Genomic DNA, 144,179 nt, shown 5'->3' on the forward strand with positions numbered 1-144,179 from the left:
CCCCAAAGATAGGGAATTACTAGGCAAAATGGCCTCCTCCCTCTTACCTGCAGAGGAGAGATCAGTTCTCAGCTGGCCAGGGCAGTGTCATTGATACAGCTGGTGTCATCGTTACCTTCCACTGACAGATCACTTGACACCTACTGGCCCAGGCAGAGCTGGGCCTGGGCCTTGCCCAGCTGAGCTAGAGCTTGGACCCTCCCTGTTTTTCCAGAAATCGAGGTGAGGCCAAGACACAGGTGCTGCTGGGATACTGCTCCGTGACCCAACAGAAGGACTCCTGGTGGCTGCAGGGTCCCAGCTGCTGCTTTGGCTCTTGCTGCCTGGTCCCCTGCTGTCCTGGGTAGAGGAGATGCATTCGTGGCTGGCTGGGAGCTGAGGCAGAGTGATGCTTCTGCACAGAGAAGGGGTGCTGGGAGTGGCACCAGAGTGAGGAGCCAGGGCTGAAACGTGGCCTGGGGCATCCTGCCTGACTGCCCTGGTCAGCTCTTCTTCTGGTGTATGCATCGCAGGTGGCATCATGCTGCAGCAGATCCTGCACGACATGTACATTGACCCTGAGCTCCTCGCCGAGCTCAGCGATGTGCAGAAGCACATCCTCTTCTACAAGATGCGAGAGGAGCAGCTGAGGCGCTGGCATGAGCGGGAGGCCTGGGAGACCCTGGCCCAGGGGGATGGCCTCAGGCCCCCGAAGGTCAAGCGAGGTATGTGACTGGGAGTTCACCCATCCCTGGAGGATGGAAAAGTCAGGAAGGCTAACCTGGGCTCTTCTGCAAGATATGCACAGGTGTGATGAGGTTTGACGGCTTAGAACCCTTGTGCTGTGGGTGTCTGATCCCTTTAGCCTCCTGGACTTTTATCTTTAGACCAGGACTATAGGTTTAGATCACAGCAGAGGCTCAGCAAAGACCCTGATGGGCTGGAGGAATGTGGACTTGCTTTATCTTGTCACAAGTCCCAGGTTCTAGGAAGACACCATGGGGAGCTCAGACTGAGCTCAGGCACAGTTGGCAATTGCATGATGGAAGGAGGGCATGTACTTGACCTCATGACTGGTCAGCCCAGGGTGCAAGGGAGACATGCAATTACTCTTTCCTTTGCAAGCATGGCTCAGTAGTTCTCAGCTCGGTCCCACCCTGTACCTGTTTCCTAATAGAAGGGGATGGTTCAGGTTGTGCCTGTAACTCTGCTGCGCATCTGGAGAAAGTGTGTCAGGGAATGTCCTTGCACGATGAGTCATCAACCCCAAATGGAAATAGTAACTGCAGACAAGAAAGGAGGGTGCTACCTTTCAGGTAGTTTATATGCAAAGTCACGTGCCAGTCAAGCCCGTGGATGGGTCCACCTGTAAATGAAGGAAATTGTTCAGGACCCCTGACTAGAATCTGCTGGGAATGGTGTTTTATGTGGGCACTGCACTCATTTTACACTTTGCAAAACTCATTGTCTTTCTCTTTCCCTTCCGTGACCCTCCACTTGGCCTCCATACTATTTAGACAACAAAGTGCAGTTTTGATCTTTTTTAAAGTGTTCAATTCAAGCTGTTTTAGGGCTGGGCATACAGGCTCCTTGGGGATCTGGTTCCTGCCCTTCACTCCAGCCTCACTCACTACTGGCCCGTCCCAATGTGGGCCACAGTCCCACTTGCACCAGGATGCAATTTAAGACATGTTCACTCTTGCTCTGGTCTTTGCACATGTGCTTCTAACTGTTGGGAATGAGCTTCTGCCTTCATCCACTTGAAATACTGTTAGAGCCTGTCTTGTCCTTGGAGTCTTTGGGGATGCCCCCTAGCATAGGGAGTACTTGTCCCTCTGTAGCTGTCTGGCATGCAGGACTCACCCCAGCCCTTGCATTTGACACACTGCCATTATCATTCATCATCTGCTTGCCTGGCTCTCAGTAGACTCAAAGCCACTGAAGTCTTAGGCCCTACTCCATTCTGCCCGTCTCCCTGGGGCCTACCACCAAGCTGGTGTGCAGTGTTAAATCTCTGTTTTGGAACAAGACACATCAGGACCCTGAGCGGGCAGGTTGTGGCAGAGTGTGACTTAACATAAGGTGGCTGGTGCTGAGGTTGAACCCTTCCAGGTCAGGCTGCATTGGCGGCTGCATCACTAGCTGGCAAAAATGACCAGTCACCTTTCCAGCCCCACAGGACCTGCGCCCTGAGGTCTCACATGTGTCTGGTGGCTCCTTTGGGAAGAAGACAGATGCCCAAAAATTTAACTGCAAAAATATTTATGTGGAGATTTGTCACACATTGACGTCTACATTTTCATGTATAAATTATACATTAAACTCATATGGGTTTCTGAAGATTCTTTTCTAGGTAATTAATTTTGAGATATATAAAGAATGGAAAGAGGGGGAACATGTTAAGGAATATGCATATCCTGGGTCAGGATCCTATTCAGATCCCAGCTCTGTACTTCAGTCTTGTCTTTAGGAACTGTCTGGGCAGGCTATGAGGAGCTGTGTCCCTGGACAACAAAGAACTTTTTGTTGGAAAGTCTAGCAGTCTAGGATGCCTGCTTCATATCCTGGGATCCTGATGGTGCAAAGACCCTGCACCATGCCTGTGAGTTCTCCATTTACTAGGTGCCTGTCCTGCCCTTAATGCCCCCATGTCTCTATGGGGTGCACGGCAAGTCCCTGTGACTCCATTTCAGGTGGAGAAACTGAGGCCCACAGAAAGGATGCAGTGTACCCAAGGTTACCCAGCTGCTAAGAAATGGAGTCAAAATGCACATCCTGTGACTTTGTCCTGGGGTCTGGTGACTGATGCATGCTTTTTCTTTGATTTTTGAACTGGGGACTTGAATTAGAGGAAAGATCTGTGCATGCATACATTTGTACATCCACTCATTTGTTTGCTTCTCCAACATTGAAGTGCTGGCTTTGGTGAACTGGATGGAGCTTTATTTCTCGAGAACTTAGGTGGACAGATCACAGGGAACACAGCCAACTAGAGAGGCAGGAGCCAGGCCTGGGGCCAGGCAGCTATGTGGTGGCTCAGGGCAGGAGCAGGAGAGGACAGTCTCCACCCACTGGAGCTTTTCTCTTCCTTCCTGGTCCCTCACCCCCTACTTTGTCCAGGCTTCTGAGCTGTGTGCTGGCCTCTTGGAATCCCAAGCTTGATTTCAATGGGTCTTAGCCAGCCGGAATGACACTGCACCTTCTCCTCCTGGCCGCTGTCCCCAGTCCTGCCTGTCCCCTCTGTTCTTCCCTCTCACCCTTTCTTTCCTGGGAACTTTTCCCAACTCCCGGCAGGCCTGACCTCGCTGTCCTTAGGGCTCAGGTAACACTCTGACGGCACTTATGGGCAGCCTACCACAGGGCAGGACAAGGTGTGCTGTGAGCCTAAGAACTTGACCACTCTCACACTATGCCTGTGAGACTGGGAGTAAGCAGGGTGACATGAATCCTCTGGTTCACAACACGTTGGGGGCTTTTTTGGTCTTGGGACATATATTTGGAAGCCACACACATAAGCTGGGGTAAAAGCTTAGAGCTATACCATGAAAGCAAGGCAGGAGAAGAGGTAGGGTCACTGCTGGGTGTACCTCACTGCTCTGATCATATGGTGCTTCTTTTCTATTTTCACTTTACATTTTGGCATGAAACTTCAGATGTTTTACCCAGTCACGGAAGACACAGACCCTCAGCTTGGAAGTTGGGTCATGTATCATGTTGATTGTTTTATCACATTTCTGAGGAAGTTTGTTGTCTGGTGGGAAGTTTCGTTGTTATACCGAGACTGGGAGATGTGTCGTAACCTTAAGTTCCTGCAAGACTTAAGCCAAGCCCCTTCCCTACCGATGCCGCCTCCAGCTTCGCTCCCATGGCGCTGCAAGAACTCCCACCTGCTTTAGGAATCAGCAACTTCACAGTCTTGTGGGTCACTTGTGCGCTTGCTCAGTCATCCAGTTATTCTAGTTTCTCAGGGCTAAAGCTATCGTGACCTTGGAGATAAAGACTCAGGGCACATGTTCACACTGCTCTGGTGACATGGGAAGCTCTCCCACCTGGACCTGTCAGCTCTGCCATGACTGACAGTTTCTGCCAGTGTTAAATTGGTTCCTCAGTGCCCGCTGGATGTCTGGATGTCCTCTGGAAGCCGGACGGCTTTGCTTGACCTCCTTCCTGCTTTCTCCTTAAATGTGGCTGAAACCAGCTACGCTGTGAACCGGGCTTCTCACCACACAGCCAGCCCTGAGGCAGAATCCTCACATCCCTCCCAGGTGACTCTTTGGCCTGCATCTATTCCAGCCTGTGGAGTGCTGGGGCACCAGCTTCCACTATCTCCATACCCCACAGCAGGGCTCAAGATGACCTCCCACCTCCTGGTCCACCTCTCTGACTGCTTGGCCTGAGCAGCTCCCAGATGCAGCCCCAGCCAGGGCCAGAGGCAGTCACCCTCCTAGGCCTCCTTCATGTCTCAGCAGTTCCACGCCTGCCACTCCAGTGGGAGTTTCATGAATGCAGAACTTCTCACTGGCCCTCTGCTTCCTAGGGACCATTCAGTAGCCATGGCAACTTCACCTGTTGAGTCTAGGAAGGTAGGACAGGGGGTGGGGAGGGCAAGCAGAACAAGGCCTCAGAGCAGCTGCATTCTTTGGAAGGAAGGACTCACCCAAATGGAGACTTGACTGCCCTTTAAGCATCTCTGCTTATCTAAGCCCCTCAGTGACTTGAAAGATACACCCATAGGTAGTTCATAAAAATCTTAACAGCGATTTATTAAAAGACATGCTACTATTTTATGTACTGTGAAGAAAGATGTAAATTGATCCATGACACACCATTGGTTATAGACATATTTTGATTTCAGAAATGTTAAATGAAATGTGTGTCTTTGAATCAACCAAATAAAGAATTATCTGCATTTTAGTTAGCAAACAAAATTTCAGGAAGGTTTAACAGCCTGCTCTAGGAATCAAGTGGGAGATGGAGTTAGAATCTGAGTGCAGACCTGACCTGCCAGGGTTCAAGTTTCTGATTTCTCCCGCTGCATCACACAAAACACACACACGCTGCACACACACTGTCCTTATCATGGCTTCTCCCCTGATGAAAAAGACTTATTGAAGTTGATCAAAGACAGCACACAAAAAGCAAAAGCATAAAGAATTATAAAATAAATAAAGAAAATATAAGAATATTGGGGACAGTGGAGACTTTCGTAAAATACAAGAATAAAAAAGAGAATTAAGAAAAGTCTGACTAAACACAAAATCTTAATAAAACATGCCAAACCAAACTTTCAAAAAGGGCAAAACAGGAGATAATGGGAAAAACATTTGCACCATGCATAACAGGCAAGGTGTTAGTATCCAGCAACATTTTCTCTAAAGCAATTGGGAAATGACAACAACAACAGAAAAAAGGAGAAAAGATATGAACAAGTAACTCATGGTGGGGGAGGGGATTCAAATCACAGTGAAGATGTGAAAAGGTGTTCAACCTCATTAGTAAATCACCTAAATGCAAATTAAAACAATGGGATTAGCAAGTGTTGAAGACATTTGGGAGTCAATACTGTAATGAAGGTCCAGGGACAGAGATACTGTTGCAGGGCTGGGGCTTTCTGGGAGACTGAGGCAGCACCAAGACCCCCTTCAAACCCCAAATCTTGCAATCAAGTCAGAAAAATTTCCAACATGTTACTCAGAATAACGGGTCTGAGTTTATTGGAAGGGAAAGGAAAAGAGAAAAGAGGACACTCTCAAGGGAGGGAGTGGCCCTCTCAGAGAGGAGAGGGACAGCACGCCTCTCTTGCCCTTGAGTTTTATTAGGGGTCCCAGGGAATTTTCCAAAAAGTCACACCCAGTTCTACCTCTTAACTTGTGACTGACAGCAGGATGACATCAGATTTTCAAGTCCCCACTGTCATGACCACTCTAGGTCACTTGGGCCCATGCTGACAGGTTCTAATTGGAGCTTGTTCTTACAGATTTTATAATCTGTAGGGGGAATTATCCATATCTCCCTGAGTTCCAGGATCTGGTCTCTGAAAGTGTCACAGAAGTCCCTGTTTCAGGGTACCTTGTTTCTTATTGGAAATTATTTTGGGTCAGCATTTCTCCTGCAGATAGCAGGTAGTTTTCTGAGGAATGTAACATATCCCATTCACTTAAACCAGGCAGGGTTTCAGGTAAATGACTTCTTGGAAAAGAAAGCATGTGGGTTCAGCACAGTGAGCCCATTTTATAGATTTATTTCCTTAACCTTATGTTCCTACCTCTTGCATCTTTCTATCCCCTGTTAAAGCTATTTTTCATACAGGATTGCCAGGGAAGATAAGAAGAGGTGGGAAGTTTGTCCCTTTCCAGTTCTTCTGTGGGTTCCCAAAGGCTGGGGCACATAGTGTGCTAGTCAGCTTTCTACTACCATGACGAATACCTGTGATAATCAGCCAGTTTATTCTGGCTCACACTTGTAGTTTTCAGTCCATTTCGATTGGCTCCATTATTTTGGGACATATGGGTAGGCAGAGCATCAGGTGGGGAGGGTGTTGTGGAACAGAGCTGCTACCCTCACTGTGGCTGGGGAGCAACAGAAGAGGAAGAGGAGGGGTTAGAGTCCCAATGTCCCCTTCAAGGGCACTCCTTCAATGATTGGAAGACCTTGCACTTGGCTCCCTTGCTTAAAGTTTCTATCACCTCCCACAGGTGCCAAGTTGGAGTCTTCGCCTTTGACACACAGGCCTTTGGGGAACATTTAAGGTCCAAACCATAGCACATAGGGATGGAGTAAGGAGTGTCTTAGTGAGCTGGGGTTGCTCTAGATATTGACCACAGTCTGGATAGCTTAAATAACAATTATTTATTCTTCATAGTTCTGGACCCTGGAAGACCAAGCTCAGAGTGCCAGCATAGTCAGATTCTGGTGAGAGCCCTCTTCTGATTGCAGATGGTTGGAATCTCCCTGTATCCTCTCATGGCAGAAAGACAGTGAGTTAGCTCTCTGGTCTCTTTTAAGGCACTAATCCCACTTGTTAAGGGTTCCACCCTTATGAACTAATCACCCAGATGGCCACACCTCCTAATACTTAGATTTAGTTTCTACATATGAATTCTGGGAGTTCACTGCTAGGGAATCTTAGGGAAGGAACAAAGGTCCATGCCCTGGATCACACAGCTGGTCAGTGATCCGTGGACTGGCAGGGTACTTGAGTTTCTGTGCAGTTATCCTTTGCTTTCTTATTCTCCATCTTTTCCCAGCTGCTGCCCAAAGCCCAAAAGCTGTTTGAATAGGACTGAATTTTGTTCAATTCTGCTCAGAGGCAGGCACCTCTCCTGAATGGGTGCAGGGGCCCAACTGGAGGATGCTGAACTGAGCTTCTGGAGTTTAGTTTCTCTCTTCTTGTCTCAGGGATGCTCATGCCTTCCACCTCCCTGCTTCCCTTTCCAGCCTGGAGGTCAGCAGGGGCAGTTCTGAGAAAGGCCACCAGCTAGTTATCTCTCAGTAACCTGACCTCAGGTTTCAACTCCAGCTTGGAGTCACTGGACTGAAGCTGAAGTAACAGCTTGAAGGCGGCTGCCTTTCCTCTGTCCTCTCTCAGAATGGTTAAGCATTTCTGCTCTCTGGGTTTTTGTCCCCTAAGAATTATTAAAGGTTTCTATGGTTTTTCTCTTTTGGAAATAATTTTTTTTTTGCATTAGATTTTTAGGTCTAAATTCTCTCTCTCTCTCTCTCTCCCTCTTTTTTTCCCAGTACTAGGGATTGAACCCAGTGCCTCACCTATCACTGACCTATGCTCACAGCCCCAGGTCTAAATTCTTTGGGTTCCTTTTTACACTGATTCCCTCCATATCCTTTCAAAGTTATATAACCTAAGGCCTCAGGGATCATTTATTTTCCAACCTGTCATTTCACTGATGTTTTATTTTCTGGCCACCTCAGTTGGGTTCTCATATTCAGACTCTGTGAGATGCTAAAGATTCAGGATGTCTAGTCCCTGCCTGAAGAATGTAACCAGTTCCCTCCTTTGCGAGCAGTTTGTGCATCAGACCTTGTCTCAGATGAGGAAATTGGTCTGGTAAGGAGCAGGGTGAAGACCCAAGTCCTGAGCCCCTCTCTGGCACATCGATTCTGCTGGCAGCTGGGTTGGAGGTAGAGTGTTGTAGATTTCTCAACAGTAATTGCATGGGGTACCAAGATACCCCCTTTCAACAGGAGATGTGGCCTCAGGGTGGGGGATTCATTTTATCAATGTTGGTGAGAGTGGTGGGATGATGGTTTTAGTGTGGCCCAGTCCCATGTCTGTGTCCCACTGTAAGGACAGTGTGGAATGCAACATAAAATAGCCAGCATATTTACAGTGCACCTATGTCCAAACCATGTGGGACTTTTGCATTTGTCAGAGGAGTTTGTGCGATGGTCACACTGCCTGGGTTAAATTTTGCTTCTGCCCACTCCCTAACTGTGGCTGTTTTCCACTTAGTCAAGATATTCTAGCCTCTCTGTAAACTGAGGTGATGATAGGAACTATATCCCAGATTTGTGGGGAAGGTGAAATGAGATGTTCCCAGTGAAGCCTGGCATGTTGTAAATAGTTGATAAACATTAGCATAAGCACATTTCTCGTGTGCCTAGCTGAGTTCTTTTCTGATTCTCCAGAAGATTCAAATTCGCAAATAGAGCAAAAGGCACTTAGGTTAAGAAAACACACCAGCTGTGGGATCAGTCACCTCTCTTTCAGAATTCTCTGAGAGGTTCCTTATAATTAGATATGATCCTACCCTTAGGAGCAGGTGCTGTGGGCATGGAGGGTGAGTTATGGGCCTTATCTTGTGGTCCATAGTGTCTCCTGGTTTCTTACTGCTCTGAAATTCTGTCACTTCACCAGCAGCTAGCATTAACACATGCATCAGTCTGGGTTCTCTAGAGAAACTGAAACAAATGGATGTGTGTTCGTATAATTTATTTTTAGGAACTGGCTCATGTTTGTAGGACTGGCAAATCCAAAATTTGTAGAGTGGACTAAGAGACTGGAAATTCAAGCTGGATTTCTATTTTACAGTTCTGAGGTAGAATTTCTTCTTGCAGAAGCCTTAATCTTTTTTTTGTTGTTGTTTTTTTTTTTGTGGTGCTGGGGATTGAACCTAGGCCCTTGTGCATATGTGGCAAGCACTCTACCAACTGAGCTATATCCCCAGCCCTTGCAGAAACCTTAGTGTTTTCACTGTTAAGATTTTGGAGTGGATGACACCCACCTCCTATTATGGAGACTCATCTTCTTTACTTAAAGTCAACTTACTATAAATGTTAAACTCATCCTCAAGATACCTTCACAGCAACACTAAGACTAGTGTGTCAAACATCTGGGCACCATAGCCTAGCCATACTGACACGTACAGTTCACCATCATAGCATGTAGGAAGCACCTACTGTGTGCAGGGTGCATCTATTGTAAGAGATACCAGTGGTCTGCTCATTAGACTCCCATGGTCAGGCGAGGTTGCCAGTATTTCAGCAAGGATGTGCCAGGTTAAGGAGGGTTCTTCCAAGCCATCTCTGAGAATGTGAAAACAACAAGCCCAGTGTGGAGTTAAAAGCTGTCTGCAGCCAGTCATTTTCTCCCCTGCCATTCATTTGTGTTTCTGCATATTTGCTCCTAAAGACCAGCTCCTGATGCTGTTCATCTGCACACACAACCCCCTCCCAATGCTATTCCAGGTCTTAATCACATGGCCTTCCATCTCCAAGATCCAGTATCATTAATGACACACATTCCTTTGCATCTCAGTATAGATTCCATTTCATGAGAGTCTGATTGTCCCAGCTCTGGTTCACATCTGTAAGCAAAGAGGCTCGTGGAGGTGGTAGGGCTACTGTCTTTCAGAGTTATGAAGCTGTGAAATGTAGAACTAAAAGATAAGTTGGATATAGTGGGTAAACTTAAAATTACTGCTGAGAGTGAACCATCTTGTCCTGCTTGGCCTAGAACCTTTTTTAAAAATAAAGTCTTACAACTTGGGAACCAGCTTTGCTCCAGGCAAACTGGAACTGTTGGTCACCCCATCCATTAAACACACCTGAATAGAAAATTCAGAAGACAAAGTGGGTTTCCAGAGGAGGAAACTGGTGCCATATAAATGCAGAGAAGGAATCAAAGAGAAGGGAAATATTCCTGGGTCATTCCTGGACTCACTGCCCCTGCAGCTGGGTTTTAAAGGAAACCCTGGTAAGCCAGCATGGTATAACTTGGGCTTCCCAGCATTTGAGTGGAAAGTGACTTTCTATCTGGAGAGAAATCTGAATATATATACATACATTACCTTTCTCTTTCCTCAATAGCTTGAATACGGGCAGGTGTGTGATGCAAAGTAAGAGTCAAATTCATTTTTTTTGCATGCGAATATATTATTTTCCCAGTATTATTTGTTGAGAAAAAAATCCATTCTTAATTGCATTGCCTTGGTGCTGTTCATATCTTGATCATATATGTATGTGTAGGTATATTTCATTGATGATTATTTCCTCACTTATACAAATATCACATTGGCAATAGCTTTCTGGCAAATCCTGAAACTGTGACTTTGTAGTAAATCTTGACAGTAAATTGTGCAAATCATTCAACTTGGTTCTTTTTCAACATTGTTTTGTCTATTCTAGGTTCACATAAGATTTGGAATCAGCTTGCCAAATTTGTATAAATAGCTTTTCCACTCCATCACAATTCATGAAAAGGTATATTGCTCCACTTATAAAAGTTTTAGTTTCTCTCGGCAATGTTTTATAGATTAGGGAGCAAATTTTGTTAATACCTCATAGTAGTTCTTATTTTTGATCCTTCTGTAAATGGCAGTTTTTAAAATTTAATTTTAATTGTCTATTTTTAAAATACAGAACACAATGGATTTTTTTTATTTTTAGTGCTTTATAGTTATACATAATGGTGATTCATTTTGACATACACATAAATGCATATGACAAAACTTGCTTCATTGCCATCCCTAGTATTTCTGCTTTCCCTCTCCCTCTCCTGATCCCCTTCCTCTATTCTACTGATCTTTCTTTTATTTATTTGTTTGTTTGTTTACATGGGTGCATTATAGTTATCATGAAAGTTGAATTCATTGTGATATATTCATATGTGTACGTAGCATAATTTGGTTGATTGCATTCTGCAAGGCCATGGATTTTTGTGTACTAATGTAATATGCTGTGACCATGCTAAAATCACTCACTAGTATGAATAGCTTTTTTTTGGTAGTTTTTTTTTGAGATTTTATATAATTTGTCATAAAATAAAGACAGATTTATTTCTTCTTTTCCAATACATAAACCTTTTATGATTTTTTCTTGCCTTATTGCACTGGTTAGGATCTTCAGTTCAGTATCAGATGTGGTGAGAGCAGACAACCTTACTTTGTTCCCAGTTGTAGGGGGAAATAGTTAAATTTTGATCTTTGAGCATAATGTTAGCTGTAGGATTTTCATAGATGTATTTTATCAGGATGACGAACTCCTCTATTTCTAGTTTGCTGAGAATCCTTATTAGGAATGGATATTGGGTTTGTCAGATGTTCTTTGCAACTACTGAAATGATTATAATTCTTTTCTTTTTCTTTTCTCTTTTTCCCCTTGCAAATATGATTAATTACTTTGGTTGATTCTTGAATTTTGAACTAATCTTGAATTCCTGTGATAAGCTATATGGGCTTGATAAATTATTCTTTCTATATAATTCTAAATTCAATCTGCTAAGGTTTTTTTTTTTTTTTTTTTTTTTTACAAAAATCTATGCTTATAAGACATACTGGCCTGTTGTTATCTTTAGTTTAACATCAGGGTAATGCTGACCTCATAAAAATATACTCTTTTTTCTTTCACTTTGTGGAAGAGTGTGTGTAGAATTGGTATTATTTATTTTTTACATGTTTAATAGAGTTCACCAATAATGTCTTCTGTGTCTAGGCTTTCATTGTGGGTAGATTTGAAACTACAAATTGAAGTTATTTTGCAGACATAAAGCTAACTCAGAGGGTGCATTTCTTCTTTGATAAACTTTGGTACATCTTGTATCTTTTGAAGAATTTGTTTATTTCGTCTAAGTTATCAAATTATTGTCATGAAGTTGTTCATAAAATTCTCTTGTATATAGGATCTACAGTGATGACCCTTCTTTCATGCCTGATGTTGGTAAGTTGTATTTTCTTTCTTGCTGTGGGAAATAGTCTGATGGGAAATTTATTAATTTGCTAAATGGTTTCATTATTTTTTTATTATTTTCCTCTTACTTTTTAAAAATTTAAATTTTTCTTATTTTCTATATTTTTAGAAAGTATAGAAACTTAGACCATGGCTTTGAGTTCCTTCATTTTTTCCTTCTCCTCCTCTTCCTCCTTCTTCTGATTGAACGCAGAGGTGATTTACCACTGAGCTGCATCCCCAACCCTTTTTATTTTTTATTTTGAGATCGATCTCAGTAAGATTCTTAGGATCTCACTAATTTGCTGAGCCTTGCCTTTAACTTGAATCCTTCTGTCTCAGTCCCCCAAGTTGCTGTGATTACAGGCATGTATCACTGCACCTGGCTCTTCATTCTGAATAAAAGCATTTGATGCTAGAAATTTCTCTCTAGGCACTGTGTCAACCAAATTCCATGAATTACTATGTGTTACATTTTCATTTTTCTTCAATTAAAATATTTTCTAATTCACTTCATGATTCCTTCTTTAATTCACGGGCTAATAACAATAGACCACTTTGGGGGCTATATGAATGATGCTTCTGTGAACATTTATGTACAAGGGTTTGTGTACACATGTTTTCTTTTCTTGTGGGTGAAATTGCCGGGTCATCTACAAGCATTCTTTGTATATTCTAGATGATTTATTTTTTAATCAAAATTCTCTAAAAATATTAAGCATGCTAGTTCAAGTCCCTCTTCCTTTTAAAAGGCACTAATGCCATTATGCAGACCCATCTAATCCAAATTACCCCTCAAAGACCCCACCTTGAAATACTGTTAATTTATAAATTTTGAAATTAAATTTTCAGCACATGAACTTTTGGGTAGACACCTTCAAACCATAAGCATATGGTGTTCATAAGCAATACATTCTTTTAATCCCACCTAACAAAAAATCTGAAAAAGGACAGTCCTGGGTTGTGTTAGTGGCTCTGTGATACCTTTACTTTCTCTGTTTCTTCTTTCAAGATCCTCAGGTAGTGGCTTAGCATTTTGGGTGTCCTGTGGCTATTGTGCTTCTTGGCATCACATCTGTGTTTTGGTGTTCAGAAGTAGAGAGGAAGACTGAGTGGTATCTCTATTAGGACAACAAAAAATTCTCCGCCCCTCCCTGGTAATCTATGTTCATTGGTCAGAAACTTGTCATATGTTTACTCTTAATTGGAAAGGAGACTGAAAAAATTATGAAACTTTTAAGAAGGATTTCTGCCTTAATTAAACTCAGAGTACTAATAGCCAAAAAGCTGTGGACAGAGGCTGGAGGGTTAACCAGAAGGTAACAGCATTTACCATAGTACCTGAAAGCACCCAGAAACCACTCCAGACGCGGGAACTCATGCAAGAGATTTTATCAAGCAGACAGGCAGAGTGTCAGCCCCCAAGGTGAGAGAGAGAGAGATAAAAAGAGAGAGAGAGAAGGAGTGAGGAGGAGAGAAGGAGTGAGGAGGAGATAAAGAGCGAGAGTGAGAGTGAGTGAGAGAGAAATGGCAGGGGAGCAATTCTTAAGTAGTGGAGTTTCATGGGCTAATAACAATAGACCAATGACTGGTGAGGAGGTTCTCGGGATAACAATCTGGACCAATGATTGCCAAGAATGTTCACAGGCTGATGAGTGGACCAATAGCTGACTAGGATGTTTGCAGACTGACAATCTGGGTTGTAAAATGGTGTGCTGGGGGGCAGAATACTGGCGGCAGCAAAATAGCAGATCTGATGCTGATATTCCTCCCTTTTTGTTTTTATAGATACAGGTGGTAGCTGGGGGGTGGGGGTGGACAATGGTCTCTCTTCTGTAGCTTCTTCCTGCTGGTTAAGGGCAAAGAGTATCATTCTGCCAGTAGAGGGAAGGCTGTCCAGAATCGAATTCTGTGGTGGATGAGGAGGTCCGCAATGGCAAGAGGCAGAAACACCCTATGGTGGATATGGCCCCGGGGGGCAGGGGCACGGTCAGTGCGACTGGAATCCCTGTGAGGGGAGAGCCAGCAGGCAATGACTGTGGATCCCATCTGGGGTTTCATCAAAGAAAGACTTTCCTACCCAGAAACATTTTTTTCTTCCTTCTACTAAATATATTTTTGTACCTAGAACCTTTTATTTTCTCTTTCCTGTTGACCCCTTTTGTTCACATTCTGAAATTCTTATGAAATTTCTGAATTTAGATAGGATCAAAATGGTGAGCTTGAAAAATATAACATTTAAGAAAAAAAAAAAATACAAGAGTCCTAGAAGGAAAAATGATAATGGCCATTAATTATAGCATGAAAGAGCAAGAAAGAGAAAGGCAGAGAGAGGGGTTCAGAGAGAGAAAGAGTTCTGTGTTGCAGCCCAGGAAAAGTTTAAAATGGACACTTTTTTTCCCCTTCAGTCTCAGGTTGGTCCCTCGCTGAGCCTGCTGCAGTCTACATTTCAGCGTAGGCTTGGGCAAGGCTAGGCAGGGGAAATTGCCTAGGGCTTTTTAAAGGAGATGGAGGAGCAGGGGCCAGAGGGGCCTCTGCTGCAGAGGACCAGTATTGGGGTGGTTTGTTAGCCGAGTAGAAGTTGGAGGAGGAGGAGGGATTAAGAGGGGGAGAAGAAGCTAAAAGGAGGTGTTCAGGTTTGCATGAAGAGCAAAGATCAGGTTTAGTGTGCAAGAAAGAGAAAGCTTAAAGATAAGAAATCCCTTTCCATCTGCCTGCTCACTCACAGAAGGTGTATGCCATTATGTGGCCATTTTGGATCGATTATCTAAAGGATAAGTTTTGGTGGTTTTAGGCCGGGGGTCAGGTAAAGGGGTTTAAGATTGTCTTGTAGACACCCCAGGGGTGAATCTGCCGGAATGGAGGACCCAGATCCTACAGTGGAGACTGATACAGCTGAGTCAGTGTCCAAGGGATCCCGAGGTCACAAACTAGTTGACTGGAGCTGAGAAGGCAGCACAGTGATGGGCACACACCATCAGTGTGTTCTGGGCAAAAGCCAAGAGAGTTGAGGAGCTGACATCAGGATTTGAGAGAGAGAGAGAGAGAGAGAGAGAGAGAGAGAGAGAGAGAGCGCAAAGAGGAGCCTCAACCCTGAGAGAGAATCTCTACCATAAAGACTGGGGACCCACCTGTCAGATAAGGTCAACTAAGGGGGCCAGCCGTAACTGTAAAAGTCGTGGCTGGGGGAACCCCCACTTCTCAACTGTCTCGAGGGTGCCGGACGTTTGACAGTTGCATCCCAGGTCAGCAGAGGAGTGTTGAAGCTGACCTAGGGGAACACTCACCAATCTGAAGCTGGTGGTGGATGTGGAGGAGAGTGTCCAGGTGAATGGAAGGTGAGACCACTTCTCGGGGTCTGGGGATTCCATCCACTTAAGTGGCGGTAGAAGAGTCCATCCGAGTCACAACACCAATGAAAGCACCCAGAAACCACTCCAGACACGGGAACTCGCACAAAAGATTTCATTAAGCGGACAGGCAGGCTGTCTGCCTGCAGGGTGAGAGAGAGAGAAAATGAGAGAGAGTGAGGAGGAGAGAAAGAGAGAGCGAGAGTTAAGGTAAGAGTAAGTAAGAGAGAGAAATGGCAGGGGGGGTATTCTTAAGTAGTGGAATTTTGTGGGCTAACAGTCTGGATCAATGACTGCCAAGAATGTTTGCAGGCTGATGAGTGGACCAGTGACTGGCTAGGATGTTCTCAGACTGACCATCTGTGTTGTAAAATGGTGTGTGTTGCGGCGGGGGGGGGGGGGGGGGGGGGGGGGGGGGGGCAGAATACTGGCAGCAGCAAAATAGCAGATCTGATGCCAGTAGTATCTGTTCCACTTTTTTCCCATAGGATTGTTTTCTTAATTTATAAGCATTCTTTGTGTACTCTTATTATTTCTTTTACAATCAGAATTCTATAAACCATTAAGCTCCTGTGTCCTGGTGGTGATTCTCAAAGTGTGGTTAATGGGTTTCTAGGGGTCTTTGAGACCCTTCCTTGATGGGGGGGTTTCTATAAGGTCAAATGATTTTCCCAACATTAAGATGTGACTTCTTTTTTTTTTTTTTTTTTTTTTTTAACAATTTTTACACTTGTATTAAGGATATAAAATCAATAGTGGATGCTACAGTTTGAATCTGTAATGTCTCCCACAGGTCCATGTGCTAAAGGCTATTCCCCAGCTTGCTACTATTGAGAGGTGCTGGAACCATTAAGAGGTCTTCCCATCGTTGGGGGTGTACCCTAAGGGGGGTCTGTGGGACCCCAGTCTTTTTCTTTCCTGGTAACATAGATGAATGGTTTGCTCTGACATATGCTACCACCACGACAGGCTGCCCCCTCCCCACACCAGAGACCTGAAAGCAGTAGGTCTGCCCAATCATGGACTAAAGCTTCCACAACTATGAGCCAAAACAAACCTTTTCTCTTTATAATTTGATTAGCTCAGGTATTTGTTATAGTGATGAAGAGCTGACTAACATAGTGGTAAATCTGCTGGCACCATTATGGTAGCAGTATTGTATTTTTCACCATGACACAATCACAAAAAACGATGATATGTTCACAAAAAATGAATGGCGTTTTCATCTCTTGATGAATAGCAAACCTTGTTCATTTTATTGTGTGACAAAACGGGATGTATGCATATAGCATTTCTGCTGCATACAGAAATCTGATGGGTGTCCTGAGAAAAAGCACAGTGTGCTTGTTTCATTACGTGATGAAGTGGCCTCTTTCATGCTATGCCATTTGTACTTAAAAAAAGGCCAGCAATTTATATGTATATATATTTCTTTTTTTCAGATATGGGTATTTGAAAATAAATAAAGTAGATCTGTTACTTCAAGGAAAGTAACTGATAAAATTTATGCCACTGATAAATTCTAGCTTTCAAGCAAAGCTAAAAATTTTGAAAAACTTACATCTGCCATAGTGAGTTTATTTGTTGCCTGATACATAATGACTTTTCTCAAGAGATTCATACAGGTATTTACAAATGTGACTTTTCTGATATGTAAAATAAAGTGAGTCCATGTATGAAAGTTCTGCTTGACTCATTGAACCAGTTTTCCAAAGCACAAAAGAGTAATGCTGCAAAATCAGCATGAGAAAAAGATCCATTCAAAGTGAATAACAAGCCAAATGGGGTTTCGTTTTTATTTTGCTTTTTAAATGCTCAAACTTTTTATTTTTAACTAACTTTAGACTTAGAAGAGTTGCAGAGTAGTTTGGAAAATTTCCATTTGCCTCTCACCCAGCTTCCCTTGTTAACATCTTACGTCACCATGGTGCGTGGATAAAACTAAGAAATTAACATAACTAATGAATTCTAATATGACAAAACATAATAAAACTAATCAATATGGTTTCAGATTTCATGTCACAACTAACATTTAAGAAACTACCACTTGTTTGAGTTTTGGTAGAGTAGCAAAAATTATCTTGAAAAAGGTGTTAATTGTTCTCTGCTTTTTTCCAACTATACGTGTGGGGGGAATGCATTTTAAAAAATATATTTAAACCAAAATTACATATCATAGCAGGGTGAATGTAGGAAAAAATAAGAGAAATCCATCTGCTTTCAATTAGGCTGGACATGAGACAAATTTGCAAGAATGTAAAATAAGACCACTCTTCAACTATGTATATATGAATATATATATGTAACACACACACACACACACACACACACACACACACACACACACTCACTCATGATTCCAACATCTCCCCAATCTCCTTGTCTCTAGTCCCTGGTAACCACTTTAACATGCCACATATAAGGAGTTTCATGTGGAATCTGTCTTTCTGTGTCATCCAGGTTCATCCACATTGTTGCAAATGATAATATTTCCTTCTTTTTCAAGACTGAATAGTATTCTACCATGTACATCTACCAGATTTTCTTTCTTCCTTCATCTCTTAAAGGACACTTTAGTTGATTCCATTTCTTGGCTGTCGTACAGAATGCTTTGATGAAAATGGGAGTGTAGGTGTTTCGTTGACATACTGATTTCATTTCCTTTTGATGCCTAGCCAGCAGGGAGATTGCTGGATCATACAGTAGCTCTATTTTCAATTTCTTGAGCAAACATTCTACTGTTTCCATAATGACTGTGCTAATTTACATTTCTACAACTCTTTACAGATGTTCCCTTTTCTCCACATCCTCTCCAACACTTATTGTTTGGGTTTTTGATAATATCTATTCTAACAATTTTGAAGAAGTGATATTTGATTGTGTTTTTAATCTGTATTTCTCTGATGATTAATGATGTCAAGCATTTTTGCATAAACCTGTTGGTCATTTCTATGTCTCAGTTTGAGAAATGTCTATCAGGTCCTCTATCCTTTTTCTTTTAAATTTGGTTTATTTGCTTTTCTGATATTGAGTTGTTTGAGTTACTTACATATTTTGTATATTAATCTTTATCAGATGTATGGCTTTAAAAATGTTTTCTCCTATTTTCTAGGTTGTCTCTTCAATCTATTACTAATTTCCTTTGCTGTGGAGGCACTTTTTAGTTTGATGTAATCCCATTTGTCTATTTTTGCCTTTGTAACCTGTATTTTTGGTTACAAAAATTCAAAATCTCATTGCCTAGACCAATATTGTGGAGATTTCCTATTATATTTTTTAATTATAATTTTTTTGTTTTAGAATATGTAGTTCTTTTTATAAAAATGTTACATGTGTATATATAATATGTGATGGTGATATATATGTACAATTTTACCATTGTTTTGCCTTTATTTTAAATAGTGGAATTTTTTACCATTATTTTAAATAAACAAATATTTAACATTTTCTGATGTTAACTTTGAATGTGGTATTGATAGATATAACTTTCATAAAAAAAAGCTATCTTTGAGCTATTCAGTATTTTAAAATAAGAGGTTCAGAGAGCAAATTATTTGATAATTGCTACCAAAAGATGCATTATATATAATGAGTTTGTTCTACAACACATCTTATTGAATACAACCCACATATTATCCCAGGGAATAATTGAGAAAAATCATCATTCAAATTATGTTTTATAGGAGTTCTCTCATAGAACCCTGGCTAAGGAAGATTATTCTAGATTGTAAGAATTAGCATATAAAAAGTGTTGGACCACAATTAGTAGACAAGTCCTTGCTATAGTTTGAATCTGGAATGTCCCCCAAAGGTTCACGTACTGAGGACTTAGACCCTAATGCAGTGATGTTCAGAGGTAGGCTTTGGGCAAGTGCTTGAATCATGAGGGCTCTGACCTCATCTGTAGGTTAATGCATTGCTGGATCCATAGGTGAATGGACTACTGGGAGATGATAGAGACTGTATGAGGTGAGACCTAGTTGAAGGGTATGGGTCCTTGGGTACATGTCCTTTGGTGCATATTTTGTCCTTAACCACTTCTTCTCTCCTCTCCTCTCCTCTCCTCTCCTCTCCTCTCCTCTCCTCTCCTCTCCTCTCCTCTCCTCTCCTCTCCTCTCCTCTCCTTCTCTATCCTCTCCTCTCCTCTCCTCTGTTCCTTTTCCCTGTCCCGTCTCCTCCCCGCTCCTCCTCTTCTTCTTCTTCCTCTTCCTCTTCTTCTTCCCTCTCCCTGTCCCTGTCCCCCTCCCCTTCTCCCTCCCCCCTCTTCTTCTTTCTCTTTCTCTTCCCTTTCCCCTCCTCCTCCTCCTCGTCCTCCTCATCCTTCTCCTTCTTCTTTTCTCTCTCCTTCCTGGCTGCCGTAAGGTGAGCAGCTTTGTTCCATCAATACCTTTCCATGATGTTGTACTGCTTCACCATAGCCCAAAATCAATGGAGACAGTTGACCATGGACTGAAATCTCTGAAATCATGAACTAAAATAAGTCCTTTCTCCTTTTTTCCCCACTATAGCCCTAGCTGCTATTATTATTAGATGCTAGATGTTTTTATTGCTTTTATTAATAATTGCAATTATTTGATGGTTATGTGTGTTCAGATATCTTCTCTCAGGTGGTGGCTTGATTTCTAATTGTCTTTATGATTTTGTGTGTGTGTGTGTGGAAATTTTAAACGTTAATCTGTACACAAATTTCTCAACAGTGTCTCCTATAGCTCATTTTCTTTTATGTTTCACTGTAAAAGGAATTCTGCTCTTCCCTGAAGACAAGATGATACACATTTTCTTCTTAAAAATTTCTGTTATTTTTCACAAATTTATGCAACCATTCTTGTCGAGGTCACCAGTAACTTCCATGTGACTGAGTCCACTGGTACAGCCCCAGTTCTCCCCCACCCATCTGCCGACCAGATGCAGTCGACCTCCCCTTGCTTCCTTCTTTCTCCACTGGGCTTCTGGATACTGCCTTCTTTTGATTGTTCTCCTGCCTTCCAAACCTCTTCTTTTATTCCGTTGGGATGTCCTCTAACTTCTGAAATGTTGGCTCATCCTGGGACTCCACCCTTGGGCCTCTTATATTCACTTTTTAAACTGATATCATTCATTTTCTTGACTTTAAACATCACTTATGCACTGATGAAAAATTTTCTTACTTCCAGCTTCTCCTTAGAACTCTCTTTTACTCAACTTCCTGTTGGATGTCTAAAAAGCATGTCAAACTCGGTGTGGCCAAAACAGAAGTATTGATTTCTCCAGCCTGATTCTTCCATGTCACTCAATTCAGGACTGTGACCATGCATTTTATTGCTTAAGCCAAAACATTGGAATTTTCTTATTTTCTGTCTTTTTCAGATCACATCCACAATTTGAGCAAATGTTGTGTTTCCTTCAGAATCTAATCTACATCTTAACCACTCTATACCTTCTCCAGCAGTGCTATTTTAGTCCAAGAAGTGACTGTCTTTCACCTGGATTATTATGAATGCTATCTGGCCACTAGGTTTTCTTGCCACCTGCTGCCAGGACAGTGGCCAACAAGATTGGACTTACTGCTCCACCCTCCTTCCCTCTATCCACTCTACCTGCCACTCCCATTACCAGCACCTGGCTTCATCACACCCCTGGAGAATATTTATGCCCCTTACCCTGTAGAGTCATGTTCTTCTTTGGGACCCAGATGGTGTCCAGTAGGCTGGAGGCTCCCACTCGCCCCTTTGACGATTCTGTTGTGTAGAGATGCCATAGAGGTGTTTCTTGTATCCCTGTATGTTTCTTGTTGTTTTGTGTGCATTATTATGAGTTTGGAGAAGAGAGGAATATCTTCATAGGAACATCAAAAAGAAAAGTCTTTAAACCTATAAGTTTTCTTCTGAGCTTACTAAGATGTATGCATATTTCTTGCTGCATTTCTGCCCCCCCTAAATAATATGTGTTTTCAACATTGATTTCCTTTAAGATTCAAGGGTTATCTGGGAGATATTTTCTAGATTATAGAGCAGTAGTATTTTTTAATGACTATTTTCCCCCACTGTCTTCGAATTTGGGAGATTATTATTAGGGAATATGGACTTTAAAATTCTTCTCATAACTATAAGATCAAAAGAAAAATATATCCTGAATGTTTAAGAAATAAAGTTCTGTTGGGCATGTGACACATGTTGGTAATCCCAGAAACTCTGGAGGCTGAGGCAAGAGGATTGCAAGTTTGAAGCCATCCTCACAACTTAAGAAACTTAGTGAGATGCTGTGTTGAAATAAAAAATAAAAAGGGCTGGGGATATAGCGCAGTAGTAAAGCACCAATGGGTTCAGTCCCTGGTACCAAAAAAAAAATGTTCTGCAATTATTAAATAAAATTTTATCATTCAAATCCTTGATATTATTACTTAAAAAAATCTGTTTGACCCACTGACTTATGGTACAGTTATAGTAAGTGCCCACCGTGAGTTTTTATATACATTTTCAAATTCTTCTTGTATTCTTGGTGTTTTTCTTTAATGCAGTTGACTGTTATGTTGCTTGTTGTATAAAGTTTTATGACTGTTATATCTTCTGGGCGGGTTGCATCTTTTATTATCACACAGTATTCTTCTATATCTTGTTTATATGTTTGTCCTTGAATTTTGCTTCATCTGACATTGACTCTTCTTCTTCCTTTCTGTTTGCCTTTGTATAGTCTGTTGTTTTCTCTGTTTTTAACCTTTTTTTTAAAAAATGGGATTTCTTTAAGTAACATAGCTGGGTTTATTTTTTAATCACATTCAATGGTCTCAGATTTGTAATATAATTAATTCTGCCTATATTTATTGTGTTAATGCACATATTTAGGGTTCATTGCCTTTGTATAATTTTCTATTTGTTTTCAAATATTTCTATTTGTTATCAGCTGCAGTTGTGTTTCACTGGAACTAACAGAACCTACAACTAATAGTTCTTAATTAAACAAATCTTCCATGTCTATGTTGCCTTATTTTGTTGGATAACTGCAGAATTTTATTTTTTGAGGTTTTTGTTTTTCTCAAATGACAGGAACTCTGAAGATGTCCTGCAATGGGTGATTTATTTAACTGTTCAAGATTGCCAGGGGCCCTCCTATTCTATCTTTCTGCTCCCCCATGCTCAGCCTGTGATTTTATCCTCATGCTTGTAAATCTTCCATCAACCTCGGGCATCATTTCCTCATTCTCTCAGGAAGATGCCAAGAGTGAAAGGCTTCTCCTAAGAAGTTTCATCCTGTAGAGGGGAAAGCCCTTCATTGGTACTTCTGCCAGTATCTTCTTCGTTAGAAATGGGGATCTCGTCACCCTTAGATCCATCACTTGACAATGAGAATAACATTACTTGATGGGTTTCGATCCATTGTTGTATGTCCTTTGAGGCTGGGGTGGAAATTCACTTTCCTGCAGGTAAGGATCTCTTGCTGCTCTCTGAGCAACTTGGGGTTCTGTGGTGAGGGTGGATGGTAGACTGAGAGTGGGTGTGTGTCAGCAATTGACAGCATCTGCTGTGATAATTACACATTTTTTGTTCTTTTTCTCTTCCCTTTTCTTACTGTGGCAGAATGTGCAAGTCTCTGGTCATTTATCTTTCTTCATTATTTATTTGAAAGTTTTCTAATTCTAGTAGTGGTGGTCTCTCTGAATTACACCTGTTTCTCTATTACTATATTGCCTTTAATGTACTAAAAATATAACAGTGCCCTTCTATATTAGGGGAATTAATGGGCCTTATGCAATTGATAAACCCTGACATTTCAGTAGATTAACACAATGAAGGCTTATTTCTTGACTGCATTGGTTTGGTGTGGGTTAGGCAGCTCCTCTGTGTGATTTTGTTTCAGACATTGACTCATGGACCAGGCTGCTTTTTTCTCAAAATTCCATCATCTTGGAGTCATTTATTTCCAGCTGGGTGGACAAGGGAGAAAATATAGAAAAGACATAGCAGCTGCTCATAACCTAAGCCTGGAAGTGGGACCAATCACTTCTCCTGACACTCCACAGGCTAGAAGTCAGTTGTAGGGTCCCACAGAACTGAAGGGAAGCTGAGGAGTGTGTCATTGGTGGGCTAGGAATGAGGAATGCAGGGGGGACATAGCATTGTCACTGTCATCAATTAGCATTCTGAGCATTATACATTTCATTTTCTCCTCCCTATGAAATACACACTCGCCACCTTCTTAAAAGGGATCCAGTCACTGCATCTACCTGGAAGCCCACAGCGTCCAAAGTCCCACATTTATCTCTATAAAGACCAAATGTGCTAAATAGATATATCATCTGATCACCCCTCACCATTAAGACCGAACATACAACACTGGACAAGGGCCAGTATATCACTAAGCATACTGCCATTTTGGAAAGGGGAGAGCATGAGACCTATAGTCACTAGTCTACAGCATCCTGGAGTCCTGCAGTCCAGTCTCTGAGAGGTTCCCCTGCCTTAGCCATGAAGGAATTCCTTGAATGGACCCGACTCTGCTTTGAGGAAGCTTCTCCTTGATTTTTGCCCTCAACCTCTTCTGGAGTGAGTGTTGAGGACCACACCCTGAATCAGCATGACCTTGAAACCGTCCCCTGCTCATGGAAGACAGCACCCAAGGGTTGTTTGAATCTTGAACAATCAAAGACTTCCTAGTGTACACTCAAAAACTTAGAAGTCTTCTGATCTGTTGGCTTCCATGCCCCAGGAACAACACCTAAAATTCTTAACTAGAAATTTTCTCCGATTGACTTTACCTCTTTGCCTTTTAACCCCTCTGCCTCCCCCTGTCCTCTGCAGAGCATCTACACTGACGTTCTTGCAAGAGCTGGTACTCGATGCTCTTGGGCTAGTCCAGCTTCTCTGAGGAGCAGGAGCAGGGAGAGATTTACCATGCAAGGGTTTTATTAAGGGAAATGCCTGTCAGATAAACAGGGCAAGGCGCTGGAGAAGGCTGGGAGAAACATCTACTGCAGTGCAATCCTGACCTGGACTGAAGCAGAGAGGGAGGAAGGTTGGTTGGAGGTATCCTAGAAAGTCTGGCAAGGAGTTGGGTGTGTCTCTCAGGAGTGATCCTGGCATGTGCAGTCAGAGACTGAAGCAGACACTGGAAACATGGCCTTGGACAAACACAAGAGCCTAGGGGTTGGAGTGCTTGGTCATTTATGCCCCAATTAGTAGGAGGTTGGTGACACACAATCTCATCACTATGGAGCTTTGTGTCCTAAATCATTTATTAACCTTAGAAGGTTGACTCAGCTCTATCAATCATGAAAAAACTTTGGAAGTCCCATCTCTTATAGTTTTGTCCCTAAAAGAATGAGAAGAAGATGATTTTCTCATCCTATAAAGTCCCAGATTTCTAAATTGTCTCTATTCCCTTTCATTTCTAATTTCTAAATTGTCTCTATTCCCTTTCATTTCTACGTGCAAAGCACTCGGTTCTTCTTTAGACTCCTTTCTTTCTCTTAACACTTTGCCAAACACAGCCACTCGTAACCAAAACACATTATCAACTTTTTATTTTCCAACCTCTTCCCTTATAATGACAAGTTCAGGAAGCCTGGGGTCTGCCTTTTAAGTTTTAGTGTCTAACATTTTTACCAAATATTTTGCTCTTGTACAACATGGATCTCCAGCCATTTGGCCTGATAGATGCCACTCGCCACTCAACTGAAAGTCCACAATGCATAGTTTATATGAGTTTCAGCAGCAGCCCGTTTTTGAGATAGACCTCCATATTAGTCACAGTTGTCAGTGTCATCTGTTGCAGTAGGAAAACTGAGAAATCTCGGTGGCTGAATCTAGTGCAGGTTTATTTCTTCCTCAGGTTGCAGTCTGATATAGGTCGCAGAGACTTGGCATCAGGCTGCTTCATCTGGCAATCTACCATCTTCAATTCTTTTTTTCTAGCTAGTGGACAGGAGGAAGAGACTGCAGAGAAGGTTCACCACCATCTAACTGCCTCAGCCCAGGACAGTCACAGTCACTTCTTACAGAGAGTGCCACACTCTCATTGATGTTCTCTTTGATGGGAATCTTAGAAGAGTTCAGTCTTCAGTCACAGACACTTTGAGTACCTGCTCCAGCACGCTGCCTTAGCTGTTGTGATGCTCCCCAGGGGGAGAGGGAGGGAAGGAAGAGAAGGTCTTGGACCTGCCTCCAGCCAGTATCTCCCTGGAATGGTATTTTGAATGACAGTGCTCTGCTGAGGGGTGTAATGGTTGTGTGCCATTTCCTTACCAATGGAAATCAGATGTGTTTCTCCTTCCTTCTTTGTTCCTCCTCTTGTTATGAGGCAGCAAGCGACAAGCACATCCAGTGGCTCCTGGGAGCTGATGGCGAGGTCTGGGTGTGGGTCATGGGTGAAGGCCCTGGTGACAAGCCTTATGAAGAGATCTCTGAGGAGCTTATTGCTGAGAGAGCACGGCTGCAAGCACAGAGGGAAGCTGAGGAGCTATGGTGAGGGGTGCTGGGGCAGGAGGCTTGTTAGTGGGGCCTGAGCATGGTGCTTGGGGGTAGGTAAAAGCCAAGGACCACAGTTTGTGGGTGGAGGGAGAAGGTACCATCTGACTGGCTGTTGTGAGCTCTGCTAAGATAAGGGGACCAAAGCATCAGAGTCTTGCATCAGGCAAACCTTGAGGGTTCAAACCTTGGCTCTGCTAATTATTACTTAGCTGATCGGGTCCTTGGTTTTCACATCAGTGACATAAGCCTAGCAATGCCCTTCCAATCTGCATGCAGTTGGATTCACCTTGATTGTATATATAATGTGCTTTGACTCTTTCCTGTACATGGTTGTCATGGCGACAGTACAGCATTTAGATTGGCTTTTGTTGTCTGCTTGTTCCTCTTCATGTCATCTACATTTCTCACACAGGATGAACAGTTGAGCCCTGGGTGAGATTTGGAGAGTGAGATTCCTTTCCTAAATAATTAAAAAAAATTTTTTTTTTGCCAAACTTGGAAATCCATGAGAAATTGACTCCAACATCTCCCCACCACCAATTTTGAATGACTATTTTAATTGTAAGCTGTAGACACATGTAAACAACACTGAAAACTATAAAGAATAAAGAACAACATACCACCTAAGATAACTATAGTGAGCATTTAGGTGATACATGGTCCATAAACTCTTCACCTTGACAAATTGACTAATATAAATCCACAAAGCTATTTAAGATTACTGTATAGTATTTGAGAAATACAACATATTGGTCCTATTGATAGACATTTGAGTCATTTATTATGTCATAAAAATTCTCCAGCAAACATCATCTACATACATCTATGCACCCTTGAGTGAGAAATGGGATTTTTGAGTCTTGTTTCCCTGGATTTCAGAATGATTTTGCTGATTTACCCTCCCACACTTGAGAGTAGGAGTGCTATTTCTCACCATCTTTGCCAGTGTTGACCTTTGTTGACCTTCAATATTTGCCATTCTCTAGACCAAGGAAAGATTGTTCATTGAATTTATTCATATTTCCACTGGAAGTGGTCCTTCAGTTTTTCACCCACTGGTGCTCTCTTGGAAGGAAACAGAAGGAGGCAGAGATCACCAAGAAGTTCCGGGATGCTCTAGCCAATGAGAAGGCCCGGATCCTGGCAGAGAAGTGGAAAGTGGAGATGGAGGATCGCAAGGCTGCCAAAGTCCTGGAGGAACGCATCCACGAAGAATTCAAGGTGGGCCACTGCATGGGACACCTGTGCTGGGACTATTGCTGTAGCCCCAAGGCCAGTGGAACTGATCTCTGGTTTGTACCTGACCTTGGCCATTGGTTGGTACTGGGTGCTTTATGAGAATAGATGAAGGAACTTGACACACCTTTTGGTACCATCCATCTCTTGCATAGATGAGGGAACTGAGGGTCAGAGAGAGGAAGAGAATTGCCAAGGCCACATGTAATACTGGTTGGGTCAGAACTCAGGTCTTCTGCATCCCAAACCAGGGATCCTGAAATGAGACTTGGAGAGCCTGGGTTTCTGGTCAGACTAGCCTGGGATCCTATTCCAACTTTACTACTTACTGCTTTGTGACCCTGGGAAGCTTACTGAACTTCTCTGAGAATTGAAAGCAATGAGACACACACACACACACACACATGAAATGATATATATGTTATATACATCATTATATATCATTATATGTATATGTACATACATACTCACAAATATATTTAAGTAGAAATATATATAATCCTAGGCCATCAAACATCCTAGAACAGTTCCTTAGGCCATTTAGGCCATTTCTCTCTTTCCCCTAGGGGAGGGCATTATTCATAACCTTGCACATCTATTCATTCTGGGAGCCATTGTAATTGGTAAAGGAGGTTTACTGTCCTCTGATAGGAAGTTTGAGTTTTTAAGTTGCCTGAAAGTACATTTTTTCCTGATTCCTATTTTGAGTTTTTTTTTTTTTTTCTATAGAAGCAATATATTTTACTGGATAGAAAACAAAATACAGATAAGCACATAACAGAAAATAATAATCATGCTAAATCTCAACAAAATGTGTTATTTTGTAACTTGTATTGTCAAAGATAAGCACAGTCAGACTTAGTACCAAGCAGTGAAAACAGATTGTTTTCAGTAACTGCTGACAGTAGGGGAAAGAGTTGAGCCCCTTCTGATTCTTTGCAGAGGGGATGTGGATGTTTGGATGAAGGAAGGCCAGGGAGAGCAGGTTCTCCACTGAGTCAGGGAAGAGAGGAATTATAAAGGTCCGGCCAGCATGCGGTTAGCCTCTGTGTCTCCTTGCTGGCAGCTGGAGTCAGGATTCCACCCTGCCACAGATACAGGGAGACAGAGGTCTTCTCCTTCCTGATGATTACATTTCAAAGGCATGGCTCTCAGGTCCTTGAGAGAGACACTTCTGAGTTGTAAGAGACACATATTCACCACTGTAAGCTCCTTTTAGTAAACACTCTAAGAAAGGGCAGTCAGGGACTGTCACTAGGTGCTGGTAAGATCAAATAGCATGCTTGCCCTGGCTGTATTGAGCTTTCTCAGGCAGCCTCTTAAGTGGTGTCTGGAGTCACCCTAGGGACATGGTCTTATGGGCTAGAAGCCAGGCTACAGTTTGGTGCAGCCTCCTAGTGTAGGAGTTTGAAAGGAGTTGTTATGTATCTGCTGAGAGTTTTATAAGTGTTTGTATATTCCTGGCATTTACCCATTCAAAACTCTTTCCCCTCCATAATGATTAGATAGTGAAGACCTGGGTTTTTAAATTGTTTTATGTTGCCAATATTTTTCTCAGTAGTTATTATATTTTTCTTAGTCTTGGTTATTTTCAGATGTACAGAAGCTCGGAATTTTTATTAACCAAATCTATCCATCTTTTTCTTTATCATTTATTTCATGCTCAGTAAGATCTGCACCACCACAAGCTTATAAAAATACAAATCTATGCTGTTTCATATATCTTTCATGATTTTATTTCTCTGCATTTAATTTTCCTTCACCTTGGAGAGTGCAATGATATAGGGCTTCATTTTTTCAAAATGATTAGCCAGTTATTCCAATATCATTTATTATGTAATTTGTTCTCTCCTTTTCTATTGGACTTGCTGCCTTGATTAGATTTTTACTTTTTACTTACTTCTGGATCTCTTCATTTTCTTCTATGAATTATTATTCTTGAGCCAGACTTACTTAATTATTATAGCTTTAAAATAAAATTTAATATCTATTAAGGTAAGAGCCCTACCATTACTCTTCATTTTCAAAATGTCCGTGGCTAATCTCACCCATTTTCTTCTGCCAGGGAAATTTTTAAATTATTTTATGGCTATCCCCCTCCCACCACAATAGAACTCACAGTGATTTTCACTGGGATTGCATCCATGTGATAGTTGTCTTTGTGGAAAATGGCTATTTTTACAATATTGAATCACTGAATCTTCTTCAGAAATGTGATGTTTTCCCTGTTATCCAAAGCTTCTTTTTGTCTTTGTTAAATTTTTATCAAACATCTGTCTAATTCCAAACATTCTCAGAAACTTATATACACCTATGTACTTCTATTTTTCGGATCTTGGTAAAATTTATTATTTTCTTTGAGTGTTCCACATTTCTTTTTAAGTTAAACCTTAGGCTTCTATATTTTTCGTTGCTATTGTGAATGAGATTGCTCCCATTATTTCTAAACCTATTGCAATTGCTAGTTATGTCCTGTTGTTGATCTGCTGATTTACCTTTCCCAGGAGTTACCATTTTTTCAGAGGAGAATCTCCTGAGTTATTAAATGAAGCAATATTTATTCCCAAGACATTTTATTTAAAAAATTGCAAACATACAGAAAAGTTGAAAGAAAAGTAGATTGAATTTTAATATGTTCTCCACTTAAATTTACCAATATTAATAGTTTGCTAAATTTCCACTCTGTTTCTCTTTCCTACACACACACACACACACACACACACACACACACACACACACATCATGGTTGTTTTGTTAGCAATTAACAATGTAAAAAAAAGTTGCAACGATCATGACACCCTAACCTAGGTGCTGGCCAACTGGTATCCATAAAAGGCCAGTGTTTTAGTCAGCTATTTTACTACTATAACCAAAAGACCTGGCAAGAACAACATAGAGGAGGAAAAGTTTATTTGGTTTGAGAGGTCTCAGGACACAGATGGTCAACTGGATTCTTTGGGTCCCAAGATAAGGATGAATATCATGGTAAAAGGGTGTGGCAGAGGAAAGTGGCACCAGAGGCACATGGTACCAGGAAGCAGAGTCTAAGCTCAGCTCACAAAATGTATGCAAAGGCACTCCCCAATGACCCGCCTCCTCCAGCCACCCCCTACCTGCCTACAGTGACCACCCAGTTAATCCCCGTAGGAGATGAATGCACTGATTAGGTCAAGGCGCTCATAACCCAACCATTCCACCTCTGAACCTTCTGGCATTGTCTCACACATGAGCTTTTGGGGAACACCTCACACCTAAACCGGAATAGGCCAGGTGGTAAATATTTTAGACTTCGGGAGCTATGCTGCCTATGTCACACTATTCACTGCCACTGTAGCATGATGGGAGCAACTACAGACAGTATTGCAAACAAATACATGTGGTTCTATTCTGATAAGACTTAATTTTACAAAATAGAGGCCAAATTTGGCATGGGAACCTTAGCTTTCAGACTCCTGATAAAACCCTAGAGCCACAATAATCATTATCACGCCTGTTGATATTAGCAATAATTACCATAATAGTACATCCAATCCCATCCACAGTGGAGAAAGATTTATGTTGTTGGATTTTGCATACGGTTATTTAAGTCTTCTGGGGAAGAACACCAGTTATTTTTATATATCTTTAGCAATGATAGTCACCTGCTCCATTTTGGCCACCTTTCCCAGATAGGGCTGAATCCCAGATGCAGGAGGGCAGTTCAGCGCAGCTGGGTCCTGGGTTCAGTTCACAAGGACACAGAGGGATAAAGTCATTCATGGAGATCTTCTGTTTGATGGTCTCTTTGAACCTCTGTGATAGGAGGGGTGATAAATTGTGTAGTGCTCTATGCCAGGGCTCATGGATGGGTCAGTAAGGCTATCTGGCCTTTAGGTCACCGAGGCACTCAGATGCAGGCTTTGATGTTTTGTACAAAGAAGGCTATGGTACATTTTTTTTCATTTAAAAAATTAATTTCCTAAATGTGTATGTTTCATCTTTAATAGAAATATTCATCCTGACTTGGCATGCCCTCATTTTGAGAAGCCTCAGAAATATAGGTCGTATCTGAGAACCCTGAAGGGGCTGCTAAGGATAGTGTCAGGAATGGCAGATCGAGGAGTCTGGAATTGGTGGCTCCAGGTAAATGAGCTGGGGTATTTTTTGCTAGATTTTTAATGTACTCTTTTTTTGTCATATTGAGTTCTTCATCCCAGGAAATAGTTAAGCACAGGCTGAAACATTATTGAAAAAATATTTCTGTGGTGGATTATAGATGCTGGTGGCAAACTCTATGCCACTTCTCCCTTTGACTAGTGGTGGTATTTATTCCCCACCTCCTTCCCTTCAAGTCCCTCTGGCCTTGAGACTAGATTTTTATTTTTTATTATGAAATAGGGTTTTGCCCAGTTGCTGAGGCTGCCCTTGAACTTGTGATCTTCCTGCCTCTGTCTCCTGAGTTGCTTGGATTACAGGCACGTGGCACCACACCTGCTTAAGACTAGTTTTGTTGTGGAAGATACAGTAGAAAATGGTTCTCTGCAGCTTTTAAAATTTTTCAAATTAAAAAATAATTACAAATAGTTTTTGTATTTTTAGAACATTTAAAAGCATAGAAAATAACAAAAATATTTGGATGTCCAACTCACAAATTCAACAAACATTACTATTTTCCATGTTTACTTTATATTGAAAACAAAAACAACATTGCTGGAACTATTGATGTCCCTCATTCACTGTCTCCCTAGCAAGGGGTGGCCACTCTTCTGAAGTTGTATTTTCTTTCCATTTTCACTTTATGACATATAAGAAGGCAGAGAAACATAGTAACAATTTCTTACAAATTATCTAATTCTCTCTATATTCTCTAATTCTTTATATAAATTATCTAACCTAATACTCAGTTGTTTTCAAAATTTATTCATATTAGCATTTCATTTAATGGTTGTATATAATAAGTTCGAATGGGCATATCATTTTTTTTCCCAATTCTTTTCTGATGAATTGAGGTCATTTTCAATTTTGGTTAGAATATATTTTAATGTACTAGTGAACATCGTTGGACAGGCTTTTTTGTACTTAAATGGGATTGGTAGACATGTTCTGTCTGTGAAATATTTTGTCTTTTTTTTTTTTGCTGTGCTGGGGATCAAACCCAGGGCCTATGCTAGATGATAGGCAAAGTGCCCTTTCACTGAGCCACACCCCAACCCACATGCTACTTTGAGGACAGTCCCTAAGAGATCTGCAGCTTTTACTTTTGTCTCTGTTGCAATGCTCCCTTTTGTGAGTTTCCCCATAGGAAATCCTGTACCCCAGAGTACAATGCTATAAGGAAACCCAAGCAGCCATGCAGAGAGGGAAAACCTCTCCCAAGGCCACTGAGGCACCAGACACATCCCTGAATCCTTCTTGGTTCTGCTAGCCCATCATGGGCAATGAGCCCAGCCTGAGGACTCATCTCAGCTGGGACTCACATGGTGTAGAAGAGTCACCCAGCAAGCCCTGCCTGAATTATTAACCTATACAATTGTAAGTGAATAAAATGGTTGTAGTTTCAAGCAATTACATTTTCTAATAGTTTGTTACTCAGCAATAGATAACCAAAACCAGCTTTACCGAAGAGATTATGGACTGGGTGAGAGATGGTCTTGGATTATTTTTATTGTGCGGTTCAACACCAAGATGCTAATATTTGTGCATGTAAGAATGTACAAACAACCTTTATTAGTACTTTTCTTACTGAGAACCTAAGTGAAGGTTGTTAGGGGAGGGAGATGTAAACTCCTTGTTCTATAAAAGTTTATGGGGTGAGAGAAACTTTGTGAGCGACCCTCAGCCCCAGCCACACCTAGGGGACTATAAAGAGGTACTTGCAGGAGTCTTGGAGTGAACAAAGGTGGGCAGTGGAAAGGAGACATGTGGACTGAGGAATGGTCTGCTAGGGGAGATAAAAAAAAACCCTGAGGGGTGAAGCCTTATAGACTGAGAAAGGTAGTTTGTAGAGTCCTTGAAAGCTGTGTTAAGGGGTAGACTGTTCTCTGCAGGTAAAGTATCCTGTTAACCCCAAGAGTTATGGGTGGATCAAGTTTTAAGAGCATAACTGGTAGCAATGGTGTGATCCCAGTGCTATGTTTTTTGGGAAGGGATGCTGGTTGGGAGATTTTTGCAGTGGTCAAGATGTGAGGTGATGCAGGTCTGGACAGTCATGACTGTGGATGGACACAGAGGAACAGTGGTGAAATCAGTGAGATCTGCACTAATTAACTATTGGGCTAGGGCTGGGGGAAAGCAAGGAGGACAGACATCTGCATCCCAGGCAGCATTTGTCTTTGATTTTCCATTGTGGTGAGGGAGACCTGGGCCTCTGAGGGCCCCTTGGGTGTGCTGTGAATGATGGCTTCTCAGAGAAGGGGGACTGTACAAGTTGGACAGCTCAGAGGGCTGGAGCAGCCGGAGCAAGACTGAACCATTCCTGGGTAGAACGGGAGTATATGCATAGCTGCCTCTTGGCTCTGTTGGCTGTTAGCTGCTAAACCTACTAAGATGGACTCTTCCTCAGAGATCTCAATTTGCCAAAGGATCCTGATGGTTGCAACAACAATGAGAATTTTTGAGCAATTTTAGCTATGAGAGTTGAGTCATTTTATCATGACCTCAGAAAGAAAGATGCAATTCTGTTTATTTGTAGTTGCAAAATGTTTTGTTGCTCCCAGCCTTGCAAAGAGCTTGCCTCTTTCACAGGAAGCAGCCAGTCATTTGCCTTTAAGAGGGAAGATTGCTGTAGACCTCTGGCTCCCTGGGTGAAAGAGAACTGCATGGACAGTGCTACTCCCATTTTACATTTTGCTTCATGTTAATCATAGATGGGGAAAGTAGGAACACTGTGTTGTAATTTGAAGTGACTTGCCACTTATCCATGGTACAGTAGCCTCAGAATGAAACCAACCTGCCCATACCTTGATTTTGAACATGCACCTCTCAGAATTGTGAGAAAACACATTTCTGTTGTTGGAATCACGTGTCTGTGCTTAGGAAGCCCTAGCCAATTCAGACATTCTTAAGCAGCAGGAACAGTGGGTGGAGCCCTGGCTCTGGCAGGCACCAACTGTCCCTGTCTACCCTGAGACCCTATCCTACCTGGAAGACTCCTGTGGGCAGGGGATAGATCTGAAGTGCTCATGGAGGTTGCCATGGCTGGTGCCTGTGGACTGGGCGATGCCATAACTGTCCTCAGATACCAGGGAGCCCTGTGGGAGGGATGCAGAACTGTGTAAACTGAGAGGGGCTGAGCCAGTGTGAGGGGGGATTTCCAAGTTGCTGAGAGGCTGGTGAAGGTGAAGTCAGGCTTTGAGGTATATCTCAGCTGATTTCACATGGGTGTCTTAAGAGACATGGGTTCCAATTCTGTATCAGTCAATAACTCTGCTCTAGTATTTCCCATATCAAAATCAACCCACCCCAAGTCTATCGTAGCCCCATATTACCCCCCAGCTGTGGCTTCCATTTTGGGCTTTTTTGCATAGGAAATGGACATCCTGAATGGGTTGTTGGGATGGCTGCCCCTCTGCTCCACTAGGGCTGCTCTCCTGTCCCCTCTGGTGGCCATGCCCAGCAGTCTCCTGTGACTTCCTTGTCTCTGTAAAGCTTGAGCAGCCTTCAGCTCTATTTGCCATTTCCTGTCTCTTGAAATGCTCTCTTTTCTTGGTTACCCAAAGGCAGACTGCCCCTTCTGGGGTTTGCTTTTACTCTCAGTCTTCCTTTACAGTTCCGTTTTCTGGCTTTGATTGTTTCTCTTAACCTTTAATTGATGGAGTGACTCAAGACACTCTGATTGTCTTCTCTTAATTTGCTCTCTTTCTGCCGGTGTCACCATTAGGTCCCATGGCTGATCTTCCCCCTGGTCCCCGGGCTCTCAGCATTCCTCTGTTCCCAGGAGACCTCGGGGTGCCTGAGGGTACCTCAAACTCATCCAACATAGAATTTAAACTTTTTCAGTTCCAGTACAGTGGGTGACTGTTCTACACAGGCCAGCATGGTTTGCAACACTGGGTGTTTGCACTTGTGGTTCCTCTGCCTGGAAATTTCTTCTCCCTGATGCCCACTTGACTGTCCTGTGCTTATTATTGAGGTCTCGGACCACATGTCAACCCTGAGAAGTGTTATGGTCACACAGTTTAAAGAAGCCTTCTAGACTGTATCATTTACACAGTTTTGCTTCTCTGTACACTGTTTATTATTTTGTGAAATTTCTTGACTTTTCATTTATCTGTTTAGTGTTTTCCTCTGGAAGGCAAGCTCTGAGCCAGTGGGACTGTCTGTCTTGCTCATTGCTGTATCTGCAGCGCCTCGAGTGGGTTTTTGAGCCTCTTAGATGCTTGATAAGTATTTGATGAATGAGTAAATGAAGCCACTTAACTTCTTTTGTCCTTGATCTCTAACTCTTAGAGAATGGGTAATTAGTAAGTTGGAACTGTGTCTATTTTTAAGAAATAAAAATTGATCATTGAATTGGAGGAAAGTTCTCCATCTAAATCATTTCAGAAGCAATAGAGTTTTGTTTTTAAGATGAGGGATTAAACGTTTTGTTAGTTCCCTTTAAATTCTTATTTGATCCACTAAAATACTACCAAAGGCCTGAGAAAAATTATAAACCATGTGGATTGGGAAAGTGAGAGAAGAGAGAAGAACAGATGAGAAAATGTTCAGAGAGGTCAGAAACTGGAAGACAGGGGAAAGGTGGTGAGGGCCACTGTGGGGTGCAGGAAGAGGTGAAGGCAGAGAGCAGATCAGTCCATAATCCTCAAAGGCACCAGCTACTGCAAATGGCGGAGCTGAGAATGTGGGAAAGGCTACAAGTTTCTGTATGGAGTGGCTGAACCCACATGTCCCAGTTTTCACCTGTTTCTTCCAAGATATTCCTCCAGGACTAGGATTAGAAGGAGATGGGAAGTTGAAAGGGAGAGGTTTGGGGCTTGAACTGTGAAGCACATGGGCAGAGCAGGAGAGGGCCAGGTTGGAAAGATGGAGATCAAATAAAGATCTGAACTCAGAAGAGTGGAACCAATAGCCAGGGTTGCCTCTAGGGTATGCAGGGCAAATAATTTTTTGCAAAGTCTTTCTTCATGTTAATAAGTAGGGCTATATAAAATCTGTCTATTAGCTCTATTTTGGCAACTGAATCTTATGTGACCTTGTGTTAAAAGTTCTATGCTTATTGGCACACTTCATCTGCTTGTTAGGTCACCCTTCCAAACTGGGACTCAGGCCGACTTCACGAGTATGAATTCTGGAGTTCCCTGAGGCATCTGGTCAACTTGTTGCAATGGGGGAAAGGGTCAGAGAGCTCTCTGAAGGGAAGAAACAGGAACTAGGGCTTAGACAGGATCTCATCTGAGCAGCTTCCCTGAAAAACACTGCTCATCTTCCCAGTTCTAGGGGTGCTGTTTCTGGATATACCTTGCAGGGAGGGCTTGGCAAAGACATTTACAAAGAAGACACTTCAAAGCATAGTCTTCCATGAAGCATGGGGCCCAGGCCAGGGCCCTCCTGGCTTGGATCAAAGGGTGATCCTGTCTGTAGACTGCTCCCCACTGACTCCTGGAATGTTGGTAGTCAGACACCCAGACAAGATAGAGGAGAAGGCACTGAATAATCCCACAGAAACAAGCTCTGAATTCTTACATCTGCAGATGCCTCAGTGAATAGCTAGTTCCTCATCCAGTTGCTCTAGAGTGGCCCCACCTCTCAGTGAAGCCTGGCTACACACTGAGCTTCCCATTTAGGTTTTACCTCTCTCTTGAATATGAATGGATGACCAGGGAGCATCAGGCATCTGAGGAAAGCCTCCCAGGGGAATGGCAGGCACCATGTCAAACAAATAAACTAAGAAACAAAACTAAACACAGAGGAAACGACCTAGATCAGAGAGGGGGTGAAAAAGGCCCTAGAGAGATGAGCTACTGTATCCTGAAACAAATACAGATGCAAAGAGGAGAAAGGGGCAAGAAAAGGATAGGACGGAAGGCTTGGAATAAACTCAGTAGAAGGTTTGGAAGATAGTGATATCAGCCAGGGAGAAGAGCAAACAGGACAAGACGTGGAAAACAAGAAATGATAAAGCACTTAGAAGATGAACTCAAGGAAACCAGCACAGACAAATAGGAATCCTATGAAGCAAAAGAGGAATGAGAGGAGAAGGAATTATGAAGAAATCCTAAGCAAAGATGAATTGCACTGGACAGACAAGAGACTCCAGACCGAAAGCACTCCAAGTTCCCCACACAGTGAATGGGAGGAGACCCACAGGAACGTCAGTGATAAAGAGACCCTGAAGGCTTCCAGAAGGAAAGATTGATGCTCTATGTGGAAAAATGACAATCAAAGTGGCAGCATCAAATGCTAGAAGACAGGGAAGTAAAGTCTTTAATATTCTGCAAGAACAGGATTTTTAATCCAGTTCTGTGCTCTGCTAAGTTAGCGGTTACTTGTGAGGTTCACATAGCGATATTTTCAGACAAGGACGGACTCAGGAAATGTTTCTGTGCATCCTTACCTGAGAAGCAGTATGAGACATGTTGCCAAAAAGTGAGGGAATGGCCTAGAAAGAAACAGGGGCTCCCTCTCAGGGAAGACTGAGAGGCAGGTCCTGAGAAGACAGATGGAGAGGGGACCTAAGCACCATCCGGTTCAGACTGGACAAGAAGGAAAAATGGCACTCCAGGCCTTTGGAAAAAGGCAGTTGCCATATTATTTATTATAAGAAAGAACTCTTTGCTAAATGTAGAGAAATATTTACTGTATCTGATAGAATTTCAGTATTTAACTTCAAGAGAAAACAATGAACAACTTAGGAAAAACGAAAGGAAAAAGCCATCGTATTTCCATATCTTACTGAATTTAAGATGCCATTGATTATGAAAACATCATTATTTCAAGAAGAAAAAACTGTTGCCTATTAAGAAGACAAGTTGTAAGACATGCAAACTTTAGAGATGCTAAAATGTTAAAAAAGTACTTTTTAGAATTGGTGAAAATAGCACCCTATTTGGCTTTGCAATGAACTATGTTAACATTATTATTGATTTGACAACAAATTTTGATGAGAATTTAGTTTTCTATTTTGGTTTTTGTGGTGCTGGTGATTAAACCCAGGGCCTCATGCATGCTAAGCAAGTGTCTACCACTGAGCTACACTCCAGCCCTTTTTCTTTTATTTGAGATAGGTTCTCACTAAGTTGCTGAGACTGGCTTTGAACTTGTGATTCTCCTGCCTCAGTCTCCTGAGTAGCTGAGATTATAGGCATGTGCCACCATGCCCAGCAGAACAAATACAATTGCAGCTTTTTTTTTTTTTTTTTTTTGCAGTGTTGGGGACTGAACCTAGGGCCTCACACGTGCCTAGGAAAGTGCTTTAATATTGAGCTACAGCCCCCAGTTGACTATTTTGCATTAAAAGCCTTTCTGAGCTCATGATCCACATTTAACATATACAAGCTACTTCCATGTAAACAAAATGTACAAATGGATGCATACACATGCACACACACACAGGCACACACACACACACACCTTTCTGGAACTTGAAGATGGGATAGGAGTGAGAGATTCAGGGCCCCTAAACCTACTCGCTCTTGGAAATACCTTATCCAGGTTTAAGGTCAAAGCATATTAATATCCTATTTAATGGGCCTCCAGGAAGACTAGGTGGCCCTCCTTGTACCTACCTTCCTTCTTGTCCCAAATGAGATTACATCCAAGGATGGCCCAAGTCCTCTGATCGTTACAGAAAAGCTTTTAGCCCAGAGTCCTCTGATCTTTGCAGAAAGCTTCAGAATTTACCAATTATTCCACACATTTCAATTCATTTGATTCTTACCAAGTGTAACCTTTGCCATTTCAACTGTGTAGGGGCTAAGACTGAGTGGCCACTACTGGCCCATCCCATCCTGAGGTAACTCAGCTCTGACCTACTGCAGATTCATAGACACTTCTTCATTCTAATGTCATTCTGTCTTCATAATGTTTTAGAAGAAAGAGGAAGAGGAGAGGAAGCGAGGACAAGAGCAGATTCGCCTCCAGGAGGAACAGAGGGAGAAGGAGCTTTACTGGTCACTGAAACAGGCCCAGCTGCGTTGCCAAGCCAGTGAGAAGGAAGAGCTCGAGTGGGAAGAACAATGTGAGTTAGGGTTGGTTCCCAGGGCCAGGAGACCCTTGCCTTCCCCATCCATGCTCCTCTGCTGTTCATTTGCTCAGCCATCATTTCAGTTCATCAACACTGCATAAATCTTTCCCACGGCTGACCATGTGCATGATCTTGCTAGGGATCTAGAGGGTAAGAGGGTCATGCTTCAGGAGCTTATGTGTCCATTCTGGAACTTTGTTTCTTTTGCTTTTTTTTGGTACTGGGGATTGAACTCAGGGGCACTTGACCACGGAGCCACATCCCCAGCCCTATTTTGTATTTTATTAAGAGATAAGATCTCACTGAGTTGCTTAGCATCTTACTTTGCTGAGGCTGGCTTTGAAATTGTGATCCTCCTGCCTCAGCCTCCCAAGCCTCTGGGATTATAGTCGTGTGCCATAGTGCCTGGCTCATTCTGGAGATTTCTTAATTAAAAAAATTAAATACTATATTTACTGAGTTGCCAGTAATTTCCTGGCTCGACACCTGGTGTTATGGCTTAGATGTGGTACTCCCCAAAAGCTCACATGTGAGACAATGCAAGAAGGTTTAGAGGAGAAATGGTTAGGTTATAGCCTTAACATAATCAGTGAATTAATCCCTATTAGGATTAACTAAATGGTAACTGGAGGAACTGGTTCATTGCAGGGCATGGCTATGGGATATATATTTTGTATCTGGAGAGTAGAGTCTCTCTTTCTCTGCTTTCTGATCATCATGTGAACTGGTTCCCTCTGCCACACTCTCCTGCCATGTTGACCTGCCTCACCTTAAGCCCCAAGGAATGGAGCCAGCCACTTATGTACTGAGATCTTTGAAACCATGAATCCCTAAATAAACCTTTCCTCCTCTATAGCTGTTCTGTTTAGGTCTTTTAAGTTGTAGCAGTGAAAAAGCTGACTAAAACACCTGGGGATCCAGAGATGAGGAATCACGGTCCTTATAATGGAGGGACTCACCAACCAGAGCAAAGACAGAGGGCTTTAAGGGAGGATGTACTATATACCCTTGGAGCACTCAGTGGCTGCCCTGGTGGTGTTCCAGAGGACCACGCATGACATGAGGCTTAATGGTTGCCAAGGAATTACTGAGGCAAAGAGAGCACTTTAGATGGAGGCCCAGCATGTGCAAAGGCATAGGAACAAAGGGATGTGGCAGGAGTGTGGGGTGACTGAAGCTTGGAGAGTCTCAGGAGTGAGGAGAAGTCAAGTGAGAAAGAGAAGGTGGAGCCAGGTTTGAAGGGTGATTTTTTTTTGTTGTTTTTTTAATGAGACAGGGTCTTGTCATGTTGCCCAGGTTGGCTTGAACTCAAGAACCTCCTGTCTAAACCTCCCCAGTTGCTGGGATTTCAGGCATGTGCTCTCATGCCCAGTTGGGTCATCTTTTGAAATAGAAAAGTTTTCAATATTGATGAGGTCCAATTTATCTATTTTTTTCTTTTGTTCTTGTGAATTGTGTCACATCTAAGAAACCAATTGCCTAATCCAGGATCAAAATGACTTATGCCTATCTGTCTTCTAAGATTTATGACTTTAGCTCTTACATTTAGGTCTTTGATCCATTTTGAGTTCATTTTTGTGTGAAATAGGTTCCTACTTGACCTAGTTGTCCAAGCACCATTTATTGAAAAGATTATTCTTTCAAGGATCTTGGCACACTTGTGAAAATCAATTGGCCCAAAATATAAGTGCCTATTCCTGGCTCTCAATTCAATTCCACTGATCTATATGCCTGTTCTTAGGTCGGTACCACACAATCATTATTCCTGTAACTTTGTAGTAAGTTTTGAAATTGCGAAGTATGAGACCTCATTGGTTTATTATTTTCAGAATTATTTTGGGTCCCTGGATTGACTTGTCAATTTTTGCAATAATGCCATCTGGAGTTCAATAATGATTGCATTAAATTTGTGCTCAAATTGGGAGTGTTGCCATTTTAATGATATTTGGTCTTTCACCTCATTCTATTCATTATATAGAATGCCTTTCTATGTATTAAAGTCTTATTTAACCTCTTTCAAGAATATTTTGTAGTTGTTAGTGTACTTTTGTCCTTGTTTTGATAAATTGATCCCTTGTTGTTTATTCTTTGTTGCTGTTGTAAATGGAATTAAGTTTTTAGTTTCACTTTTGGATTGTTTACTGATAGTGTATAGAAATGCAATTGACTTGTTTGTTCATCTTGTATCCTGAAATCTTATTAAACTCTTTTATGAGCCCGAATATATATATATATATATATATATATATATATATATATATATTTTTTTTTTTTTTTTTTTTTTTTTTTTTTTTGTGGTTTCCTTATGATTTTCTACATACAAGATAGTTTCAGTACAAGCAGAGATAGTTTACTTCTTTCTTTCCAGTCTGGATGCCTTTTATTTCATCTTCTTGCTTAGTAGCTCTGGCTCAAGCTTCCAATGCCATGTTGAATAAAGGTGGCAAAAGCAGGTATCTTCATCTCTAATTTTGGGAGAAAGCTTTCAGTCCTCTTTCACCATTGAGAATGATGTTAGCTGTGTTTTTAATACATAACCTTTACTAAATTGTTGAAGGTCCACATTTTCCTAAATTGTTGAGTGTTTTTATCAGGGAAAAATACTGGGTTTTGTCAAATGCCTTTTCTGCATCTGTTGAGATGATTATGTTTTTGTTCTTTATTCTATTAATATGGTGTATTCCATGACCAAATTTCAGATGTTGAATCAATTTTTTATTTCTGGGATAAATTTCACTTGTCCATAGTGTACAAATTCTACTATGTTTCCAGATTCAGTTTGTTACAATTTTGTTGAGGATTTTTGCATCTGTATTTATGAAGGATTTTGGTCAGTACTTTTCTTTTCTTGTGATGTTTTTGTCCTGCTGTGGTATCAGGGTAATACTGGCCTCAAAGAATGAGTTGGGAAGTGATCATGCCTGCCTCTCTCTCTCTCTCTCTCTCTCTCTCTCTCTCTCTCTCTGTCTGTCTCTCTCTTTCTTTTTCTTTTATTTTCTTTCTTTCTCTCCTTCCTCCCTTCCTTCCTTCCTTCCTTCCTTCTTTCCTTCTTTCATTCTCTCTCCTACCCTCCCTCCCTCCCATCCTTCCTTCCTTCCTTCCTTTCTTCCTTTTTTTCTTCTTTCTTTCTCTTTTTCTGTACCAGTGATTTAACCCAGGGGTGCTTAACCACTGAACAACATCACAAGCTCTTTTTATAAGGTCTTCCCAAATTGCTTAAGTCCTTGCTAAGTTGCTGAGGCTGGCTTTGAACTTGTGATCCTCCTACCTCAGCCTCCCAAGCTGCTGGGATTACAGGTGTGTGTCACCATGCTGGGCTCACACCTATCTTTCTATGAAGGGTTTGCAAAGAATTGGAATTAATTCTTTAAACATTTGGTAGGCTTCATCAGTGAAGACATTTATTAGTCCTGGGATTTCTTTGTGGGACTTTGGTTTTGTTTTGTTTTTTGATTTAGTTTGATTTAGTTTTGATTTTAGTTTGATTTAGTTTCTTTGCTTGTTCTGAGCCTTTTTCCTTGAATAAATGCTCCCAGGATTGCTGAAAGCCCTTTGTTAATTTCTAAAGTTTGGAGAGTTGGTTCTGATAATTTGCCAGTGTTCTTACTGCTCATGGAGGAGAGGATTTTCACAAGTCCTTAATTCACCTTTTCTACTAAGATTCTCTAAACTGATATATATTAATTTAGTGCCAATCCTAAAACACTCAGTTTCTGGGGCATATTAAGAGACATAATGGGACTTCTGGAGAGGTAGTTGAGTTGAAAGTATTTATTTCTGCATTGCATTTTTTCATTTTAAGTGACCTAGCACATAATCAAATGCTAGAAAAGGAATAAGCCAGATTCGATAAAATGAAAAGTTGATTAACGTTTTTAAAGTTTAACTTTGATTTTATATTTAATTTTTTTCACCGTGAAGTAGTAGTAGTTTTTCAGACACACATGTTCTTTCTGTTTCTGAGCAATGATGTCCTTAATCAGATGTTCCCAGGACTCTCAGGCCCCATCCTTTGAGCCCAAGCCCAAAGCAGACTCCTGGCAGAAGTCTCAATGCAAGTATGGAGTGAACCTCATCTCTTAAATCTCCTTCTCCTGGTGACTTACTGTTGTTTTCCCAAGAGGACTGGAAAACTGCGCTATCAGTGTTCTCCAAGGTCCCCTTAAAGCTTATGTTTATGCTTTAGCTGGCTCAGTAAAACAGGTGGGGCTGTGGTGTGGGGCCGCGATTCCCTGCCCCTGGCAACTTGCCCACTTCCTGTGGCTTCAGGGACCCCTCTGTGAAACCCTTCGCGTTCCTTGTACTGTATTTACGGAGTCCTTGTCCAGAATAGTATCCTTTCATCTGCTGACCACTTCTGTGACTATCCCACTTTCTCCCTTCAGAGCCAGTATTAAAAATGCGAATACTGTGTCCAAAGGTCTTTTTATTTATTTTTTAAAAATCAGGGCAGTTCTGAGGGGCTGATGCTCAGGAGAGGAGAATATTCTGTGCACTCATTGATAACTGCTGGGCAGTGTACTTAAACTGTTTAATGCTCATTCACAAATGGATTGCAGGTTTTGTTTATTTGTTTGTTTGTTTGTTTTTGTACAGGGCATCAAACCCAGACAGGGGTGCTTTACCACTGAGCTATATTTCCTGTCCTTCTTTTTTATTCATTTATTTATTTTGAAACAGGGTCTTGCTAAGTTGCCGAGCATCTAAGTGACTGAGGCTAGTCTTGCAATCCTCCTGCCTCAGCCTCTCAAATTGCTGAGATCATAGGTGTGAACCACTGTATTCATCTTGGGCTGGAGTTTTTAAAGAATTACTAAGTATTACTAAAAAATTACTAAGTATTACTAAATTCAACTGAATGCCTTTTTGTATTAACTTTTCATTGCTGTGACAAAATACCTGAGAAAAACAACTTAAATGAGGAAAGGTTTATTTTAATTCACAGTTTTAGAGTTTTCGGTCCATGGTATCCTGGCTCCATTGCTTCCAGACCTCGATGAGGCAGCTCTTTATGGTGGGTAGCATATGGTGGAGCAAAGTGGCTCACCTCATAGTGGACAGAAGGAAGAAAGAGAGGAAGGGGTGGGTGATAAGATAAAACCCTCATCAACCCCACTCTCTTTAATTGGGTCCTAAGTTTCTATAATCACCTAATAGCTTCACCAGCTAGGGAGGAGGAGACACATGAGCTTTTAAGAAACATTTGACATCCAAACTATAACAGTCCCACACCTTGAGAGCTCACAGAGTTCTCAAAGCTTTAGGGCATTAATTGCTCATATGCCTAGAACAGCCTCAGAGCAGAGGGGGTATTGGTATTTTTGTTGGAGCTGTTCACTGATAGAAACTGAAATGGAAGCTCAGACTGAGGCATTTCACAGGATTGTGCTCAAACACAGGCTTTCTTTTCCTGTACTCCTGGATGTGTATTCTGGTCTGTGGATTCAATGTCTCCCAAAAGCAGGACATAGGAAGGACGCCTCTGGCCATCTTCCTCACAGGGCATCTGAGGATCTGTGCACAGGAAAGAAGCCAGAAACACTCATTGATTCCTTGCTTCAGAGTTTCTGAAACACTGCCCAGTGACCCCAGGACCTTTGAGTGGTGGCTGAGTTTGCGGGAGCATAATGCAGAAATCACTCTCTATAACAAATTTTCTTGAATCAACATGAAGGCTTCTGGGGCTCTTATCTCTCCTGAAACTCAGAGCTGGTAGTAGCTGTGAGAGCAAGGTCAATATTGATCTTAGTGATAGCACATTCCTCAGCAATGCTTCCTCCTGTATCTTGGGGGAGATGCTCATCCTTGGTACCCAGAGCAGACTAAGGAGCAACAATGTACATTGATTCAGCTCCAGTTATATGCCAATTAGGCATATTTCCTCTTCCGAATAAGCTCACAGTCTGGACAAAGTGACTCACCTGATAAGTTATTATAATTTGGAGAGTAGGTATTCCAGTAAAAGTCTTTATAAAATACATAGAGAGAAGGTGAATCCTTTTGGAGAAGGAGAATGTTTGAAAAGACTTTATGGAGGAAATGACATTTGATTTGGGAAAAATGAGTAGAAGAAGGTGGGGAAAGGTAGAGAGAATAGCATTGAACAAAGCAAGATGATTGCATAAATCTGTTTTTCATTACTATAACAAAATAGTTGAGGCTAGGTACTTCATAAATAAAAAGAGGTTAGTTAGCTCACAGTTTCAGAGGCTGAAAGTCCAAAGAGCATGGCATAAGTTCTGGAGAGGACTCCTCTGCTGCATTACATTATGGCAGATAGCATCATGGAGGTAGCGAATATGAGAGGGAGAGATCACATGATGAACCAGGAAACCAGAAAATAATTCAGGGGCCATGTCTGCTCTTTTGTAATAACCCACTTTTGTGAGAACTAACTCATGGTCTCATGAGATCTACCTTAATGCCTTCAGAGGGCAGTACCCCAGTGATACAGATATCTTCCACTGGGATCCATCTCTTAAAGGTCTCACCCATTCTCAATATTGCCATACTGGGACCAAGCCTTCAACACACAAACTTTTGGGGGACACACAGAAACCATATTCAACCCAAAGGAATCAATATATGCATAAACCTTGACACATGTTATGACATGACCACAGTCTGGGGGTCACAATGGGTAGTGATATTTATGAGTCTAGAAGAATAAGAAGGGCAACACCTGGGTAGGAATTCATTCATTTAAATTCAGCATGGAAAGAGTCAAGTGGAGAAAGGAGGCAGGGCGATTGTTTGTACTGAAAAAAAAAAAAAAAAAGTGAATAATTACCGAAGTCACTTGAGGCTACTGTACTGTTGGGGAAGGAGAACTGGGCTGGGAGTCCTGTCCTAGCTCTGCCACTTACTAGTGTGACCTTGAGCAAGTTCTTGCTCAATTACTCAATACCTTCCTTTGTAAAATGCAATTAATCATGCTGAGCTGGGTCTTGTTGAGAGGGCGAAATGAGAGAGAGGAAGCCAAAGCTCTTTCCTAGTTGTAAGGTCTGTGCACTTGTGAAGGCTTCTCTTTTGTAGCTACATGATGGGGTGGAAAGTTAAGAGCTGGGCTGATATTTCATTAGAGATGGAGAGTGGGAATCATCTTGCCCCAGAGCTGGCTGATTGCTAATTAATGTACCATGTGGCAACTGAAAACGAAAAAACAGAAGAGATGTGATAATTCAGGTCCCCTGATTTTAGTTCCTCATTTTATCCTTTCTTAAAGAATGATGAGCTATACTCTGGAGCCTGTCATTCAAATCCAACAAAGCTATTCTGCACTCAATTAACTTAATATGAAAGATATAGTGGGCCATTAATCTATCGAGGAACAGCAGTTTTTGATAAAACAGCCAAATCAAATTCTCCAGTTAGGGAAAAAAAGGGGAATTATTCCTTTTAGTATCACTTGAGTACAAAGTTATTTAGTTCAAATAGTAGAGCTCCGGCTTCTGAGAATCTGAATAGATTGGGCACAGGACTTCATTTGATAATATTTCCACTATGAACTTGTAAGTTGAGTTAGGTGACATCTAGTTGCCCAGAGATTTAGAGATGAGCCAGCATTACTTGGCAAATGAAGGTTTTAAAAATTGGGCACTTAATATTATTGTGGTTAGAAATGCAAATGGGGTTTTGGACTCATATGGAGACTTGTACCCCTTTTTTCCTGAACTCTGTGAGTTTGGTTATGGCCCTAAACCAACAATCTGCATCCAGTTGTCTCAGCCCTTGTCAAGTTGTTGACAGAGCTGAATGCAAAATGTGTGCTCAGGCCCAGTTCAAGGTTCAGTGGTGTTGATTCTAGCCCCTTTCCTCTACCATAATCAGAGCACACCTCTTGTAAAGTAGGGGACTGAACCCAGGACTTAATGCAATGCCAGACAAGTGCTCTACTATTGAGTTATATCCCCAGCCCTTTTTACTTATTTTGAGACAGGGTCTCACTAAATTGCCTACATTGGCTTCAAACTTACCATCCTCCCTCCTCAGCCTCTGAGTAACTGGGATTTTAGGTGTGTACTACTGCATCCAGCTGAATGTCAGTGATTCTAAAATACTATAAGCTTGGGGCAGGTTGAACCTGGAGGAGCTTGTGAGCCTGTTGCCTGGCCTGGAAGTGGAGTGAAGCAGAGTGGAATTTGAGGCTGAAAAGAAAGCTAAAGGATAATAGAAAAGAAGGGGGCTTTCTGTCCACAGATGGGGAGTTGTGCAGTTTGTCCCTGGAGGTAACAATGGATGCTCCTTTACTCAGGACAAGATTATGTCTGGATAAATCCATCATAAATTGAAAATATGGCAAACTGAGAGTACATTTCATCCCCCTAACCTACAGAACATCCTGGCTCAGCAACACAGCACGCGGTAGTGAGTCAGTTGTTTGCCCTTGTGATTACCTGACTGATAAAGAACTGTGGCTTGCTACCATGAGAAAGATGGGACTGCTTGTCACTAGCCTGGAAAAAGATCCAAATTCAAAACTTGAAGTGTGGTTTCTACTGAATACATGTTGCTTTCACACCCCCATTAATAATTGTTGAAAATTATGTCAAACCATAGTAAGTCGGATACCATCTGCAGTTTGAAGTGTGCTCTAGCATCTAGATGCCTGAGCTTTCATGTGTCCAATTTGCGCCCTGTGTAGGGTTCTGTCTGTTCTCTGGTTTCTCAGGAATCCCTGAGGGACCAGTCAAATCCAACTTTCTTTGGTTTTAAGGAGTGCATGCAGTTGCTCCTGGAGGCCACAGGGGGTCACTGTTGGCAGACGTCTTGCATTTCTTGCCAATGAGGACTCTTGGCAGCTGACCTTGGAAGTCTCTGGGTTGTACTAAGTTTGCTGTGGGCAAACCTTATTTGCTTTTCCAGAGGTTCACCTCTCAGTGTTTATCGTCTTTAGTGCCAAACCCGCTAATTCCTGCCGGTGACCTGGACTCCATCAGACTGAGTCTCCAGAGGCCTGTGTGTATAACCCCACCACCTGTTCCTGCTTCCCAGAGCTCAGGAAGCCTCCCCTGTATACAAGTTTTTATTTTTTCCCCATTCCCTGACAGGAGCCTCTGACTCTACCCAGCTTCCCACCCTAAACCACTGCCCCACCTCCACCAAGGATGAACTCTTTCTAGAGGAAGCGTTCAGTACCCTTGTCTCAGCCCACACAACAGTAAACCCTAGATGATATTTCATGAACCTCTCTCTTGTGTAGGTGCTGTGTAGGTCTCTTCCATATCTTATGTACGTCTCAATGGGGCCCATGGGGATCCCATTTTATAGACAAGGAAATAAAGTATAGATATGGTAATTTGGGTTGCCCATGACCACATAAAGCAGCGTTCAAACACATGTACACATGTACACAATTTAAATCCTTATTGCAGCCTTTGCTATATTATTGGACTACTCATTAATTTTCAGTGACAGGCTACTCTTCACTACAAATTGACGTTGCTCTGAAGCATCTGGTTCCTCTGTAGGATGTAACTGGATCAGGTGAACTCGGAAGGGAGGCCCTGGCTCCATTCTCCCTGTGCAGGGGAGAGGAGTGGGCATGGCCCTGGGAACCAGAGGCAAATTCACAAAAGAGGGGTCTCATGAGGGGACAGTGACTCAGGATTTTCTACAACCAAGTGCCTCCTGGGCATCTCCTCCGGGACTTCCTCATATCCAAAGCTCTCTCCTACCCCACCTGCTTCATCCCTGGTGGTCATAGGTAGAAACTTAGCCATTTCGGCTCTGCCAGTTGTTCACTACCAGTCTAAAAACTTCCTGGGTTTGGGAGGCCCTACTTGTTAATTTTCCTGAGTTTTCATCTCAGTCACCCTGGCCATTTTCCCGTTGCCGTTTTCCTGAGACCATCTGAGGTCCTATTGCTGTCTGGAAGTATTTCTGTTTTCTAAGTCTTAAGTTTTGCTTCTGTGCAGTTTATTACCAACACTGTAGCCCAGTCAGTCTTTTAAAGTGCAACTAGCATCCTGCTTTCCTGTTTGAAACCTTCCAGTGGCTTCCAGACACCTTTTGGTAAAGCATTAGAACTTATAAGCCAGAAGCTATTGATCTCCCAAATGGCTTCTTCTGTTTCTCAGCCTCATCCCTTGTCCCCTCCCTTTCAGCCCTTTCCTCTGTCCACACTGACTCCTTCCAAGGGGATGCCCAGCTCCCTCTTACCTCTGAGTCTCTGCATTTGATCTTCCTCCACTTAGACTGTCTTCCCTCTAGCCTCTGTTGGTTGAATCCTACTTCAGAGGATGTCCCTGACTGGATCGGGTGTCCCTCCTCTGGGGCCCCCAGCACCCCTGCACACCCCACCACAACTCCAGTCACTGTCCACCGATGTGTTTCTCTTATGAGAGAGTAAGCTCTCTCAGGGCAAGACATTGCTATGTCCACACCCGCTACCACAGGCCCAGCAGCCAGCCCATTCTGTGACCTTGTGACACTAGAAACTCATTCGTCGAGATGCTGCACTGCCATCTGTCAGAAAATTGTTAGGACGGCTGTACACATCATTGATGGTGACCGTGCTGTGACTGTGCCCCTGGGAGTCGTGCGGTGCACAGCTTGCAGTGTAAGCAGTGGCCCTGCATAGCATGGAGTGGGCACTAGGTAGACATAAGACACACGTGCTGAATAAATGCAAATGCCATGTCTGTTGTTTAAAGAGGTAAAAACCCTTCTGCTTGCAACACTTAGCCTGGCTGTACTTTTGGAGCTGCATAACTGCTCACAGGGTTTCTGTCAAGAGGCAAAACAACCCCTGTGTCAGAACTGAGCAGGAGACCTGAGCATAGAGAAGGGCATGATTCTAGAATAGCTTTTTGGCAGCCCTTGGATGATAATGCCACTGTCTCCATTTTTCAGGGAGGGAAAACTAAGACCCAGAGAGATGAGAAGTTGTCCCAGGCCAAATAGGGATCCAGGAGCAAAACCCCTGTCTGTTAATAACCAAGTGTCTCTCTGTAAACTCCCAGAAGTCCTTGTAGGGTATGAGCTTCTAGTGTTTAGTTTGCAAGTTAGTTTTGTAGTGCAGTGCAAAGCCTGTACCAGAGCATCTTGACCTTGTCTGAACTTCCTTCCGACAACATAAGGCAGGTTTCATGGTGTTCTTACCATCTGAAATTTTCAGAGGAGTTGGTGGGTCCCCCAAACCCAGATTTTCTTCCTGGAATGGTCTCCTCCTCCTTCTTTCTCTGGAAAACTCCTCTTGATCTTTCCAGACTATTTTAGTTCATTTTCTGTTGCTATAATAGAATAACTGAGACTGGGTAATTAGTAAAGAGGTTTATTTTTTCTCATCGTTCTGTAAGTCCAAAAGCAAGGGAGAGAGGGAGGGAACAAGGGAGTAGACCTGTTTTGTAACAACTTGCTGTCTGGGAATAATCCATCCTGTAGAAACTAGCCCATTCTCACCAGAAAAAATCTTAGTACCTCTTAAGGCCCCACCTCCCAAACTACTACCTGGCAACCAAATTTCAACATGAGTTTTGATGGGAACAAACCATATCTACCCCAGGTCATTTCTCTCTCCTATTATGACTCTGGCTCCTTAGCAGGTTGTGAGGGCCACAGACCCTAAATGGTGACAGTACTTTATTGGTCCTCTTTTAAAGGATGCTCACTACCTGCTTTATTAAGTTGGAAATATTTACTTGTCTTGTTTTGCCCCCTGGTTCCATGGTAGGACCATTTTCTGGGCTTAAGGAAAGATACATCCACACATCTGCCTCTCTGGACAGCTATAACCATGGGTGTGAGGTCTTTAGGCTCTGTGATGCCTCCATTCTGCCCTAGCAGCTCCAGCAGGAGTCCAGGAGCCAGGAGGCACCTGGGATGCTGGACTGTACTGCAGTGTATTTGCTGGGAAAGGTGAACAACGAGTGCTTCAAAGAACTTGTGGATTTTGGTGGCAGATAGGGGCATGGGAAGATGCAATCAAACTACAAAATAACTCGTTTTAATGGCAGACCTTGACTCCAATAGACTTTGTTCATTTTCCTTCATTTCCTCAGTTCTAGACTTTACTCTTTTGGGTTTTAGAAGCAGTAATACACTTGTCTTTTCAAGGTCATTTGGCTATGACAGGGCTTACCTTGAGGATCTTGAAAAGCTGGAAGCAGAGAGAAGGGTGTTTTGGAGCCTTGTAACCTATAGAGTGAAAGTTCTCAAAAGATCTAGCCCTTCCTCCATGCTTTTAGGGCTGAGCCTGCCCTACTATATACAGAGTCTCCAAACTTCCCTGCAGCACAATATAGTTCTGGTGGCCAGCGCCCAGAGAATACTTGTGGATTTGCACAGTGTACAGCCTGGACTGTAGGTTAAGACTGACACACCATTTCCCCCTTTTCAGTGCGCAAGTCCAAGGCAGCTGACGAGGAGAGGAGCCGCAGAGCCCAGTGTGCCCGGGATGAGTACCGGCGCCACTCACTCCGTGCCATCCAGAAAGGTACGGTTGCGGGCCTTAGCTCCATGTTCCAGGAGCTCGGCCAGAACCATGAGCAGGAATCAAGACTCTACCACCATCTTCCTGGTCCTGGTCCCCCCACACCCCTCGCTGTGCCTGTCAAGTGAGTTTGGGCTCCATGTTGGCATTTGTGGGGTTGTGTGGGGAGAGCCTCTGCTCCTGACCTGCTAATCATTTCCCCTCTGTGGGCCATAGTGTCCCAGTCTGTGTTTTGGGGTGGAAGAGATGCAGTGGGGTGGGGCTTGGACATTTCTAACAACTTTGCAGTTCTATGAGTTCTTTGATAATCTGAAGAAAGCTGCGTACCTTCTTCTCCTCAAAATGTTCATACTTCAAAGTGCACACAATTTTTAACTCCTAAAAGGTCCTTGGGCCCTAGATTAGCAATTTGTAATGAAAGGCCTCAGATGGGTCTAATATGGTCCAACAACCCAGAATCCAGGGTTTCAGCCTTTTCTACCTACTAATGGTGCTGCTTTATCCTGTTTGAATAGCAAATTTACAGATTAGGTGTGACTGAGTGCAGAACGGTCCTCGTACACATCTGTGTCTCCAGGAGGTTTGTTCAGCAAGGAAACTTTGGTAATTGCCAATGATTGCCAGGACTGAAGGTCAAGAGATTGCTGGGGACCTCTGCACCTTCCACCTGTCCCCACTGAAGGCCAGCCCGGGGTTTGGCACCTCTCAGACCCCATTTCCCTATGACCCCATTTGTATTCTGGGGAATCAAAAAGCCCCAGGGAAGACCCAGAAGTAGGCAGTGAGCACAAGCTGCTCCCTTTACCACAGGGAATATTTGGAAGTCAGTTCACCACGAGATAGTGGGGGTGGTATAAGCTGTGCTTTAATTGGAGTTCGAGATTATTCATAACCTCCTCTTTTCTTCCCCTGCAGTCCAGGGAGAGCTGACCAGGTCTCCAGTTCTTCCCTCCTTCTCTCCCCACTCCTTTCCTTTCTTGTCATGCATGATTCTCAGACCAGAAAGTTTAATAAGGTAGACTGTACCAAGAAGAATCTGGCTGCCTCCTCTGCATTCCATCTGCCATGGTCTCTCTTCCCCACAGGTCATTACAGCTTCCTATGTGCCCTCCCTGTTTCTCTCTAGAGTCGCCAACATGAAAAGTCTTAGTCCCACCCCCACCAGCTCCTAATAGCTACCTAAAATTATACTGCATGGATGTGCTATAACTTATTTATTAAAAATTCTATCAGTGGACATTAGTGTTGCTTCAACTCTTTGGTTATAACCAATAGTGCCCTGAATGAATGACCCTGTAGAAATGAACTTTATATGTATGCAACCAGTATCTGCAAGAGAAATTCTCAAAAGTGGGATCACCAGGTCAAGGGCTAAGTGCATTAACAATTCAGCTTGCCCTCCCCAGGACCGGTTCCAATTCACACTCTTATTTTTTACCCTGGCTGACGGCGCTTTGTCAAACTTTTGTTTTGTGTGAGAAATAATATCTCAGAGCAAGTTTAAACATGCATTTCTACTTATGAGTGAGACTAAGTCTTTTCCATTTAAGGACCATTGGTATTTCCATTGGTTCATTCCATTTTTTTCATGATGTGATTGTTCTTTTCCTTATCAATTTCTAGGAACTCCTTAAATGTTAGGGAAAAGGATTCTTTGTATATAGTAAGTATTTTTTTCTCTGCTTGTCATTTATCTTTTAACTTTTTGAAATTTTCCATCATGCAGAAGTTTTTGATTTTTCTGAGGTGTAATATTGTTGTATTTTCTGAAAAGTTAGAAAAGCCCAAAAGCCCGCCCTGCTTCCACTTTTGTGCTTTTTTTTTTTTTTTTTTTTTTTTAAAGAAACCCATAAATTGCCCATGTGATAGAACCATATGGATCACAGTGCAGCCTGGCTCCAGGCTGGCCATGTGGTCAATAGGGAAGGCGTGGTCCTGCAGTGAGCCTTGAGGGGGTCAAGATGCCATGCAGGTGGAGCAACACGACCAGGCACACAGAGGGGTGTACATCTGACCCCTACCACCAGCACCACCGCCCTCAGCTTGCTGGGTAGGTGGTGCTGGCTCTTTGTCTGTCTGTGCTCAGGGGTAGACACACATTGCTGATAGGAGGAGATTTGTAGGTGCAGGATTGAGGCTTCTGGCTAGGTGACCCCACTGAAGCACCTGTCCAGCACTTATATTCTGGGGTATCAAATGCCCTACTTAGAAATTCTCTGTTTAGAGCTGAGCAAGGTGGTGCATGCCTGTTATCCCAGCAATTCTGCAGAGAGGCTGAGGCAGGAGAATCACATGCTTGAGGACAGCCTGGGCAGCTTAACAAGACCCTGTGGCAGCCTTTAAAATGAAAAAAAAAAAAAAAAAAAAAAGCTGGGAATGTAGCTTAGTGGTAGAGCACTTGCTTAGCATGTGCAAGGTACTGGGTTCAATCCCCAGTACTACAAAAAACATAAATGAAAATCCAAACTCTGCTTAGAAACAATTCAGCTTCACTGCTTAGAAACAGAAGGACAAGGGGGAGTGAATTTTCTTTGCTGTTATTTTTAACCTCCTATTACCTTCTAAGGAGACAGAGTCCTAGAAACTAAGGACTCTTTCCTCTGACACAATTATTTTTGGTGGAATGCAAATGTAGAGGAAGAGTCTGGACTGCCCTGTGTTGCTTAGTTGAGAGGAAAGGCATCTGAGGGTATTGAGAAGGAGGGGACCATCCCAAGGGTGGACAGAGTAGAAAGCATGGCTGGCTATGGGGTGGCGGGGTGGGGAGCAGAGCCCAGAAGAACACAATGGCTGTAAGCTGTGCAATGTAACTTCATCCTTTGTCTTTCTTCCAGCATCTTTTCTGAAATCTACAGTATTCAGTACCGTGTGCATGTGTGTGTGTGTGTGTGTGTGTGTGTGTGTGTGTGTGTGTGTTTGCATATGCACATGCTTGTAAGTAGGTCCATTCCAGGGTTTATAAGGAGGTACTGAGCTCAGTGTCAAAATGTTGGTACAAAAAAAATATAGAGTTTGTTTTTAAATTAAAAAAAATGGTAACTGCAGTGACTTTTAAATGCCACTACAAGTAGGTAGATAGCAACGACCAAATAAGAATTTACTAGGTTCCTACCATCCATTAGAAGCAGTGAAGAGGCTGAGGATGTTCAAGGTGGGCCAAGGCTTTGTTCTTCAGGCCTTATGTTTTCATAGCATAAATTAACATAGGGTGGACTAACTATATATGAATTCAACACACAGTTGTTGGGTGCCTGGCCTGTTATGTGCCTTGTGCTCTCAAACTCTTAATATGTCTAATTTTAGTATAACTCACATATAACTGGAGTCTTTTGTGGCCCAACACCTGTGCATTGAAGAACCACAGTTCAGAAACACAAGCAATGAGAATCTTGGTTCCCTTGATAGAAAACATTAAAAGTGTCCAGTTCATCAGATTCTTCACCTGCTGCTACCCATCTCATGCTCCATGTGCAGTCCCTCACTGATCCCTTGGCCGTGGTCAATGGCCAATCAGTGGGAAGTTTTGTTCCTTTCCTTCTCTCTCTCCTCTGTCCTTATACTATTTATTTTGTTGGTGGAGAGTTTCAGCTATTTCCAGAGCAAATTGGCATTCTTCGGTCTCTCTCTGTGCACTGTCCTGATTCTGCTCACAAAAGCACAGGAGCTAGCTGGCAAAGGCAGGTGTCCCCTCAAGGACAGGGCAGAGTAGGGGAAGACATGGAAGGTAAAAAAACAGGACTCACTTAAGTGGCCGATAGGAGACACTCCCACATTAATAAGTTTACTCCTGCTCTGTTAGGATCCTTATTCACTGATGCTGACTCTTATGTCCTGGTCTATTCCTGAGGGAAGGATCAGACTTGCCCCTTCTCCGGTTATCTCCTATTTTCTTTCCATTCCCACCTGTGTGGCTTTATTTTCAGCAAATGGTGACAATTTCCTTTGGGAAAAATAATAATAGCTGCTACATAATAATCTGCAAAGTGCCTTCAAGTACCTGGACTCCTTGAATCCTTTTCATAGGCACAGATGTGGGCAGTCCCTCTTCCCCTTCTCCCTTCCTTCCCCTTTCTACTCTCTCTTCACTCCTTCCCATTCCCTATCTTCCCCTTCCCTCCTTCCTTTACCCTGCCCTGACTCTTTCACTTTCCTTCTCTCTTCTCACCAGGACTTGGGAGCGCCCACTGCGTCCACTCTCCAGAGAAGTCATTGTCCGCTGGTTTAAGGAGGAGCAGCTGCCTCGCCGAGCTGGCTTTGAGAGGAACACCAAGTCAATTGCCCCCTGGTTCCATGGTAGGGTCATTTTCTGGACTTGAGGAAAGATGCATCCACACATCTGCCTCTCTGGGCAGCTATAACCAGAGGTGTGAGGTCTTCAGGCTCTGTGATGCCTCCATTCTGCCCTAGCAGCTCCAGCAGGAGTCCAGGAGCCTGGAGGCACCCAGGGTGCTGGACCTGTACTCCAGTGCATCTGCGGGGAAAGGTGAACATGAGTGCTTCCTCCTGCTGTCACCAAGAGATCTCCTTGGCCATCAAGGCTCGTCCAAGGCATCTTCCCAATACTCACAAGGCAGTGGGTTCTTGTGGGCATTGAGCTCCTGGTAGGCAGGACCCATAGCTTTGCAACTGGGAACACACCCTGGGATTCTGGCCATAGCCTAACACACTGTAGACTCTGAAAAATTCCTTGTTGATTAGATGACAGATGGCTGAATAGAGATTAAAGTTGTCCAGACACAGAGCATTAGAGATTGAGAGTCATTCAATCCCTCTAGTATTGATAAGAAACTGAAGCACAGAGAGAGGAGGAAGTTTTCATAAGGTACCAAGAAACTTGAAAGTCAAGTTCAAGAGTTTATTTCACTGCTCATGACTCCAGTCCAGTGATGAGCTTATGTAGTGACCTCAAGCAGAAAAACAGCACTGTGACTTCAGTAGAGACTGACTACAGGGAAATAGGACTGGTTACCAGCCACCAGTCCCCTCTGTATCAGTTAGCTGTTGGTGCAAAGCAAATTACACCTGAACTCAGCAATTTCAAGAAAACAAGCGTTTATTGTTTTTTCATGAATTTCTGGATCAGTTGGGCAGTTCTAGTCTGAGTTAGGTTCAGATGATCTTGGCCGAGCTTGCTCATGTGTCTTTGGGCAGCTGGAGGGCCAGATGGGGCTGGCTGATCCAGGATGGTCTCAGCCAGGTTGTCTCCTCCTAGCTGCACGTGGTCTCACCCTCCAATGGCCAGGCCCAGACCATCTAGTTTCTCCAGGGAAGCTGCGCCTTGACCTTGCTCCCCGAACCTTCCCTTCTTAGCCAGCATTGAGCTCAGGTCTGCCTGGGAACTCTCCAGGATGGAAATGATCTCCCTGCCACCATTATCACCCATCTGACCCTTACCTGCCACTGTTTCCCATCTGCCAGTCTCCAGGGAGCTTGACCAGCCTCCCCGTTGGCTCGCATTTTGCTGTACTTACTTTGGTGTTGTGAACTACCCCCTTGCCTCCTGGCCAGCCTCTACATCTTCTCAGTTCTCTCCAGATGGAGAGATGAGCCCAGAGTCATGGTGTGCACTAGAGACTGTGGTATCTACAGGGTTGACAGGCAGATGACAGAGGGAGGCCCTCATGGGCAAGCTCTGGACATGACTTTTGGCTCCAGGAGAGGCAACTGTGGCACTTACAAGAAATCACCCTGGACGAGCATGGGTGAGCCATCTGCACCTTCATCCCCGCCTCCAGGAGCCTGAAGAGTTTATGAACTATGAAGTGCAGGCAGCCAGCACTCTCAGAACAGTGGAAATGCAGTGCTGAGAAGGACTGCTAAAGGTCACAAAGGTGGTGGCCACCATTTCAGGCTGCAGGGTGCCTTGTTGGTCTTTCTCTTTCACTGCAGGGATTCTACAATTCATCCTCCACATAACAACCTGAAAAATTTAAAAATATAATTAGTTCCTGTCAGCGCCCTGCCAGTACTCTCACCCCCACTTCTCTTTTTACATGCAATGAACTCCAAATTCCATCCTGGTCCCCAGGTGACAGGTCCTACTCAATACTTTCATGCCAGAATTCTCTCCTGGCTCCCAAAGCTCTGGACTTTTTTTCCTGCTCCTCAAATGAGTCATCCTCTTTCTGTCTAGGCCCTTTGCTCTTGTGATTGCTCTACTTGCTTTTGTCTTCTTTCCCCAACTCATTGCATGGCTGACACATCTTTATCTTTCCTTTGATGTGTCTGTTCCTCAAAGAGTCCTTTCCTGAGATCTCCTCACCTGAAGCAGTTTTCCCCAATTCACCCTCTTTACTTCCTTAAAGGTATTCACCCCATTGGTATTATTTCTTATTTTCTTGTCTCCCACATGAATGTGGGCCCATAAGGTTCAAGGCCTCTTCTGTTCCCCTAGTGCCTGGTATAGTAAGTATCCATGGGAGGAATGGCTGAAGGTAGGAATGAAGTGTTGGAGTGGGATTAGATCCCAGGCTTTCCAGTTCCAGAGAACAGCCCTTGCTTTTCTCTGCATGGGGCCCTGCTATGTGCACAAGTCCCCTCAGAGCCTGGGAACAGTCTGAAAACCCAGACCCACACAGGCAAGGGCTGGCTTGCCTTTCCAGTTGTCCACAAGCTCCATGGGGTCAGGCACCTCTGTGTTCACCTTTCACTCCTGCCTTCCACCTGCCCAGGGGTCAGGTGCAGAAACACATCATCTAAGACAAATTCACCATCTTCCTCTGGTGTCACTGTTGTGGAGCTTTCCAGCCCCACTAATGGCCTCACCATTGAATAGGTCGCAATGTGGAGATTGGCTTGATTATACCTCAGTAACAGATGCACCCAAAATCTCAATGACCTCCATCAAATAAGGTTTCTTGCCCATGTCTCATGCCCATCAGGGGTTGGTTCTTTTTTTAATCTGGGCCTCAGACCAAGGGAGCCACCTCTGTTGGAAACTCTGATAGTCTTATGGCAGAAGGAAAAGAAAGACTTGGTGGGCTACACAGTGACCCAGAGCTTCTGTATGGACCTGACACCTGCCATTGCTGCACAGGTTTCATTACCAGAGTCAGCCTGGCGTCCACGGTGTGGTAGAGTGTGACGGTAGAATCTTGTAAGTGACCCCTTATGGCTCAGAGAGAAGGTGGTCAACACTCATGAGTGACCGAGACACGTGCCCCTGTAGCTGTTTCCGGGGATTCCCTTCCCCTCACTTCTGTCACATCATGTGTCCCTGCAGACCCCATGGAGCCTCCATCTGAGTCACCACTTTGCTTTTAACTCATTATCATTGTCATGGAAGTGGAACACGGCATCTCAGATGCCCGCAGAGTGCAACTCAAACATTCTGGGAAGTGGGGGTTTGACAGCTGCACTGGCTGCTCAGCCATGCCCGTGGTGGCCAACGGAGAAGGCCCAATGGAGGTGCTCAAATTTGTCTTTAGCTTTTTTCTAACTTGATGGAAAAAAAGCTAATTTTATGTTGTCACAGAACAAACAGAACCAAGATGTAAGTCACAATTTATGTAACTGATTTTATATTCTCCTTTTTTCCTGCAAAAAACATTCTGGAAATGTGCTCATACAGGGATTGGAGCTATTTAGTGACCAAATTTTCATTGATCTGTGGCAGAATGAAAGAAAAAAGGCTCACATATGGAGGACGGCCAAGTATCTTTGCTTGGAAACGACTATGCTGTTTGCTAAGATTATCTCCTTCCTTCAGTTTTAGTGTTAAAATGTCCTATCTTTTATGAATTGACGGTGATAGTAAACAGTGGTTACTTTTATATTTTGTCCTTGGAAGAGCAAAACCTGGAACAACTGGTATTTTCCAACTGCCCTCCCAATGTAGGAATTCCCTGTCAGGGGAGGTAGGGCTCCTTCTATATCAATCCTTGCAGAGACAGGGAACTCACTACTCCTCAGGCAGCATGCACCAGGAAAAATTTTAATGAGTTTTTGTTGCAGGTTGACAGGGACTCTGCTCTCTACTGGGCGTGGCTGGGCATCTTCAATGGGGAGACTCTGTTCCAAGTATCTCTCAGTTCCTCCTGGGGCTGCTGGGCTGGATCAGGCATGCTCTGCTTCTGGTGATAGTCCAGGTACCAGCAAGAAATTGGCAGCAAGTCAGTCACTCTTGAAGTCTAATCTTAGCAGCAGCACACTGTCACTTCTGCCTCATGCTGTTGGCCACAATATGTCACAGAGTTGAGAGGCAGGAAAATATATTCTGTCTTTCTCTTGTGAGGAACTTCAAAGCCATATGTCAAAGGATGTGGAGACAGGGAGAGAAGAATTTGAGCCAATAATGCAATCTATCACAATCCCAATATAAATCTTTTCTTGGTAAAACATTCCTAGTTAATTTAGCTGGATTTTAGATGCAGGTAAAAAATGACTGCTGGGACTTCTACTTCCTTCCCTTTCCTCAAACATTTGTATGTGTCGTGTGATTCAAACCACAATGTGCATGAGGGGTCTGAAGATATGAGGTTATTCTAGAACCTAGCAGCTCTGTGACCTTGGGTATGTCCTTTGGTTCCCCATCTGCATAAATAGCATTACGTCCACTTTGCAGGACACTCATGAAGATTGAGTCCACAAAAATGTGTTATTTCCTGTGATGAGCCCAGTTTGTGCAAGTGTTGATGTCTCCTGGAGCCTGAGCTCAACCATCAGAGACCCACCTCTGCTGGGAAACAGAATGTGGGGAAATGGGCATTTGGGGTAGGCAGGGAGACAGTGACGGGGGCTGACTTTCTTCTGGGACTCCAGGGTTCCTGATAAAGTCTCCTCTGTTAAGAGTGGTGGAAAAGCAATTTCTTGTTTCTCCTTTGCTTATTATGTTTACGAGTTAAGAGACTTCCAGTTATATAAAACAATGCCTGAGAAATGCCAGTGCATATATGCTTAGCTTTGGGAAAAATCTATTTTGGGGCTTCGACATGTTTTTAACATTATTAAGAACGTCCTCTGTCTGAACATTGGCTCATTCAGATCCCATTTCTCTTCCTGAGCTTTACTTCTAGAAAAGAGTTGCAATATGGTCCATGGTTTATTGTCTTGGCAACCACCCACTGACTGTCTTGCTGCTTGCCTATAGGGCTTGGCACAGAGTGGGGCTATGTAGTAGATGATGTAGTTGGCATTGTAAACTGTGTGGGGCCAGCTACACTCCAGTGAGATGATACTGGCTTGATGCCTCCTCTTCTGACAAGCACAAAGTGGGGGCCCAGAGAAGAGGTTCTCCCCATCCATGAGGACAGTGCTGTCTGCAGTGAGCCCAGCACTTAGGGGTGACTTTCCTGTGCAAAGTAAGAGCCCTGAAGTAGAATGGGAACCTTTCACACTGAGATGTTGGAGCATAACGAGACAGAAATGCTGCAGGTCTCAGAGCTGGATTGTAGAATGGGCCCTGGACCTTCAGACCTCTTGGGCACGTTGCTGTTTTGCATTATGCCATGGTGCATCCAAATGTGCTTGAGGAGGGAAGGAATACAAGCCACAATGGTCATTTTTAAGAATTACTTGGGGCCATGTTTGTCTTAGAAAAGAGAATCTGTGGGGTGGAATAAGTGGAAGGGTAGAGCTACCACATCTAAATCTCTGGAGCTCTGTCTTGAGAAGAGGGGACTGTTAAAGAGACAAAATCAGGGTTCAGGGATGGGGTTCTGAAAAAATAGATACATGTCATTTCAATAGAAGAAAGAACTTTTGATGCTTTCAACTTGCTATGGGGCAGTCCTTGGACAGGGATGGCAATTAGACTCACCAGCTACTCTGCAGCCCCCAGTGAGGTATAAATGATTGTGCCCCAGGAGCAGCTCACTGAATGGAGTCTTGGGTTGGCTCTCTAGCTGCATGCACTGAGGTGTTGCCTCCTCTCTGAGCCATGCAGAGCAGGAAGGGCCTGGCTGATCAGGACTGAATGTTCGCCATTCTTCCAGCTTGCTGCTTCCATGGAGTCCTGCAGTGTAGATGTAGAGTGGTTTGGTATGCACCATCTGATGGCGCTGTCAGTTATTCCTTGAGCTGGTCATGGCTGGCCCTTTACCCATGACCACCAAGAGACCCAGAGACCTTGGGAAACTAACCCATTTTTGCCCAGTAGTAATCACAGGAGCTGGGGCACAATGTAGTTTTCTGGCTCTATTTTATCCATTCCATTCTGTCTGCCTTCTTGAATAGATTGCAATCCAGGGTTGGAAATTGGGACAAAAAAATGGCCTCTCTGAATTTATAATCCCTTACTGTGAATTTCTTAGGCACAGCCTAACACTCACTCCTTGTTTCATCTTACAAAGCAGAGCTGGGGCACTGCTCTCTTGACCTAGCTTGAGGGAATGTTTGGGAATGTCCTTGTTTTTCCTTGGGATTACTCTCAAAAGCTAGAGTTTCTGGGGCCAACATGGGGAGAGCAAGTCAGCCCCAACCCCTGTCCTTGGCTTCCAGACCAGTGGGAGAAGAGGAAACTATGGTGAGGCTTTGGAATCACTCTGTTGAGAGGTGGCAGCCAGGAAGGGGTGCTGGAGACCTTGGGAGTGTGGGCATGGGCACAAAAAATTCATGTTAGCAAGGAATTGCTGAGGAAACCTGGGTGGGAAAAATCATAATACCTGGTGGTGTTCTGAGGATTAAAGGTATTAATATTTATAAAGTGTTTGTCTGACATTCAATAAATGCCTCCACTTGTTATATGGAATAAACAAACATGGTGGTATTTGGAGATGACTATTGGCTTCATGCCTTTAAGGCATTCTTTAAGTTAATGCTGTCACTCAGAAACAAAGAAAACGATGACATCGAAAGCCTATGCATAAAAGGTATATGGCACTATTTAGTCTTCTGGTTGAAAAGTAGAAGTCCAAATTTTCTTTCATTATCAGTATGACAACCATCTTGGAATATTTTTGAAAAGCCATTAGGTATAACATAAAGGCCATTTGGGAGACTAGTTAGCATGTCAAGTGAGCTTACTAATTTTCCTCTCCTGAGCAGAATTTGGAAAGGAAAATTTCTACCAACTCTTATCTTAAATGCAAAACTTTCTGAAGGAGAAAAAAGTAGGTCAGTTGACCCACTTTATTCTTAAGATATTTTTTTTTTCCTTTTTTGAAATCCAGGGGATGGAACCTGGGGCCTTGTAGGTACTAGAAAAGCACCACAGAGCTACATTCCTAGCTTCTTCTTAAGTTCTTGCTTGGGCTGTTCAAATTAAGAGAGAAAAGAATAGGGTTCATTTTTTAAAGTATGCACCAGCTCAATAGTCTCAAAAAGGAATTACAAAGAAGAATGAAATTATTTTGGATTTAAGAAAGCATAGCTTGTATTGGTGTTCCCAGTACAATACTCTTTCCTCTCAGCTATTTATAATTCCAGTGCCTTCTCTGCTTCCAACCCCCATACACTGTACAGTGCTGTGTGTACCTGCGGGTAGCCTAGAGGTGCCATGTGGATCAGTGGGGGCTGGGCAGGAGACCTCGGACTGCATCTCTCCTCAAGTGTGCACTGGCCCATATCTGCGGGATGGGGTGGTTGGCTTTTTATGTTTTAACTAATAATTTTTGAACATTTCCTTTGTGCTGGCAGTGTGTTAAGTAAACACTGAGCATGTATTTCTGATCATGCACACAGTGCTTACAGTGTGCCAGGTGCTCTTCTGAGCACTTGGTATATGTTAACTTATTCTATCCTTATCACTTTACTTGTGCCCTTGCTATTAACTTTAGCCCCATTTCACAGAAGAGGAAGCTAAGATACAAAGAAGTCAAGCCCCTTGCCCCAGGTTGATGGTCAGTGTTTTAGTCAGCTTTTTCACTGCTCTGACTAAAAGATCTGACCAGAACAATTATAGAAGAGGAAGAGCTTATTTGAGGGCTTATGATTTCAGAGATCTCAGTCCATAGACAGCTGGCTCCATTCCCTGGGGCTCGAGGTGAGGTGGGACATGGAAGAGCATGGCAGAGGGAAGTGGCTCACATGATGATCAGAAAGCAGAGCGACTCCACTTGCCAGACACAAAATATATACCCCAAAGGCACACCCCCAATGACTCACCTCCTCCAGCCACACCCTACCCACCTTCAGTTACCACTCAGTTAATCCCATAAGGGGATTAATTCACTGATTATGTTAAGGCTCTCATAACCCAATCATTTCTCCTCTAAACCTTGCATTGTCTCAGCACATGAGCTTTTGGGAGACACTGCACATCCAAACCCTAACAGTCAGTAAGCGGGTGAGGTGGGATTCAAACCTAGAGGATCTGGCTCAGAATCTGTGCTTTTACCTGTGACGCAGTGCAGCCTGTCACCATCTCACAGGTGAGGAAATAGAGACTCTGAAAGTTAAGTAACTACCCCACGGCACACAGTGCTCAGGGGTTCAGATCAGTTCCTTTCCAGTGTGGGATGTCTCCTTGAGGGTGGAGAGATGGTTGTTTCTCTAGGAGACACCCAGGTGTCTGGGCTTTGGTGCCAGCTGTTTTAGTTGCCATGCCTCCTTTCTGGTTGGGGCAAATGGCTATGCCTCCTGAGGTTGGCACCATCCTCCCAAAGGATTCCTCCAGAATACTATCTGAGTATCTAGCCTGCAAAGTTCTTATGCTATCAATAAGTATAGTGAAATAGGCAACTGGTTGTCAGTGTTTTGGATTATTGCATTACCTCGACAGGGGTGCTAGGGGGCAGCCTCCCGGGTTTAAGGCATTTAATTAGTTGATTATTGTTATTGCTGTACTGGGGATTGAACCCAGGGGTGCTCTCCCATCGAGCTACACCCCAGCCCATTTTTATTTTTGTTTTAAGGTAGAGTATTGCTAAGTTGCTCAGACCAGCCTGGAACCTGTGGTCTTCCTACCTCAGCCTCCAGAGTTGCTGGGATTGCAGGCATGTTTCACCAAACCTGGGAATTAGTTGATTATTAATATTAAATTTCTGTTGTATGCTGGATACTGTGATGTTACAAGACACAGGTGGCAAACAAAACTGATCACTTTTATATCCTCATGGAACTTATATTTGCTTGTAAGTAACAGAAAATAATGCAAGTCAATGTAATTGATGAGATAAAATTTTCAGCTCAAATGACTGAAAAACCTGCAGATAGTCCAGCTTCAGGTTTTGCTTGATCCAGGGAGCTAACACTTCTCAGCCCCTCTCCATCTCTCTATACTGTTGCTCTCCAAATTGTTTTCATTCTCAAGTAACCATCATTCGGAGGTTGCATGCCCACATTCTCCAAGGTTCAAACCAGAAGAAGGCATGCACTTCTCTCAGGGGACCCAGTATCAGTCTCAATCAGCTGCTTTGTTGCATCCGATTTGGTCCACACCCACTTCTGAACCAATCCTGTGGCTCATCTGAGCCATCTGGTTAGTAGGCCTGAGCCACATGTCCATTCTTGGAGTGAAGGTAAGCAGAGTCCACCCTACTAGATTTGTGTAGAGTCAGAGCAGAAGAAGGTCATGGTTCCCTTGCCAGAAAAGGGAGAAAGGTACTGAGCAGGCTACTAGAGAGGAAAATAACCTGACTTCTGCTCTAGCAAAGCAGCCAGTCTCGTTCTGAGACTGACTTTAAGCAAATAATGAAGCTGGGTGTGATGATGCATGCTTGTAGTTCCAGTGACTTGGGAGGCTGAGGCAGGAGGAACCCAAATTTAAAACAATTCTCAGCAATTTAGTAAGACCCTGTCTCAAAAAATTGAAAGGGTTGGGGATGTAACTCAGTGGTAGTATACCCTGGATTCATTCCCCAGTACCACACGCACACAAAATAATAATCATACTACAGGTTTGCACATTCAGTTGCGGTAAGTGCTATGTAGGATTCTTGGGTTGCCACTTTTACAAGTCACTTTGCTGGGCAGTGCCATCCTCTGCCTCGAAGAGTGGTGCCGTAGTTTGGATCTGGAATGTATCCCAAAGGCCTGTGTGTTAAAGACTTGGTCCCCAGGGCTGTGTTTTGGGGAGATGGCAGAACCTTTAAGAGGTAGAGCCTAGTAGGAGGTCTTCAAGTTATTGAGGCTTGCTTTCAAAGAGGATTGTGGGACCCCAGTCTCTTCCTCTCTTTTGCTGCCTGGCTATGAGGTGAGCAGTTTTGACTCTACCACATATTTCCTGCCATTGGCATCTGGTACCTCCACCAGAGACCTAAAAGCAAAGGGCCTGTCTGATCATGATCTAGAATCTCTAAAACCATAAGTCTAAATAAATCATTCCTCTTTATAAGTTGATTATCTCAGGCATTTGTTACAGTAACAGAAAGCTGACCAGTACAAAGTGGTGTTAGTGTTTAGAACCTGGCATGTCACAGTGCACATGGGTATTGCCATTTGGCAATAAATATATCTACAACCCAGAAGCTTCTCTGGTGAAACCCTTGTCTCAGCAGTTAGCTGTGGTTACATTTCATGAGGAATTATAAAAAATTAAAGCATTTGAACTCGTTCATCACAATCTCTGTGGCTTTAGGATGCTTTGAGAAACTGTTGAGAATGAAGAGCTTAATAATTCCAGCCTCCTTAATGATATTGTCTGGAAAGTGTGGCAATAAGAAAGGAAAGTCACAAAAATGAATGAGAAATAGCTCAGCAGTAATGGAGGAGTTGTAGGCCTGTGAGGCGAAGCCGCAGTGAAAGCTTTAAGAAATATGCATGTCAGATAAATTGAGATCCGTAAAAAGCAAAACGTCACGGCAGGCCTGCCTGCATTTCTTTCTTTTTCAGGGTGAAGCACTAACACAGAAATAAAAAGAGCTCATCTGGTTACTCAGGTTCAATTCTGAGCTAATGATTGCAGGGGATGGAATGGAGGTGGGGGCGGGGCTGGGGATGGAATCCCAGGTCTGCTTTGAGGACTTGCTAACATGCGGATTTATGGGTCCATTAGAGCATAGTGACTTTGGAAAGTAGAAAGTGCTTTCCTTTTCTGGGGCTGCCGCCCGTTGGAGCTGAAGGAGTAATATTTTGAAAGTGAACATGAAGTTGCTGTTGGTGTTTGACAGCATCTATGTGGGATCCAGGGGGATGATTAGGGGAGGTGTCAAGCAGCACATGCTGGGATTTGCACTCGGTACTAACGGGAGAGTTAGGTGTTGCTGGTCCATTTCACTGGGGTGCTGACTGCAGATGCCTGCCTGTAATAGATGGGGTGCTGGTGGTGAGAGGGTAGAAGCAAACGTAGGTTTGTTTGCCAGGCTCCCTTCTGCATCCCCTGCTTTCCTATCTAAAGCTGCAGCAATATGTAACCATAGGAAAGGAGGCTGCAGCCCTAAATAGCCTATCTCCTGATTTCTGACCTGTCCTGTTCTGCAGAGACCCACCAGGGGGCGCTGTAGTTAGTGGGCAGATTGGGGCACCTAGTTTCAAAGGAGCCTTGGGCACCTGCAGGTAGGCTCAGGAACATCCCTCCTTGGTCTCCATCGGAGGTACAGACACATATAGTGAGCATTAGCCTCAGTTTCCTGATTGTAGCTCTGTTCACTTTCTGCCACTGATCTTTGAGCTGTGTAAGGGAGACCAGGGTCAGTTAAATTTGTGCCCCCACTGGTGACAGCAGCCACTGGTGTCTCATGCATCATTCCCCTGGCATTGTTTCTCTTCACATGGCGGGCAGCTTTGGGTGATGCTAATGTGAGTGCTTCTCACCACTGAAGAGAGATGCACTTTTTCAAGATCAGGCCATAGATGGCAGGGACACAATAGTAAACTCAGACTTGTTTGCTTTCAACAGGAAAGTATAAATCAATCCTCTTTGTCCATGGGTTTCCCATCCATGATTTAGCAAACCAAGGATTGGAAACGTAGTCCTTTGGACATAGAATGGTTGCAACATGCTGAACTGAACCAGTACAGCCTTTTTCCTTGTCATTGTTTCCTCAACAATACAGTATCACAACTATTTACATAGCATTTACATTTTACCAGGTGTTATAAGCAATCTAGAGATGACTTAAAGTCCTGTATATGGAAGAATGTTTATAGGTTATATGCAAATGCTGTGATGTTTTATATAAGGTCTTTGAGCATCTTTGGATTTCAATATCCATGAGAGATCCTGAAACCAATCTTCCTTGGATATACAGGAAGTGTATTTAATTTCCTAGTTGCTGTGGACAAGTCTGCCCAACCTGGAAGGAACTCTACCCTCAAGTCTGGGCACAATTTCTGTTGCAGATGTTTGCTGCTACTTCTCACCTCCACATCAGGCATCTTAAGTATGCCCCCAACAAAACTAGATTATCTGGGCATTGCCTCAACTTTACGTCAGAAGCCCTGGCCTTGGCTCATTGAGAATATCAGGTAACTGAGAGACCTCAGCAGGCTTCCTTGCTGAATTCCCCTGGTTCAGGCCATGAGCACAGCAGACCTGGGGCCTGAGCTGGTTCTGCTAATCCAAACCTCATGTATATGTTCCTCTGGGAGCTCCTACATGTAAGGCTTTGTGGATGGGATGAGCCCGGGGAGAGCTGACAGCTGTGGTCTAATAGGAATGCAGGCCTTGTTCATATGATTGACACTAAAAAGAATGCTGCTCCTCTGTCCCTGCTCTGCCACTTACTAGCTGTGAGACCTTGGCAGTAATTCAGTCTCTCTCAGCTTAATTTTCCCCACTATAAAATGAGGAGAATAAGAGGGCCTCAGGGATTATTGTGAAAATTGAATGAACTGGTGCTTATAAACCTCTTAGCGCAACCCTAGGCATAGTGATAGTATTCCATAAATGCTAGTTAAGGGATTAATTTTCTTTATTAGTGATTTAGTCAATGCTATTTATCAAAGGTCCAAATTTTAGACATTCTTCTAGACTTGGGGATAGAGTGGGAAAAACTTCTTGCTGTTTTGCATCCATCCCTACGATCAAAAGACCTGACAAGAACAACTTAGAGAAGGAAAAGGTTTATTTGGGGCTTACAGTTTCAGAGGTCTCAGTCCATAGACAGCCAACTCCATTGCTCTGGGCCCAAAGTGAGGCAGAACCTTGTGGGGGAAGGGCCCAGGAGAGGAAAACTGCTAAACTGCTCAGTTCATGGCAGGACCAGCTCAAAGTCCTGCCTCTCCCTTCTCATTGGGTCTCTCCAACATTACCCCCCTTCCCAAAATGGTGTCTGGATGGAAGAGAAGCTCATGACCTCGTTCACTGGGTCAGTTCTCAGCCTTGTCCTCTGTGTCCTACATCTGAAGCTGATGGTCCATGGCTGGTGGAAAAATGGTCTGATCTTCGGCATGGCCAGGGTCTGGAGGAATCCCTTCCCTGCACTGATTAGCCTTCAAACATAACCTGGCCCTCTCTCCACTCCTTCTGGGGACTTGGTATTTCAACAACTTCCCTCAACTAGGTGTTGACTGAGGCCATTCACCCTGAAGGTGGTTCTGGGGTCATCTTGCCTCTTTTCTTGGAGGGTTCTTAGGGAGCTGGACCTTGCTCTACCTTCTAGAAAGCTCTGACTACTGAAGGTTGAGTTCATGAGCTGCCCTTTCACCACCCCCTCCATAGTTTTATTGGAAGAAATAAAGCTATTCATATTTATCTACTTATTCTTGTTTATCCTCATTCCTCATCTGCATTCTCCTTCTTCCTCAATAAGTAGTCATTTTGATAAATTTAACATTATCTGTTGAAAGGGTTTTTGTATAGGCAACTATCCCTTGGTGTCCAGAGGGAACTGGTTCCAGGACCCCCACTGAGAGCAAAATCCTGGCATGCTCCCTGGTACAGAATGGTGTAGTATTTGCATATAACTTATTCACATATTCCCCTATGCTTTACAACATCTCTAGATTACTTTAATACCTAATGCAATGTAAATGCTGTCTAAGCAGCTGTTTATATTTCATTGTTTGGGGAACAATGACAAGATAAAAGTTTGTACATAGTCAGTACAGGTGCATTTTTTTTTTTTAATCCGCTGTTGGTTGAATCCAAAGATTCAGAACTTGCAGATAAGGATGGCTGACTATGTACTAGACATGTATCATTCATAGGGAATTTATTCTTATACCTTTTTTCTTTCCTCATGATAATATTATGATTTTTTCTTTCTTTCTTTCTTTTCTTTTCTTTTCTTTTCTTTTTTTTTTTTTTTTTGATGCCAGGGATTGAACTTAGAGGCACTGGACCACTGAGCCACATCCCAAGCCCTATTTTGTATTTTATTTAGTGATAGGATCTCACTGAGTTGCTTAGCATCTCGCTTTTGCTGAGGCCGACTTTGAACTCACGATCTCCTTCCTCAGCCTCCCAAGCTGCTGGGATTATAGGTGTACCCTCCTTTCCCCAGTGGATAATATTGTGATTTGATCTTATCCAATGAGAAAGGGGCCAGAATGTTTTCCTATCCACAGAGCTGCCTCTTCTGTTGTTTTGTGCAGTTCTTCCTGGGATGCTTCTAGCTCTGTGACTCTCAAACCTGGCTATGTATTAGAAGTACCTAGAAGATTTTAAACAATATGAATGCGTGGTGGACCCCAGATGAGTCAAGTCAGACTCTTGGAGAGGGGCGTGGCATCAGCAAGGCTGAGAGCCATGCTTGAGGCAGCCAACATGGAGATCTAGAACTCATTAGTGACTCTTTCGCTCTTGGTGGTCACCTGCCCACCTCCCACCGGACAGTGATGATTTTGAATAAATGCCATGGCAACAACATGTGGGAATTTGCAATGGGTGAGAAGCTGCAAAGCAAGAAGGATAAAGTATTTTTAATATGAAATATCGAATGCTCACAGCACACGGTACATGAGGGACAGTGTGGCACCATGAAAGTGTGAGGAGTGGAGCAACAGCTGTCCTGGGCGACCTGGTGCTTCCAGCTGTCACTGCCCTCTCCCTCCCACCAGGGAAAATCCCTGCCCCGACTGCTTTGCCCATCCTTACTTTGCTTCATTTATTATTATATATTAATCTCCAAGCTCTATAATGTTTAGCTTTGTGAGCTTTTTGACCTAATATAAATGGAATCAGAGTGTATTTATTTTTTCAATATTTGCTTTTTTCATGCTTCATTAAAATTTTTTTTCACATTCCATTTTTTTCCACCTCTATTATTTGGAGATTATATACACTCAAAACCTGCTTTAGTGGTTAATTTAGGTAATTTAACATGTGCAACTAACAAATTATCAGGTTAGTCTATATGTTTATCCTAAACAAACAGAATTTTTAAACTCTAAGCATCTTACTCTCCACTGCTAAGATGCTGTCCAATACGATAGTTTTATCTTTTTAAAGTCCTCTAATTATCCATTATTATCATTTTGTAAGTTTTTTCTTTAAATTAGGTTAACCTACAGCATCTGTGCTCGCCATTCCCACTAGCATCTGTGTCCTTGTTCCGGATAACTTTTCTTCTTCCTCATGTACATCCTTTAGATTTAGCTTTAGTAACCAACTCCCTCAATTTCTTTTTTCCCGAAGATGTCTTTATTCCTCTTTTCTCCTTGATAGTTTTATTAAACATGATTATTTTTTCTTAGCATACTGAAAATACTACCCTGATGTCCTCTGGCTCCTAGTATTGCAATGGAGAAGTCAGCCATAGGTCTTAATTGCTTATTCTTTATTAGGAAATCTGCTTTTTCTCTCTGCTTGTCAAAAGGGGACACTGAGTATCTTTGTGAAGTTCCATTATTATGTGTCTTTGATGGTTCTCAGCCATTGGTGACTTAAGTAAAACCTTCTCCCTTCACCCCTGCCCCTCCCCTCCCCCTTCTCTCACTGCTCCTCCTCCCCTCCCTGCTGCTCTCCTCCCTCCCTTCCCCCTCCCCACTCCCTGCCCTTCCCCTCCCACTTCCTTCCCTGCTCCTCTTCCTGTGACTCTCAAACCTCCTCCTTGCCCCTCCCCTCCCCTCTCCCCTCCCAGCCCCTTCCCTCCTCCTTCCTGTTCCTCTCCCCCACTCCCTGTCCTTCCCTGCCCCAGTCCTCCCTTCCCTCTTTGGGGCTTAGAGCATATAGTCGTTAGACCATTCCATCACATGTCTCCGGGCCTCCTGGGGTTTAGATTAAGCTTCCTTCATGTCACATTTGTATAAGTGGCCATGGATGTGCCACGTCAGTCTTCACTCATCTCAGGCCTATAGCTCTTCCCCCCTCACTGTCCTCACAGAGCCTGCCCAGCCTTCAGGGCCCACCTCATAGCCCCCAGCACCTCCACAGAGCTGTGCTGGCTTCTACAGGTCTCCTCAGTTCCCACCTTCTGTGCCTTCACAGCAATTGCTGCCCCCTGTGTGAAATGACATGGCATGCAGCAAAGGGTACTTGGAGTCCGAGGACCCAAGTTCATACCCTGACTCCACCTCCTAATAGGCCATTCTGTGTGCTTGGGAAGTCACTTGTCTTCCTGACCCTCAGAATCCTCAGCTGTCACCTGATGATGACAGCGCCGTTAGGAAGACTATATGAGATGAGGGTCACAGTGGTCCCAGCTAGTGCCCAGTGCTGGCTGTGACCTCAGCTTCTCTTGGGACCCTCAGCATCTTCATGCCTTTCTGCCTCAGTGGAATCTATTTTGGGGAGGATGGTGGTCCAGAGGCGGCTGCCAGCATCCACCTGTAGAAATGGGGCCATGAAGCATTCCTTGGGCAGGGATGAAGTCCCAGGCTCAGTGCCTCTGCTATGTGTTCCTCTAGTCTGCCTTCCATGCTGCAGCATTCTCATGTCCTTCTTCTGTTTAGGGAACATCACTAGCTCCCCACTGTCCTCAGAATTAAGTCCAGAATCCTCTCCCTGGTGTGGAGACCTCTTTGGGGCTGACCACTGCTGACCTCTGTGTGTCTTGCTACTGCCCAGCTCCCACCTTAGCCCTGCCTCCAGGCATCAGGACTCCATAAATGCCTTTTCAAACTTCCCTCTTTGTCTTGTCCTTTTACTTTAAATTTTCTGGTCTACATCTAATTGTCACTTCCATCTGGGATTCCAGAGGTGGGTGGTGCCTTCCCTAGGTGCTATCATGGCACCTGAGCCCACATCTACATGGCCTGGTTACAGTTAGCCTGAACTGGTCAGTTACACGTTACTACAATGAAATAACCAGAGGCGGTTAACTTTATAAAGAGAAAAGGCTTATTTAACTCACACTTTTAGAGGTTTAAAGTCCAAACAACATAGCTCAGGCTTGGTGAGATCTGCCCCTTGCCCACATCACTCAAGGTTATGGATGACCATGGGGTAGAATGCATGTCCTTGCAAAACTCTCACATCTTCAGTCAGAGCAGATAGAGTGAGAAACCAAGTTCCCACAATCCCATTGGAGGCCATGCCCCCAACACTTCAGGACCTCCCACTAGCCCCATCTCTTAAAGGTCCACACCACTTCCCAAGTGCAGCACCCTGGGGACCAAGCTTTTAATGTACGAACCTTTGGGGACATTCAACATCCAAACCATAGCATAGGCTTTTATTAAAAAAAAAAAAAAATCTGCCAATCCTTATTTTTGTCCAATCAGAGGTTCTGTAAGGCAGAACCTGGCTCTCACTTCCTGCTGGTCCCAGGTGCCCAGCATGAGGCCCCGAGATAGTGCTTATTAAATATCTATCAAAGTGAGGAAGGGAAAAGGAAGAAAAGAAGGAAGGAGACAAAATATTATTGGGAACTATAGGAAAAATGTGTTTTTTGTTGTCCAGGGTTGAGAACTGGCTCAGAAAGAATCTGCAGTTATACACCAAGTCATTCACCTTTTCATCTGGGACAAAATACCTGAGAGAAACAACTTAGGAGGCAAGATTTGTTTTAGCTCCTGGTTTCAAAGGTTTCAGTCAGCCAGCTCCAAGGAAGAAACTTGGTGGAAGGATGCAGCAGAGGAAAGTTGCTCAGTCTGTGGCAGCCGCGAATCAGAGAGAGAGGGGGGGGGGGGGCTGGGTACACGATAGAGTCCCCAAGAGCATGCCCCCAAAGACCCACTTCCTGCAGCTGGCCTGCCTCCTACAGTTTCTGCCCACTCATCAAATTTTTTCATCCACTGAGGAGGTCAGAGCCCTCGTGATGCAATCACTTCCCCAAAGCCTCACCTTAGACTCTTCCTGAGTAGGGACCAAGCCTTCAATACATGATCCTTTGTGGGACAGTTCACATCCTAAACCATAGTCTAACATTCAATCCAGAACAACCACCCAAGCACTAGCTGGTCAGGCTACACCCCTCAGCCGGCCCTGGTCTCTAGTCAGACCACTAGAGGTCCCTTCCCAGCTGGAAGTGGGGAGCCTAGGCCCTCCTTCTTCCCTCAGCTGGGAGGGGTGTGTGCTCAGATAAAGAAGGTGGGACGAGGAGGCTGGGAGTAGAGCTTTTTCCCAGTCTCTCTCTGCTTCGCTGAGATCCTAGGGCAGAGCAAGATGGGAGGGCAAAGTGGGTGGGGCAGAACACCACGGCTTCTCCCTGCGAGTTTCCCACACTGATTCTCTTGGGGGTCAGTTTTCTATAAATTGCTCTTTGCCTCCTGAACTATGAGGTTGTTTTACCTTTCGTCTTGTGTCAAATTACAATTTTGATTTCTAGGCAAGTATGGAAGTGGAGGGGAATGCACAGATGCCTACTGTTGGAGACGCCTGGAGAGTCTCCTAGGACTGGCCCCACTAGACTTCTGGTGCAGGCAGGGGCCCAGGGACAGAGGGTGGGGCCCCTTCAGAGGAAATCACTCAGCGTGAGTTTGAGAGGATGGGGGTGGGATCAGCAAAACCTGGCCGAGCTGTGACGGATGCTGCCACCAGCACTAGGGGACCCCCAGTGCTAACGCATGTGTGCCATGCAACTAGATATCTCATGTTGGATGTTTGCTATACTCTTAGGCTCCATGCTAGGCACATTCATGCATTTACCTCATTCTCAAACCACTTTATGATGCAGGTGTTGCTCTCAGTTATCATCAACTTACTAGGGGAGGAAACCTAATTGGGTTTCGGAGATCTGCCCAAGGTGACCTCTGGGACAAATGTTGGGCCAGGATTTGAGTCCTGGCTAGTAACCCCTCCTCCCGCAAGCATGCTTCCCAATGTCCCAGGCACTTAGGATATGAAGATAAGATTTAAGGTCTCTGTCTCCGTTCAGGTATTCTGGGAAGCAGAGGTGTAAGGTGTAAGGGATTGATGGAAGGAAATGCCTGCCGGGGACTCGTGGAGATGGGACTGGAGAAAGTGGGGAGAGCCTTCTGAACAGGGGGCAGGCGGGGCGTCTGTTGAGGGACAGGGGGAAGGACGCTCAGGTGAGAAGTGCCTGCCCAGAGATCTTAGTCAGGCTGACGGGGAGCCCCAGAGTGAAGATCACCCACAGAGGAGTCCCACACTGGGCAGGAATGGTGGCTTTAGTTCCTCCTGCATCTAGACAGTGGCTGGGTTGTCATGGCTCCATAGTGGATCCTGTAGGACACAACATTGCCCCTTATAACAGACTTTCTCAAAGGGAGGCCTAGGCCTGTGCTTTCATGGCTGCCACAGGCTCTAGCCTTGAGCAGTCATATACTATTTGCTAATCTACTCCTGGAGAGTTTGGTAGGATATTGTGAAAACCCAAAGGTAAAATGTTCAATGTAGTCTCCTGGTATAGAAATGGTTTTGTGATCAGTTGAGCAGGTTGTACACTGAACAAAGGGATCCTTCCAAGGAGGTTTGTCAGAGAGAACAGGGCATTGATATTGCAGGTACCCTCTCTCTCAATCAACCTGTGAATTTTGCTGTTTGGGCTCAGAGAGGCACCATTTTCTAATTCATTACTTAGAGGATCATCTTTTGCGCAAAAGTAGAGAGTGTAGGCTACAGCAGCCTGTCCTCAAGAGAAAAGAGGAGCAGGGCCTTCAATGAGTCAGGGTCAGCTGGGACAGTGGGGGCTGGGAGAAAGTATCAGACTTCAGCCCAAAGAAGATTAGCTCTAAGTCCAAAGAGGCAGGTAGGGTGGGGTGCGGGGAGCCCAGTCTCCGCTTTTCCTGGGCCTGTGATCTCCTGGAAATCAGTAGGAAGCCACTCGAGGGTTTCAGATAGGCAGGAGACAGGACATGGTCATTTTGGTGCTCTGGTCCATTTTGAATATGAGAAAGTCAAGTCCTAAAGATAAAAGGTATTGTTGAGAAAAAGGGAACCTTTGATGGGAATGTAAATGAGTACAGCTATTTGAAAAAGAGTGTGGAGTTTCCTCAAAAAATAAGAGAACTATCATATAATCCAGCAACTCTTCTTCTGGGTATGTATCCAAAAGGAATGAAGCCGTCTGCAGCCATCTTTAGGGTCTAGGTCCTCTGGTGTTGGGGCAGAAGGGTGGGCGAGGACTGGGCTGAGTCTTTTTGACAGACCCTGGACCTTACCTTTTGGTCCTCTTTAGCTGTCACTGCCTCTTGGGCCTAAGTCACCAAGGCTGCCAGGGGTTGGCACAAGGACGCATCCTCCAGCATGGGGCTGTGTGTGATTCTTCTGGTGTCCTGTGGCCAGAGGGCTCCCCATTCCTTCTCCTGCCTCCATCAGCATAGTTTTCCTCTTGCATGGCCTGGTTTTGGGGGGAGGGGTGGTTGGCTAAATTGCCTTTTGATGGGAGTCCTGGGAAGGAGGCCATTGGTTGTCCCTAAGCATGTTGGCTGTGTTTAAAAGATGAAGCACTCGACAGCGTGGGTTGCCACTGTGTCCTCTGCTTCGGGCAGAAAGAAAGTTGGGGGCGTGCACATGTCGCGTGGGAGAGCAATGGGAGGGGAGTGGCCTGCAGGTGCACTTGGGGGTGCGCTTGGGACTCAGCAGTGGGTGGAATGCCTCTCAGCGTCATGGAGGTGAGCAGCCCAGCTACTCCTACCACCTGCTTGTCACTGACGTACTCCCCCTGAGGGTATGCAAAGGGCAAGCCAGTGGGTGTGCAAAGGGACCTTGTGTGCGCCTCCAAAATAGCAGATAGTGACAGCACCCATGTTTTCACTCTAGCCTCAATATTAAAAACCATCTTGAATTCTTTGCCTGACTTGAAAGCCATAATATGACTTTGGTGTATGATCATTTAAATGTTAGGGGACACTTGGAGAAGCTGAGGACTTCCCCTTGGCAGGCGATTCCATAGTCATGGAAACACAGAGTTGGGAGTGAATCTGTCTCTTCTGCACCCGTCCTTCCCACCTCCCCGCCCCCCAGTGTGCCTCACCAAACACATGACCTGAGCTCCTGACCCAGATGAGAGCAGCTCCCTAAGAGCTTGCAAGCTTGACTTCCCCTGGGCCGTGATACCATGTGGCACAGGATGGCAACCCTTCAGAATGGTCCCTTGAATGGGACTGAAGCTTCCTTCTGTGCCCCATGAAGAAACGTGGTGCTCAATGTGCACAAGTATTTGGAAGAAGATTTTTTCTTTCTCTTCCCTTAAGGGAAAACACTGCTTCCAGACTCTCATTTTGGCCCCAGAAAGGCAGAGAGGTGAGTGTGGCTGTGGTCATCAGTCATTCTGGTGCAGTCACTAAAGTCGGACCCTATGACTCTCCACGGAGCAGTGCATGCTGCTGAGCATTTGTAATTGATAGATGCTCTAATCCCGGTTCATTAATAATTCCTTGCTTACCCAATTAATCTAAATGAGCGTGGTTTAGTTTGGAGGAAAGCATGCTCAACACCAGTCCTGGTAGAAACTGTGCCCAGGCTCACAGCTGGTTGTTCTGGGCCAAGACACTTGACTGCAGAAGGAGGGGATTGCTGGCCAGCCTCAGAGGCTCTTCTCCTCCCCTGTCTACACCCAAGATGGTGTGGTGGGCTGAGCTGCAGGGTGGGAGGCAGGGACAGGTAAGGGAGGGAGGGGAAGGAGGTGCAGAACCGGCCAACTTTTTTTTTGTTTTTTTTCCAATCAGGAATTATCAGCCGAGAAAATGCGGAAGATCTCCTGGAGAACATGACGGAAGGAGCATTCCTGATCCGAGTCAGTGAGAAAATCTGGGGTTACACCCTCTCCTACCGCCTGCAGAAAGGCTTCAAGCACTTTCTTGTGGATGCCTCTGGGGACTTTTACAGTTTCCTGGGAGTGGACCCCAATCGCCATGCAACACTCACGGATCTCATTGATTTCCACAAGGTATCCCTCTTTGGGATGCTGGTTGGGATATGAAATTGGTGGAAACCTGGGCTAAAGAGAACCAGAGCAAGCTCAGCAAGACTGCAGGCGCTAATCCATGGGGCTCTGGGGTCTCAGAGACACTTAGAACAACAGGGTAGAAGAGCACAGAGGTGGTCTAGGCTGGGCTCTGGGGTCCACTATTCTATGCTCTGTCACATTTTATAACTCTCCTGTGCATCTGTAGCCCTTCTCTCTGGTCCTCTTCTCACCTAAGTAGCCCAGTGCTTCCTATGGTGAACATCTAGGAGTGGCCCACGGCACTCTCTGCACACTCATGACTCAGTCTCAGGAATGCTCCTTTGAAGACATTCTATCCAGGCCTCTGGCAGCCTCTGAGAGTTGGCTCAGGTGTAACAGGCAGCCCTGTGGTTAAGGACACTTTCCTAGTAGTGGAATTGCCACCTCGTTTGAACCTCAGCTTTAGCATTTGCAGTGTGTGTGACCTTGGGCAGACCATTCAGTCTTCTTGACCTTGGTGTCCTGACCAGGTGTCCCACTGCATTTTGCACTGCTACAACAGAATGTCACAAACTAGGTAATTCATGAAGAACAGAAACTTATAATTTTGGAGGATGGGAAGTCCAGGACTGAGGGACCATCATCTGGGGAGATTCTTTTTACAGCATCATGGCAGAAGGTGGAAAGGCAAGAGAGGGTGAGGCAGTAGGAGAAAAGGGGGCTGAGCTCATATTTTGTTCCTTTCTTTGTTTTTGTAAATATGGAAACCACTCCTGAGATAAAGGCACTAATTCACTCACATTGGCAGAGGCTTTTACTGGTCCCACCTTTTAATAGCATCACAAAGACAATTAAGTTTTCACATGATTTTGTGGGGGACACATTCAAACCACAACACCAGGCACCTGGATGTAAATAATGCTTACCTGGAATCTTGTGAGCCTTAAATGAGGTCATATATATATACTGTGCTCTGTAACTGGGGTTATGGAGGTCCCTGTGTCACATTTCTCTTCTAGTCATTGGTGCCCCTGCCATAGGCCTACTTTGGAAAAGATGTTGTCTTCCAAACAATGCATGTAGTGAGAAGCCGCTTTTGTGTTATGTGGCTGTTGGGATCACTAGTAACTGGGAGAAAGGCAGAGGTGGAAATCAGTGGCCCAGAAGGACAGGATGGAGGGATTCTGAGAGCTCAAGAGCTAAGTTGTGGAAGATCATGGCAGATTGTAGGAGAGAGTGTCTCACAACCAGAGGAAGGACAAAGGCACGGAGTGTGTAGGTACTGGCACTTTCTGCATTCCAAGCACAGAGCCCACTGTTCTGCATCCATGCCCTCATTGAATCTTCACTACAGCTCTGCGAGAGATACATATTAGCCCCAGCTCACAGATCAGGACCAAGGCCAGAGAGGATGAGAAAGTTGGCCAGTTCTCATGGCCTGGACCAGCTGAGACCATGAGTGAAGCCTCAGGCTGTCTGTCTCTAAAGCATGTGCTCTTCCCACTAAACCCTGGTGTTTATTTCCCTGTCCAACATAAGCTATTTCAGCAGCAATGAGCTCCTTGTCTCTGGAAGCGATCTGAGCAAAGAGTGAATGCCCATCTCTTAGGACAGGTTTCTATACATGAATCCCAGACCAGATGTCTCTAAAGGTCTTTATGTTCTTCCAAAGCTCAGTTTCTGAGACTGACAATTCACTTTTAACACTGCAGAGAGATAGCATCCATGTCCAGGTGGAGATTGGGTGGCCAGCTTTATAAATGAAAAATTTAATTACACAATGCATGATTACATTTTAAGAAAAATCAAATGCTGTAGAAACCCCAGACTTCATTCATTTCAATCCCAATTTCTATCCTACACCATGAACAATCAGTTTGCCATGTAGCTATCCAAATATTTCTCAGGCAGTAACACCAAAACTTAAGTATATAAAGAAATACACCATTTTTCACAGAAATTGCATACATTTTTCACATGTGGCTCAGCAACTTGATTTTTAAAAAATATATGTAAAACATCATAGAATGTTGTATTTAAAATCATGGTCACTGGAATCAGAGTGCTGAGTAAATCCCGAGTTCATTATAGTATGTGACTTTGGGCAACTACTCAAACATCTGTGTCTTAGTTTCCTGCTTAGTAAGATGGGTTTAATCATAGCACTTCCCTCTTAGGTTCACTGTGAGGTTTAAATGAGATATCACAGAAAGTGTTGAAAAAGTATACCTGACACTTGTTAAGTTACTAAGTCACTACTATGAGATCTTCCCGTCCCAGTACATGTACCAATCCTTGTATGTGCCCTGTGGTATTCCATGGTACGGATGTATATTACAGCTTAATTATCCATTTTCCTCTTATGTCCACTCATTCAACTTCTGGTCTTTCAAGATCATGAACGGTGCTGCGGAGACTTGAGCACTATGTATATGTCACAGTGTTGCTATGAATACATGTGCAGTATTTTTCTAGGATGGATCCCCTGAACTGGAATTACTGGAGAGAAAAGTATGCACATACTAATTAGAAAAGATCTGCCAGAATGTCCTCCAAAAACATGCTGCCAATTCATGTTCCTGCCAAAAGTGTATGAGGCTGTTTTCCCACTGCTGCCAACTCTGAGGATTCTCAGTCATTTAATTTTTTTCCATCAGATGAGCAGACACTGTATCTCACTATTGTTTAGCTCACATCTCTCTGATTGCTGCTGATGCTGAGGATCTTTTCATACTCTTAATGGCCACTTGAATTTCTTGGTCTGTGAATCATCTATTCATATCCTTTGTCAATTTTTTTCTATTTAGATGTCTCTTTCTTATTGATGTGGCCATTTCTTCAGCTTCTAAATTGCTCTTTAGTTAGGTCCATTCTGCTTTTCGGTTCTCCTACTGAAATTTTTCTTTTTAATTTAAATGATCATGCTTTTTATTCACATTCTCTCTCTTTCTCTCTCTCTTTCTCTCTCTCTCTTTAAAATACAGTAGCCCATTATTGTATCATGGATGACTTACTCTGCTGAGAAAGTTAATTCATATCTCTTAAAGGCTCCTTCTGTTTGTTTTATAAACTTGATATTTTCTTGGGAATTAGTTCTATTATTCAACCTAGCATCTTTCTTCTGTAGTTATGGTTGTCTTTAAATATTTATAAATTTGGGACCATGAGGTGATATTCCAACTTTAAATTTCATGGTTATCCATGAGTGCATGCAGTTTCTCTTTCCAGTCTCTCCCTGCTGTAGGGGTTGGAGTTAACAGTGAAGAGTTCATCTTTTGGGTGTGGTGGTGTCTGAGCTTTGGGGGTCTTTTCGGCCTCCCTGGGAGCTGTGTGCTTCCCCAATCTGTTTGAAATTCCCCACCTGTCTCCAGCACGCACTAGCCCCTGTTCTATCTTGACTTTTCTGACAAGCTCATGCAGTACATCTCTTGATTTTCAAAGATTCTTCCACATTTTCATTCTGTTGGTGGGCTTCTCTTATTTTCCAATACTTTAAAGATTTATTTTGTTTTAAAAGCAGATTGCCCCTGCCCCATTATTTCTAGAAATTTGAGTGAAGGAGGCACATCCATGGTCTTTGTCTTTCTGTCTTGAACTAGAGTCTGGTGAATGTTTATATCCCTTTCCTGATTTTAAGTGAATTTCTTCCCCCCACTTTTTTTTTTTTTTTTTTTTAACTTTTCAGGAGGAAATTATCACCGTTTCAGGGGGAGAGTTGCTACAGGAACCCTGTGGACAAAGGGACAGCCCACCAGACTACCACCTGTTATTTGAATGATTGTTTTCTCCTTATCATAGTTAAGTTTCTTTGAGCATCTTCTTTTTGAACTCAGCACAAGAACTCCCCAATTCAAATCCCAACGACTTTCTGGAAGATCCACCACTATTCAGAGGAGTAAGCATATCAGTATGTCTCAAGGGATATGGAATGCACACATATGTGCTACTGGAACCATCCCAGTACTCAGGACAGAAATTGCTACTAGCTGATGCTACTGTTTCATGGAGAATCTAGTTATGACCTCAGAAGATGCACCCTGTTTGTCACGGCTGCCCTGAACTAAACTCGGATCATGTTTTAATAATCCAAAATAATTCTAGTGCCGAACCCTGACTTTAACATGTGGTGTGGTAGACATTCAATAAATGTCTGTTTAACAAATGCATTTGTGAAAGTTTTTCAATATAATCCGCAATGGTTTCTAGTAAGTTATTTCCTATTTCTCTTTTTAAAGCCATGGAGATAATAGAAGAAAAATTCTAAAGGATTTCTGTGGAGGATGTGGAAGATATAGACGCTGCTTTGCTTATGGAATTCATTACTCTCTTTGATATTATCACTGGAATAACCTAAGACTCCTGACCCCAGTTGGCTTCCAGGATAGGTGATGGATTCTGTGCTGCTTTCCTTATTGAACCTCTTCTTCTGCCACTCCCTGCCCTGTTTTTGAATCACATATATTGACTGCAGTTTTGCAATATTGAAGTGTTGATTTCGTGTATTCCTACATTTGTGCCCAAGACCTGGGTGAATTGTAAATCCAAGAATTATTTTTAGGCATCCGACAAGACTTTTGCTTTCTAGAATGCTCTCTGCATGCAGTTTACTGAAATGATTTGCTCTGTCTTCATTGTTCTTGTCTGGATCCTAGCATCCACTTAATCTGAGTAAGTTCTTCATGTTAACAAGAAAACTCTTGCAATTATTCCTCAATTATGCTCGGTGATGGTGTGATAGTATCCTCTTGTGCATAATCATTTAATACCATATACATGGAGACAGCAGATTATGATAACAATCTAGAGTTAAGGAGACCTGGGTTCATATCCCTATCCCTGGAACTTATTGGCTTGATAATGCTTGCAGCATTGTGCCCGGTGAGCATAAAAAGGTGAATGGACTCTGGGAACATCAGGGAATTGGTTTACCTTACTTGGTGGCTATGTCAAACATCTCTTAGGTCCTCCCTTCCCCTGCCTCACCTGTTTCTCAGATCCTTGGCCACTCGTTTACCCCCAGCCACCATCACTGTAACTGGTTTCATGTGGGCTCTGCTTTTCTTCATTGTATGGATCAGCCTTGTGTGCGCATGAACTTATTTTCAGCCATGTGATACTTGTGGCTGCTCTATGGTTTGGATTTGAGGTGTTCCCTAAAACTCATGTGAGAGACAGTGCAAGACAGTTGAGTTGAAATGATTGGGTTGTGAAAGTCTTAACTCGATCAGCAAATTAATCCCCCTGATCAGATTAACTGAGTAGTAACTGTAGGCAGGTAGGGTATGACTGGAGAAGGTAGGTACTGGGGCGTGCCTTTGGGGTATAGATTTTGTATCTGGTGAGTAGAGTCTCTATCTGCTTCCTGATCATCTTGTGAGCTGCTTGCCTCCACCACACTCTTCCACCATGATGTTCTGCCTCACCTCAAGCCCTGAGGAATGGAGCCAGCTGTCTGTGGACTGAAACCTCTGAAACTGTGAGCCCCCAAATAAACTTTTCCTCCTCTAAAGTTGTTTTTTGTTAGATCTTTTATTCACAGCAGTGACAAAGCTGATTAAAACAGTTGCTCACCCCCTGTTGCTGCCAAGGCATACGACAGGAGAGCTGTGGCTTAGTGCCCATGCAATGAACCTTAGCTCAGTGGTTGGTCAGTACTTCTTAATTTTTTCTCCTAGAGGGCCTGTTCTGAGAGCCAGCTCTTCATATGGCCTCTATAGTGCTATAAGATGGAGCAATCCAGTCCTGCTTGAGGAAACCAAGCAGTGTCCAGATGAGTACGGCACTGTTCTTGCTCTTCCTCTGCCCCACCTGCTCTCCAGCCCTCTCCTCTGGGGTTGCTTTCTTGGATTAAGCAGCAGCAAAGACACTTTTGCCACAGCCTCTTCCTTCTGGGAAGCCCTGGAAAGCACCCATTATACTAAGGTGTTTCAAAATATCAGTTTAGCAGCTCAGCTCCCTAACTTCCCCAGCTTGCCTATCTCACTGGGTGGATACAATCAAGTGATGGAGGAACCCTGCTTTCTGAACTCTAAGGCACTTTCAACCATAATGAAATATCATCAAAATTACCTTAGTTCTATCAGGACTCAGCAGAACCAAGTTTTTGCTATGTGAAGTTGTTAAAGTATTTTGATTTCACTAAACCTCTGTTTAACACAGGGAGAGGATTTTCCATATGGCCATCATTGGCATTTTTGGAAGGTTAGCTAAATGACAATATAGAAGCTCTATCCAAATGAAAGCTTCATACTGAGCAGTGATGTGTCAGGGGAGATGATGTGATAACTTTCACTGTGGTGGAAGAAACTTCCAGCAGCATCTTTGAGAGCAGACCAAGATGGGTTGAGAACTCAAATCCCCAGGCTGTTGTTCCTGTCACCACCTAATTAATATGAGAGAGACAACAGCTGAGTTTTCCATCCCTAACACATTTATTTCATTTTATTTGGGGCCAGCACTTTCTGCATGTCTCATATATTTTAGGTTTTACCTGGCTTTAAAATAAATTCCTTGTAAGTTGTCCTGCAAATGAAATTACTGTCTGGAAAACTGCAATTTCATCTTGAGAGTTTTATTATGCTAATAAATGTCAGGATTCTCAAATAAAGGAATTGCCTCCTTTTTTTTTTTTTTTCTTTCCCTGAGCCCTACAAATATAATGAAAAACAGTCCGTCAGCTACAAGACTCAGCAGAGGGAAAATTTACAACCTGTAACTAGAAAGAGAAGTTGTGAAAAATGCAATGCAACTTAATGGAAGATAAATTTCAGGGAATGGGAGGGCAACTTGGGGTAAAGATCCAGGGAGGTCTCTGTGTAGCAGATATTCTTAGGGAATATCAAAGGGTTCATGGGCCAAAAGGGACTACTGACAGAGAAGACCTTTAACCGGAAACATGGGCATGAAGCTCTGGGGCCTGGGGTAGTTTGTTCGTTTTTGTCACCTTGATCCTTTCCTTATCTTCAGGACTAACTTGTGATGCCAGATAAGTTTCTCCATTCCTTGGGTCATAGTTTCTCCTTTGAAATGGATAAACATGGCCTGTTTCAGAGGGTGGCTATGAAAATAATGTGAGATTTTATAACAATAATGACAGATGTTGTTTTAAGCCATGTGTGTGTGTGTGTGTGTGTGTGTGTGTGTGTGTGTGTGAATTCTCCTGTCCATGCTTAAGGGAGAAAATGCTCTCACCTCCATCCTGCACATGGGGAAATTGAAGCACAGAGAGTCTCAGAACTTTCCCAAGGTCATTCCTCTGGAAGATGCAGCACAGACATTGACTTCAGCCTGGCCTCTGGGTTGGTATAGGCCTTAAGCCAGTACTTTCCAAACTGGAATGTGTGAACGAGTCACAGGGTGATGTTAAAAATGTAGGTTCTCCTTTCAGAGGATCTGGGATCAGGTTTGAGGTTCTGTATTTCTAACAGGCTCCTGGGTTCTGCTGCCATTGCTGGACTGTGGACCACACTTTGAGGAACCAGCTTTAAAAGTAGTGATCAGCAAATTATAGCTGCAGGTCAAATTTGGCCTGCTACTTGTGTTTCTACCTCCTGAGAGAATCGTTTTTATATTTTTAAATAGCTGGACAAAATTAAAAAGAAGAGTAATATTTTATGATCTGTGAAAATGATATTAAACTCAAATTTCAGTGTTCATCTATAAAGTTTTATTGGAATATAGCCATGTTCATTTGTTTACATATTGTCTTTGGCTCTGTTTGACTCACACGAATTAAAGTATTTATTATCTGGCTTTTTATAGAAAAAGTATGCTGACCCCTGCTTTAAATTGTGGTGCATCTGTTAGGAATTATTTTGCCTCCTTCCTCTGCTGTATCTAAATATACCCTTAGTATCACAGTTTTTCATCCAGTGTGATAAAACACCTGAGAGAATCAACTTAAAAGAAGGAAAGGTTAATTTTGGCTCATGGTTTCAGAGGTTTCAGTCCATGGTTATTTGACCCAGTTGCTTTGGGCCTGTGGTGGCACAGTACATCATGGTAGGAATCCATGGTGAAGGAAACCTGTTCACCTTGTGGAGTTCAGGAAGCAAAGAGACGGGAAGGGGCCAGGATCCTACAATTCCCTTCAAAGGAAGTGATCTAACTTCCTTCCCCTAGCCCCCACCTTTTAAAAGTTCTACCACTTCCTAATAACACCAAGACAGGGAATCAAGCAATTAACATATGGGCCTTTTTGGGGCCACTAGCAAACCCATAGCATTTAGGAAAGATACATAGTTTATACCATAGTTTATGCCTCGGAGAAATCTACTAAATTTTTAAAGTTTTGGTACTGAGGATTGAACCCAGAGGTGCTTTACCACTGAGCTACATCCCCAGCACTCTTTCTGTCTCACTCTCTCAATCTTAATTTTGAGACAGGGTCTTGCTAAGTTATTGAGGCTGGTCTTGAACTTGTGATCCTCCTACCTTAGCCTACTTAGTAGCTGGGATTACAGCAAACACCATGGTGCCCTGCCTACTAAATTTTATAATAGTGTTTCCATTTCAGTTTTGAATCTTATCTCTAGTATTCTAAAAGAAGATTCTTTTCCTTGTCAAAGGATTCTAACCAAATGTAAGCTGGTAGCATCAGTTACATAGGTACCTTACATGCACACAAGATCATTTCTTCTTAGAATTTGCCATACTTTCCTGCAGGTAACTGTAATTGTATGTTTTGCCCTTCAGTCTGTGAGATTCTGAGTTCAGGCAATGCCATATTAATCTATGTATTTTAGGGTGTCTGGAACAGTGGATATTGTAGAATTGCATTTGATATGAATTGAGGACAATGAATTGTGCAGATTTCAAAGATCTGTTTTAACCTTTAGGGAACCTCTATAGGGAAAAATGAGGCTGAGAATTCTTGCTGCTTAGCATAAAAATTCCAAATCTACTACTTTAAGTTACTAAGAAGAATAAATAAGCAAGTGAATAAATGAGACCAAGAACGTCAAAAGCACTTATGGCAGCTAGTTTGAGATGGGGGAACTAAGAGTTGAAACAGAAAGCACATCTTGCAAATCTATTCTGTGACTTATAGAACAGGTAAAGAGAGTCAAACCACAGCATAGCAGAGGACCTGTCTAAATGTCAGCTCACATTCTTAACCAGATTTCACAGGTCCAAGTAAAGATGGGTCATCAGATGAGCTGATCCCTGTCTGCATGACTTTTAAAAAAGTTGTGGTAAGATGTATGTAACATAAAATTTGTCATTTAAACCATTCCTAAGTGTACAGTTCAGTGGCATTAAGTACATTCATGCTATTGTGAAACCATCAATACCATTCATTCCAGAACTATTCTCATCCTGCAAAACTGAAATTGCTACCCATTCAGCAATAACACCTTATTCTATCTCTTCCCCAGCATCCACCATTCTTTCTGTCTCTACAAATTTGACTACTCTAGGTACCTCCTATAAATGGAATTATACAATATTCGTCCTTTTGCGACTGGCTGACTTCACATAGCATGATGTTTCCAAGGCTTATTCATGTGTCAGAATTTTCTATGTACTGACCACATTTTATTTGCCATTCATATGCTAATGGGTACTCAGGTTGCTTCTACTTTTTGGCCATTTTGGATAATGCTGTCATGAACATGGTGCACATATCACAATTCTTACGCTCTAAAGGTGAAATCCTTGACTATTCCAGCAACTTCCTAGTTTACAGATTCTGATCTCTCCCTGACCTGAACATTACTTTCCAGCTCCCCAATCTCTGTAAGTACCTTTTCTTAACTTTTCCTGTGTTCCTCTGGTGTGTGCTCTCCCCTGATGCAACAAGTTAATAAACCTAACTTTGGCCACATGTGTAGGCCACTTCTGGTAGACTTTAGCTGATGGGCAATAAAAAGAAACCATCCATAATAGACATTCAAGTAAGACTCACATCTTGATTTCATTTCCCTGATGACTAGTGATATTGGACATTTTTCCTATACTTGTTAGCACCCATACATCTTCTTTTGAGAAATATTATGTGGATCATTTATCTATTTTAAAAACCAGACTACTTACTTTTTGTTGTTGAGGTTTTAGAGTTCCTTATATATTCTAGATAGTAATACCCTGCTGGATGAATAGTTTAAAAATACTTTCTCCCATTTTGTCGGTTGTCTTTTTGCTGTGTTCGTTTTTTGCATTGCTCTGCCAAAGCTTCTTGGTGTGATACAGTCCAGTTTGTCTAGTTTTTCTTTTGTTGTGTAGGCTTTTGGAGTCTTTTAAAAAAATCACTGATATCTTGAAACATTTCTCCTATGTAATTATCAGGGAAATGCAAATCAAAATCACAATGAGATATCATCTCACTCCATCAGGATGGCTATTGTTACCGTTTGGATGTGAGGTATCCCCCAAAGCTCACATGAGAGACAATGCAAGAAAGTTCAGAGAAGAAATGATTGGGTTCTAAGAGTCTTAACCCAATCAGTGATTTAATCCCCTGAGAGGGATTAACTAAGTGGTAACCAAAGTGATAGGGTGTGGCTGGAGGAGGTGGGCACTGGGGATGTGGTTTGGGTATGTATGTGTTTCTTGTGAGTGGAGTCTCTCTCTCTGCTTTCCGGTTACCATGTTAGCTGCTTCCTTCCACCACACTCTTCCACCACGATGTCCTGCCTCACCTTGAGCCTGGAGAAATGGAGTTGGCTGTCCATGGACTTGGACTTCTGAAACCATGAGCCCTGGAATAATTCTTTCCTCCTCTAAAGTTGTGCTGGTTGGATCTTTTAGTCACAACAGCAAAAAAACTGACTAAAAGCTATTCTGGCAAGAATGTTGAGAAAAAGAAACTCTTACACACTGTTGGTAAGAATGTAAACTAGTGCAGTCATTATGTCCACTTCTGTTTTTCATTTTCCTTTTGTGGTGCTTGGGGTCAAGCCCAGGGCCTTGTGTGTGCTAAGCAAACCCTCTACCATTTAGTTGCTGCCCCCATGGTTATTATAGCCCTTGTGGAAAACAGTATGAAGGTGCCTCAAATGTCTAAAAATAGAACTACCATATGATCTAGTGATCCCACTTCTGGGTATGTAGCCAAAGGAAATAAAATCAGTACCTCAAAGAAATACCTGTACACCCTTGTTTATTGCAGAACTATGCACAATAGTCAAAGTGTGGAATCAACTGAAGTATCCATGGATGGATGAATGGATAAAGAAAATGTGGCATATGTAACCAGTGGAATATTATTCAGCAATTATAAAGAATGAAAAACTGTCATTTGTCATTTGTGGAAAAATGGAGGAACTTGAAGGCAATTTTGTTAAGTGAGATAAACCAGATACAGAAAGACAAATACAAGTATGTTCTCTCATGTGTGAAGTTAAGCAAGTTGATCTCATAGAAGAGAGTAGAATAGTGATTAGAGGCTAGGAAGGGTAGGAGAAAGGATGAACAGAGGGAGGTTGTGAAACAGGTACTGAAAGATTGTTAGGAGAAATGAGGTCTAGTGCTGCACAGTACAGTAGGGTGACTATAAAAACTTGTTTTATGTTTTAAAAAGAAGAGAGGTGTTTGAAGTCTCCAAATACAAAGAAATGATAAATATTTAAGGAGATGGAACTGCTAATTACTCTAATTTGATCATTTTATATGTGTACATGTATTGAACTGTCACATTGTACCCCATAAAGATGTATGCATATTTTATCAATTAAAAATAGATTAGCAAGAAAAATGAAGCAGGAGGCATCACAATACCAGACCTCAAAGCATACTACAGAGCTATAGTAATAAAAACAGCATGGTATTGGCACCGAAACAGACACATAGACCACACAGAATAGAAGACACAGAGACAAACACACATAAATACATTACCTCATACTAGACAAAGGTGCCAAAATCTTTCACTGGAGAAAAGATAGCCTATTCAACAAATGGTGCTGGAAAAAATGGAAAGCCACATGTAACAAAAGGAAATTAAACCCTTGCCTCTCATCCTGAATGAAACTCAACTCAAAGTGGATCAAAGACTTAGGCACAAGACCAGAGAGCCTGTGACTTGTAGAAGAAAAAGTAGACCCAAACCTTCACCATGTCAGTCTCAGGTCTGACTTCCTTAACAAGACCCATAAAACTCAAGAAGTTAAAACAGGAATCAATAAAAGAATCAATAAATGGGATGGATTCAAATTAAAAAAGCTTCTTCTCAGGAAAAAAAAAAAAGCAATCAATAATGTGAAGAGAGATCCTACAGATTTGGAGAAAATCTTTACTACATTCACCTCAAATAGAGCACTAATCTCCAGGACATATAAAGAACTCAAAAAACTTCACATCAAAAAAACAAATAACCCAATAAAGAAATGGGCTAAGGAACTGAACAGATACTTCACAGAAGAAGATATACAATCGATAAACAAATATATAAAAAAAGTTCAATCTCTCTAGCAATTAGAGAAATGCAAATCAAAACTACTATAAGATTTCATCTCACTCCAAATGGCAATTATCAAGAATAGAAGCAACAATAAATGTTGACTAGGACGTGGGGAAAAAGGTACATCATACATTGCTGGTGGGAATGAAAATTGGTGCAACCATTAAGGAAGGCAGCATGGAGAGTCCTCAGAAAACTTGGAATGGAACCATCATTTGATCCAGTTATCTCACTCCTTAATTTATACCTAAAGGATTTAAAATTGGCATACTATAGTGATGCAGCCACATCAATGTTTATAGCAACTCAACTCACAATAGCTAAACTATGGAACCAAACTAGGTGCCCATCAACAGATGAATGGATAAAAAAAGTGATATATATATATATATATATATATATATATATATATGAGCAATGTTATTATTACTCATTCTTAAAGAAGAATGAAATTATGACATTTGCCAGTAAATGGATGGAGTTGGAGAATATCATGCGAAGTGAAATAAGCCAAACCCAAAAAACCAAAGGCCAAATATTTTCTCTGATATGCAGATGCTAATTCACAATAAGTGGTGGGGGCGCACTAGGAAAGAATAGAGGTACTTTATACTAGGTAGAGGGGAGTGAAGGGAGGGGAAGGGGTATGGGGGAGGGAAGGATAGAAGAGTGAAACAGACATTATTACCTTATGTACATATATGACGGCATGACCCATGTGATCCTGCAATATTACAATCAGAGAAATGAGAGATTATACTCCATTTTTGTATGATCTATCAAAATGTATACATGCATTCTACTGTCATGTGTAATTAATTAGAAGAAATAAAAAATTTTTAAAAATACTCAATGATTGCACTGACCATGCTGAGTAGCACTGCATATGTCTCAACTGTGTTTCTTGCATCCGTTTATATCCTCATCCCAGAGAATGAACTCATGGGAAGTTGGGTTTGTGACCCATCCTCCAGGAGACAGTGATGTGGAGGACAGTGTGGAGGTAGAGCCAGAGATGGACTTAAAGATGCTGTGGCAGCTGCTCTTCTGGAGGACACCTTCTTACCATGGAGGCACCAGTGTCAAGGTCCAGTCATCATAGGCCCCTCCCAGAGGGAGGCCAGGAACCTTCATCCTCTGCAAAAGGAGTTGGCTAGCAGAGCTGCTCTGTGGTGGACCCTGTGTTCATTTGCCAAGAGACTTTTGTGGTTTATGAATATCCCCTTCCTTCTTCACCCCAGGTAGGTGGAGACACTGAGTGTGGAAGGAAAAGTCATTCTTTGGGGGACCAGGAATGTAAACCTGAATTTAAATGGCAGTAGAAGAATAGAAGAGGCCTTCAAGAAGAGGAAATAATTGGAATAAGCAAAGACCTGGAGGCATGTGTGTGTGTGTGTGTGGAGGCTAGAAATGGTCTTATTAGCATATTATATCTACTCCTCTGTTATGACACAAACTGAACAATAGCACAACCAGATTCTTCATAAGGGACATATACTGTCCAGATTCTCAGCCATGAGCCAAGGGTCTTAGATATTTCTGCAAGTCTATGGTACAAAAAACATTCATACTGATAACTCTCATATTAGCCAAACATTTGGTTTCGATCTTTTATGACTTGGTTTCCTCCTTGTGCATGTTTTTTTTTTTTTTGACTCTTTTAATCAATGTTGTATACTGCTAATGGCAACTTATGTCCTCCTGTTGGAAGGCCTCTGGATGATTTCCTTCTTATTATCACATCTTCATGGCTTTTATATTGGACTTATTCTGATTGGCTGGAATTTTTGCTTTTCATTCTGCAACTCTTTAATGATTCCTTTTTTCTCTGGGAAATTTGATAAGGGGGAGACCCCAACTCTTGTATCTGGCATGTGTGTTCTTTTCAACCTTATGTTTCTAGTGGTCACTGGTTGTTGAACAGAACCACGAAAAGTTCTTTGAGTTCATTAAGCCTCTTTTCCCATTTCTAGTTTCCAAGGATTTATGAAAAGCAAGAAACACAACAACCAAAATAATACACAGAGAGAAAAGTAATATTTTATTATACATAACCAACTGCAAAAGAAAGAATCTGTGAACCAGAAGCCCAGAGTCTTGGCTTTAGCACAGTATTTTAGGAACAAATCAGCTCCTTCCCCAAGTCTGCCTGACAAAATATTGTTTTCCATTAACAATTTAGCAATCTGTTTAAGAGGCATGGAGTCCCTGAACAAATGGGCCACTGGAAAACTAATTAATGACACTCTGCATTGAATTCATTCTCAACCTTAAAATGCAGACACTAACTCAGAGCTGAAACACAAATGTAAGATCATTTGAGCAACAACTTAACTTTTATTCCTTAGTAGATACCAAGGGAGGAATATTGTGTGTTAACAGCATTTACCTGATACACACATAAAAACAGTAAAGCCCAGGCTGGTAGATATTGCGCTGGGCACTGCTAAAGAGGAAGCCTCAGCGTTCAGAATGGAGGTTTATGTTCTCTATTAAGCAAGTCGATGATTGGTTTAAGGGAGGTGCCATATCTCCTGACAATTTTAAAAGCTGCAGAACCCTTTTTTTTTTTTTTAACCAATTGTATTCAAAAGTACAATGGTGACTCAAAGCAGAGAAAAAGAGGCACATTTCACACTCATAGAAGTTTTTTCTCTTGTTTCTCTTACTTCTTCAAGTCGAATCATTCTTATGTCTCCTTGAATATGCAGTTTGTCTTTTCCCACTGACACCAAGATCCAGGGGAGGATGGTTGGTGTCTGTTTTAGTCAGTTTTTTTGCTGCTGTGACTAAATGATCTGACCAGCACAATTGTACAGGAGGAAAGGTTTATTTAAGGGCTCACGGTTTCAGAGGTCTCAGTCCATAGAAGGCCGACTCCATTCCTCAGGGCTCCAGGTGAGGCTGAACATTATGGCGGAAGAGTGTAGCAAAGGGAAGCAGTTGGCATCATTAGGAAGCGGAGACAGACTCCACTCTCCAGATACAAAATATATATACCCATAGCCACACCCCAATTCCCACCTCCTCCAGTCATTTTGATTAATCCCATCAGGGATCAATTCACTGATTGGGTTAAGACTCTTACAACCCAATCATTTTTCCTCTGAACCTTCCTGCATCGTCTCACATATGAGCTTTTGCGGGGCACCTCATATCCAATATATTCAATAGTCACCGGGGTCCCTGTAGGAAAAAGCAGGGAGCCTTGAAAAGGGAATATTTGAGGAAGGCTCAGTAACAAAACTGAGGGTGTAGGGAGCCACCATGGAAAGTGCAGGGTGACCAGGGGCTGGCGTAGTAGCATCCCTACCATTACCCACCAACGCCAGGAAGATAAGAGGGAGTAGTTCTGATGCAGGTGCAGGTGGCCATTTGGGAGGGGTAGACTGTCCAGGGAGAGAGCCAGCCAGAGGCAGCATTTCAGGCGGTAGCTAGGGCAACAACACATTCCTGACCTCACCTGCTTCCCTCTTTCTACTCTCCCCAACTTTTTCCTATTCTCACAACACTGAAAACTTCCCCTTTACTCACCAAAATACATCAACAACCAATTCTCCAGTGGACATCAGCTGGGTATCCTATCACTGAACTCAATTTTGGATTTTATCAGGCCCCACTGGTTGAAGACTCAGTTCCACAAGAAGAGCCTACTTCAGATGTCAATCGAAAATCCCAGGTAGTGACTTGTGTGCCTGACTGATAAGCCATAAATCAAGGTTCCCATGAAGCCCTCCTCCAGGTTTGATTAATTTTTTAGGACAGCTTACAAAACTCAGAAACACTTATATTTACCAGTTTATTATAAATGATGCAGATAAACAGGCAGATGTAAGAGATGACAGATGGACCACTGAGCTTCCATGCCTCTGTGGGGGCTCCACCCTCCAGGCATCTCCACATGTCCTTCTATCCAGACGCTCTCTGAACCCTGTCTTTTGTGTTTTGAAGGAGTCTTCATTATGTAGGCATTATTGACTATACCATTGGTCACTGGTGGTAAACTCAACCTTCAGTCATTGTTTGCCTCCCTAGAGGTTGGGTGAGACTGAAATTTCCAATCCTCTAATCAGGTGTTTTGTTTCCCTGACAACCAGCCCCATCCTGAGGCTCTTCAGGAACCCATCAGGAGTCATCTCGTTAGAACACAAGATGCTCTTATTATCCAGGAACTTACAACTGGTCTTAGGAGCTCTACGCCAAGAACAGAAGAAAGAGACCAAATATTAGAACAAAAGGTTCTCCTAGCATCTCCATCTCCAAGTGTTTTAGGAGCACTGCTTTAGGAACCAAGGGCAGAAACCAAATGTATATTATGTCACTGACTTCCAACCCTTGTCTTGCCAACCCTGAGTCTTCCCAGATATTCAGAGAGAGTGTTTCTCCTGTTCCACCCATTGTGGTCCCTTTTTCAGGTCCTCTTGTGAAGTCTGTTCTTTCTCTTGCTTTGAAGGCAGAGGCAATATCTCAGTACCAAAATTCTGGCTTATAAACTGTGCTGAGGTGTTTCAGTGACCCTCACCTCTCCTGTACCAGAGGAGACAGACAACATGCTGGGATTACTGAATCCCAGGGTGACTGGCTGCCTATACGTTAGCTCCAACATTGCTTGGATATGCCACTTTGATCACTTTTCCAGTATCCATGTTGATTTCGTTTATAGCAATGAACTCATTCTTGGTACATGTCTGTCCTGGCTGTAACCAGTGAACAGCCTTTAATTAAAGCTGATTCCATACCTTCCAACTTCTCCCCTCTTCCCTAGGACTCATTTTCTCCTTTTTAGAGTCTCAAAGACAAAGTAACATTAGGCAACTAGTGAGATTTATCAGAAAAGGCTTCAGTTAGGGTCAGTATACCGAGTTCTCTCTTCTTGCTTCCCTAGAGGTTCTTCATCTGAACCTGTGGTTTAGTGTTCCCATGTAGACCTTATTAAGACTGGCAATCAGGGCTCCATTGCTGCTGAAAGAATGTGTAGTCTTTGGGTCCTACACACCATGCAGCTCTGTACAGTTTCTCCATGTAGTTGTTTTATGGTTTCTATAGCACTAGTGGACAACCATTCAAAATGGCAGTTGCCATTTCCTCACTGGATAATCAGAGCATATGATAAAATTACTGGGGTAATTTCTGATTAGAAGGGAGTGGTAAAATTTAACTATAGAGGGGACTTCAGGCAGAGTTTGATATGGCTGCATGTGAAACAGAATGCTAGGAAAAAAAACTAGCAAAGAAGTTAAAGATCCTCAGTTGTCTGGCTTATGTCTGTCCAGCCAGTATCAGGCAGTACATACCAGGCAAGAAAGGAAAGATTTAATGTGGTCCATAATCACAATTACATTAGAACAAGGGATCATTTTTTAAAATAATTTATTTATTTTGATTCATTGTAAACAAATGGGGTACGACTTGTTTTTCTGGTTGTACATGAAGTAGAGTGGTACCATTTGTGTAATCATACATGTACATAGGGTAATGATGTTTGTCTCATTCTGTTATTTTCCTTCCTCCCACCCCTCTTTTTCCTCTATACAATCCATTCTTCTTCCATTCTTGCCTCCTTCCCACCCCCCAGCATGTATCATCATCTGCTTATCAGAGATCATTCGGCCTTTGGATTTTGGGATTGGCTTATCTCACTTAGCATGATATTCTCCAACTGCATCCATTTACTTGCAAATACCATAATTTTTTTCTTCTTTGTGGCTGAGTTATATTCCATTGTGTATATATACCACAGTTTCTTTATCCATTCATCTACTGAAGGGTATCTAGGTTGGTTCCACAATCTAGCTATTGTGAATTGAGCATCTATGAACATTGATGTGGCTGCTTCACTGTAAGATGCTGATTTTAAGGCTAAGGAGTGGGATAACTGGGTCAAATGGTGGTTCCACTCCAAGTTTTCTAAGGAATCTCTACACTGCTTTCCAGAGTGACTGCACTAATTTGCAACCCCACCACAGATGAGTGTACCTTTTCCCCACATCCCCGCCAACACCTATTGTTGCTTGTAGAATAAGGGATCTTAAAACAATTAATCAACCAAACAACAATGTTCTTACTCTAGGGATGCTAATGCCATTTGCTGGGCATGGAGCCTTGGCATGAGCATGTTTTAAGGAAGCGGTGACTCCGTGTTTCTGTGGTTAAGTGTCTCCCTCCGTGGGGTACAGGATAGAGTGGACATGCCCTCTTTGTGGAGATGATGGCATTTAATCTTTCTAACTCAGGAAACTGTGCAAGAAATGGAATTTTAGTTTTCTCTAATTGAACCTGAATTTACATAAAATTCTTATTGTGCTGAGAATAAAAACTTGGGTATTCCAGGTTAAAGTCAGTTAATTCACAATCCCTTCTTCTTCCTAGGGTGGATTTCCAACACTGGGGGAGTCGTGACCCGTCCTGGCCTGTGTTGGGGCTGGCTAGGAGATGTTCCACCCATTGATCTTTGGAGTCTATCCTGCTTCCCTGATAGGCCCTGGCGGAGGTTTCCACCAGATCTCAGCTACGAGAGTCACACTACACCACCCGATAATCTCGACTCAGCTTGAAAGCCACTCTGGGTCCGTTCTCTCTCAAATCATGCAGGAAATGGCTTGTCTGCTGTGGGGCCTCAATCCATTCGGGTGTGTGAGGACTCTGTGACAGAACTGGAGTCCATCCTGGGCACCTCTATGTGGCCTTTCCTATGTTTCCCAAGGCTGTGATGTGACCTATGGGGAGTCTTATTGTCCACTCAGGCTCAAGTGAAGCCAGGTGTCGTGCCTCTCTTTGGGCTCAGACTGCAGGGCTTCAGGATGTGACTCCTTTGGGGGCTGCGTGGCAGAGTACAACTATTTTGTATTTTTTCCCTTACCAAGTGGGAGGGTCTCTGTCTAGTTCAAGTGTCACAGTGAACGAGGTTGAACCGGGTTGGTCTAATATGTGGTCTTCTAAATACTTCCCTCCCTCCGTCCCTCCCTCCCTCCCTCCCTCCCTCCCTTCCTTCCTTCCTTCCTTCCTTCCTTCCTTCCTTCCTTCCCTTCCTTTTTACCAGAGATTGAACTCAGGGGCATTTGACCACTTAGGCACATCCCCAGCTGTATTTGGCATTTTATTTAGAGACAGGGTCTCACTGAATTGATTAGTGCCTCTCTTTTGCTGAGGCTGACTTTGAACTCGCAATATTCCTGCCTCAGCCTCCTGAGCCACTGGAATAACAGGCATGTGCCACCACCACGCCTAACCAATACTTCACTTATATTAGGGCTGCTTTGAATTTAAAGTCAAAGTGGGTAGGGATGTAGCACAGTGGTAGAGCACTTTCTTGCGTGCTCCTTGGTTCAAACCTTAGGACTGCAAAGGAAAAAAAAATTCATGAATTTAGAGTCAAACTGTGTATCAGTAATTGTGAAGTTGAATGATGGGTACTTGGGAATTCATTATACTATTATTTCCAATTAGGTATATGTTTGAAATTTTCTATGATAAAAATGGTTTGCAAGAAACTTTCAAAAAATCAAGGATTTGACATGTAGATCTTCCGGTTTCCCCTATGAAAACAACCCTAATGGGTTCTTTGTGTCTAGACTTCTGAATTGGCATGGGTCTCAGGGGAAAACAAATAGTGTGTGTGTGTGTGTGTGTGTGTGTGTCTGTGTGTGTCTGTGTGTGTCTGTGTGTGCCTGGGGTGCCAAATCAGTGCTCTTTGCTTCTTCACCCTAAAATGGGAGGGGGAATTGTCCCCCACCTTCCTTCTTCTCTGAGGTTGGTTAATTCAGAGGTGTAGGATTAAAAATGGCTCTCTCTCCGCAAGCTGCCTGTTTGAATCCTCTGGGCTCGCCTGAGAAAGTTCATCCGTCAGGGGCTTATGAGCCTGTCCAGTCCTGCCTTCCACTTGCTAGCAGGTGTAGAGAAGTGAGCCGCCGCAGCCAATCATCCGTGTCCTTCGGGTATATTATGTGGCTTCTGGAAGCTGCTCACATTAGCTCCAGCTTCCATCCTCTTCCCCAAGGGGATGGGAAGTTGTAGCCCTGCTGTGCTTGAGAACTGAAAAATCTTGTTCCTCTCTCTGGAGAGTTCACTGAGCAGAGACAGGAGACTCCACCAGGCCCTTTCTAATGACAAGGGTCTCTGACCTTGGAATTGCCATGAATTCTTTCCTTTGACGGAGACAGTGTGACCGGGACTTTGTTGTAAAAGGGAACGTAAGTCAGGATTTGAGTTCTCTGACCCTCGTCTGCTTTTCTCCTCTTTGGTGCGTGCCTGTCTCTGTTGCTTCATTTTATGCCCTGGAAACTGTCTGTCCCCCCTAGCCAGTCTTATTCTCTCCTGAGGTGTTTCATTTCCTGGGTGTTTTCTAAGCTCGTGGCCTCTGCTGGGTCTGGGAACATAGGGGCAGATTGGCCACAGGCAGTGCTTGGGTCTAGGGGTCACTGTGCACCATTCCCAGGAGCCCCTTTCACTATCACTGCTGCCCACACCCTGCGTCAGTAACTCCTGCCCACTGGCTCTTCCTTGAGGATGGGCTTGGGCTGTGACTGGAGCCGCTTTGTAAGGAGGTGTCTTGGAGTTAATGTTTCCACCCTCTTTCTCCAACCCTGGCTGCCATTACCAAAGCCTGTTGGGTGTGGGGTATGGAAGCCCAGGCCCTCACTGTAGGATGGGACAGTTCTGAGGTGTAGTTTACCCTCTGCCTCACTCTTGCCTGAGACCTCTCCCTGACTTGGCCTCCTCTTCTTCAGGTCCTTCTCCATGCTCCCTCACCAGCCTTCCCTGGAAGAGCGTCCTTCATAAATCATGTGTGCCTCTCAAGGTCAACTTTTGGGAAGTGTGTGCTAAATCTATTACAACCTAGTCAAAGCAAAACCACGTGGTCAAGTTAAAGGGGTGCTGGGTGAGAGTTCAAGGGCTGTGTGTGTGTTTGCGTGCGTGAAAGCGACATGCCCAAGAAGGTGTCGCCATGAGGCTCAGGCAGCGGTGGTCATGGTGGCAAGGCAGGAAAGCTGCAGGGCTGGCGGTGTTGGTGGTGCACACTCAGATGGCCTCAGGTGGTTGGCGGTGGCAGCAGAGATGGCGACCAGGGACTGTTCTGTGATACAGTCTGGTCTGGGGTTCTGTTTTCCTTCATTCCCATTCATATGTCCCTATGCTCCTCTGGCCCTCCTGGTCAGCCTGTGAGATCCCTGAGGTCTTCTTTTGCACCCAGAGCTCTGCCTCATCCTTGGGTCAGACTTGTGGGGAAGATTGAGAAAGAGGGAAAGGGAGGGACATGTGACCAGGCACAGAGGTGCGTGAAAGGGTCCCTGGGTCCGGGGAGCTATGGGAGTTTGGCATTATTGGAGTTTTGGGGGAGAAGGGACTTAGGTGCGTCAGTCATTTTGTTTCAAGATGTAATCCAGGTGGGGACATGGCTCATCAATCCTCAGTGACCTAAATTCTGTGACTATAAACTCGGGGTCTGCTTTATTTACAAATGGCTGCTTTTATAACTTGTGCTGCGTCTTATGTCCTGAATCCATAGGTCCACAGCTAACAGTGAAGAAAGGGTCCCAGTTTATCTCAAATTCTAAGCTGTCTCGCATAAAGCAAGCCAAGAAAAGGGAGATGATCATTTTCAAAGCACTACACATTCCATGCCTACTTTGACTGTATTATCATAATCTCATTTTACAGATGAGAAAACTGAGGCTTAAATAGCTTGAAAGGTTTGCTGGGATGGCTCAATTACAGAACACTGATGCTAGTATGAGGACCCAGCCCTTCTAGCTGCACAGTACTGAGTCACTCCGATTGTGATCTCAGAAAATTTTACCTGCTGGTCACGTTCCGGTGTCTGCCCAGAGCACACGTGAAATACAGCTCACCTCCAGTTTGGCGATGAAGCATCAATCTTATTTCTTCTGTGTTTTTCCAGTTTGGATGTGAGAGAAGATGTACATTCATCAGGGGCGACTGGGACCACTATTAAGGATTCGGCTTTGAGCTGACTGTTAGCTCTGGGTTTACAGATGTAGGTGTGTCTAACCTTGGCAGTAAGGGGCTAATAAATGAGACCATGCCATTCACAAGTTTGTGAGGTTGTGATTTACATGCCTGTAAATCAAAGCCCTTTACCAGTATACATAAGCAGTGAACTGCTGAGGACATGAACCTAATGGGAGGAAATTCAAATGCTGCTAATGGTCATGGTTTACTGAATGTCCACTATATCAGGTGTCCTAGGGGATCTATGCATACCACACTAGAGCACCAAGAGGTAGGTGTGGACATGCCCTTTTACATTTGTGGAGTTCAAGGCTGAACATGATTAAGTCCTGTTTTTGAGATCATATATTTAGTAGGTGGAAAAATTAAGGCTCTGACGATTTGGTTTGACTCCACAGCCCATGTCTTTTCAATTAGAATCTTCCTATTCAAAATGTGATCCTTGGATCAGTAGCATCACCTGGGAGCTTGTAGAAATGCAGGATTCCAGGCTCTAATCTAAACTTAGCCAATCACTATCTGCATGTGAACATTGGTGTTTAGTGTGTTAAGTCTCAAGGCACTGATCTGGGCTAATCACTTTCCCTCCATTCTTTCAGGATCTTGTGGATAAAATCCTGATTGTCGTTGAGCATCAAGAAGAAGTTTTATGGAACATCTTCTTTCCCCTGTAACATTGAGAACTGTACTATTTCAGTCCTATATCTGGGGTATGCGTCTTAAACTGCTGGGGACCCTCCCAAAACTTGTAAAAAGGAGCGGGAGCCAGGCCTGCGCTATTCCCTCTGGCCAGCAGGAGGCATCCGCAGCATCTTCTGCCTCAGATTCTCTTGAAGCAGGAAAGAAAGGCGGGAAGCTCAGCCCCTGGTGATGGGAGGGTGCAAAGCATGGATTGAAAACAACGCTGCAGGAATGAGCCTTGCTCTCTGCTTGCTGGGCTGGAGGCATCTGGCTTTGTCTGGCTCTGTGGCTCAGAGGAGGAAAGGGGCTTTTGTCAATCTGTGCATTTCACAGTAAGTGATGGAACTAATCGTCAGCAAAAGCCCGTGTGCCTCTCTCACTGGGCTACAGTCCTGTGCCCAGAGGCAGGGGTTTGTGCACAGGAGGCAGGGCGCCTGGCATCTAACTTGGCTTTGTACTAACTTCCAGTGTGACTTTGGACCTTGGTCACTTTTCTCTACCTTAAGTTCCTCAACTATCTGAGGCTTAAAGTGTACAAAGTTCTCAAGCCGTAACATTCTATGAAGTAATAATCAAAAGGCACTGGGATATTTAAAAGAATCATTCGGTTAAATCCAATTGTGCAATCTTATTATCACTCCTTAACTCATCTATTCTATAACTTTCACTTTTTTCTAAGTTTTAAAAAATATATAAAAGTGAATGTCTAAAATAGGAAATGAAATCACAAAACATAAATTTGAATAAATTTCTAAATACCACAAACATCCCCCAAGTCCAGAAAGATGACATATATATTATTTTTTTACTAAATAACTGCCTAACAGACCTCTATAAAGATTTTCATTTTCCTAGAATTTTCTATTTTGGCTTCATATGCCTTGATCATCTCTCTAGATAACTGCCATTTTTATTTTTCATACAAAAAATTAAAAAGATAAGCTAGCTTTTCCTCTAACAGAGTTGATAAAAAGTTTTGTTTTATTATTCACAGTTGGGGTGTTTAAATCATACACTTTCAGATACAGAAGTACTCTCTTTGCAGTATTAGTACAAGATTGTGTTTTTCAAACACAATATCTGAAAAATCATATTTCACCTAATTCCCATCAATAAAGAAGAAAACTATGGGGCATTTATAAATTTATGTACTATATTCTTGAGTATATTCTCGAGTGAATTTCTATACATATCTATATTTTTTTTACTTTTCCAGTGAATTTTTATTAAGTCATGATTCAGGGTCCCAGGGTAGGAACTACCAAGGATCCGGGTCCCCCTTTACTACCCCTGGAAAAGGACAGAAGACAGGGGAGGCAGGGTGGAACCAGTTCAGATCTTCCCAGGAAGTGTGCCTTCTGCCTGGTGGTCATCCCAAGTGGAGACCCAGGATATGGGGCAGAGGGACTTGTACCCACGCCGGTACCACTCACACAGAGATATCACCCACTCTCCCCATCATTACCCTCTGGCCAGGTAGTTTAGCTAGCAGTTCCTGGTCTGGTTCCGGCTGGGGAAGTGACCATCAAAAGGACCAGTCTTCTAGTTCTTGATTTTGGTCTTGACTGTCTTCTGCCATGTTGCTGACTCCTAAAGACTTTCCTGCAGCATCACGCAGCTCAATGTCGAGAACTTCTATTTTGACTAAATGTCAGTGAGAATTTTGATTCCTATCATTAATTGTAACTATTTTATGACTTGAAGACTTTTTCACAGATTAACTTCTGGCTCTGTGTATTTCAAACCTCTTCTTTCCTCCAATCCTCATCCACATCAAGTGGCACGTCCCTAGAGTGACAGGGCTGGAGGCCTTATGCCTTCACGACAGGATGTCAAAGGAGTCTGGCACTGAGTATTCCCGGAAGTCACTCATACACTCTTGTCGTCTCCAAAGCAGAACCTGAACCAGGGCGGAGGATGTTGTGGCTGAAGAATGTCCACCTGCAGGGGCAGTGCAGGCCACTGGCAGTGGCCCAGCAAGGCCTTGCTCTTTCCCAGTAGGGTTTCAGGGAGGATGGGGGAAAGTGGAAACCTGCTTTCACTGCTTCTGGTTTTCCTCCCTTCTCCTAAGCTGGCTAGAACTCAGTGTTGTTTCCCTCCGACGTGGTGTATCCTTTGTTCCCATCACTGCTTTATCCATCATATTCCTAAGGTCTGAAACATTCCCTAAGTAGACTTGGAATGAAATTAAGTGCATGCTACGTTTTCCTCTCACTTCAAACCACAATCCAGGATATTAGTGTAAGAAAAGAAGTGATGTTTTATCCATCTAGAGAATATTTCTCAGGAAGGGTACCCTGCCTCTTGCTTATGCAGGTGATTTTTTTTTTTTTTGCATTATACCTCATATGAGGATGCAGTGAGCCAAATTTAGAATAAAAGAAACCCTTCTAAAATGGTAAATGGAACCAACTGTGATGGCACATATTTGTAATCAGCTACTTTGGAGGCTGAGGTGGGAGGATTGCAAATTCAAGGACAGCTATGGTAATTTAGTGAGACCCTTCCTCAAAGTATAAAAGGGCTGGGGATGTAGTTCAGTGGTAAAGTTCCTCTGGGTTCAATCCCCATATCAACAACAACAACAAAAAGTTCAACTAAACAAATAATGAACTTTTGAAGAGTTTATTTGAACAAATAACTATTCCTGGATCAGGCATCTCCAAACCAGAAGGGGCTCAGGAGCTCTGTGCAGGAAACCCAAGGGGGATGCTTTATAGGATCAACACATAAAGAAAGAAAGTATCTGATTTGTTGTAGGTATAAAGTTGCCTTATTTGGTCTATACCACTGAAAAGTCCCTAGTTAGATAATTATAAGTTTGTTGGCTGCTTCTGATTGATTGAGTTTAAGCTCTGTTTTTCTTTCATAGGCATTTACGAAAAATAGTTCAAGTTAAGGTTAACTTGTGTTTGCAGATCAAGCAAGGTTAAAGTCACTTATGAGGCCCATGTTAGCTTTCATTCACTATTACAAATACCTGAGTTCATCAACGAATGAAGAGTAAAGGTTTATCTTGGCTCATGGTTTTGGAGGTTCCAGCCCATGATGGGGTCGATTTATAGTGGTCAGGCTGTGGTGGGTGGGGAACAGGGAACAGAAGTAGATCATATTGGAAGCATGTGGCCTAGCAAAGCCACTTACATTATGGCTGAGAAGCGAAAGGGGAAAAGGAAGAAGAGATTGGAGTCCCACACTCCTGTACCAGGATTACTCACTCCAATGACCTAAAGTCCTCCCACCAGGTCCCATCTCTTAAGGGTTCCATCACCTCCCAATACTGCCACTCTGGACCTTTGGTAGACTTCCCAGATGCAAACTCTAGCAAGACCTAACTGGCTTTGTCTGCTTAGGGATTCTTGAAATCTGATTTTCATTTTAACTTACTTTAACAACTCTTGAGAGCAAATGACTGAACTTTTTCAAAAAGAATTGTTGTTAGAAAATTAAAAGAAATTTAAAGAGATAAAATCACCAGATGCAATGTGTGTACATTTTTTTGATCACAATTTGAACTGATTATAAAAGGGCATTTGAGAAATATGTAGGGTCAATTGGACATGGCATGGAAATTAACCAATACCAAGGAATTTTTGTTACTATGGTTAGATGTGATGTAGTGATAACTGGGTTTAAGGTTCAGCAAAGGGTTATCACTCTGCTACCTGCATCACCCAACTCTAGGAGCTATACAGGGAAGGAAGAGGCAGAGCACAGATTCAGAGAGGTGGTGAGAGGGACTTCAGGCATGGCTAGGCGTGGATCACAGAGAAGTTTTCTCTCTCTTTTCCATCTTCTCTTCCCTATACAGCTATCAGTTTTCTTGCTCCTGGGCTTCATTTAACCTATAACCCCTTCTTAGGAAGTCCTCCCTTACTCCTTCCCCTTCTCTACAGTTCATCTTCCCTTCCGCCAGGCTGACCCCTGATCTTACTGTCTTCATCGCAGCACACACTGCCGGTCCCTCCCCTGAGCTCTCACTGCACCTGCACTGAATTTACAGATGTTTGCTCACAAGTCAGCTTCTGCTCACCTGCTCATATCCCCAGTGGGTCAAGGGATCTTTGAGGAAAGGTCACGGCTTGGTCTGATGTCTACTGTAGCCCTTGCTTAGAAAAAGTGTGTTGATTGAAAAACCTGCCAGAACAAAACAACTTGTCCTGGAAAATGTGTTTACATAGAGAGGGGTTGCCCAGCAGTGCCTGTACCACTGCAGGAATGTGGAGGCAGGGGAGTACCAGGCAAGAGTCCTGCGGGGATAATGAGTGATGAGGCTTTATGACATTGTGTCCCGTTCCCCATGATGGCTGTTCAGAGAAGCTCCCCTGAACCATGAGGTGAGACTCCTGGAAGACGGGGTGCTGGTCTGCTCCACTGAGTACACATTAGGATCACCTGGGGGAGAGCTTGACGCACTACTGATGCTCAGCTCCCCCATGGGAGTGGAAGCCCAGGCGTCTTATGTCTGAAAACCCATCCAATTGCCGCCAAGGCTGAGAAGCACTGGGCTGTGGAAGTCTTTGCCCCTCTATAGCACTGGGATTTAATGGAGCAATCTACAAAGCTTCCAGCTGCTGCTTGTTGACTGTGCCAACAGATACAGCAAGTCTATAGTTCTTTATTTCTATAAAATACAGTCAGTAGTCCCAATCGTGAGCAAGAGAAGGTTTCTGTAGCCAGGTGCTTCAGGAGAAAATTGGGGCGTGGTCCTCACTGACCAGAGCCATGAGATAGAGGCCTCTTTACAGAGGAAAAAGAAGCCCTAATACAGACCTCTGTAATGTGGCCACCCTTTTCCAGAAAGTGCATCCTCATGGGGCATGGTTTAAGGAGCTGAGCAGGGCAGGTGTGGATGGCTGAGTGGCCCTGTATGAGAAGCAAGGTACTTGTGCTCCTACAGTGGGGATCTCCCTCCAATCCTCATATGACCACTGAGTTGGGGGATAAGTATGCATTACTTATATGATACTTGTGTTATAAAAAATGACATATTTATTAATTTTCTTAACAATATATAATCCAATTCTGCAGTTTAGCTCATGAGGAAGCTGAGTGCAATCACTTCTGAGTTCTTTTTCCACAGGAGTCCTGAGGTTTACATGATGCATGGTAGTGACTACCTTTTCCCCTCTCTCTGCCTGATGGCAATGTCATTACCTGCTTGAAAAGGTGACTCTGGTGCCTGTGGCTGCAGCCCTTTGCCTGTAGCCAGGGCTATTCCTCTGAGTCTTCCTTCTCATCCAAGTCCGAGCCATCCCTGGGGTGCTGGGCTGAAGAGGGTTTTCCCACTAGGAGCAGAAACCCAAATGTCCCCTTCCTCAGCTGATTGTGAAGGACTGGAAAAAGACTTCCTTTAACCCCAATGTTACAGCTGCAAACACCTCACCTTCGACCAGTTGTTATCATGGAATTCATCTGAGAAGCTTTAAGAACTAACGACTGATTTGTACCTTTGAATTCTCTGATTTATTTTGTCTGGGTTTAGTCTAGCCATAGGGACTTTTAAACTTCCAGGTGATTCTCCTCTGTAGCCCAGGTTGAGAGATCCTGCCAGCCTGATTTCTCTTCATTAGGTATAGAGAAGTTTCCCAAGCTCTGCAGAGTAAATGGCTAACATTCAGTCAGGATGCCAAGCTTTCCACCTGCACAGATTCATGGTCTTCAAAAACCTTGTGCAGGCTGAAAACAGTGGCTAAAAGGTGGCCCTCAGTGACAGCATGGGATCACTCACTTAAGCTTTTGAAAACAAAGGCTTACAAATTCACTTAGCAGGTAAAAGAAAACCATGTCTTCAGAGCCTAAAGCCTAGCTGTCTTTTTTGAGGAATAAAGCAGTCGTTTCTAAACCAAGTTATAGTATATTTCTAAAAAATCATCTTTCTACACTGGTTCACTTGTCTGTACCCTTCTTGAATGCTAGTTCCACATGGCCAGGGACTATGTCTATGAGTTTCCTGCTGTATCACTACTTTATAGGACAGAGCCTGGTACTCAGTCAATTGTTGCAAGATCAGACATGAACACCTAAATGGATGGTGGATGGGTGGATAGATGAATGGGTGAGTGAATGAGTACAGGGGTGGATGGATGGCTGCATGACTGGACGGGTGTCTGGAAGGATGATGGGTGGATTGTTGGATGGATTGATGGGTGAATGGATAACGGTAGGTGAGTGGGTGGGTAAGTGGATGGATACGTGAGTGCATTGGTGGGAAGATGGGTGAGTGGGTTTTTGGTTGGGTGGGTAATTGGTTGGACAGGTAGGCAGATGGGTGGACACAAGATGAAGAATCCCTGCCTCCTGAAATTCTCTGGAAAACCAACCTCTCACTGGTTCTTTTCAAAAGCCAATACTGGCAATGGACATCTGAAAGCAGAGAAAGCTATAAATTCAATTTTTAATAAGGCCAGAATCTCAGAGCCCAGGCAGGTTTCATTTTAGCTATTCACATAGTCACAATTTAAGATTTTATGAGTAGCTGCCACATCAGCCTCTCTGTCTTGTGACACTCAGACCCCATGACTGAGGACTAGAAAGTGCATTTTTAAGAAAGCCATCAACCTCAAAGAGTGACCTTTCAGACACAACGATTTATAAGAGAAGAAATAAATGCTGCAATGAAAAGAATAAGATTTCTTTCTTTCAATCCTTTCCAGCTACCTTTATTCTTAGAGGGAATATCTCTGAGGCACCTTTTATTCCTCCATTGTATAGGCCTTTCCTCAGCAAGCTGTACAGAAGGGAATCCTCCAGGACTTCTAAGCAGGTCGGGGAGATAGGAGGACTGGAGGTGGCTGTCAACTTCTGTCCTGACCTCGTTTCATGTCAGCTGTTCCTAATCAGCAGGCAGGGCCTGCTGTCTTCTCACTATCCTCTTAGTGAGTGAGCAGAAGCAGTTCACATCCTTGAAGCAGTGCCCACCTTCTTGCAGGGCCTTGGGTCCAGGCCTATCTGCAGGAGCATTTCTCAGGAGGCTGGCAGGCTCTCTTGCTTGCCTATGGAAGGAAGCTTTCAGAATCCAATGGGTCTTTAGGACAGAGAGTGAAGTGTTCAATAAGAACTTATAGGGCAACAGTCTGTTCCACGTCCCTGAGAATCTCTCACCTCTGACCTCTGACCCTTGCCTGGGCAGGATTGAGCCCATTAAATTCTGCTTTTGACTGTGCTCATTAGTTTCTTGTTACTGCAATAAATACCTGAGATAAATCAACTGAGAAACAGAAAAGGTTTATTTTGGCTCATAGTTTTAGAGCATCCAGTCCATGATCCATTGGCCCCATTGCTTTTAAGCCTTTGATGGGGAAGGAGGCAGCATCATGGCAGGCCACATGCATTAAGTAAAGCCATTCACCTCATGGCCAGGACACAGAAGAGACAAGGAAGAAAGCAAGATCCCACAATCTTCTGTAGGGACATACTCTGAATGACCTGAAACCTCCTATTAGGCCCCATCTCTTAAACTTTTTTTAAAATATTTTTTTAGTTGACAATGGACCTTTATTTTATTTATTTACTTATATATTTATACGTGGTGCTCAGGACCTCACACATGCCAGGCAAGTACTCTACCACTGAGCCACAACCTCAGCCCCCAATCTCTTAAACTTTCCATCACCTTCACAGAGTGCCAAGCTGGTGGCTCCGTCTTTACTACTTGGGCCTTTGGGAGACATTTAAGATTCAAACTTCAGCATCATCCCCTGGTGGGAGTGCATGCTTCCCTGTTTGAGGCAGTGAGTGCATGTTGAGGTATACCCAACATCCCACCTGTCTGTGACAGGCACTCAGGTGGTGAGGTCCTTTCTTCACACAGATGGTGCTGGAAGCTAGAACAGTGAAGGACCCGGTAAGCCCACACAGGGTGCCTTGTTTGAGGATCTGAGCTTTCCTTGTTAGAGGCCTGCCTCGTCAGGCATAATGTTCCATATTTTTAGTGATTATCTCCTGGGAGCCAATGGCAAAGCCTAGACCTCTTGCTGGGCAAGATTAAATTCTTCTACAAAATACTCAAGAGGAGATATTGAATAAACAGTTGGATAAATGAGTCTAGAACTCAAGGAAAATGTTGATGCTAGAGTTAAAATGTTTGGGAGTCTTAAACAGTGATGTACCAGAAGCCAGGGTAGATAGAGGAGGTTCAAGGGCTTAGGAAAAACTCAGGCACCCCACCAGTTGAAGCAGGCATCCAAAGATCCTGGATCAGCGAAGGACACTGAGTGGTATCAGCTAGCGTGGTAGGATAAAACTAGGTACTTTCAGAGAGTCTTTGATATTTATATCATTATGGTACACACATGAGAATGGTTAAAGGTGTCAGAATCATAAATACAAGAGAGTTTGAAAGGAAGACTAATTACTGATGTTTAATGGAGTGCTTAATACACATTAAGACATGTTTGCACCCCTGCAACAAAACTTTAGGAGTTATCTTCTCCTTTAAAGTCTCAATTTTGCAAAAATTACCAACATTTAATGAGTGCTTAATATGAGTTAGGATCGGTGCCCACATTATGCACAAGACTGCATGAAGTATCTCTCTATTAAATTCTCCACATTACAGGAGAGGCATTAAGTCTTAAGAGGCTAATGTAACTGGGCCAAGGCCAAACTAGATTCACTCCATGTTTGTCTGACTCCAGAGCTCTTGAGGTTAAGTGCTAGGTGACACTGCCTCTCTGGGGGCTGAGAAAGAGACAGGATCCTTAGTGGAGACAAAGGCACTTTTTGCAGAGCCACCGTTTGGAGGCAGATATGCAATTCTCTATGTAGCAGCAGAGGGCAGAGCCAGGACCATGTTGGAGGCTGCTGAAAAAGGGATTTCATTGGACACAGAGAAGTCTTTCCACACCTAGGGCTCTCTGAGCAAGGCACAGGCGGTGGGATTCCTGGTCATGGAGGAGTGCAGGCTGAGGCTGGCCAGCCATGGACAAGGAGAAGTGGATCATATCCTCTTTCCAGTTCACCCTGCTGTTCCTCATGTATGACAGGCTCCTACTGGAGGCCAAGTTCTTTTTCCTCTTGCTTTCTGGGCCATTAAGTATAATCCAAATATTCCAATCTCCCTTCCCATTCCCTCCCATTGATTTTTTTCCTGTTTCTTCAGTTTTCTTAGTGGAAATTAGCCAACCAATAAGAGGCAACATGGTGCATGCCACCTGGCTGTTGCCATATAGGGCTATGCTAAGCAGTAATTAGGTTAGGTGTGGTGCAGGCATTCCCAACAGCCCATCAGGTAGGCGTTATTCCCACTTAGAGGTGGGGAAACTTCAGGAATGTGAAGTTGTAGAGCTCAGATTCAAGCTTCAGTCATCCTGGCCCCATATTTCGTCTACTTAACCCTTGTCTATTACTCTAAGCAGATCCTGGTATTACATTTTTAAAAGTTCTCCAGGCTAATGGCTAATGTACAAATTATCTTGTCAGCATCATAGATTAATTATGGGATTTCTACATTTCTTCTCATAAACCATCAGAAATAAATGACTAGGTGTTGATGTTTTAGTGAAGATCCATCATCAGAAATATCCCTGAGGAATAACAAGAAATAACATGGTTCTTCTCTAAATATCAGCTGTGGGCAATAGGAAATAGACATCTCGCCCATGTCTACAGCTGCCAGTGTACCCACTTGACTCAAACAGGGCTTAGCTCAGGGTCTGGGTACAAGGTGTGGGGTATGACTGTTCATATTTAAACTACTTGAGTCCCCAGCTTTGAAATGTTTTTAAATTAATAATACTTGGTAAACACATCACTGTTCAGTTTGCCAAGAACATCCTCCATAAGGCAAGAAAGATGCTATTACTCTGTTTTACAGGTGAGGAAATTATGTCCCAAAAAATTTGAGCAAAATGTCCAAAGTGACGTAGTCAATTAATATCAGAATGGAAGCTCCTGTATGCTTTCTGTTGCCTTTCAGAAGGCCTGACTCTACCAAGCAGCACCTTGACTGTGACCAGAGAGAGGCGTCCAACCTCCTTCCAGTGCTAGGGAGGTGAGTGTTGGAGGAGGAAAAAAAATGGAGACATCAGCTATTGTGTTTCTCTATGGAAAAACACTGCACAAAATTTGATTATCTCCAGATTCCAAGCCAAGCATGGCAGCTGGGCTAGTACCTCATTCTTAGGCTTGCCCATGCATGGAGGGGAATGGGATATTGAAGGCACATAAGGCGTTATTGCTGCATGAATGCAGGAACTCAGAGTGATTATGCTGTGAAAATTTACCTGGCAGCTCAGCAGTGAAATTGCAGCTAATTAATTTTTCCTGACTTTATGGCATCCTCTCCGCTTCTAATCCTCTCTCTGCTCCTTGCCAGAAGATGAGTGAGGGGGTTGTGGATGGGAGTGTAATCTGTTACTTGCAAAGTAGCTTCTGTGTGTGGCTGCCTGGCATTTTCTCCATAACCCGCCCCGGGTTTTCAAGCATAGACATTTACTTCTCATGGGGCCTGGGTGAAAAAAATGCAGAAGTCTCCTGAGGGGTATCATTGATTTCCAGAAGAGTGCAGGAAGGAGAAGGCGATTGAAGAGCTGGGCTCTGCAGATTTGATGGAGAAATTCAGAGAATTTTGTTAGAGCTGGAAAGGTTCTTAGAAATCATCTATTCTGTTCTATTTTAGCTCTCCCTCATAGTGGGGCAATCAGTTTTGACAGAGTTAGTTTGGACAGAGACCTGGGAGCCTGACCTATAGGGGTGACAAGGACTCATAGGGTGTTGCTTACTGCTTCATAAGGCCCAAGGGTTGGAGGTGACATCTGAAAATGACCTGTGGCTACAGAGATGGAGAATTGCATCTGATTCAGGCAGGCTGTTTAGATCTAAAGAGGCCATATGTAGACACACTGGCTGGTGGAGGGACTCCCGACAGGTAGAGGCCAATGTTGGGGCTCCAGCCTGGACTGCTGCTCCTCCCTGTAGGTCTCAAGCTTAGGGGTCTCTCCAGCGGTGCTACTTGTTTTCAAAGCTTGCCAAGTCTCCTTTTGGGAAGTCATGTGGGTTGTTTGGTTCATCACAATGCAGGTACATCCCCAGGCCTGAGCCATGTCTCAGAATTCCCTTTACTTCATTTGCTAAGTCTAGGGTTCCCACCAGCCATTCTGTTCCACAGTCTGGGTAAGTGAGGACAAGCAGGTGTCCCATGACTGTTCATTCTTGCTGCCAGTTGTCTAAACTCTTTCTCCCTGGGAATGGTATCTTTTAAGCATTTCTTCTAATATTCCCTCTCCCCTTATACCTGCCTAAGCCACAGGTTCCTGGATACTTGGGTGGCCCTGTGTGAGCAGCCAGTGCTGTGCAGGGGGGCAGGATCTGATGGGGCATAGCAGCAAGGATCCTGGCTCACCCCAGGCTATGTTTCAGCCACCTAGAAAGACAGGCAGAGCCTTTAGCTTTCCCTCTTCCCTTTTCTGTTTCTTCCTTCCAGTGCCCCAGAGATCAGAAGGAAGCTATGACCTCAGGAAGAGCATTCTGAACTCCCTGTGCAGGAAGCTTCTGGTCATCCCCAGGACAACCCCAAGGAAGGCAAAAGTGTTTCACCCATTGGTGTGAATTTGTCAGTTCATGTGCTGGGAGCACAGAGGTGGTATTCTGAAAAGAGGAAAAGGCATTCAGGCTCAAAGAAGCATGACATATTTGGAGAAATGACTGGACATGCAGAACATGAAGTGGGTTATCAAATAGATGAGTCTATAGAGATCAGCAGGGACCTTACGAAGAGATGCATTTCCTAAGAAAAGGGACTTGGATTTGGAAGGGTAGGAACCACTGAACTGTTTCTTTTTCACCATTAGACTTTGAAAGAAACTCAGGACTTTCAAACTAATGAATTATATATATTTAAGGTGTACAACATGATGTTTTGATATATATGTACATATACATATATATGCATGTATATAGTGTGTGTATATATATAGCTGTCAACCAAGAATAAATGCAACTTAGTCAAGAGCAAAGAAAATAACACTTACGTGACCAATTTTTTTGGATCCAAACTGAGTCCTTTTTTCCTCTCAGAGTTGTGGAACCAAGTACCAATTGAGCAGTAAAGGGATATTTATTCTTGGCCAAAGAATAGGAGAAGCAGGGAAATGGACTCATAAATCATCTTCTCAACCCGTGGAGGCTGGGAAGTCATAGATAGAGTATGAAAGAAATGAGGCAGAGGGAGAAAAAGTGGAAGAACATTCATGTATTTGCCAGGATTGGACAGAGACTTTCTGTGAATCTGGGTTCTACCTCTTTTTGCTTCTTCAATGATTCTTTATGGTCATCATTATGACAATTGCCAACTGTCACAGAGCTGGGGGGGCATGTATTATTTAGCAGGCAGTTGGAATTACAATGAATTTAGAGGCTGCCTGGTGGTCACTCTGGTTACCATCTTAGATCCAACTATTTTGACTGACCTACCTGAAGAGGGACTTTTGGCTTTCAGGTATCTTGTCCTCAAAGATAAACAAGATTAGGGTAGAGTAGAAACTTAGCTAGGTCTCATAGGCTAGTATACTGGGTAACATTTATTTGAGGTTAATTAGGATTGATTGCAATCTGGGAAAACAGGTTCAAGCAGTCCTGAAAATGTGCTCTGAGGTTTTACAAAATGGTGACTGGATTCATAGCTTTAAACCCAAGGGGGCTAGTAATTATATCATTATTAATCAGAGCAGTGCTGGCAGAAGTTAAGATGTCTTATAAGAAAGGAAATGGGTGTGGTTTTGGTCTCTGGGTAGTTTGGCATCTTGAAATGATTACTATATTCAGGCAAATTTACACAGTCATCATCTCACATAATTACCTCTTTGTATGTCAAGAACACCCAAAATCTATTCCTTTTTTTTTTTTTTTGTGGTGCTGGGGAATCAAACCCAGGGCCTTGTGCTTGCAAGGCAAGCACTCTACCAACTGAGCTATCTCCCCAGCCCCCCAAAATCTATTCTTTAAACAAAAATCCCAAATATGACATTATTAACTGTAGTCATCATGTTGCACCTTGGATCCCTACTCTTGTCCATCCAAAATATCTTTGACTTTTTAATATTTTTTAGATTTAATGAAAAAAATGCCAAGATGGACTGATACTGTGATACTGTGAAATAAAAGGAAATGTACATTTGTTCTCTGTCTTGGGCTGCTGATGACAGGCTCCCAGGCTGCCAAGCCATGCAGCTGGCCTACTGGTCCCTGCTGAGAAGCATCAGTAGAGTGGTGGAGAGGTGGGGTGGAAGAGTGGTGACCAGGTGGATTGGAGGGCAGCAAGTATTGCCTGCTGCCACGTGGAGCCTGCCAAGTCCTTTGGCAGCCCGGCCTGGGCACAGTAGGGAGGCCTGCCGCAGAGGCCTGGAACCTACCAGCTTAGACCATTCCACAACTTCTACCTCCTGCTTCCTGACCTGGTGGGAGAAAATGCAAGTAGAGCAGACCTGAATGGAAGTTGGGACTCAAGAGTTGACCAAAAGCATCGGTAATTTTCCAAACCCTAATTAGCATAAATTGGTATCAATAGTCATGACCTTGGTGCTTATAAACCCCTAGACTAGCACATGAAGAGGGAGGAAAAACTTGCTATGGGGTTCCCTTTTGGACTGCAAGAGTTCTGTCCCTGTTTCTATTCTTCACTAAATCCTACTCTTCCACTCACTAATCTTCCTGGTCTGTAGATTTCATTCTTTGAACTCAGGAGACAAGAACCCAGAAAGAAGAAGAAATTGATGGTGAGCTGTTGGGATCTGCTGCCACACAGGAGGGCATGGCCTACCATTAAGAGCAGCAACACTTCTCAGCTTTGAGGTTACTGCCTGCGACCTTAGGAAGACTCCACCCACCAGCAGAAGAAAAGAAACTGCAGACTCACTCACCACCAAGTGGGGAATTGAGTTTCAACTCAAAACTTTGGTTTCACTGGTACAGAGATTCTAAAATCCTTGGAATTCTCTGAGTGACTGAGGTGAGAGGAACATTTATTGTTAATCATAATAAACCCCATGCAAACATTTGTGCAAATAATGAGGTGATTCTTGGTAGCTTCAGGAAGGAGACTGGTGGTCAGAGGAACAAACCATAGGATTAGAGAGTTGGAACTTTTCTCCAGGAAGGGGAGAGGGACTAGAGGTTGAGTTCAGTCGCCAATAACCAGAGATTTAATGCATTATGCCTTACATAACAAAACCCCAATACAAATCCTTAAACACTGGAGTTTGGAGAGTTTCCAGGTTGGTGAACACATTGAGATGCTAGGAGGGTGGTGTGTCTGGAGAAAGTGTGGAAGGTCAGTCCTCTGGTTCCATACTTTGCTTTATGCATGTCTTCTGTTTAGCTGTTCCTGAGGAATATCCTGTATAATAACCTGGGAATAGCAAGAAATCTGTTTTTCTGAGTTCTATTTGCCACTCTAACAAATTAGGGAACCTAAGGAGAGGGCGGTGGGAACCCTCTCTAACTTTACAGCTGGTCTGTCGGATTATAGTTAGCTTAGACTTGTGATTGTCTTCTGAAGCGAGAGCAATTTTGTGTGACTGATCCTCTCACCTGTGGAGTCTGTGCTAATTCTGGGTAGCTACTGTCAGAATTGAATGGAATTGTAGAATAACTGATTCTTATACCGGGAGTTGGAGAATTGGTTGATGTGAGACAAAATACAAAACAAAACCCTCAATTCCATCCCCTCCCACAATCTGCCCCCATCACATTTGCTGTCAGAGCGTTCCAGGGGTAGAAAGTGATCACAGTAGTGGTAACTCCAGATCCTTTCCCATATTATCATAAAGGTATTATTATTTAACCATATTATTTAAAGGTTGCTTTTGCTAAAAACCACTGACTTGGACCTGAAAATGTAAAAACTCTTGATATCAATTCCTCCATTTTGCATTTGTCTCCTTTGCTCTGAGTCAACTTGGATTTTAGAAACAACAGAACCTACCCATAAATGTTTTGTGATGGACAAATTTCCCCAACTCCCCCTCAGGCATAACATTTTTATTCTACTGACAAGGCCCTGCCTGACCAATTCTGAGCTCATGATCATCCAGACCACAGTTTAATCAAGACTTGATGCATATTTCTGATTCCTCTTTTTTATATAATCTAGAAGTTCCTGTCAGTACCCTTGGAGACAGGGCTGGAAATGCTGGTCTTCTTTGTCTTCCCTGTATGCCCATACTGATTCAAGTTCCTTTCCTGCTTTTCACATTATGTTTTGTATTTGGTTTGGAGGGAAAGTGGCCAGACCCGATTAGTTGAGACCCCTAGAGTCTGACTTCTGACCTAGAACACTGGTAACATTATTAGCATTTTAGTATGTTTTATGTATGTATGTTATATTTATCACAATTAATGAATGATATTGACATATCATTACTAAATGAAGTCCACGCTGTGTTCAGGCTTCCTTAGTTTCTGCCTAAATATTCCTTTTCTGTTCCAGGATTCCATCCAGGATGCCTCATCACATTTGCTCATCATGCTTCCCTAGTCCTGGTCCAGCTGTGACATATCCTCAGATCCATGGAAGGGTTTTAAATAGGGGTGCAACATGGTCAGATATGAAGTTTGAACGATGTGTCTAAATTATTTTTTTATTTATTCATTTTATTTGTTACAGTTCTTGCAACTCCTTGAGTTGAGTGTTTGTTTTCAATGTCTATTTTTATGTTTCTTGAAAAATTTACAAATAGCTAAAGAGTCTGCTTTAGTAGTTCCCACAAATTCTAAAATGGAGTGTTTACTTACTAAGTTGTAAGTACTTATTAATTTCATTGATGATAACAAGCAGGTGTTATTAATAAAGTATAATTTAGTTTTTTGATACATGGGGTTTTGAAACTAATTTTGTTAGTAATTTCTAAAGTCATGTACTATAGGCAGAGACAGAACATATTCTCTCTGATAGTGAGTTCTTAGAATTTACCAATACTTCCTTTGCAGCCAAATTCATGGTCATTTTTAGTGTATGCATAATATTTAATTAAAATATTTTTCATATTTACTGGGTATCAAGTCCTCTATATTCAATAAATCCATCATTTAGATATTATACTATTTTACTTACTTTTTCCTTCTATATCCATCAGTTCCTGAGTATTAAATTTTCAACTACTTTTGTTGATTTATATATTTCCCCCATAGTTTGTCAGTTAATGCTTTATATATTTTGAAATTAAATTGTAAGGTGCATAAATATTCATGATTATATTTTCTTACTCTGCTCTGTGTTTTGATCAGTATGTAACCCTTCTCTTTGTGTTTTGCATTTCATTTTGTCAGACATTGTTTCCCCAGCTTTCTTTTGCTTCCTATTTGCCTAGTGTATCTTTCTGATTTCTTTTGTTCTTTAGGTTTTCTCTGTTTTTTGGTTTCAACTGAATCTAAGATAACTATTGGTGAATTTAAAAAAAATAATCCAATTTGGGAGTCTCATTTTAAATCAGTAAATTTAACCCCCTTGGATTTACTTTTCTAATTGTCATTAGATTAGAACTTGATTCTGTCATTATTATTGATTATGTCTTATTTTCCATTCGTAGTGCGTATCTTCCCTTTTTACTGTTTTGTTGTTGTTGAGAAGACTGATTTTACTCTGCTGATGTAAAGCTGTACATTCTATTTTGCTCTTATTATGGTTTCTTTCTTTTGTCTAATTGAATTGACTCTCACCTCTGGGGTGCGAAGTCAGAGCAGCGCGGCGGACACTTCTGTCTTCTATCTGACTATAGTGCCACTGTGTCCAGTACTTCCCTACCCCGTATGATGTGTGCTGTGAGCAGCACACTATTTCTATTACCTAAACACTTGACCCCAATGCATGAGGGATTTCATAGTCATTTACTTCCATACTTTCTTATTGCCAGGCTTATTACTATAGCTTAGAGTCCTTCTGAATGAGCACACCATTAATACATAAACACATGCATTTTCTTTTGCAGGAGGAGTGTTTCATTGATGGAATAACTTTGAAATAATATTGCCAATGTATTTAATATTAAGCATTTTGGCAGAGACAGAGTTTCCATTTCATAGGGCCCTTGATTTTTACTGGCGTACATAACTATATGAAATAAAGACTACATTCCCATCTTCCCTAGCAACTGGGTGAAGCATGAGATTATATTCCAGGCAGTAGGACTTCAGTGATTTTGATGTATGAGGTCTTCAGGGGTGCTTTGTCTCTTTCTCCTCCCTTTTCTTTCTTTTTTTTTTTTTTGGGTACTGGGGATTGAACTCAGGGGCACTTGACCACTGAGACACATCCCCAGATCTATTTTGTGTTTTATTTAGAGACAGGGTCTCACTGAGTTGCTTAGCGCCTCACTTTTGCTGAGGCTGGCTTTGAACTTGGTGATCCTCCTGCATCAGACTTCGCAGCTGCTGGGATTACAGGCATGCACCATTGTGCCTTGCCCTTCTTTTTCCCTTTTGCTTGTAATGGTGATGTGACTGAATATTCACAATGGGCAGAAACACAAAGGCTGTCTCCCAGAAATGATGGTGGCTGAAGATTCCAGGTTGGCCTGTTGACCTTCAGACTTGAAGCATGAGAAATGTAAATATCTATCTGATTTAAGTCACTGTCATTTTGTGTCACTATGAGTCACAGCTGAGTTTAATCCTAGCTGATATGGTTAGAATTTTGCATTTCTTATTGTCTGTCACTTCATACTATAAAGTTGTACTTTATGATTGTTTTGATTTAACATTTGGTCTGGGAAGATAATCTGTGAATTGCTTGAATTCTAGTTTTGTCAGTTATTGGCACAAAATTGGGAATGTTTTCTATTTTGAATCTTGATTTCTTTGTAAATCTTTAATAGCATGCTTCTTGCATAAGTTGTGAGATTAAATGTTTGCAAAGTGCTTAACAAAAAGTCTCTCATATAATAGATGCTTGATGCAGTCTTTAAAACCATTCTCATCTTTATGTTCTATGTTGAGGACTCATTTCCTGACTCCACAGAATAATATTCCATAATAGTTCCCATAAAAATAATCATATTGCACTATTGACTTATACCATGATCTGCTTCACTTAAAGTTTTATTTCCCTGTCAGTTTTGGGGTACCTTGTTCTCATCGGACAGTCCCCAGGATAGGAGTGAGTTATATCTCAACATCTATTGCTGTTAAATGTCATGTTCAAGGAAGGGTTAAACAATTTCATACCCATATTCCTCAAGGTCAAAAATTAATGAATTTCAAAAGTTCTCTGCAATGAATTAATTTTGTTGAATTTGGTTCACTTTATTGGCAAAAATGTGATAAAGAAAACAAGGCCTCTGCTCTTGAGCAGTTCCATGAAAGGTCAGATATTTAGTTTGCAATGTCTGTAAATTATTCTGAAGAAGGACTGCTTAGTGTAAGTGGGCGAATGGAGGTGTTGGCAAGTGTTCATTCCTCAGACTTCCCCTGAAGAGGAGTTCGAGACAAGTAAAGGTATTGAGAATATGATTGGAAATGTCCCAGGTGGGCATGGGGAGGGGCACCTGGACAGGGCAATAGCATCGACGGAGGAATATGGGTGTGAGGTAGCCTGGCTTGCCTGTGTACCACAGAGTGACTCAGTATTGGTCCAGCACAGCAGCAAAATGCCCCCGTCTAGGTGTGATTCCAGGAAGGATGAACTGAAACTGATGGGTCTGCACTAGAAAGTGCAGTGTTTTCAGGGGCTAGAGTCTGAATTTTCTCAAGAGCACCAGGGCATCGAGTTGAAGGAGGATTGGATCATTTGAGAGAAATTACAGACAGGTAGAGTAGCTAGGAAGTCACTGCAATCATTCCTCTGAGAGGGGAGGCGGGCTGGAATCAGGTAGCACCATCTTGGGAGAGAGAGGAGAGGGCATGTTTGGATGTCAAGGAGACAGAATTGACAGCACTTGGCTACTGATTGGATATAGGATTTCAGGGCCGACTCCCACTTTCTGGAGTGGGTGGCTGAACAAATGATGAAGCCATCAACCAGGACAGAGCACCTGGGAGGACGGGGACGGAGAGTGGAAACAATGAGCTCAATTTTGGACATGTGAAGAGGATGCTCCCTTTTCAGAGTCTTTTCCTCACCATCAGATTTTGTCTTGATTTTTTAAAATGACACTTCTTGAAACCAAGGATTGCTTAACCCGCCACTGTTGCTGTGACATAACTGCAGCTCAGTGTCAAATGTGGTGATTTGGGGAAAGAGCCTTAAGCAATGGAAGAAAGCCTGGAGTAGGTGGAGTGGGAGGAAGGGCAGAAGAATTGAAGAAGACCCTTGTGCACTGTGCATCCTGGCTCAGGAGAACCCTTATGGGGAACGTAAGGGGACGTCTATGTGGACAAAACCGAGCAAGCAATCCCTGCATTACAGAAAGCCCTTGGGGAGAAAGGGAAAGAGAAGAGCACGGCCACAACTCATGCAGAAGAGGACCGTGTGTTGGAGGGAGCACTGGAGTGAGAACAACCCCCATGAGGCCCACCCAGGGAGGAGGGACAGAGATTTTTCTGTAGGCACAGCCAGGTGGGCTGCCTCCATGCTCCCTTTCTGCACAGGCCACCTGGAACAATGACGGGGGTGCTGACTGACAGGCAGGAAGAAAGAGGTGGAACGCAGGGACAAACACAGAGCAGTGCCTGGTGCCAGGAAGGGCTCCTGTGGTCCTGAGGAGGTCCTGGCTCTTTCTGCCCCCAGCCCACCCATGAGCAGCATCTCAGTTGGGTCTCACCTGCCACTCTCCCCCTGCTCAGATTCTCTTCCCACTGAAAACACTACTTTATTGAGAAGTAGGAGGGAAAATCAAAAAGTCTGGTTCATCACCTATGGGAAAAATTAGCTAATGTTCTGGTTTGTAGTGGGTGACACTGGTGTTTTAATTATAATTTTTATAGATAAGATTCATCAATTGCCCCTTCAGTTTCCAGCCAACTTTCTGGAATTTTGTTTTAGGTGCTTTTAAGATATGGAGGGACACTCAGTGCCGCATCAAAATGTCTGTGATTTAGCTAATGTGTTTGTAAGCTTTAAAAATTAAAAAAAAGGAAAAAAAAACTTTTAAAAAAAGAATTTAGTTGGGAATTCATGTGACATTACCCAGGGCCATACAACTACATATAGTGCTCTGCTCGACTGGAAGTATAATTAAAGCACCCTTTGTTGCTTATTATTTCAGTATTTGGGGAGGTAATTTATTTATGAGGATTGCATTAGCTGCCGTCACATGAGCACTGGTTTTCTATGAGACAGTCTCAGAGTGTGGAGTTTTCTACATGGCAGGGCTTGTGGTGAGAGACAAAGTCTGGGTTTTGGAGTCATGTAGACTGAATTGGAATTCTGCTCTCTGCCACTATATTTGCTGGGTGATCTGGGCATTCACTTGATCCTCTCTGGACCTCGGTCACATCACTTACATATTGGAGTTAGGGCTTGCGTCTACCTCATGGAACCACGGCAGGGATGAGGTGCCATAAAGCATGCAAGATGCCTGGCACACAGTAGGTGATTCAACGAGGTAACTTCTCCCTTCTAGAGAGGCTGTATTGGGAAAGAACAACTGCTGGCAACAGAGCCCTTGGATGTAGGTGTCCAACTTTTCAGCTCTGAAAAGTTCTTAGCATCTCTGAGCCTCACAGGTCTCATTCATAAAAATGTACTAATATACAATTGTACCTTCTAATTTCCTCTCACAGATGCCATGAGGTCCACAACTCAAACAGGGTTGTGAGTCCTTTAAGAGCCACAAAGTCCCCTAATTATTGTGACGTAGAAAGATGTTTATGAGGGGGCAAAAAGGAGAGGGGTGGGCATGTGTTTGTCTATATGGAATTTATGGGGGTAAGACGCTCATTCCATATTCCACAAATGCTTGTTAGAGTGGGCTGTAGCTTGTCCACTTTGGGAGTCAGGACCGTTTGGAGGTGGAATTTACTGGGGAGTTAATTTGGAAGGTCCTTGGGCTCCTTCTGGATACGAGTTATTGGGGGGAAGACAGCATCATGGTGCAGATGCCTGGCTTCAAGCCCAGGCACCATGGTGGGAGGGGTGACGTGGGGTTCCCAGGAGGACCATCCTGTACTCCAGACCCTCTTGACAACTCACAGAGCTCTTAAGTAATCAGATCTCACTGGTTTATATATTTACAGCTTCCTGCAGCCTAGTGGTGAATCTGTTCCCTCAGTAATAAGATCTTCAGCAATATATTTTGAATCCATGAATGTGTCTTTGGGATGCAGAAAAGTCAAGGTGCTGACAGTTTGTGGGTTGAGGATGGCAATAAAATTGACCTTCAGTGCCCTGGACATTGACATCATTGCCTAAGGAGCAACAGCTGGGCCTTGCTGGACATTGAGTCATGGCTTCCACTTTCCAGTGGTAAACATAGGTGACATCACTGTGATAGCTCTTGGAGGACAGAGGATTAACTGCAGATATCTTAGCTAAGAGGGCTTGTTCTCCAAGCTCATGTGGCAAACCTCCTGGCCACTGAGAATTGACGGGAAAGAATTTTGCAGGGACCAAAGTTTCCATAGAACAAGTGGAATTGCAATTAGAGAAATACTTTTCTGATGTCCAGACTGATGTGTTGTGTAGTGTTCAAGGCATGTTGGAAAGAAGAAAAGAATAAATGAAGAGGACGCTAAAATTCTCAATTCACTAGTTTAGAGTCAAGTCATAGGATATGCATGTACATCCCCGATAAAGGATGGGAGGAATAATGAAGGTCAGAAGAGAGACTAAGATAGGTGACACGGATAGGGTGACATGAATGTTCAAAGAAGAGTGAAATGCTGTCTGGCTCAAGACATCAGCGAGGTGGTGGGCTTTGATGTGGGCAGTGGGGGCTGGGCAGGGTTGGGAGGAGGGAGATGAGGCTCAGGGTCAGCAGACACCAGCTCTGAATCCCTGGGAGGGGCTCCAATTTCCTCTATACCGTTCCTCTCAGCTGTGGCTGTGAGGGAGGAAGGGTCCTGAGGGAAAGACACAGCTATAGGGCCTTCAGTTCTTCTCCCACCCACTTGGGTCTTATCAGTACATCCCAGGTACCCCTCGTCAGTTATTGTAACAGACTTAACATCTCACTGCTGATGGTCTGTGTTCCACTCAGCCATCTAATTAGTCTCGGAAGGATGACTCTATTTATGGTATGGACTTGCTTTAAATATTCAGTGACCCAGACCTGCCTCCTCAATAGTTTTCAAAACATCCCTAGTAATAATAATCACTGGAATATCAGGATTTTTCCTCAGGAATTTCAAACCCAGGTCTAGGTTGGGATCTAGCAATCAATTTCTTTACCAAGCACTTCAGGTTATCATTAACCTCAAACAAATTTGGGGAACCAATTGTCCTGCTGAATAAATTCTAAGCTTATGAACTTAAGACTCTGAAGAACCCAATAATGAGCCTGTGGGCAAAGGATAATTGGTGGAGGTTCTCAGGCAGAACTGCAAGAGAGGGAGAAAAATCTCATGAATTGCCATGGTGTGAATATGGTTTGTCCATCCCAAGCTCAAACTGAAATTTAATTGCCATGCGATGGTATTGAGAAGGGATGAGACCTTGAAGAGGTGGTTAGGTCATGGCAACACCCCGCCAGAGTAGATTAGTGTCCTTTTTGCGGTGTGGGTTCTTGATGATGTAAGTCAGTTATCACTAGAGTGGGTGCTATAAAGGGAGTCTCCACTCATGCTTCCCTTCTCTCATGTATGGCTTACTTCCCCTTCTTACCTGCCATGTTATGGCTCAGCACAAGTCCCTCACCAAAGGCCAACAGATACCACTGCAATGCTCTTTGACTTCTAGCCTCCAGAATTGTGAGCCCAATAACTTCTTTGCTCTATAAATTACCAGGCCTCAAGTATTCTATTATAGCAACAGAAAATGGACTGAGACACCAATTTTCTATTTTTCATAAAATGTGCTATGTTCTTATAATAAATACCTTCTGTATTTAGTCTGAAAATACTAGATCTCTGTAATGTGCTGTGAAGGACACATTATAGGAAGCATTCCAATAAGTCATCATTCTATTGTCACAGATGCACAAATAGGTAAATATGTTGTTACCTCCTTTGGCTCTCTTCTAGAAGGTGGTTGAGTTCTTCCCTTTCTTCTCCTTTCACTCTGAACTCAGAACAGGGAGTTTAGAAATTTATCAGATTGCAGAATCAACTCTCTTATTCAAACTCATTTATGATGCTTGAATTTCTTTTAGTGTAGACTGAGGAAGTCCTTGGTTACCTCCTGTCTCTCCTTGGTTGTCTCCTGTTCCTGAAATGATGGGAAACTCACTACTCTGCAAGGTAATTTTCCAATTTAGAGTTTTGGTGGATGAAAGTTGTTTACTTAAATCTGTCTCCACTGAACCCAGCTCTGCTTTCTAAAATGACCCATGATTACTCTGTTCTCTTTATGTGCATTATTTTTCAGCTATCCAAGTTCAGATGTAATGTGTGTTTAATCTTCTCGTCAGTAAACTAAACTCTTCTGGACTTGTTAAACACAATTCCTCACATAATTATTTTGAGTCAGTCTGACTTGCTGGGCTGGTTCTCTTTGGGAATGCTTGTTTGTAATTTTCTTCTAAATGCATCCCTCTACATGGGCTCTGGTCAGGAAGAAGGTTCATTCCTTTGGCATAGAAAGTTTGTTAAACTTAATATGTGTGTGTGTGTGTGTACACATGTGTATTTGTGCATGTATGATAGATATATATCACATTGGTCAGTCAAGGACTCCTGTCTTAGGGTCCATTTAGTACTCCTCTAACAACAGGCTGGGTAATTTATAATTATAGAAATATGACTCAGAGCTCTGCAGGCTGGGGGTCCCAGATGGAGGGGCTGCATTGGGTGAAGATCCTCTTGTTGCATTATAAGTGGTGGGAGGCAGCACATGGGCCATGGAGAATGAGAGCGGGGGTCAAAGCTGGTCTTCTCCAAGGACCCCACTCTTGTGATAATGAACCCACTCACTTGATAATGACACTAATCTATTCCTGAGGACAGACTCCTCATGATCTCATCACCTCTTAAAGACCCCACCTCTTAACAGTGTTTCATTAAGGACCGAGTTTCCAACACATGGACTTTGGGACACATTTAAACCAGAGGAAACCCTCTAATCCCACACTTGGTGAATGGTTGTGTTGCAGCAGGACGTATCATCATGCCCTTTCCAGTCCTACAAGCCCAACCTGTCACAGCTCGGCCTTGCCAGCTAAAGTTCCTCCATTTCTACAGGCATCCCTAGCTTCTTCAGAGGGATGGTGTGAAGTGTCCTGGTTCACACTGTGGCTTTGGACTTCATGTTTCTTTCACTGGGCTTCAGTATTTCTCCTCTATAGTACAGAGGTTGGGACTGTGTTTCCTCCCAAGCAACCCCTGGGTTTGACAAGGGTGTAAAGTAAGGGAAGCCACGTGCTCAAAAAACCCCATTCTTAACGGGGAGAGGATGGGGAAGGAGGTGCTCAGGGAGAAATTTTTTCAGGGAGAGGCCCTTGACTGGACCCTGTTGACCTTGCTCCCACCCTTGGCAGCCTCTTCTTCCCACCTCCAGTTGAGGATCTGAGAGCTGTAAGGATTTGACACATGCTGTCATTTGGTAGAGGTGCAAATTGAGGCATGGTTGAGATGCACCGTTTAGTTTTTGGAAGCAACAGAACAGAAAACCTTGTGTCATTCTGACAAAGAAAAGATGAAACAGCAGGCAATTAGGCAGGAGTATATCAATTAGTGAGCCAGAAAAATGCTTACAATATTTTGATGATTCAACACTGTCAAACAAAGCAAAATTAAAAAAAAAAATACTCAAAACAAATACCAGAAACCCGCAGAATCATTAGATTATCATTTTGTTTAAACGCATTTAAAATACTTTGGAGGTGGGGCATGGACAGTTGGATTTGGTAGGGAATACAGAATTAATATAATGTGATAAGTTCCCCATTTGTAAAACGTTATATGAGTTCTGTCTTCTCTTTCACGCTTTGACTAACAAATTATTGTGACCCACTCCCCAATCAGGAAAATGTGCCCAGTTGTCACTGGAGTAGGCACTGAGAAGACTTGCAATACACATTCCCTCCGGGCTCTGACACCTCAGCAGGTTGAGAGAGCCACCAACTGGAACTGCCTGAAGTAAGCCGGTACCTAAGAAGAGGGGCTTTGCCACAACCAGACCTTGGCGTCGAATCCCAGCTTTGATGCTCTTTAACTATGGAAATCAAGGGAACACAGATTAGTTCTAAGAGGCCCAGTTTCTTCACTGGTAAATCAGGGCCATGATTCCTACTTCACTATGTCATTGCCAGGATTCAAGGAGAAAGCATGGTACAAGCTGGTGATGTAGAGAAGGTGCTGAAACACATGCTTCTCCTCTTCCCGCTCAGTGTCGGTCTCGGAGACAACAGTCTCTCCAAGGGGCACCAGCACATGCCAGCAGTTCCCACCTACCTTGCCTTGTAGGTCCTAGGAAGGGCTGTGTGGCCGTGTGGTAGCATGTGGCCCTTGCTGGGTACTGGTCTTGGAAGGTGTCCTGACAGGTGCTTTTCACAGAAATACTTTCCTCATTTCTTCACAGCCATTTGGCCTCTAGAGGAAGGCTGTACCAGGAATTCAATGTCTCTGTCACCATTGTTTCCTCATTCTTTCTAAGTGGAACATGTGTGCAAACATTGCCGCTGGCTTTGAATCTCTTCACGGACTGAAGTTCTTCAGGAAAGACACTCAATGCACATACGACTAATGAGTGTATAATTTAATTTGTTCACTCTTTAATCATTCATTCTACAAGTTTATTTTTGCCTTGCTCAGCAGACTGAGTGTTGATATGGCATGTTCGTGGGGGTGGGGCATGAGGAGGGAGGGGCACGTCTCAGGGGTGCTGGGAGCATGGGTGGTAGCAGAAATGACGCTTCCTGCTGGGGTGGTCGCCGGCCTCCACAGTGGCGGGCAGCGCTTGGCTAGCATGGCTCGACACTCCCAGTGGTACCTTGATGCAGGTGGGAGCAGGTGGGGTTGAAACTGGGCTTGGAGGCAGGGCAGGGTCTCCCTTGGCCAGCTAGGGCAGGGCCCTGACTGCTTTGGGAAACCATATGCCTGTTGGAGTCTGAGCACCACTTTAAGGTGGGTGCTGGGGCAGGTCTGGCCAGGTTCTCGATGACAATTGGTTAGGATCCTGGAAAATGTGTTCATTCTCACACTCAAGTCACGATGCATCCATTCACATATGCCCGGACCCCTCCACTGCAGAGATGAACAGCCACTAGAGGCCACTTAGTTGGCACCATCAAGGCGCAGATGGGGAAACTGAGACCCAGAGCAGGGAGCTCACAGGTCCGAATCACTCAGAGAGCTGAAGGCAGGGCCCAGCTGGCCTCTGCTGCTCCTTTCTTCCTGCACACCCACTGCTGCTCCCTAGACATCGTCTCCCTTAATTCTTCAACTATTCCTCCTGTTACTGATCTTTATTTTTCTGAATGATGAGTTTAGGTGGCTGTTTCAACACTTACAGTTGCGGGCAGTTATGTGTGACTCCTTGTCAGATAGGTGCGGACCTTGCTTTCCTGTCCTCCACTTTTAGTCCCTACACCCACCGGTCCTCTCAATTTAATTAAAATCATGGTTCACAGCAGGTCGAGTCAGCCCTGTGATTACACTGGCTTTCTTGTACATCTTTTCATTTTCTAGAATTAAAATTTGCACATTATTTTCTCATTTGCATCGTCTGTACTGTCCCTGCCATCAATTTTCCCCATCAGACTGTCAAGCCGTTTGCATGTGGGGAAGGAAGCACTGGGGATTGAATTAGGAAGCTCTTTACCACTGAGTTACATCCCCAATCCTTTTCAATCCTATTATTTATTATTTATTTATTCCTTCATTCATTCATTCATTCATTCATTCATTTGTAGGGTTTATCTAAATTGCCCAGGCTGGCTTTGAACTTGAAATCCTTCAGCCTCAGCCTCTGGAGTTCCTGGGATTACAGGCATGCTAAATGAAATAAACCAGACTCAGAAAGTCAAGGGTCAAATGTTTTGTCTCAAATATGGAAGTTAGAGAATAAAAAGGAGAAAAATAAGAAAGAAAGAAAGAAAGAAGAGAGAGAAAGAAGAGAAGAGAGAGAGAGAGGAGAGAGAGAGAGAGAGAGAGAGAGGAGAGAGAGAGAGAGAGAAAGGAAGAAAGGAAGGAAGGAATAGAAAAGGAGGATCTCACAAAAATCTTAGGGAGACCAATGCAATAGTGAAGGGGAATTGAGAGGCAGGGAGGAGGAACCAGCTTGGGAAAGTACAGACAAGGAAATCTACCAAATCGTGTTATGGCCAAATATGTATATACCACCATGAATCCTGCTTTTATATATATTATAATGCACTAATTAAATAATAATAATAATAGCAAGATCAGTAGAGTAGAACAAGTGGATCAGAGGGAAGAAGGGAGGGAAAGGAAAGTCCTGGGGAATGAGATGATCAAATTATGTGCAGTTAGGAATACAGCATAATGAATCCCACTATTATTATAATGCACCAATAAAATAGATTTGGAGTCTTTTAGATTGACTTTTCAGAGTGGGGATGCTCAGTCTGTGTTTTGCTTAGACATATAGCCACTTCACTAGCAGAGGGACAACCACTGCACCACCCCAGCCATGGCTGATTCATCGGGCTGCGTTCCCTGGCAGAAACCATTCCAGCTGCTCGGTCCCCTGCCCTCTGCCTCCAGGGAAGCTGCCATCAAGCAGACGGATGGGTGCTTTCAGCTTTAGAGGAAATTCACTTCAGCAACCCGAAAGCAGTTTGAGAAAACAAATGTTTCTGTTGTAAACATCTCACACAGCCATAAACTCCAGCCTCTCTTTAGAGCCCCACAGAGAGGTGACCTGCCCTTCTGTAACCCCATAGCAGGGCACTGTGGTTTATGAGTCATTTCTCTACCAAGGAGGTAGGGATTGGTGACTCTCTAGAGAGGATGGGTAGAAGCAGAAATGCAAGCAGGATCATGCAGGGCCCCAGGCAGGTCCTGCCAGATTGTGCAACATGGACAATTTAATTTCACTGGTCTAATGTCCCTACACTGTGCCTGAAGCTGTGCAAGCAAGCAGACATGGGTCCCTGCCAGGCCATGCAGTGCTGAGAGTTCTTGCCAGGTTGAGCCATGCCCCTGTCTCACCCACGGGGACGAAAGTCAAACAGGTGACTTGGCTTCACCAAGACGGTGTGATGGTTTGCTAGGGCTGCCATAACAAAACAGCACAGATAGTGACTTCCCCAACAGAACTCAGTTATCACACAGCTTTTGGAGGCCCAGAGTCCAAGGCCAAGGCTGCCACAGGTTTGCTTCTCCTGAGGATTCTCTCCTTGGCTTGCAGATGGCTGCAGTCTTGCTGTCCTCACATGGTCCTTTCTCTGCATGTGTCCCTTCCTTGTGTCTCTTTGGACAATAGTCAGCTTGATTGCATCCTAATGACCTCATAGGAACTTAATTACCTCTTTAAACACCCTGTCTCCAGCTGTGGTCACTTTCTGGCACACATGGATGGGAGGTCTTTAACACAGGAATTTTGGAGGGGACACAGCTCAATACATAAAAGGTGAGAAAGAAGCAGCTCATAGGGAATAAGAAGCAAAAACAAAAAAGAAGAAGAAAAGTAACATTTATTAAGTGAAATGGAGTAGACCTGGTGTTTCAGGCATATCGGCTAGGGTTCCGAGAAGGCTCTGAGAGTCGATGTAGTGTAGTAATTTGTTATTTTGCTGGGACAATGATTTGAGTCTCATGCCCTGTGAGTTCCATAAGTAGGAAGGTAAAGAATTGCACAGAACCCTCATCTCAAAAGGACTCTGTTTTTCTGTATACATTTCACAGAGGAAATGAGAATTTGAGACTCTGAGATTATGTGCAGACATACAGTCCCCATCCATTGGGGTTTACTACCACACAGTCCCGCAGGTGGCTGTGTGTTCTCGTGCACACAACAGCCCTGCATTGTCTTAATAGGTGAAGGAAACAAGGCTCAGGGAGTTTAAAGATTTGGTGTTCCCAAACAAGAAGTGACAGTGAGGATGGCCTGGGAGGTCAGACTCAGAGCCATGAGAGTCAGAAAGAGGAAAATTAGTGCAGATTAATAAATGTACAATCCAGCTACTGATTGATCCTGTGAAGATCCAGATGCAGACACTAAGGCAAAGTTCTTCCTAGAAGGTAAGATCTCTCCATCCCTCTAGCCATGATTAGGGGTGGGACAGATGGGAGGGGACCTGGGGAAGTGATCACCGAGAAACCTAGGCAGTGGTGTGGTAGCCAGAGAAGAGATTTTCCAATTGTCCAGCAGGTGGCGCCATCTAGCTGAGTATCGGAGTAGAGCAGGTCCTGTCTGAGAAAAACCACCAGCAGGAGGTTCTTCCCAAACTGCAGGTCCCAGCAAAGGCCACCACACGGAGAACTGTTCTCTCTTGGGGACTGAGACAGAGGGTATTTGCCCACCCCAGGAAAATCTGCCCTCTACACACACACATGCCAGAGTGAAGGGAAGTTTCTGCCTGCCCCAGGGCTTTGCTGGCAGGGGTGGCCAGCAGGCTAGGCTCCAGGGCCAGCCAGAATGTTGCACTTCCTCAGTAGGCCTGGAGCTGTCCTGGAACAGGGTGAAAGCCCTCCCCGTATCCCCCAAGAACCAGGAAAGGAACACTGGCCCTTTTTGAGAGATGTGCAGTCTTAGGATGAACCAATCAGTTACACGTATTTTCCTACATATGTCCATTTGGACTTGATGTGTCTATACGGCTGGGGAGAACATGAGCCTTTCTTGTTCTGATACTCATCCCTTTTTACTATAGCATGCCAGCCCTTAGTCGTGGAACAGATGCTGCATTTGAATCCACACACTTTTGTGACTTGCTGTGTGACCTGGGTGAGTTTCTTACCTCTCTGTGCTTCTCTGTGTAAAATGTAGATGGTAACATTTCTTACGGCTTCACTATGAGGATTAGGTTAATAATACAAGCACTTTCATCTAACTCACAGTTATATTGAAGCAGTTCTTGCCATCCCAGCGCAAAGACCATTTCCTCAACTAGGTGGTGTGATACTGCAGCTGGCATGCAGTGCCTTCCCAGTAATGGCAACTTGGATTTAAATGACAGAAACAGACCCTCTAGTGGGGGAGCAGGAGGTGGAAAGCTGGCACTGGTAGCTGGAGGGCACCAATCAGGGCCACACGGTCCCCACCAATTCCAGAGAGGCTCCTGCTCTCCAGGTCGGCAGCGGGGAGGGTTGGTGTGAGGGGGAGGGGAGGGAGAGGCATCAGTGCTGTGGCTTCTTGCTGGGTGCCAGTGGCAGAGGGGGACATGGGAACAGGAACGGACCTAACTCTGAGTGAAGGGTTGCAGGAGCCAACCTTGGGGAGCCCAGCTGACCAGCCTGTGCGGAGGAGCAGGGATCAGAGGCCGAAGCTAAGATGCGTCAGACCCCCACCTGACCAGGGCAGGCAGGAGATGCCGAGTGCCAGTTGTCTTTGTCGCCCCCTGCAGGAACGTGCAGGGGCAAGGCCAGACGCAGGCTCTCGGACAAACTGCGGCTGCCTCTGCGGGGCCCCCTGCCCCCGTCAGTCAGCTGCTCCTGGAGGCCTGGGCTCCGTGGGCCTTGTCTTTGAGTGCGGGTCAGGCGACAGGGAGTAGGGAGGAGCTGGGCAGCAGGCCAGGGGAAGGCAGGGGGGGCAGCCTTCCTGACTTTCATTGTTCCAAGGACGCCAAGAGATGGGCAGCTGGGGTAGGGCTGGGAAGGCAGATACTGGACTGACCTCTGCATTATCTGATTTCCAAGACGTCTGGAGTGTGTCACATGCTGGTACAATCTGGCAGTGAAGAGCCATGGACCCTGCACCCAAAGTGCCTGAATTTGGATCATGACTACCAATTCCAAGCTGTGTGACCTTGGGCAAGTTATTTGCCCTCTCTGTATCTTCTGTTCTTATTGGAGAACAGAGATAGCATCTTCCCCACAGGCTTCTCTGAGGATAACTGGGTGATACATACAATGCATTTGGAAATTTATAATTGTTTATACTTACAATACTTAGAACAAACTATTCAATAGCATTAACTGTTGTTATTAAGTACATGTTAAGTTTACATGATCTTCCAAACCACCTAGTTCCTAGCTTTAAGGACACATGTATTTGGGCAGGAGCTGGGAACTCTATGTCAGTTCCCTGCCCTGTGGGATCTGATCAGGTAAACTGGGGAAGGGGTTAACCCAGGGCATGAGAGGATTAGTGGCAGAAGGTGGCACAGTCTTCTATGGGTATAATGCTTCCGTACAGTAAATCAGTTTGTTTTCTTCCCTTCTTGCATCCAAGCTGATGTTTGATCTCTGATCTCCAACGACGAGGGAGAACCAAAAGCAGAAATAGTCAGTGAGTTTTCATGGTTTTATTTCCAAAGGTCTTAACCTCAAAGGGGTGGCGCGCCATTGGGGTGGACAAGATAAACCCGTGAAAGAAAACAGGTAGGGAAAAGGATTCGCCCAGAGATCCGAGGGCTGGTTGGAACTTGGCCGGCTCCGTGCTGCTCCTGGGACCCTACTGCTGTGCTTCTCCCGTGAGCTGCATTTCTGCAGGTCCAGCTCCTTCTGAGGCTATTTTCTGCTGTGGAGATGCAGGCCATGGAGGAGCCCTTCTGAGAGGACACTCTCAGCAATGAATGGCTGTAGCAGCTGCCTGTTCCTGACGCCTTCCTTGCTGAACTGCTGGTGTGTGAAGGCTTTTGTAGACTGCCCTGCGTCGTGTGGAATCAGAACCACCCTGAACTTGCTACCTATTACCTTGAAGTCGTTTCCCATAAAGCTCTTGCCTCTGTTGACCCTCAGTCATACACGCCAGTGGCAGCTGGGTTAACTGCTTCACCGCCTCGTGTTCACACCCAAGTGGGTTTGTGTCTTTGCCAGTCCCCCGGCTTGTGCTATGTGTGCTGGGATCTGTATGGGCTCGCCTCATTAATGGCATGGTTAATTAGACCATAGCTGTGAGAGGGGCTGGGATCCTGGCTCAGGCTCTGATGCTGCTCAGTACCCAGTGCTGTCCTGAAGTCGAAAGCTTCCCTCCCCCAAGAGCTCCACTGCTATTGGTCACCCACAAGTTCGGGGTGCATGTGTTATGCCCACCCACACCGGGATTCTTAACCCATAAGAACACAACAGCATTGAACCGGAACTAGGTCCCTGCTGGTTGGTGTGGGTGGAGGTGCCCCTGGTCTCTGAGCAGTCACTGAAATAAGACTTCTCTGACTTTGCTGCAAAGTCTGTGGAGAATTCTTCCTAAATCTTGGAGGGATGCAGGAAAAACCCACCTGAAAACATTCTTTAACAATTTGTATGTCTCTTTCTTTTTCTTCTTCTGTATTTTCAACAGCAAATAACAGTAGGCAGACTCTTCAACCTCCTTGGATCTGTTATCCTAGGACAAGGTTGAGCTGGGGGCTGGATCTGTCTGTGATGGGCCAGGTGCACAGAGCTGGCAGCTGTCACTGGTTTCTGGGCATCTATAGGTGCTAATACCCTTGGGATGGTTCTGGTCCTTGGCCACACTGAGGAGGTGAAGGAGAACATGGGAAGGAAGGGAAGATGTGGACTGTCAAGTGCCTGTTGGTTGCTGTAGCAACATTCCAAAACGACTGGAGATCAGCAGCAGCAGGCTGAGTTTTATTTGCTTCTACTTTCTCTTCGGGAGCAGCATCAGGCCCAGAAATGAGAATGGCAGAAGCCCAGGGCTGGGCTGGTGACCACAGCTGCAGCCGCTTCCAGAGTCTGGACGAGGCAGAGCAGAGAGACCCAGGGGTCCCCTGAGCTGCAGAGCTGGGAGACTGGGCTGGGAAGAGCTGGGGGACCCCCTGCCAGGCCGTTTAACCTGTCTTGTAGCTTTACCATTTGGCAGTTGGTCCCTCCTAGGAGGGAAAGGTCAACGGCGCTGCCCACACATTTGTGGCTCTCTCAGCTTCTGGGCATCTTAGCTTTCGTAAGGAAATATGGAGGTGTGCAAATAGAACCTAGAGGTGGGAGTTGGATTGGTGCTGCTGAGGGGTTCTTACAAGACCAGAGGGGACATTGGAGCCACCATGTAGGATGCATGTGTAACAAACAAATGAACAAATACAAAGAAGGCCCATGTCTATAGATCTAGGCAAAGAATAAACCTCTAGCTTGGTTGCAATGGGTTCTGACACTCTGTAAGAAACTGAGATGCTGCATGTTATGGTTTGGGATGTATGAGGAGTCCCCAAAAAACTTGTGTGTGAGATCATGTGGGAATGTTCAGAGGTGAAATGATTAGATATGACAAGTATAACCTAATCAGTGAATTAATCCACTGATATGGATGGTGTGTATGGCTGGAGGCAGTAGGTCACTCGGAGTGTCTTTGGGATTTATATGTTGTCCCTGATGTACAAACACCTCTCTCTGCTTCCTGGCTGTCATGAACTGAACTAGTTTCCTCTGTCTTGCCCTTCCACCATGATGATCTGTTTTACCTCTGACTCAGAGCAATGGAACCGACCGACCACAGACTGAACCTCTGAAACTCTGGGTCGAAATACACGTTTCCTCCTTTAAGTTGGTCATGTTGGGACTTTTGGTGAAAGTGACAAAAAGCTGGCTAATATGACAGGTTCATCCCAGAACTACTGTGTTAAAAACCTTGTTAGTCAGAACAAGGAAGGAAGTCTTGCCTTTTGTAACAATATGGATGGATCTGGAGCACATTTTGCTGAGTGCAAAGAGCCAGACACAGAATGATAAGTACTGCATGATTTCAATTGTATTAGGATCAAAAGTGATCAAATTCACAGATAAAATTGGGGAGTTAAGTGGTTGTTGCTAGGGATTTTGGGGTGTGGAAAACAGGGAGATGTTGGTTAAAGGGTGCAGACCTTCGGTTGTGCAGAATGAAATTCTGGAGACCTAATATAGAACTTGGTGAGTATAGTTAACAACTGTATTGCATAGGTGAATTTTATTTTTTTGGTACTAGGGATTAAACTAAGGGGCGCTCAACCACTGAACCATATCTTCAGCCCTATTTTGTGTTTTAGTTAGAGACAGGGTCTCGCTGACTTGCTTAGCACCTTGCTTTTTCTAAGACTGACTTTGAATTCACGATCCTCCTGCCTCAGCCTCCTGAGCCACTGGGATTACAGGTGTAAGCCATTGTGCCTAGCTCATAGTTGAATTTGCTAAGAGGAAAGATTTTAAGTGTCCTCACCATGCACATATACACGTGCATATACACAGACATGCACTCACACAATAACTAGATGAGGTGAAGGACATATTAATTGGTTTGTGGTGATTATTTCACAGTGGATGTGTATGTCAAAACATAATTTTTATTTAGCAATTAAACTTCAATAAATATCTTTTTCTTTCTTTTCTTTTCTTCCTTTTTTGGTACTGGGGATTGAATCCAGAGGTATATAACCACTGAGTCGCATCCCCAGCTCTTTTTTTAGATATTTAGAGACAGAGTCTCACTGAGTTAGCTTAGTACCTCACTAAGTTGCTGAGGCTGGTTTTGAACTCCTCAGACTCCTGAGTCCCTGGGATTACAGGCATGTGCCACCTTGCCTGGCAATAAATATTTTCTTAAACATAAAAAAGGATCATGTGCTATTTTAGCATAACTAAAAAAAAAATCTGTTGTGCAAACTCTGACCTCGGGCAGTGGTGGGAACAGAGAGAGGAGGTCACTCACTAATGAATTGAGTCTGGGGGGATCATTTGCAGGTATGGCAGAGGTGGAGGAGTGCCGAGTGTGTTCCAGAGTCATCACAGGCAGTACTTAGTGGGAGATTAGATATTTTTTGTGATGAATTTATATACAACATTAGAAAGATCCTGTTAAATAGTATAAGATACAGGGACAATGAACATACAATTTACTCAAGTAAATATAATATGAACGCACAATTTATTCAAGTTTTACTGAGTTCCAATCATTTTATTCTGTTCTTCATCTTGCAGAGTGTGTTCCCATATCTGCACTGAGTCCTCAAGACCCCCGAAGAGGTTATAGTTTGAATTCTCACACGTGAGGCAACCTCAGCTCAGAAAGATGCCGTGGGAGCTGCTAGATCTCTTATTTTTGCAGGGTGTCCTTCTCAGAGGGAGGGGTCGATGTTCTGATATGAAACCTGAGACCACGTTTGCCTACAGCTGTCTTTTTACCAGTGTTCCCACTAGAGAGAGGGTTCTTCTGTCTCTTCTCTTCCTCTGTCTTCCAACTCTGACTCAGTGAGAACTTTCACTCCTCAGTTCCCCATGGCCCAGTGCTGGAGGGATCAGAAATGGTGGTCAGTTTTGGCCAATGGGAGATAGTTGAACAAGAGGGTCCCTGAGTTGGTGAGGTGATTGCTGGAGGTGAATGATGGGTTTATTAGACGATTCTTTGTACATTTGCATATGCTGGGAAGTTTCCATGTTCAAAAATTCAAGGAAGTGATAAGAAATAGTGACTGGCATTGGGAAAAGAACTGAGTGGGAGGAGAGATGCTCTGTGCCAGCAGGAGACCCTAGTAGAGAGAATGAGTCTTATTTTCAAATTATGATTGAAATGTTGATTATTATGTAGAACTGGATCTTCTAATTTCTCAATCAAGACTAGGCTTGGTGATTTCAAATGACTTTAGGATTTTATAATAACCAGAAATGACCAGGAAAGTCCTGGAAATTTATCCTTAGAACAGATGAAGAAAAAAAAAAAAGATGAATCCCACTGAGAAAATTTAAAGGGTGTGAGACAATTTTAGCTTAGGGAGCAGCAGTAACCAGTCTATATAGCGTGGATCTGGATTTAGACAGAGTGTGCCTGCAAAACCTGCTCCTAGTCCCTGCCGCTCTGCACCCTGGGGAAGCTCCTGCTACTTCCCCAGGATTCAGTGTTTCATCTGTACTCTGTGATGATGGCTGTGGAAGCTTGCTGTGCTACGGATGACACCAAGTGCCTGAGCAACAAGTCGTAGATGCTATTTTAACATGATTACCATGTAAACATATTGCTGATGTGACAATTACATAGCAATGGAACTGGTGCCAACAAGTGCATAGCTACCTGCTCAAAGAATGTGAAGGACTGTCGACAGGATTTTCCTCGAGGAAATGAAGCAGGGTGTGAGGGAGAAGCGAGAGAGACAGAGAGATGGAAAGAGGGAAGGGTGGAGAGAGGGAGGCGTGAGAGATGCTCCAAAATGCATTTTATTTCTACAATGTTATAATTGCGTTGAAAAATGAAGAGGTAAAGAGGTGTTGGGGCAAAGATCCGGTGTCTTTCTGATTGTATCTCACAAGCTGGGCCTATCTGATATAAGGTTACTCCTGGAACTAGCAGTAAAACCCTGAAAATAATAATCAGCTGGGGTCTTGTCTTTGGAGCGGTGCTGTGGGCTGGCTCTGCAGCTCAGGAGCGAGGAAAGCCGAATGCTTCCTGCTGGAAGAAGGAACAGCATGTCTGGACTTAGGAAGAGACATTCCCACCTGGCAGCTTCTCTTCCATTCTTACTGGCTGTGCTGTCTTAAGGGCACCCTTTCTCTTCCCCATCATCCCCTCATCTGTCAAGTGGGAGAAGGGGAGGGAGGATAATAGAAGGATGTTAGAAGTGGTCTTCCCAGCCCAGCACAGAACAATGACACTCAGCTTCAATCTCTAGGTCTGTCTCCTGGGAAGGTCTTTAGACCCTGTGCCCTTAGCACTGTCAAGAGAATGCTGATGAGGGACTGCAGAGAGATCTCCTGCAGGACCAGCAGCAGCAGATCACATGGGCTTACCACTTGTCAAAGGGCAGGGGAGGGCAGGAACCACAGCACGGCAACTGTCAGTCTTAGAAAACTCTGTGTGCGATACAGTATGACTTTATTTTCCAAATCAAATTTCATGTTGAACCTTTACTCTATGAGGCAACTGGGAAAGGTTGACGATTACTCTTTCTGAGGGCTACCTGCCCCTCAAGATGTTACCAAGACCCCAGGGCTTCAGCAGGATGGACACATGGTAGTGGGCATCCATGTAGTCCTTCAGCATCTGTCCTCAGTGGTCAGGGGCTGCTGGATGCCATCCTCACGTGGCATGACTTTCTGTGTCCTGCACTCTGCTTTGTACCCACTTGCCCTTTGGGCCCCACCCACTCTAACCCCTGCCTCAAGGTGCCCCACAGATCCATCTTTTGGGGGTTCTTCTCAGCTGCTGGGCATGCTGCCTGGATGATTCCTGTTTTGGCACCCACAAAATATGGACTCTCTTGCACCATGCATCCTCCGTTGACTCCATTTCTGGTCCGGAAGTGGTTGCACAAGGTTTGGGGGAAAGTCCACACCAATACCTCCTCTTCTTGCTTTTTGAAATCAAAGTCTGAAAGTCCCAGGGCTGTTTTTGCTTTCCATCCAGTTATACCAATGCAGTAAAGAAGTTAGCAGCTTTAATTAGAGAAATTATGGTGGGAGCCAGTGGGCAGCCTTCTCAGATGCTGGGCCTTGATGGGGACATTTTCTCTCTTTTGAATTAGCCACAGATTAAACAGTTCTACGTTGACTTAAGCACTCCTCTCCTCCCCATCCTGCCACACCCCCACCATCAGAAACTAAGATGAATATTAGATTATGCTGACCTAAGGAATGATGATACTTCTTATTCAGTTGAAGTCTTTTTTCCTTTGAATTTCATTAATAGTGTGATTAGTAATGAAATTGCTCCATTAGACATTTTTATGCATTTTTATTACAAAAGTAATAGAAACACATTGCAGAATTTTTTTTTTTTTAAATGGGAAAGGGAAGCAATGGGGGAAGAAGGTAAGGGAAGGGAAGAACAAACACAGTACCTCGGCACAAATCATTCAAGAATACTTTCTAATAATCTGTCTATTGATCTGGGAATTCTGGGTGCTGGGTGACGGCCTTGATTCTATCCCTTTCATTTTATTTGTGGTATACCATCTATTTATTTTTCTCTTTCTTCTTTTTTTCCCAGACCCTATGTCTGCACTTGAGAAAACTGATTTTTCCTCTCATCTTTCCCATTTTAATTAGAAAACTCATATACTTTATGCTTTTTACTATTTTTCCATCTTACGTGCTAAAAGAAATATTCTTTCTTTCTTTTATACTCTTCTTTCCTACTCTTTCTTTTCACCCCCTACTTTTAACCTGTAACAACAGTGTTTATTTTAGCCACTTCAAAAATAAAAACTCTAGTTTTGTATAAAATTTCCCACCTCAGGAAGGGCTGTCCTGCCACTGGCTGCCCATGACAGAGTCCCTTCCTGCTTGACCATCCTGTGAGTCTTAGAAGTAGAGAGAAGGCAGCTTGTTGTTAAATTTAAAATAACATTAAAATTAATTTTCTTGACTCTCTTCCATGGAGGAAGAGTGAATTTTAGATGAATGTTTCTTTATCATATGATGTGGCTGTCTTTCTAGCAGACCCTTCCATAGTCAAGAAACTGCTTATGAAACCTCAACAGGTGAGAGTCAGATTTTTAGATGACATCTTTTAAATCGTAGACACTTTATCAACCAATTTGCTCTGAGGGTTTCTCTTTTTTTTTCCATCCTCATTTCTTGCATGTCTTTGTTTTGGTTCTTGTTATTAATATTTTTTACTTGGTTAAGATCTACATTTACATCCTCATCTTTAAATTCCACCATTACTTAGTTTCAGCTCTATATTTAATTAGAGGAAAGAATCACTGCTGCTGGGCACTGTGGCGGGTGCTGTAACCCCAGCAACTTGGGAGACTGAAGCAGAAGGATCACAAGTTGGAGGCCAGCCTCAGCAATTTAGTGAGACCCTGTCTCAGAATACAAAGGGCTGGGGTGTAGCTCAGTAGCAAAACACCCCTGGGTTCTGTCCCTAGCACTGAAAAAATAAAAACAGTCACCACTAATCTTCTACCACAAGTTTTCATATCTGATTTTTTTTTTGATAATTTCTTGGGAATTGAATCCATTATGGAGTAGTTTTTACAAAATAGGTTTCAACACTTAGCATAATTTCAGGTGCTAATCATTGTTAAATGTTATTTAATAATAATAAATGTAATAATAGAATAATTATAATAATACCTTTTGTTCTTTTGAGAGTATTTTACTTTTTCAATTATTTTACTATTTAATTGTTTTCCTTTTAAAATTGATGTTCCTTTGTTCCTCACAGAATAAAATCATTATCTCTTTGTTTTTTCTAAAGATATATTTACAGAAGCATTTCTTGTCTCATCTGCCTTTTTTTTGGTTTCCTTAGATATGCAAAATTTTAATTGTATATAATTAAATCTGATGATCTATTCTTTGTGATTCCTTCTATTACTTCTAAATTTACATAGTTGATATTCAATTTTATCATTTATCTTTCTATAATTGGAATCTAATATCTTAATATGTAGCTCTGTAATTCATTTAAAAATTTATTTAGTATATGATTTCAGGAAGAACTCAAAGTTAACAGTTTTTTTCCCTAATTCATAACCAACACAAAATTTTGACAAGTTCTTCCTTTTCTATTTTGCAAGTTTCAGTAAAATGTGTTGAATTTCAAATTTGAACATGCACATCTCTGTACATAGTTTCTCCTGTAGCTGCTTCTCCTTTTCTTTTGAGCTGCCTCCTCTCCATCATACGCGGTGATTTTGTGATCTAGGGCTTTCTCCCTTCCCTACACTCTGTCTTGCCTCACCTAGATAATTCTCTGCCAGCTTCTCTCAGACTGTATTTCTTGGGTTTCCATGAGGTCCCTGAAACATATACCACAAAATCCTGCTTCATCTATTTCTCGAGCATAAAATTAAGAGCAAATCAAATGTCTGCTTGACATGTTTACCCCTGAACCCTACAAATAGTTTTTCTGGGAAGATCTGTGTGTATGGCACCTGACTTACTTTCACAAGACCAGGAGACCAGTACCCTCCCAATTATACAAATCAATTCTCTTCTCTCCTCTGTGAACTACTCCCCACATCAGAGATCCTAAGCATCTGCAGATTGGACAGGGTCACAAAAGGGTTTCTTCTGCCATTACAAGGGAAAGACAAAGGTAACATTTCATGCACTTGTCAAACCAAGGGCCATTGGATAATAAACACACTCTTCCTATCTCTATTATAAGATCTAATTATTTTGTTAATTTCTCTTTTATAAGTCTATCTTCTGCCAACATCCTGTGAGTGGACCGAGGGCAGAATATATATATCTTCCATTCCCAATCCCCAGTGTAGAGCACAGAATCATTTGCAAGGTTGAGGTTTAATTACTACTCGATAGAGAAGGATTGACTTCTATGCCCCACCCGCTCCGCCAAACTAATCTATTGAACCAACCAATTGGAGCATCATCACGCAATCAAACAGAAGCAGTGACAGTGGTCAAGGAGATTCCTCAAATGTACTTAAACTGCGATTTGCATGCAGCCAGGCTGTGTTGTTCATTGGATCTGGGTTCCAGAGACAAAATCCAACACAATTTCTTTCCTTAAGGAACACAGACATTCCAATTATAAATGACATATTAGCTTAAGTATAATTCAAAAGGGAAAGGGATTGGAGCCAGACGAGCTCAGGAAAGAGAAGAAAGGAAGAAGAATATTTTTTTTCCTCCATTAACCTCTGGGGATAAGAACACCATACTTTTGGTCTTATTAAGGGCTGCTCCATGATTAATATTTCCATCTAAGAAGCAATTAAGGAAATATTATCCAGGGAGATTGTGACAAAAGGAATTAAACCATGCCAGCTCTGTTCAGGTTGAATAAGGCTCCGCTCCGAGTATTGAAAATCAAGTCTATTTAGACTAAAGGCTTACATTTTGTCCTTAACTTTTGCTCAGGTGCTACAAGAACCACTGAGTGGATAAGTAATAAATTATCTAGAACGACTTAGGAAATACAATCTGCAGTGCTAAATGGAATACATTATAATCATGGTGTGATAATCAGAATAACAACAATTTAACATGTGCAATAGACTCCAAGGGACAGCAACTCTTTCAGCCTGTTAAAGCACTTGCCTTTGAGATACAAAACTATACTTTTTGACAGTATAGGAAGTACTTCATTATTTCCAGCTATTATTGAAACGGTGGGAAAAACCATCCTCCCTTAGTGCTATAATCATATTGAATTCACAAGTGCATCTAATTATAAACATTTTACGGGGATTTTTTTTTTGTAAACCCAGTTATTTCTTTCTTTAAAGGTGCTAAATGGGAGGGTTACTACAATGCTTGTGAAACAACTTTAAAAAATATATAACTGAGATATCCATCAACTGAAAAGTTACATCTTCCACTTTTAAAGATTTATAGAGTAGAGAAGGAAAGAACTGTTCCTTTACTTAGGAGAAAAGAGTGGCCTGGAGAGACCAGTTGTCTTGCTGATGGTTTGGGTGTGAGATGTCCCCCAAAAGCTCACTGTGAGACAGTGCAGGAAGGTTCAGAGGAGAAATGATTGGGTTAAGAGTTTTAACCCAATCAGTGAATTAATTAATCCCTGATGGGATTAATTGAAATGGTAGAGTGTAGCATGAGGAGATTGGAATTGGAGTTTGGGGTTTGGCTATGGGGTATATATTTTGTATCTGGAGAGTGGAGTGTCTCTCTCTCTCTCTCTCTCTCTCTCTCTCTCTCTCTCTCTCTCTCTGCTTCCTGACGATGTAAGCTGCTTCCCTCTTTCCACGCTCTTCTGCCGTGATGTTCTGCCTCATCTCCAGGCCCGAGGAATGGAAATGGCCTTCTATGGACTAAGACCTCTGAAACTGTGAGCCCTCAAACAAACCTTTCCTCTTCTATGATTGTGCTTGTCATATCATTTAGTCACAGCAGTGAAAAAGCTGACTAAAACATTTGCCAAAAAGAAATTAAGCTGGTAGCAGAACTTAGGCTTTCCATGTAGTGCCTGGAGCCTGGTGCAGTGAGGTCTTCAGCAGCTTTCCCTTCTGAAAGGAATGGAATTTTGATGCACTCATTTGAGAGAAGGAAGCATCATGTCAGAGCTGAGCCATGTGGCTGACGAGTAGTGGGTCTCTGGCTCTAAGTGGGGCTCCTGCAGCAACATCGTCCCCTGCAGTAGGTTCAGGGTTTCTTAGTCCATTTCTCTCCATGACTTTAAAGAGGTTACAGTTCCTCTGGGAGGAATGGCTCCCATTAGGAAGAGGCCTGGAAGTTCCTGTGCATCCGATTAGGGCAGGTTCATTACCAGAGTCAACTTGGGGTTATCAAGTGTTCATCAACCACTGCTATGTGTCACGTGCTGATCTAGGAGCTGGAGACATGAAAAAGATCAGAATGTCCTTGCAAGAGGTTACCGTCTAGAAAGAGAAAGACCAGGAGGAGAAAAGAGGACGTCCCTGGTTTCCAGAAGCATCTTCAGGAATGACAGAGATCTCATTTCACATTTAGATGAAAAACTTCTTTATTCTGAATTTCTGAGTTTCTGCAGAGCCCAGAGTGACGTTCTACTCATTCCTTTAGTTCACCAGCTTCAAAATACTTGCTTGTCTACACTTGTCATTTCTTCCAGGCCTTCTCAGAAAATTTCCACATGATTAATGTTACATTAAAAAACCTCCGCTTCAGGTACATTTTGCTATAGATTCCACACAGCTGTAGCTGTCAGTGGGTCACACTGTGTGATAAATGAGCCCAAACAGCTCTGGAAATACTGTCACTGTCCTCCATTAATTCAAGCCATGGACTGGTCCCTTCATCCTCATTGCTTCAAATTACACCTGAAATGTGTACCGAGAACTCTCCAGATGTGATTCCCAGGCCCTTAAGAGATGGTGAGGCTGGTGGAGTTCCTCACAGAAGACTGATTCTCCTCCCAGCTGGCTGATAACTAGTCCGTAAATCACTTCTTGGTTACAGGTCCCTTTTTGTTACTGTTTGTGCTTCTGTTTCTCTAGATAGTACATTTGAACACTGTGTGGCCATTTTCTTGGGATGTCTGGAATTATCCTTAGGGGAGGCATGGTGTCTGGCTAAGTGAGCCAGAAGTCCCCATTTCCATGTTGCCTCGGATGCGACTAGTCAGGCAGGACTGACTGTGGTTCAGGACTACAGCTCTTGCCTGGGCACTCTCTACTCCCGCCCTTTTCATGCTCTGCATCCCCACTACCTGATGTCTGTAGTTCCTCTCATGTGAGAACAGTGCAAACCACCAGGTTTCCGTTTAGTAACCCCTGGTCATGACTGCTTCTTTTGAGGTTGGTCCAGGACATTTTGGGCAGAATTTGGTGGCTCACAGGTTTTCTGGCCAACATATCTCTGTTTCTTCCCACACGAGGCCTGTGAGGTGTTGGTGGTATTTTCACTCTGAAGGCAACTTTCTTATACCTCTGATTCCAGGACTC

The 144,179-nt window shown here is 43.4% G+C and overlaps 1 protein-coding gene and 1 pseudogene across 4 annotated transcripts; one reads left to right on the forward strand and one right to left on the reverse strand.

The window, feature by feature from the left end:
- The first annotated feature begins 518 nt into the window (after positions 1-518).
- On the forward strand, positions 519-81,889 carry Sh2d4b (SH2 domain containing 4B). Of its 4 annotated transcripts, none has more exons than XM_047553411.1 (9): positions 519-704; positions 12,116-12,153; positions 25,785-25,948; positions 27,028-27,175; positions 39,200-39,347; positions 51,694-51,910; positions 55,955-56,079; positions 77,560-77,780; positions 81,466-81,889. In XM_047553411.1, exons 1-9 carry the CDS (start codon positions 521-523, stop codon positions 81,556-81,558), a joined length of 1,338 nt encoding a protein of 445 aa, XP_047409367.1. In that variant the 5' UTR covers positions 519-520; the 3' UTR covers positions 81,559-81,889. The 4 variants fall into 4 exon arrangements, with proteins under 4 accessions (XP_047409367.1, XP_047409369.1, XP_047409368.1 ...); XM_047553413.1 differs by having other exon boundaries at positions 25,789-25,832; XM_047553414.1 differs by having other exon boundaries at positions 614-704; positions 25,789-25,948.
- Positions 81,890-102,162: 20,273 nt separating this feature from the next.
- On the reverse strand, positions 102,163-104,773 carry LOC124985746 (cytochrome c oxidase subunit 6B1-like; annotated as a pseudogene).
- Positions 104,774-144,179: the final 39,406 nt, after the last annotated feature.

The sequence above is a fragment of the Sciurus carolinensis genome, chromosome 5 (assembly GCF_902686445.1).
Source record: "Sciurus carolinensis chromosome 5, mSciCar1.2, whole genome shotgun sequence".
Taxonomy (NCBI): domain Eukaryota; kingdom Metazoa; phylum Chordata; class Mammalia; order Rodentia; family Sciuridae; genus Sciurus; species Sciurus carolinensis.

Excerpts from the sequence above, each read along its gene's own strand:
- Sh2d4b (XM_047553411.1), top strand. The coding sequence starts at position 521 with ATGCTGCAGCAGATCCTGCACGACATGTACATTGACCCTGAGCTCCTC. Across the intron at positions 27,176-39,199 it reads GCATCCACGAAGAATTCAAG|AAGAAAGAGGAAGAGGAGAG; the intron begins GTGGGCCACTGC and ends ATAATGTTTTAG. Across the intron at positions 77,781-81,465 it reads ATCTCATTGATTTCCACAAG|GAGGAAATTATCACCGTTTC; the intron begins GTATCCCTCTTT and ends TTAACTTTTCAG.